General features: G+C 50.3%; 9 protein-coding genes, 1 long non-coding RNA gene and 12 other non-coding genes across 31 annotated transcripts in view; 10 read left to right on the forward strand and 12 right to left on the reverse strand.

Annotated features, from left to right (window-relative positions):
• LOC127694689 (polyunsaturated fatty acid lipoxygenase ALOX15B) overlaps window positions 1–707 on the forward strand; it is a 7639-nt gene extending 6932 nt beyond the window's left edge. For all 3 annotated transcript variants that reach the window (XM_052196281.1, XM_052196282.1, XM_052196283.1), the window contains 2 exons: window positions 1–91; window positions 528–707. The exon at window positions 1–91 is cut by the window's left edge and continues 80 nt beyond it. In XM_052196281.1, coding sequence (XP_052052241.1) covers window positions 1–91; window positions 528–707 — 271 coding nt within the window. The remainder of the gene's footprint in view (window positions 92–527) is intronic.
• Window positions 708–18221: 17514 nt separating this feature from the next.
• Window positions 18222–33779, reverse strand: Alox12b (arachidonate 12-lipoxygenase, 12R type). The gene is made up of 16 exons (XM_052197315.1): window positions 33525–33779; window positions 30377–31104; window positions 29328–29532; window positions 25567–25648; window positions 25336–25428; window positions 25070–25192; window positions 24722–24825; window positions 24246–24418; window positions 23886–24029; window positions 21903–22106; window positions 21624–21710; window positions 20983–21152; window positions 20480–20601; window positions 19084–19184; window positions 18583–18753; window positions 18222–18439 (listed from the first exon to the last, which is right to left on the reverse strand). Exons 2-16 carry the CDS (start codon window positions 30521–30523, stop codon window positions 18260–18262), a joined length of 2106 nt encoding a protein of 701 aa, XP_052053275.1. The 5' UTR covers window positions 30524–31104; window positions 33525–33779; the 3' UTR covers window positions 18222–18259.
• A 4476-nt stretch (window positions 33780–38255) lies between these two features.
• Window positions 38256–61844, reverse strand: Aloxe3 (arachidonate lipoxygenase 3). Its single transcript, XM_052197145.1, has 15 exons — window positions 61475–61844; window positions 60493–60697; window positions 59326–59407; window positions 58396–58515; window positions 57965–58090; window positions 55066–55169; window positions 54484–54656; window positions 53598–53741; window positions 53310–53513; window positions 53144–53230; window positions 52503–52672; window positions 51834–51955; window positions 45418–45518; window positions 44502–44672; window positions 38256–38809 (listed from the first exon to the last, which is right to left on the reverse strand). Exons 1-15 carry the CDS (start codon window positions 61619–61621, stop codon window positions 38630–38632), a joined length of 2136 nt encoding a protein of 711 aa, XP_052053105.1. The 5' UTR covers window positions 61622–61844; the 3' UTR covers window positions 38256–38629.
• Window positions 61845–62780: 936 nt separating this feature from the next.
• Window positions 62781–62853, forward strand: Trnak-uuu (transfer RNA lysine (anticodon UUU)). Its single transcript has one exon. It is a non-coding gene; the product is annotated as a tRNA-Lys (tRNA).
• A 1321-nt stretch (window positions 62854–64174) lies between these two features.
• Trnaq-cug (transfer RNA glutamine (anticodon CUG)) lies at window positions 64175–64246 on the forward strand. The gene has a single exon. It is a non-coding gene; the product is annotated as a tRNA-Gln (tRNA).
• A 289-nt stretch (window positions 64247–64535) lies between these two features.
• Window positions 64536–64617, reverse strand: Trnal-uag (transfer RNA leucine (anticodon UAG)). Its single transcript has one exon. It is a non-coding gene; the product is annotated as a tRNA-Leu (tRNA).
• Window positions 64618–64803: 186 nt separating this feature from the next.
• Window positions 64804–67337, reverse strand: Hes7 (hes family bHLH transcription factor 7). The gene is made up of 3 exons (XM_052195264.1): window positions 67083–67337; window positions 66457–66544; window positions 64804–66163 (listed from the first exon to the last, which is right to left on the reverse strand). The coding sequence occupies exons 1-3, from the start codon at window positions 67176–67178 to the stop codon at window positions 65715–65717; spliced, it is 633 nt and encodes a 210-aa protein (XP_052051224.1). The 5' UTR covers window positions 67179–67337; the 3' UTR covers window positions 64804–65714.
• On the forward strand, window positions 65143–65230 carry Trnar-ucu (transfer RNA arginine (anticodon UCU)). Its single transcript is given in 2 exon segments — window positions 65143–65179; window positions 65195–65230. It is a non-coding gene; the product is annotated as a tRNA-Arg (tRNA).
• A 2326-nt stretch (window positions 67338–69663) lies between the features above and the next one.
• Window positions 69664–69734, forward strand: Trnag-gcc (transfer RNA glycine (anticodon GCC)). Its single transcript has one exon. It is a non-coding gene; the product is annotated as a tRNA-Gly (tRNA).
• Window positions 69735–76643: 6909 nt separating this feature from the next.
• Trnas-cga (transfer RNA serine (anticodon CGA)) lies at window positions 76644–76725 on the reverse strand. The gene has a single exon. It is a non-coding gene; the product is annotated as a tRNA-Ser (tRNA).
• A 425-nt stretch (window positions 76726–77150) lies between these two features.
• Trnat-agu (transfer RNA threonine (anticodon AGU)) lies at window positions 77151–77224 on the reverse strand. The gene has a single exon. It is a non-coding gene; the product is annotated as a tRNA-Thr (tRNA).
• A 425-nt stretch (window positions 77225–77649) lies between these two features.
• Per1 (period circadian regulator 1) lies at window positions 77650–92387 on the reverse strand. 6 transcript variants are annotated; one of them, XM_052195009.1, is made up of 23 exons: window positions 92226–92386; window positions 86625–87032; window positions 86416–86514; window positions 86169–86323; window positions 85953–86074; window positions 85657–85858; window positions 85496–85547; window positions 85226–85368; window positions 84789–84867; window positions 84611–84717; window positions 84291–84444; window positions 84087–84195; window positions 83869–84000; window positions 83609–83714; window positions 83352–83523; window positions 83127–83257; window positions 82751–82930; window positions 81937–82170; window positions 80488–81098; window positions 79882–80068; window positions 79515–79704; window positions 79051–79201; window positions 77650–78534 (listed from the first exon to the last, which is right to left on the reverse strand). In XM_052195009.1, exons 2-23 carry the CDS (start codon window positions 86897–86899, stop codon window positions 78253–78255), a joined length of 3873 nt encoding a protein of 1290 aa, XP_052050969.1. In that variant the 5' UTR covers window positions 86900–87032; window positions 92226–92386; the 3' UTR covers window positions 77650–78252. The 6 variants fall into 6 exon arrangements, with proteins under 6 accessions (XP_052050969.1, XP_052050965.1, XP_052050967.1 ...); XM_052195005.1 differs by having other exon boundaries at window positions 81928–82170; XM_052195007.1 differs by having other exon boundaries at window positions 81928–82170; window positions 92181–92240.
• A 2617-nt stretch (window positions 92388–95004) lies between these two features.
• On the reverse strand, window positions 95005–98880 carry Vamp2 (vesicle associated membrane protein 2). Its single transcript, XM_052196284.1, has 5 exons — window positions 98761–98880; window positions 98148–98268; window positions 97502–97660; window positions 97347–97398; window positions 95005–96762 (listed from the first exon to the last, which is right to left on the reverse strand). Coding segments are annotated over exons 1-5 (351 nt in total). The 5' UTR covers window positions 98763–98880; the 3' UTR covers window positions 95005–96745.
• Window positions 98881–115609: 16729 nt separating this feature from the next.
• Window positions 115610–115745, reverse strand: LOC127695656 (U8 small nucleolar RNA). The gene has a single exon (XR_007980031.1). It is a non-coding gene; the product is annotated as a U8 small nucleolar RNA (small nucleolar RNA).
• A 404-nt stretch (window positions 115746–116149) lies between these two features.
• On the reverse strand, window positions 116150–118261 carry Tmem107 (transmembrane protein 107). 2 transcript variants are annotated; one of them, XM_052196888.1, is made up of 5 exons: window positions 118041–118261; window positions 117776–117843; window positions 117593–117735; window positions 116639–116735; window positions 116150–116431 (listed from the first exon to the last, which is right to left on the reverse strand). In XM_052196888.1, exons 1-5 carry the CDS (start codon window positions 118125–118127, stop codon window positions 116362–116364), a joined length of 465 nt encoding a protein of 154 aa, XP_052052848.1. In that variant the 5' UTR covers window positions 118128–118261; the 3' UTR covers window positions 116150–116361. The 2 variants fall into 2 exon arrangements, with proteins under 2 accessions (XP_052052848.1, XP_052052847.1); XM_052196887.1 differs by having other exon boundaries at window positions 117593–117693; window positions 118041–118257.
• An 85-nt stretch (window positions 118262–118346) lies between these two features.
• Window positions 118347–121994, forward strand: LOC127695030 (uncharacterized). Its single transcript, XR_007979891.1, has 3 exons — window positions 118347–120413; window positions 121395–121512; window positions 121616–121994. It is a non-coding gene; the product is annotated as an uncharacterized LOC127695030 (long non-coding RNA).
• A 2465-nt stretch (window positions 121995–124459) lies between these two features.
• Window positions 124460–124531, forward strand: Trnaw-cca (transfer RNA tryptophan (anticodon CCA)). Its single transcript has one exon. It is a non-coding gene; the product is annotated as a tRNA-Trp (tRNA).
• Window positions 124532–124920: 389 nt separating this feature from the next.
• Trnas-gcu (transfer RNA serine (anticodon GCU)) lies at window positions 124921–125002 on the forward strand. Its single transcript has one exon. It is a non-coding gene; the product is annotated as a tRNA-Ser (tRNA).
• Window positions 125003–125219: 217 nt separating this feature from the next.
• Window positions 125220–125293, forward strand: Trnat-agu (transfer RNA threonine (anticodon AGU)). The gene has a single exon. It is a non-coding gene; the product is annotated as a tRNA-Thr (tRNA).
• A 364-nt stretch (window positions 125294–125657) lies between these two features.
• Window positions 125658–125731, forward strand: Trnai-aau (transfer RNA isoleucine (anticodon AAU)). The gene has a single exon. It is a non-coding gene; the product is annotated as a tRNA-Ile (tRNA).
• A 661-nt stretch (window positions 125732–126392) lies between these two features.
• Borcs6 (BLOC-1 related complex subunit 6) lies at window positions 126393–128245 on the reverse strand. The gene has a single exon (XM_052194984.1). The coding sequence runs from the start codon at window positions 128162–128164 to the stop codon at window positions 127079–127081; it is 1086 nt and encodes a 361-aa protein (XP_052050944.1). The 5' UTR covers window positions 128165–128245; the 3' UTR covers window positions 126393–127078.
• A 4850-nt stretch (window positions 128246–133095) lies between these two features.
• The window catches only part of Aurkb (aurora kinase B), a 6646-nt gene continuing 3142 nt past the window's right edge, over window positions 133096–136599 (reverse strand). The window contains exons 1-5 of one of the 2 annotated variants that reach the window (XM_052194986.1): window positions 136498–136568; window positions 136316–136325; window positions 135899–136047; window positions 134458–134632; window positions 133096–133853 (exon numbers count right to left, since the gene is read on the reverse strand). In XM_052194986.1, coding sequence (XP_052050946.1) covers window positions 133692–133853; window positions 134458–134632; window positions 135899–136047; window positions 136316–136325; window positions 136498–136568 — 567 coding nt within the window. In that variant the 3' untranslated portion in view covers window positions 133096–133691. Of the gene's footprint in view, window positions 133854–134457; window positions 134633–135898; window positions 136048–136315; window positions 136326–136497 lie in introns of both variants that reach the window. The other variant, XM_052194985.1, reaches the window with a different exon arrangement.

Raw genomic sequence — 136599 nt, forward strand, 5'->3', positions numbered from 1 at the left:
TGAGAGTTTCATAGCCACACTCCCAGCAGTCAATGCCACATGTGATGTCATCATTGCCCTCTGGCTGCTAAGCAAGGAGCCTGGGGACCGTGTAAGTGTAGACCTAGGACTCAGGCCAGGCTAGGCTGGATAGGGATTTATGTGTTGTTTACATTCTGTGGCCCGAAATTCCCTGACCCTGCCCCCCACACACACACATACCTCAATTTCCCAATAACTTTAACCCTCAACTATCTCATAGTGAGAATCAAGTATTCAAAAGATAATGAAAACTCACTTTCATTAATGATGGTAACATGAGACTAAATGCTCCTTTAAATCCTCAAATTAAACAGTCTAATTGCTTACAGATCACTGTCATTTAGGAAAAGCTTAGGATAGAGACAGGGTGAGGCTCAACCAATGATTGTGTAAGATGATGGGGCCTGGGGACACACTGTGGGTGTGGCCAGCCATGGTGGGTTGCAACTGCTGCATCTTGCAGAAGGTGGAGAGCTCAGCAGCTCTACCTTGTGCTTGGTCCCCAGAGGCCGCTGGGCCACTATCCAGATGAACACTTCACAGAGGATGCCCCGCGGAGAAGCGTGGCTGCCTTCCAGAGAAAGCTGATCCAGATCTCCAATGGCATCAGGGAGAGGAACCAAAGCCTGGCACTGCCCTACACCTACCTGGATCCTCCCCTCATTGAGAACAGCGTCTCCATCTAAAGTCTTGGAGAACACAGTCCCATGTGACGTGTAGACCTCTTGACCATGCCTCTCCACACTAAGTGTCACAGAGAGAAAGTAGTCTTTCAAAGTAATACAGGTCCCCAAATGCTTCTCCTGGACAACCAAGCCCTATCTTACTCACCCCTGAAACACACACACAACACACACAGACACACAACACACACAGACACACAACATACACACAGACACACACACATAATACATACACACAACACACATACAGACACACACACACACATGTAATAAAATCAAAACAAAGCTAAATTCCCACAGAATACAGGATCTCACAGCAGAGAGCCATCAAATGTTTCGAGACCCTGAGCTGTAGCTCTGATTAAGGACTCTGCTGGTTTCCTTTGTATCCCATTAACCAAGGACTGTAACAGAAGCACAGAACCCCGGGGCCACTGCACACAGTCACAGACATCTCACAGTCACTGACATAATTCAGCTATCAGACAGTCTTCTTGGCTCCACAGGAAACCAGTCAACCCCGAGGTCCATCATGACCTACGACCTCACACTGTGATGGTTTAGCACTGAGAAGGGATTACTGGAGTCAGGCACACAGAGAAGAACAGAGCGAAGGCATGGCCCCGAGTGGAAGAACACTGCTGCTCCTCCAGAAGACCAGGGTAGCTCACAGCCGTGTGTCATTCTAATTCCAGGGCCTCTTGTGGCCAAGAGGACTCCAGGTCACAGGGGGAACACCAGTAGACATAAAAAATACGTTGTTTTTTTTTTTTTAAGAGAAAGGGACATACTACCATTTCTAGTTCACCTCTTCTCAAAGCCACCCCTAAAGTGAATTGTAAACCAGGCACCCTTTCCAGAGAATTAGAAAATATTCTCAAACCTCTAATACCTTGCCATCTAAAGTCCATCTTCATTCTAGAATTCCAATATTTTGTGCACGTTCTCCAGTTCAGTGGGAGAAGGGTTGTTTGGTTTAGAAAAGTTGGTTTGATTTTGTTGGGTTTTTGTTTTCCAGCTTAGACTCCATGGACATTCATTAATGTAAGAAATGAGTCCATTCTAAGTCACTTGGTCATTTTCATATTACTGACATCAAAGTTTTGGGTCTTCAATTCCATAAAATTTTTATGAAACAATACTCTAAATATAACATATACACTTGGGTTGGAGTGCCCCCTGGCTGAGCAGTTACAGCTCTTCCTGAAGACCCAGGTTCTATTGGTTCCCAGCACCCATGTTAGTTATAGTCAGTCTGTAAGGCCAGCTCTAAAGGACCAGAGGCCTTGACAGGCAGAGCACTCCTGTAAACACACACACACAATATGCACGTGTTAATGATGGAAATATGGATAGATAGATAGATAGATAGATAGATAGATAGATAGATAGATAGATAAATTGATTGGTTGATTGATTGAATGAATATATATTAATCCAACCATTGAATCCAATAAGCCCAAGCTTCAGAAGGACAGTGTGGCCAGGCAGTGGTGGAGTATACCTCTAATCCCAGCACTTGTTGGGGAGAGGCAGGAGAATCTCAGCGAGTTTGAGGCCAGCCCAATGTACAGAGTGAGTTCCAGGGCAGTCAGGATTACAGAAAAACAAAACAAAACCAAAAAAACAAAAACAAAAACAAACAAAAAACAGTCTTAAAAAAACAAAAGAAGCGGGGCAGTGGTGGCGCATGCCTTTAATCCCAGAACTTGGGAGGCAGAGGCAGGTGGATTTCTGAGTTCGAGACCAGCCTGGTCTACAGAATGAGTTCCAGGACAGCCAGGGCTACACAGAGAAACCCTGTCTGGGAAAAAAAAAAAGGAAGGAAGGAAGGAAGGAAGGAAGGAAGGAAGGAAGGAAGGAAGGAAGGAAGGGCACTGCAAACTACCAGACAGCCCTTGAACTCATCATTTTCCATTAATGCTCCTGTGCCAAGATATGATGGAGAGTTATGCACCTCATGTACTGATTTGGTGTCTGTCGATGAGCAAGCCCTTTGCATGGAGAGATGGCTGGTGGTCGAGAGTGTGCACTGCTCCTCCAGAGGACCTGGGTTTGGTTCCCAGCACCCACATCATGTGGCTCACCACTGCCTGCAACCCCAGCCCCAGGGGGATCGGACATCTCTGGCTTCCCCAGGCACCTGCACTCACATGCACATACCCACAAGCAGACACACACACCTGCACATCCCTTTAAAAAATAAAAATCAAACCCTAAAAAATAAACAAGTCATTCTTGATTGCTTAAGTCAAAGGAGGAGGTGGAACTATGTGGCTTTGAGTACTCTGCTGTTAAGCCCTGTGGTTTCAGGTAGGACTGGAAATCTAGCAAGCAGCTGAGACACAGGAGCTGAAGCCCACTCTCCTCGGCCTTGAGGTGGGAAGAGTGAGACTCCTGCTGACTTCTTCCCGTGACTTACTTGCCTCAGTATTTAAACTTCGTGAAGAGGGCTGTTTTCCAAACACTGAGTGCCAGGAACCCATGATGAGGTTGCACCCACTAAGAACCACGAGACCTTCCCAACATGTTCCAGATGACCTTTTGTCCCGATTGGGTTGGAGCCACATGACTGCATCTGGTCAATGGACTACGAGAAGAAGCAATGCTGGCCACGTCTGAGATAAGCAATTTGGAGCTGAGATGCCCCTTTCCACTGCAACTCTGAGGATGCCTTGCAGACATGCTGTGTAAACTCCAAGCTCACAAGCTTGGGAGAACGTAGCATCCAGCCCAGCACAAGTTCTTCGTAAGCACATGCTGAATGCAGGAATTGCTATTCAAACAATTCCCAAAGCCCTCTTAATTATCTATGTCTTCCCCTAACTAGATCATGACTTTCTTGATGGTAGAAACTAAACCTTTTCATCTTTAGATGATATATGCCCAGTCCTGTACCCAGGCACGAGAGACATCCAACCATTTTTTCTGTTTAAGAAGAAAATGCTGCTGCTGGGCAGTGGTGGCACACACCTGTAATCCCAGCACTTGGGAGGCAGAGGCAGGTGGATTTCTGAGTTCGAGGCCAGCCTGGTTTACAGAGTGAGTTCCAGGAGAACAGGGCTACACCGAGAAACCCTGTCTAGGAAAAAAACAAAAACAAAAAACAAAAAGAGAGAGAGAGGAGAAGAAGAAGAAGAAGAAGAAGAAGAAGAAGAAGAAGAAGAAGAAGAAGAAGAAGAAGAAGAAGAAGCCGGCCGGGCAGTGGTGGCGCACGCCTGTAATCCCAGCACTTGGGAGGCAGAGGCATTTCTGAGCTCGAGGCCAGCCTGGTCTACAGAGTGAGTTCTAGGACATCCAGGGCTGTACAGAGAAACCCTGTCTCGAAAAAACCAAATCCAAAAAAGAAGAAGAAGAAGAAGAAGAAGAAGAAGAAGAAGAAGAAGAAGAAGAAGAAGAAGAAGAAGAAGAAGAAGAAGAAGAAGAAGAAGAAGAAAAGAAAATGGCTGAATGGATAGGTGGTAAAAGTCTCAGGTCTGGGGCACTGGAATAGATTGTCCTTCTAGATAAGAAGTTTATTAGAATTCTTAACGGTTTGGACAGACAGAAAGACAACTACATAGTGAGGAATTATGAGGAGAGTTCAAGTCCCCATACCATAGACAGCATGGCAGAAACTTTGAAGAGAGTTCAGGCTGTGAGACAAGAGCGAGGGTCCTTTCTTACAGGTCTCAGAAGGGAGGGGCAGGTTTTACACAGTCAGCCTGGCTGTGGTTCCTGGGGGAGTGGGGTGGGAGTGGGGGGATTCCAGGCAGGAATGTATAACCCTAAGGAAGTACAGGAAGTGAGGAGGCAGGACACATCTGGTTTAGGTGTACTCATTAAAAAGTGGGGTTGCGGGTGTCTCAACAGCCCCCAGACAGCCCAGGGAGTCTGGCCGCCCGAGTTCTGCTGTGCTGAGATCTGGAGACATGAGATGGCACTTGTCATTCCCTGGAATCTGGACACCTGACACTTTACTGATTGGTGGGCAGGCTGGTGCTAGGGGACCGCCTTCCCCCCATAGCAGTTGCCAGGAAGAGGCCACAGGTGAGTACAGCCTCATCAGCCTGACCTCAAACCTGACCTGGATGAGCTTGTGAGCTAGAGCGCTATTGCTCCCTAATAATAGATTGTTTGTTTTGATGTGTGTCATATGTATGTATGTATGTATGTATGTATGTATGTATATTATTTTTTTAATTATGTATAAATAGGTATGTTGGTTTCACCTAAGTGCAGTGCCTGGAGACACCAGAAGAGGGCATCAGGTCATTAGGAGCTAGAGTTAGTGCTGGCTCAGAGCCACCTGACCTGAGTGCCTGCTGAACCCAACCCTCTGAGAGAGCAGCAAGCGCCATCTCTCCAGCCCCTCAGCATGTCGTTTTTTGAGATGACCTATCATCTTTGAGAGGAGGGGAAAATCCAGAGGTTCTTAACTGTAGACCATGCAATTGGTCTCTACCCAAGCTTAGAGAAGCCACTGCTGCCTTCAGTACAGACCCTGTAAGCCTGTCTTAGTCAGGGTTTCTTTCTTTTTCTTTTTTTTTTTTTTCTTTTTTTTTTTTTTTTTGGTTTTTGTTTTTTTCAAGACAGGGTTTCTCTATCTAGCCTGTCCTGGAACTCACTCTGTAGACCAGGCTGTCCTCAAACTCAGAAATCTGCCTGCCTCTGCCTCCCAGAGTGCTGGGATTACAGGCATGTACCACCACCGCTCCAACTCTCAGTACTTTCTTAAACATTGAGTTTTCCATGGTATGAATTTCCAGACTTGGGTTCAGTCACAGTGAGTTGCCACATGTATGTACACACATACACACACACACACACTACACAGGTAGTCCTTGGGCTTTTGGCCATGGGAAAAGATAAGGTTGTTACAGGTAACATTTGCCCCAAGAAAATACCTAGTTAACTTTTCAAATTAGTGGTCCCACAGGAATAACGATATCATAAAGAGACTTGTGCCCTCTCTTTGACTGTCAGACAATTGAAATAATGGTGTAAAAGGAATTTCCGACTCCCCAGGAAACTCATGCGTGCTGGGAGAAGGAAAGGAAAGCTGGGTGCAGCCGGAAGAGGAACTTGTCCACCAGGAAGAGATTTGCCGAAGGTCTGACAACTTGTCAGACCACCTTGCAGGAAAGACTGGAGCCAAGACAAGGAAGACTAGAAAGACCACATGTGGACCAGGCCTGCGACTCACGCGGCTCCTTGTCCTCCACTTAAACCTCAGCCTCTGCCAGGGCACCAAAGATGGACTTGGAGGGCACCTGATGCCGTTACTTGTTCTCTTCCTTACTCTTGAGACATAAATCAATATCTCTCTGTCTCTGTCTCTCGGTCTCTGTCTCTCTCCCTCCCTCTTTCCCTCCTCTCTCCCTCCCCAGTGCTTTCTATTTTATTTTTAAGACAAGTAAGATGAGGTCTCTCTATGTAGCCCTGTCTGGATCTTGCTCTGTAGACGAGCGTCTGCCCCCAAACACTGGGATTAAAGGCATGTGCCCTCATCACACCCACGTCTCTCTGGAGCTTTTACACAGGACTGGGGAACAAGCCAGGGCATGCTAAGTATAGGGAATGGGTCTGGAAGATACATACATACATACATACATACATACATACATACATACATACATGAATACATGAATAGATACATACATGCATACATGAATACATACATACATGAATATATACATACATACATGAATAGATAGGTAGACAGACAGACAGATAGAGAGAGAGAGAGAGAGAGATGGATGGATGGATGGATGGATGATACATACATACATACATACACACATACACATACATACATACATACATACATACATACATACATCGACCAACCATGCAATCCAAAGTTTTTCAGCAGTGTAAAAAGTTTTAGTGTGGGTCTCTCAGGCTCCTTATTTCTAAGCCTTGGAGATTTTGTCCCTGCTCTGCGGGGGTGAGTACAGTCTGCCTCACATTGGTACATGACTGGCAAGTTCAACACAGTGCAGATGATAAACAGAAGGCAGTTTTGGGCACACTGTGCAATCTGGAGCGTATATTTTGGATTCAGGAAAATGCTGTCTAGGGAGGATTTTTGCAAGGTGACATTTTTACTATATTCTTTAAATGTAATGAGACTCCTTTTCTTAACTATTTGTAGAAAATACAGTATGTTCCTCTCACATTTCTCACAGTGAGCAAGCAGTCTTCCAATTTAGTTCTGCCCTGGCCCAGCAGATCTTTCTCAAATTTTTTTTTATTTCTTTTCTTTCTTTCTTTCTTTCTTTCTTTCTTTCTTTCTTTCTTTCTTTCTTTCTTTCTTTCTTTCTTTCTTTTCTCTTTATTTCTTTTCTCTTTAATTGAGGACAGGAAGCCACGCCCAACTTTTGCGGACTTCTAGGACCTAAAAATCTCTAATAGTGAATAGAAAGGGAAGACTTACCCACAAGTTTCTCAGACTGGGAAGTCTAATCAGGAGTGGAGTAGTTGGAAAAATATACCAATCACACAGACTCTGTTCCTCTCCTGCCCCAGGAAGCAGCAGGTGCCAACACAAGAGGAGAGAAAGGCGGCTAGTGGGCACAAGGCAGCCCACACTTCTCTGCTGCAGGGTTCCAGAGAGAAGTAAGAAGAATGAGAGGAGAGAGGAAAGGGGCTTTCTCACAGTATAGGGAACGTCATTCCCGGGATGAGGTAGTCCCCTGACAGACTATGTACAGGAGGCTGTCTGTCTCCCCACCCGCCATTGCCTTCAGGTCCCAGCAAACAGCTGTCTTGGTCAGCGACCTTCAGCTGCGAACAGAAGGTAACACTTCCTGCATGATGTCAAAAGAAACGTCTCAGTTTACACACTGATACAAGTTAGCAAGCTAGGGTCACAGTTCAGGTCACAGTGTTGCCAGACATCAGCAGCCGTCTCTGGATCATTCAGCAGCTGCCATGAGTGTCAGAACGAGAAAGGGCCAAGAGAGGAAAAGTGGATTTTTTTCCCCTCTTACAGGGTAACAAAATGCTGTGTAAAAAAAACAGTGTGTGGAGGAAACCTGGTAGCAAGACCAGCAAAAAAAAATTTACTGACCCTTAGAGAGAGAAAGAGAATTTATTTAAATATACTGCAAGAGAAGCAGAAAAACACAGAGCCATATTCTTAATTTAAAAAAAAATAAGAAAGGAATATTAAGTCTGTGTCAGCAACCTTTGCAGCAGATGTTGGGAATCTTGTTTGTCAGACGGTGAGGGGGCTTCAGCCAGACTATGGGGAGACAGGCTCCTCTGCCTTTCATGTTCCTGTAATTCCTCCCTTTCCATCCTCTTAAACACTGATGCTGCACCACTGAGAAGCCAGCCACCCACACCCCATCAGCCTTCTGTCCCCTGTTTGTTCTAGCATCACCAAGCAGATGGGTAGGAATGATTAAAATCTCAGGTGAAAAGCTGGTGACCCTCGCCTCCCTCCTTCTGTAAAAGAATGTTAAAACCTCATTGCCAGGGCTGGGGAGATGGCTCAGCGAGCAGCTAAGACCAGTGAAGAGCAGATCAGTTTGGCTCTTCCAGAGGACCCAGGTTCAATTCCCACCATCTATATAGCAGCCCACAACAGTCTACAACTCCAGGTTCTGGGGATCCAATGCCCTCTTCTGGCCTCTGCAGGAACCAGACACACACATGGTGCACAGAGAAAACACTTGTACACATAAAATTAAAGTGATTTTATTTTTTAAAATTTAAATAATTGAATCAATTCAAATTCAAAGGGAAAAGTCTAGAAGGAAAGATGCATGCATACCAGTTGTATTAGTTTGGGTTCTCTAGAGTCACAGAATGTATGGGCAGTCTCTATATAGCTAGGGAATTTGTCGATGACTTACAGTCTATAGTCCAACTCCCCAAAAATGGGCAGCAGCAGCTGTGGATGGAAATCCAAGGATCTAGCAGTTGCTCAGTCCCATGAGGCAAGCAGGCAAGGAAGAGCAAGTCTTCCTTCTTCTAACGTCCTTAAATAGATCTCCAGCAGAGGGTGTGGCCCAGATTAAAGGTGTGTGCCTCCGTGCCTTTAATCCCAGATGATCTTGAACTCGGAGATCTCCTTGTCTTAATCTTCTGAAATTCATAGCCACTATGCTGCAAGATCTCCATGCCAAGATCCAGGTCAGAAACTTATATCTCTGAGCCTCCACATTAGGGTGGAGGCTTCCAATTCTAGATTGTAGCTCATGCCAGATATAGTCAAGTTGACAACCAGGAATAGCCACTACAATCCACCCCTTGTCAACTTGACACAAATATCTCATGTCCACATGAAACAATAACAAGGTTGTGAATAAGCCTAACATGATATAACTATTCCTCGTACAATCGCAAACACATTTGTAAATTTACAATGGGGCAATGTCCCTTGGGAACATTCTTTTAGTGTCTCAATACCAGTTGATGTTAAAGGAATTGGAAGAAAGACAAATGTATCCTTAACAAAATAAGATAGAAGCATTCATATTACTTATAATCCTCGTTTCTGCAACTGGTTACGTGATCTTAGCTGGTATTTATAACTACCTTCCTCTGCTACCCATTCTGTATTTCCTTCACCTTCAGCAAGCACCTCAGCAGGTCTTGGCTCTTTTCCTGGAGGATTGACCCATACCTTCATTCCTGATGGGTCATCCTTTGTCATCCTGCTTGGATTAGGCTGTTGTAGTTTCCCATTGACTTTAATCACAAGACATGGTAGTACTAAGAGACACCCTAGGGAATCTCCTGCACTCCAGACATAATCCTGCTTGCCTCCATTGTGGAGAGGCAATCCAATTTCCCCATGGTAATCTGGATCTATCACCCTTCCCAACACTGTTATTCCTTCCTTAGCCTGTTGGTTTAAGGACATTAGAAGCCCGAAATGGCCAGGGGGAAGTCTGAGCTTCCAGTTCAATGGAATGTTTGTTGTGGCTCCTGGTAGGAGCACTCCCCACTCTGGAACCAAAACTTCTAGGCCAGCAGAACCTAAAGTTGTGGGGACAGGAAGTAAAAATTTTCCTAGAGGGTCACTAGGAGTGATAGTGAGTGGAACTATTTCCTTTTCCACCCCTTGATTCCTGGACCCATGGATCCTGGCTATGGGAGAAACGGTACCATATATTGAATGCTGATTCAAAGCATATACTGCCTTCTGAAGAACTCTGCCCCAGCCCTCCATGCTGTTGCCACCTAATTGGCACTGTAACTGTGCCTTCAAAAGGCCATTCCATCTTTCTATCAGACCAGCTGCTTCAGGATGATGGGGAACATGGTAAGACCAGTGAATTCCATAATCGTGGGCCCACTGTCGCACTTCTCTGGCTGTGAAATGAGTTCCTTGGTCAGAAGCAATACTGTGTGGAATACCATGACGATAGATAAGGCATTCTGTGAGTCCATGGATGGTGGTTTTGGCAGAAGCATTACGTGCAGGAAAGGCAAAAATGGAAGCCTTTAGAGTTGCCTCTGCCAAAGAAAATAGTGAATCAAAAACAATATCGGATTCCTGGAGGAATTGCAGAAATTACTGCCACAATCAAGGACTTGAAAGATGCGGGGGTGGTGGTTCCCACCACATCTCCCTTTAACTCTCCCATCTGGCCAGTGCAGAAGACAGATGGATCATGGAGGATGACAGTTGACTATCGAAAATTAAATCAGGTAGTAACTCCAATTACAGCTGCTGTACCAGATGTAGTTTCGTTACTTGAGCAAATTAACACATCTCCTGAAACCTGGTATGCAGCTATTGACCTGGCAAATGCCTTCTTCTCAGTACCTGTCCATAAGGACCACCAGAAGCAATTTGCTTTCAGTTGGCAAGGCCAGCAGTATACCTTTACAGTTTTGCCTCAAGGATATATTAACTCTCCTGCCCTGTGTCATAACTTAGTTAGAAGGGACCTTGATCGTTTGTCTCTTCCACAAAATATCACATTGGTGCTCTATATTGATGATATTATGCTGATTGGACCAAGTGAGCAGGAAGTAGCAACCACTTTGGATTCATTGGTAACACATATGCATATCAGAGGATGGGAAATAAATCCAACCAAGATTCAAGATCTTCATGCCAAGTTCCAGGTCAGAAACTTATATCTCTGAGCCTCCAGATTAGGATCATAGTTGAGCCTTCCAATTCTAGATTGTAGTTCGTTCCAGATATAGTCAAGTTGACAACCAGGAATAGCCACTACACCAGTTGAGACAGTGGGCGGTACTGCAGGGCCATGGGAGGGGCCAGAGGATGATCCTAAAATGGAGTAAGGAGGAAGGGAGAAAGAGAAGGGTAGTGCTGTCTGTGTGTAATCCCAGCAGTCAGGTCAGGCTGAGCTATATAAGGAGACCCTGGCTAATTTTAAGAAGAAAGAAAAATATTACCCAAAACTGGTGTCTTTCTGTCTCTGTCTTTCTGTCTCTTGGTCTCTGACTCTGACTCTGACTCTGTGTATGTGTGTGTGTGTGTGTGTGTGTGTGTGTGTGTGTGTGTGTGTGTGTTGCCTGAATGTATATCTCCACATGCACTTGGTGCCCCTGTCTCCAAGGGGTGGGCAAAACCCCAATCTCTAAACTCCATCTCTGGTTCCAGCGGAGACTCCAGCTATCCCACCAGGCTAGTGGCTTGAGGGGAGGGTAACCTGATTAGGAGGAGAGGGACAGAAAAGGGGGCAGGGCCTAGGCTCTGGCTGCAGAAGGACAGACTGGCCAGGGTGCCTGTGGATCTATGTGACCACAGAATTGACAGGGGATGTCAGGAAGAGGGAGAGCAGAGGAGGCAGAATGGGAGATACTGGCAGGGGTGGGAAGTTATTTGGAGGTGTGAGCAAGAAGTGTTCAGTGGTTAAGAGCACTGGCTGTTCTTCCAGAGGACCATGGTTGGCTTCCCAGCACTTACATGACTACTCAAAACTGTCTATAACACCAGTCCCAGGGAATCCAACAACTTCATAAAACACCATACTCATAAATAAGAAGAGGAGGAGAAGTGGGGGAGAAGAAGGAGAGGAGGAAGGAAGAGAAGGAGAAGGAGGGGGAGGGGGAGGGAAAGGAAGAAGAGGAAGAGGAGGAGCAGGAGGAGGAGGAAGTTGAGTGGTTGGGAGGAATCTTACTTGGAGATGTGACCATAGAGGACTATTGTGGAAGAAGAGGAACTCTAACTAGAGGTCAGGTGGGTCCTGGGGAGAGGAGTGAGGTGGGGAAAGGGTGGGTGGAGAGAGGGTGGGTGGGGAGAGAGGGTGGGTGGGGAGAGAGGGTGGGTGGCTCTCTCCCACCCTCTCCTTTCTCTTCCTATCAATTTGCTCTCCCCCCCGCCCCCCCGCCGCCCAACCTCTGCTCCCAGTTGCTAATCTGGAGTCAGTGATTGACTGAAGCTGCCTGGATGGACAGGGGAGTGAGGGGAGGCTTCTCCATCCCAGGGGCAAAGAAGAAACACAGGCTGAGAAGCCAGCGGCCAGCGCAGTTTGGAGGGAAGGCTGGGACGCTAAGAAGCGGATACAGCTCCTCCTCTCTCTCCTCTCCCCAAAGTCATCTGGCAGGGCAGCGGCCCCATGTCTGTGCCTAGTGCAGCACCGGAATTAGCAGACAGCTGCAGGGATATTGGTGAGCTGTTTGGGAGGCTGCTGTTCCCTAGAGCACTCCCTCGTGGTTTGTCCAGGCATTGCACCTGTGGTATGACCCCATAGATTCATGGGGTTGAATGCTTGGCCAGGGAGAGTGGCACTATCAGGAGGTGTGGCCTTGTTGGAGTGGGTGTGGCCTTATTAGAAGAAGTGTGTCGCTATGGATGCAGTTGTCGAGGTCTCTTATGTTCTTACTATGCCAGATGAGGCCCACGGCCTCCTGCTGCCTGCGGATCAAGATGTACAACTCTCGGCTGCCTCTCCAGCACCATGTCTGCCTGGGAGCTGCCCTGCTTCCCACCATGATGATAATGGACAGACCCTTTAAACTAAGCCAGCCCAATTAAATGCTTTCCTTTATAAGAGTTGCCATGGTCACAATGTCTCTTCACAACAATAGAACCCAAACTAAGACAAACCTCACAGGGTTTCCAAAAGTATAGCCCGAAAGCAGAATCTCAGAATTCTATATCTTCCAGGTAACATGAGTCACACACACTTCCTGTGGCACAAACACTTCTCCTTCGCCTTCCTTAGGCACCTGTAACCTCTGTCCCTGGCAGCAAACCAGGCAACTAAAACTGGGGGAAACGAATCTGGGCTTTGGAGTCTGCTCATCACCACTCTGTCCTCTCTACTGGGTGAGCCACGATCATCTTCTAAGGCTGTGCCAGGGTCATTAACTGAAGGCCTAGTTGGTAGCTTCACCCCAACCCTGCTGCCCCAGCATCATCCCACCAGCAGGTTTCCCACCACTCAGCTCAGCCAATCGGGCCATAGCGGCTGGCAGGCTGTAGACGAGGACAGCGCATCCCCAGGCCAGCCACAGCCTGCTACCGAGGCTGCAATTCCTAATGCTAGGCCAGGCCTCTGTGGCCCTCCCTTGCCCCTCTCTAGTTTGGATTTTTGCTACTTGCTGTATTTTTCCTCTTTAATTTGCATCTTGATGTAAAGGTTGTGCTAGTTGGTGTCAGAGAACAAACTTGACTTTGGCATAGACGGTGCCATCCGCCCTGCTGAAACCTTTGACAGTTCTGCCATGACTCCTGAAGGGACGCTAGCTAGCTCAAGGATGGCAAACATGGCTCTGGCAGGCCTTGCCCTTTTCCCTCAATCCCTCTGACTTGCCAAAAACTGTTTGATTACATTCCTAAAGCTAGCCACCAGGACCTATTCCCTTATTTGGCCATTTCCTCCTCTAGAGGCTGACCACCAAGGTCCTGGTATCAAAATATTAAAATCCAGCAATCAAAGCCCCTTTGGCTCACCTAATTAGCATGCCCCAAATTAAACACCTCATCCTAACACGGGGTTTCCCCCTTGAACCTTTATAAACTTCCATTTGCCTAAGGGCCACCACGCCTGTGTCCTCTCTATCCAGAGACAGTCTTTTGTCCTCCTCCAAGACACAAACCCTTCCCCCTCTCCCTTGTTCCCTCCCCTTCTCCCTCATCCTCTTGTAGAAGTTAGGTCTTGTTAGTCCTCCCAGCCCCATGCTGGGAAATAAAATTCAGACTCAAAATATATTTACAAATACGTGGTCACATAGCTAGGTTCTTCTCTGACTCATGACTTAAAATAACCCATTTGTTCTAGTCTACATTTTGCCACGTGGCTGGTCACCTGTGCTCAGGTACCAGGTGTCTGTGTCATAACATCTTCCTAGGTGCATCTCCCGTGCCTGGCTTATCCCAGAATCCTTTATGCCTGCACAGTGTCCCACCTCCTATTTCTTGCCTAAGCTATAGGCCATCAAATTTATTATTGTCTGGTGCCACATCCACACAGATACAATATATTTACTTTATATCTCCTATCTCCTGGCTTTGTCTTATTCCCTGCCCTTTGGCCCTCTGAGGAGAATCAATCTCCTTTGTGTTGAGAACTTGGTCTTGGGGTGTCCTGTTTTGCTTTTGTTTATTTCAACTCCAGCAGTTGAAAAGTGACCCTTCTAGGACGTGTCCCCTGATATCTTTTGCATCTTTCTGGTCTCTGTCTCACTAGCCATCTGTGCCACATTAGGCTGGTATAGAGCAGTTGGCCTAGGTTTACATCCTGGAGAAAATGTTAGCAACTTCAGCCACAGAGGAAGCAGAATCACAGCCGGAAGGTTAGTTAACTTTCCCAAGGTTCCACGGGGCTAGTCAGTAGAACTTGTGGTTGGCTCTGTGGCTGTAGCACCGAGCTACACGTCTTCCGTTTCTGTCTGATGCCCCCTGTCCCCTCATTCCACTTTGCTCATACGCCTAAGCAAGTCACTCCCACCTTCCTGCCCAGTGGCCCAGCAGAGCCCTGGCTCCTGGCCAAGACTGGGCTTCACTCAGAGTTGCTGGTGCCTGAGACGGCCGCTGTCTCCTCTGAATGCAGCGCCTCTCTGGCATGTGCCATCCACCTTCACTATGAGGAGGGACCCTGTCCCCATGCCCGGGGCTGCAGAAGACTTGTGCTGCCTCTCCTGACTTCTGGCTCTGGCTCCTGGTGGCTGCTCCCTCCTTATTTCTACACCGTCCACATCAGCACCCAGGAAAGCTCCGAGACAAGCTGAGGGCGCCCTGGTCTTTACAGTCCAGCACTGGAATGGGAGGGCTTCCTAAAACCAGTCACCAGAAGACTGGCGGCCTCTGCCTGTCCCACCAGTTGACTGATCTAGAGGTCCAGCATTCCCACACTACTACCACCACAAGTGTTTGCTACATAACCAAGCCAGCATGGATAAGAGAGGCTCCCTGTGACCTAAGGGCCTTGAATGACTCACTCTCTGCCACATTTTTGTTGATTTATTACCAACCCACCCTACCCCTCTACCACCACCACTGCCACCACCACCACCACTGCCACCACCACCACCACTGCTACCACCACCACCACCACCACCCCATCGCTGTATAAACCCTCCTCTGAATTCTCAAGGCCTTCCTGTCTCACCTTCTTTTCCTCAGCCATGGAACCTTGGGAAAGTCTCTTAATCTCTCAAGTGACAATGTAGGACATTCAGTTACCTGTCTCATAAATTGCTGCTAAAACTAACTGCAAAGTCCTATATCAGACCCAGGAAAAGCAGACATGCTTTCTGAGAATGAATGTTAGTGTGGTTGTTGTTACGGGGTAGGGTGTGAATGTCCACCCCACATAGCCACTGCTTCATGATTGCTCCCCTTCCCTGTCTAAGGCTTTCCTAGGGTTACACTACTTAAACTAAGGGGAGTCCTTAGGTTACACATAGCTCTTGTCTTCACTTTGGATAAATGGTCCCCTTTTGGTCCCCACCTCCCTCTCCCATCAGCCTGCCTAAGGACCTCTGTACTCCCTGGCATTGTGACAGGGCTACTACTATTTAGGAGACTCACATGGCTCGTGTGTGTGTGTGTGTGTGTGTGTGTGTGTGTGTGTGTTCAGGTGCATATGACTGTGTACACACAGAGGCCAAAGGAGGCACCAGATCCCTCTGAACTGGAGTTCCAGCATTTGTGGGCTGACCAGCTTGTGACAAGAGTGCTGGCTCCAAACTGCAGTCCTCAGTTCAGCCGAACAAGCAGACATCACCCCTGAAGCAGTTCTCATTTCTCGGAACCCTCTAGATTTTGTCGGGTTTAGGTTTTTGCTCTCTCGAATGGACAAACTTACAGACTCCCCCACCCTGAATCTTCCTTCCCTTCTCATTCTTTCTCTATTTCAATACTGATAGGTCATTTGACTACAAAAAACAAAATACAATAAACCTTGCCAGCCAATAAAAACACATGTGCAGGCCCGCAGGGCTCTCAGTCTGCCCCCCAGTGGAGCACAGCCAGCACTGCACTCCGTGGAACTGGCCAGTGTCCCTCCTTGGCTTGCCTTTCGTCTTTTCCAGGGCAGCTATGTCCACCCCCTCTTCCCTAGGGAGCAGCTCTGCCTCCCAGGCTTTGTGAGAATAGTGTCAGCGCCTAGTCCCCGACAGCAGGACAGGGACTCAGAGCTCCAGGCTTTCTCACGCCCCCCACCCCCAGGACGGGGATGTTTTACTTGTTTGGTTTTCTAGACTTATTTTATATGTATGTTTTGCTCACATATACATCTGTGCACCTCATGTGTGCCTAGTGCCTGCAGAGGCCAGAAGATGGCATCCAATGCCCTGGCCTTGGAGTTCTGCACAGTTAGGAACCTCTGAGGGTGCTCAGGTGCTGAGCCATCTGTCTCTCCAACCCAGGTGTAGTTCCAGGAGGGTTTTCTGAGTCTGATCTTAAGTGAGGCGTCTGTCTCTGACCAGCCCCTTGTTGTGTGACAAATTTTCCTGGGGAGACGCAACACACACAGACACACACACACACACACACACACACACACGCCACATCACACAGAAAAAAGCCCACAACAGACAAAAGTACAACCATCAAACTCCAGCTTGGTAAACCAATGAGTTTTATTGGAGTTACTTACAGGAGCAGATATAACTCAAAACCGCTGCGTTACCAAAGCCCACCGGAACTCACCGCACAGCCCGCCGGCAGCTCAGCGGGTCAGACTGTCCTTTGCAGCCATCTCATGGTGGTCTCTGCTTTTTCCAGGTGGATGAAAAAAACTATCTCGGTTTCTCTGAGAGTGGTCAGTGGAGGTCTTTACTATTAATATACTCTTTGGGGTGGGAGGGCCTGACTGATGGATCTGGTCAGTTTCAGTGGCTTTCTGAAGTTATTCTGAGTTGTTTACTCTCTGTCCTATTGAGTTTCTCTGCTATGGGATGTTTCCATTTTGGAGGAAACTGCTACAACACCACCCACATCCACCGCTGCCGCCACCGCCACCCACCACCCACCACCCACCACCCACCACCACTCTCCCACCGGAGCAGTTTCATTTCCCATTAGGCCTCGGCTCTGTTGGCTCCTCCCTTCTGCCTCTGTGTACCCAGCTGCCCTACCTCATCTGCTCCACCGTATTCATTTGTTCAGTGGCCAGTGTGACACCTAGGGTGGAAAACAGCCTCACAGTAGGAGAGGGGACTGAGCACAGCACCAGTGCTCTCTGGACTGACTAAATTTATGGTTTCAGCTTGACTTCAGTTCCTGGATGCCCAATATTCCCACCCGCCTGGCAACTGCCCCCCACCCGACCCCCGCCAAAAGCCAACAGCCTGACTTCCTGAGGTCAGTGCCATGTACCAGGTTCTTGTGTTCCGGGCTCCCAGCTTTTGTGAGCTGTCGCGCACGCTAGAGTGGGCTCTGGTGACACAGTGGCAATGAATGGAAGCAAAGCCCAAGGCGGGCTCGGGAGGAAGTCTGGAGATGACAGGTGAGAGAAAGAAGACATCAGGGGACAGTGGTTAACTTGACAGGGTAGGCTCCTCCCAATGACTTAAGGAAGCTGGTGGTGGGTGTGGCTTAGGGTGAACCGGATTCCTAGTACATGGAGCTGAGCCCCCCCAAACCGGCCCCCCCCCCCCCCGCTCCCCAGTCTGAATTTTGATGATTGTAGCTTGGAGCAGTTCAGGTTTCTTGTAGGCTGATGGTCTCCTTGGAGTGGTGCTTGGTTTGTGTTTCTAATTGAATTCACCTTGGACCTGGCTTTCCTAGGTAGGGATTGGGCAGACTAAGTCTCCGTAGGAGGAGGGCACTTCAGAAGGACCAGAAATGTGAGTTAAAAGGCAGGGTGCAAATCCCAGTGCCTTTCCTCCCTCCTAACCTCAGCAGTGCCCGGGTACCTACCCAGACAAGCACTTCACTGGACACTCCTCAGCAGGAGGAGCCTGGCCTGAGTCTCTAGGACCGTCTGGGACTGGAACCTGGAAATGGAATCTGGTGCTGCCCTACGCCTACCCGATGGCAAAGAACAACATGGCCGTGTATGTGATCACCCCCAGACCACAACCTGCCACCCAGGAAACCCCACATGCTCTCAGACCAGGACAAGGTTTGAAGTGATTTTATTGGAAAATAAGAGGCAGTGTGTGGAAAGGGAGGGCAGAAGGGTGGACTAGATGGAAATGCTGTTCTCAATCAGCACCGGGTCCAGGTAGTAATATGGGAGGGTGAGGCACTTATTACGCTGGCGGATGTTGTGGGAGATCTGGTTGAGGTTCTGACGAAAAGCCTCCATACTCCTCCGGGGGGCCTCCTCCACAAAATGGATGTCTGGGAAGTGGCCAAGCGGCCGCTGCAGAGCAAAGAACCAGATGCTGGGACAGAGCCAATCCATCTGTCCAACCCTCTCTGCTGCCTCTCACTTCCTGTTCCCTGTCCCCGACGCCCCTCAACCATCCTTGCCACCCCCCTTCCGAGACGCAAGAGCCCCCGCACCCTGTCATCAGGCTCCCGGCAGAGAGTCCACAGCACCAAGAGCACAATGCATGTGGTCTTCACGTCTGGCAAAGTGTCCATGTATGTCTGCAGAGTAGTCAGCCCCTTGGTCTGCATCGGTGGGTTCCTCATGGATGACGGGAAGTTGGGCATCCAAGAGGTGAACTCCAACTAGAGCAGAGTAGAAGACATTTTCTGGGTTATAAAACACCCAGTTCCCACCAACCAAACCTGGGCATCCCTGGCAGTTGAGTTGGACCCCTGCCCTGGAACACCCTGTTTTGGATCGGTAGTGCTGGTATCCCTGATGGGTCTGCAGGTGGGTGGGGCAGAGAGACTGGACCAGGGTTACCATGGACACTGAGGTAGAAGAGGGACTCAGTTGAGACAAGCAGGGGAGGGGGACAAGTGGTGGGGGGAACTGGACCAGGGATAGTGGATTAGTTTGAGGTTCCAACGCTGCTTGGGAGGGCTGGGGCTGAGGCTGGCGAGCACAGGTACCTGGCCTGTGTTGACAGCTGCATGCCTGGCCGAGCAGGTGTACATGACCATTGTGACGTACTCGATCAGCTCAGGTACAGTTCGCAAGCAGGTGGGAAAGCCTGAGGGATTGTGAAACAGACCATGCAGTGTTAGTCCTGGACTAGGCCTGGTGCGCAGCAGAGGGTGCTCACCCTATCTGCTCAGTAGGCCAGGTGGCTGCTGGGGCTCCCTCATTCACAGAGCTCTGCCCTCCTGTGGCCAAAAAACCTTCCCCAAGCCAGGCCAAGACTGTCATTTCCAGTCTTGAGCTCACTCTGGAACCCCCTGCATCTCTGTGACCCTTGTCCTCCTTAAGTCCCCGTCACCCCACCCCGGATACCAAAACATCATCCCAAACGGCCCTGTCTGTCTGTGTCTGATCCTTTTGCAGAACTCCAATGCCCTCTCATTATACTCAGGTTCCAAACTCTTTAACCAGGGAGTGTGGCTCGGCGTCTGTCCTGGGAGGGTCTGCTGCCCTCCAGCCTCAGCTAGCTGCAGGAGGACAGGTTCCCACCTCCTTGGGATTTTCCACATGCATTTCACACCCAGAAGCCCCGCCTCCACCAGGAAAGGACACATGCTGACCTCTCGAACACAGCTCTTACTAAATGTCACCCAGGAAGCCCAGTTTCACCCAGGCCGTGCATCCCCACGCCTACCACACAGCCACTGCTCCAAGCAGGATGAGCCGCCTCCTCCAGATCCTCCAGATCCCTCATCCCTGCCTCAGGCTCCCCTAAACTGCTCTGGTTCTGCCATAGTGCAAGATGCCTATTAGCTCAAACCCTCAAACATCAGCCCAGTCTGAACATCCTGAGGACGGTACCAGGACCTATCTCGTTCCCGCTTGTGCCCTCAGAAGCTGGCAGCCACACATCACAGCTGCTGGCTAAACATTGTGCTATGACCACATGATGCTTCCCACCGCTCTCCTGGAGCCTGCTACTCCCAATCCCCCACCCACATCCTCACCCTACCCCTTCCCCACCCTCATCCTAACCCCACCCCTCCCCTCCCCTCACGCCCACCCTGGTTCCTTCACTACTGTATCTTATTCTTTCTCACAGAATGTCACAATCCATTAATTTCCCAAGTCCTCAAAGGCTTGTTCCTGGGAAGAAGGACTGGGACTCCTCCAGGTCTCAGCAGAGACAAGCTATAGCACCTGAGCTCAGACAAGGCACCAGTGCTCTGTCCCCCACTCCCCAGCTGCTGCTCTGTGGCCTAGGACAAGGCTCTGTGAAGATCCTAGGACGGTGTTAGGGCCTTCTTCAGCCACAGGGAGATAAGTGCAAGCTAGGAGAGTCGTGGGGACATGCCTAGAGACGTTCCTTGGGCCCCAGGCCCCTCTGAGCTCCCATACCCATCATACCTGAGCTCTCACGCCCCAGGAGACACTCCTTGAATATCTCCTGCACCCAGCACTGCAATTCGGGGTCACCCTCCACGGCTGCGTCATTTGGGTAATAATAAGTGATGATCTCTGTCACATACCTGCACAGGAGGTGGAGCCACAGTTAGAGTTTCTCCCATATCCCATCCCCCCGCCCCCAGGTCAAGCTTGCTTAGGCTGGCCTCAGAGCAGCCCCAGGCCTGTAGTAGCAAGGTCTGTGGAACATGTAGAGAGGGTTATGCACAAGGTCAGAAACTACTCAGAGCGATTCCCAGAAAGAGCCTAAAGAAGCTGAGAGCCCAGGAGGGGCTCTTAAAGGCCAAAGCAAGGATAACGGGGTCCCTCAGGCCAAGGAGGCAGATATATGGACAACCCCAAGCCCCAGGTAACACTCAAGTGCAAGTCCCCAGAAGTCCCCACACCCCTTCAACACTCCAGGTGTCTGTCCACTTGAGTAACACCTGCTGCTCACCCCGCCTCACCTCTCCATCGCATACCACACGGCCAAGCTATCGTCGCGGAAATAATACCCAGGCAGATCCTGGACCCCACGCTCCACAAAGTCATTAGGGATACAGAGGCTTTTGTAGGTGAGCTCAGACAGACCCCGGACCATCACCTGTGCGAAGCCCTCTAGGCCCAGGGACATGGCCTTAAGGGAGAAAGAACTACATGAGCATCCGTCTGAGCCTGCTCCCAGAATGCTGTTACCTCAGTTACCAGGACTTAGCCTAGACCCAGCCTGCCCGAGGTCCAGGGACCCTTACATTCCAAGCCCTGTCTCTGTACCCCAGATGGCACCAAATCAAACACTACCCCCTGCCCCACTCCTAGAATCATTTTTTTAAGATTTACTTATTATATATATTGCTCTCTTAAGACACACCAGAAGAGGGCATCGGGTCCCATTTACAGATGGTTGTGAGCCACCATGTGGTTGCTGGGAATTGAATTCAGGACCTCTAGAAGAGCAGTCAGTGCTCTTAACCACTGAGCCATCTCTCCAGACCCACCACCCAACCCCCACTCCCAGAATCTTAAACAAGTGAAAGTTCTGCTTTAAGACTAATGACAAAGACCAGAGGAAAACAAGTGTCCTGTTGGAGTCAGGGACAAGTCTTACCCTGGCAGAGAGACCTCCCTTGTTGAGAAGGAGGGCCCGCCCAATGCTATTGATCTGGACGTTGTAGCGAGTGTGAGGAATGAGGAGCTGGTGGGAGGGCAAGGAGGACAGTGAGGAGGGCTCTAATTGCTCCTAAGGACCTGTTCCTGCGCATCAGACATGCCCTCTTTGGGAAGTCTCTTGGGATCCCCAGATGCCTCCCAGGACTCACTGAACACCCCCCCCCCCCGTACCCACAGAGCAGAAGCTTTCGAGACCCTCTTCCCTGCAACCCTTTACCTTATACAGGGGGTGGCACATGGGCAGGTTCCTCAGGAGGGCCAAGCAGAAAGCTTCCCCGATGAGGTGGCTCTCCAGCAAGTGTGCCACCGCCTCGTGGCTGTAGAACTCGGCGTAGCGCACCCACGTTTTAGCCAACAGCCAGTCCCACTCAGAGTCATTAGGCAGGAAGATGGGACAATCAGGCCCAGGAGTCTGGCTGAGCTAGAGGTGGGACAAGCAGGAGAGTTGGTGAGAGAAGAAACCTGGCAGGAACCTCCACTGGAGGAGACACGGGAGCTCTGTCCTCCAGCCCTCCCGCCTTTGAGCATCTCAAGGTCCTTCTCTCCCCACATTTGCTCTTGCGCCCTGTGCCTGAAGCATATTTCTGGGCTTGTCTCTAGCTCCTGTTTCCTTCTTTCCTTAAGAAGCCAGGTGGGCCAGATGGTGGTGGCACACACCTTTAATCCCAGCGCTTGGGAGGCAGAGGCAGGTGGATTTCTGAGTTTGAAACCAGCCTGATCTACAGAGTGAGTTCCAGGACAGCCAGGGCTACACAGAGAAACCCTGTCTCGAAAAAACCAAATCCAAAAAACAAAACAAAACCAAAAAAAAAAATCCAAAAAAAGAAGGCAGGTGGATCTCTGAATTTGAGGCCAGCCTGGTCTACAGAGTGAGTTCCTGGACAGCCAGGGCTACACAGAGAAACCCTGTCTCAAAAAAATGAAAGAAGGAGGAGGAAGATGAAGAAGGAGGAGGAGGAGGAAGAGGAGGAGGAAGAGGAGGAAGAAGAAGAAGAAGAGGAAGAGGAAGAAGAGGAGGAAGAAGAAGAAGAGGAAGAAGAAGAGGAAGAGGAAGAAGAGGAGGAAGAAGAAGAAGAGGAAGCGAAAGAGGAAGAAGAAGAAGAAGAAGAAGAAGAAGAAGAAGAAGAAGAAGAAGAAGAAGAAGAAGAAGAAGAAGAAGAAGAAGAAGAAGAAGAAGAAGACAACTCTGAATTCCAGCACTCTGGAGGCAGGGGAAGCTGGATCTCTATACGGCCCAATCTCTATACGGCCCTGGTCTACACAGTGAGTTCTAGGCCAGCCAGAACAAGTTTGTAAGCTCCTGGCTGAAGGAGGAGGAAGAGGGGGAGGAAAGAAGAGCAGATGGGGGATAAGAAGGAAAAGGAAAAAAAGGAAGAGAAGGAGAAAAGGAGGGGGGAGGGAAGGCAGCAACAGCAGTGGGGGTGGGAGGAGGAGGGGCTGGCTCAGAAACTCCCTCTTCTGATAACCCTGCCAACCACACCCTCCAAAGCCACCAGGTCAGGTACTGTACAAGGTCAAGGGCGCCCAGGCCCTGGACAGGGGAGGGAGGGAAGCTATCATTGAACTCTAGCCTACATGTTCCACTTACAAGCCAGACAATCAGCGCTTGGCTGATACCTCCAGAGAAAAGCCTATTTCTAGTTTGTAAATGATCCTTGTGAGGATCCATGAGGAAGGAACTCCTCAGTTTGTCCTGTCAGATCAGACTACTAGGAAGCTACAGAGTCTGACTCCCTCAGTGCCACACAGGGGTTGTTCTGCAGGAGAATGGATGAATGACATCAACAAGACAAGCTCCAACCTCCTGGCCCTCAGACATCTGGTCACCTCTGTGCACATAGCACACCACGCACGCTGTACAGCTAGGGATCACGTGAGTGTACCACAGGGCCCCGCACTCACAATTAGCCACAAAGTATAATGGTATGCACATGTGAAAAGATGGATTCTCATCCCAGGCTCCACATGACCACACACGGATCAGGATATGCATGCACACGGCAACATTCTCAGACGCACACGCAACGTTGCCCACAGGACGTTACACATGAATACACACTGACACAGGCATGTGCTTGTCCATACATGCACAAGTACGAGGCTTACACAACTGTAAACCTACAGAGGGATATTGAGGCACGCGGGATCAGCACTGGCCACACGCTCACACAGTAGCTCCACCCACACCTTCCCTGGGTACCTGGATGGCGATGGGCATCATGTTGCCATCAGGACCAAAGTGCAGCAAGCAGATCGGGGCACAGTGATGCTGCTTCTGCCCATTGAGCTCCACAGTGGGAATGCCATCCAAGATGCGGTAGTCCGCCAGGTAAATATTCCCCTTCTGGAGGGGAATCACAGCGGGCAAGCAGGTGGTTACTAAGATACAGTACCCACACGTCAGGCCTTAGGTGCAGAGGGCGCTGAGCCCAATGCTCAGGGGTTGGAAGGGGTTAGAGAAGTGAAAGGTGTGATCTTGATTGATTCTCTGATGGAGAGGCCTAGAGATGCCTGGGAGGAAGCCAGCGAGATGCCCAGGGTGAGCCAGACAGGGCCTCACCTCCAGCTCTGCTTGCAGGCATGTTCCTTCGCCCAGGAACGGGGCCACCATTTCATCTGTAACTGGGAACTTGTCTGGGATCTGCGTACATCTTCGGATAAGGCCCGGGTTGATACCATTGAGGTACTGGTACCCAAAGAAGCTGTCCTCCGTCCAGTGCTCAGCCACATACTCTGGGAGAATAGTACAGAACGTCACAATGAAACCCAGCAGCACCCTCCCAGGGACAGAGAAACATCAGAAAGAACACCAATGGGCATCAAGATGACTCTGGAAGGAACTCGAAGCCCCCTAGCTTTGCCTTGAATGTCCAGAGAGGCATGGGATGAGGATTTTCAAGAAGCCTCAGAAGGATGTGTTCGCCATTCTAAAATGGCCCTCCAGCTGCTCCCACTGATCCCTTGAGAGGAGGCAGCCTCTTGCCCCCCAGAGAGCACCTGGCTGCTCTGTGCTTTATTGGGACGAGTCACCCATACCAGAGACAACAGTCTTGGTAGCAGGGAAGATATTCTTGATGTCTTTTAGTCTCCTCCAGGAGCGTTTGCGATCCACCAGGCCACGCAGTTTGAAGGCCAGAGCCCTAGAAGGTGTGATGCAAGGAACAACAGGTCAAAAGGAAACCAGGTACCCAGGAAAAATGACAGGGCCACCTATTAACTGGGGTCTCTGGGTGGGTCTTTCTGTCTCTAAGTCTGTGCGTGTCTAGTTTCAGGTTTTCTACTCTGTTTTCCCAGCTCCACCAGACCTTTCTGACCTGGAACTATTCTAAAAATGGGTGGGTAGGGATGGCATCTCTGCAGACACCCTCACACGTGTGCACTCACATCGGCCCTAGGCGGTAGAAGAAGGAGGCTGTCTTGACGAAGGAGAAACGAAGATTTGAGTTTAAGAACCTGGTAGCCTTAATGTTGATGAGAATTGGGAATCCTGGAATATAACCATCCCACCTGTGGGAAAAGAACAGGGATTGAACCTGGCATCCACTGACCATGGGGCAGCAAGAGACAGGTTCTGGCCTTGGGGGAGGGGGGTGCAGGGAAGTGGAGTAGGTAGGCCAGGTAGGCGGGGTGGGCCAGCTTCTAGTCCTTACTCAGGCCGGTTGGGGTTGCGGCACCGTCGGGGAGGTGGGTGGTAACTGGGGATGTCCACATAGTTGGGAAGGCCAGGAACAAAGACCCTCCAGCTGCAAAAAGAAACCATGTTCATGGCCCTGACACATAGGCACTGCTCCAGACAGAACACGGTGGTCCAGAGCCACCCACAACCTCTGGACCTCCCATGGCCCCCGCAGGACTCCAGACCCTTCCACCCTCCCGCTCACTGGTAGAAGTCCTTCTTGGCTCTGATCTCTTCTTGTCTGTGTTCCAAAAGGATGGGGAGTGTGTCATCTGCTGTTGTCTTTCCTGTCGTGAGACAAGGGAAGAGACTCAAGGACTGTCCCTCTCCCTGCCCACTCCTGCTTGCTTCATGTCCATCCCCAGCTCACAGGAGGGGAAGTTAAGGATAGGGAAGCCCCCTGCAGGAGAGGGAGGCTACATCTCCCTGATAAAATCTGCCATATACTCCAGCTATACCTTCAAGTTTTCCATGAACTCCCCCTTCGAGACCCACTAATGGTAACCAATAGTTCTGAAGAGGTCACTAGTTACAGGGCACTTTCTAACACGCTGCATTAACATTAATAATTTCAGATACACAAGAATAACCTAATGAGAGAGATGAATAACCTGTTTCCACAAATCCAAAATATAGAAGTCTTTAGAAATCAAGTTTGTTTTACGCTAAGCTCATTGTCTGGGTTCTAAATTTACCTGAAGCTACCTATAAGGTTTGCTTGTGACAGAATTTCTATATGTATTCCAGGATGACCTTGAACTCATGATCTTCTGGCCTCAGCGAGTGCTGGGATTGAAGGCATATGCCACTATGCCTAGTTACACACAATCTGGATTGAACTCACCTGCCACACTATAATTTTGATTACAAATAGTAGTGTGTGTGTGATTAGGAATACCCTGATGGTAGAAGTTTCACATTTTGTGTGTGTGTGTGTGTGTGTGTGTGTGTGACATTTCTAGTCTAAAAATCCAAAATGTTTCAAAATCTAAAACTTCTTCTTTTTTTTTTTTTTTTTTTTTTTGGTTTTTTTCAAGACAGGGTTTCTCTGTGTGTAGCCCTGGCTGTTCTGGAACTCACTTGGTAGACCAGGCTGGCCTCGAACTCAGAAATCCGCCTGCCTCTGCCTCCCAGAGTGCTGGGATTACAGGTGTGCACCACCACTGCCCGGCTCAAAATCTAAAACTTCTTGTCTGCCAATACAATGCTACAAGTGGAAAATTCTGCACCATGTCCTTGTGTCACAGTAAAAACTGCAGGCACACTAAAATGTTGTATAGGTACCTTCAGCCTAAGGGTAAAAGGTATAAATAAAACATAAAGATTATTGATGTTTAGACTTAAATCTCATCTCTGAGATTGCAAATATCTGCAAATACTTTAAAAATCCAAAACACTTTTGACCCAACCATTTCAAATAAGAAATATCCAATCTGTAGATATAAAGTTTTTTTTTTTTAATGTGTGCATCTGGAGCCAAAGAGATAGCTCACTAGTTAGACACACTTGCTGTTCTTACAGGGTTTGTTTCCCTGCACTCATCAGATACCCTCTTCTGATCTATCTGGGCATTAGGCATGCATAAATACTACTTGCAGGAAAAGCATTCATGTACATAAGACTAAAAAATAAATATTTCAAAAGAAAAACCTGTGTCTCTATTATATACATATACGTGCATACACACACATGAACATACATATGTGTGTAGCTTCTAAAGAAAGTCTGAATTTCAAAATGCCTCTGGCCCTAGCAATTTCAGCTAGAAACTGTTGTGTCTTGTCCATTTTACAGGGAGAGAATGAGTCCTGCTGAGGACCGGGCTGCGTCTGTCCCTCGTGCCCCACCCAGTCCCAGCCAGGACACGCAGCTCTTCCCCCTGCCTTTTATGTGTTACGTCACTGCATCCTCGGATCGTCGCTGTGAAGTGGGCTCTGCGGCACATTCATTTCACAGGTGAAGGCACCAAAACAGTACCGCGCCCAGATGTCCAGAAAATAAACGACTGGATGGATTGGATGAAGACGGAGCTGGAGCGCCACCATCTCTCTCCAGCCTCCTGACTGACTGCCCCAGGCTGGCATGTGCCCTCAGCACAGCCCTGCCATTTCTCTCAGGGGCCTCACTTGGCTGTCCTCGTCTTACTTCCATATGCCCCAGCTCCTCCTGGTGCACTCTGGGAATGGTGGTACCTCTGGAGTTGTGCAATCCAGATCCCCAGCTTGGCTCCATCCCCAGGGCGGGAGCCTCACTCCTTCGAGGGCCCAGAAGATGACTCAGGTCTCCCTGCCCTGGTGTTGCGTGGCAGCCGCTCCACCCAACCCCATTCTTGCCCAGCCAGCTAGTATCACCCGCCTGTCCCCTGCCCGTCCCCTTCCATGCCACACAGACCTATCACCATGGGAAGGTACTCTGCGTCCCCAGTGACTCCCATGATGGCATCCTCTCCCTCCCCAGACCGACCGCCCAGCCTCAGCCTCTCCTTTCCCTTGACTTAAGGCCCCATTCCCTCCTCTGAGGAGACTATTCTAGCACAGGCAAATGAATGGGTAGTCTCCTACAGGAAGGATGGGGCTCCAGACGCCCGCATCCACGTAGAGAGAAGCCTGCAGAAGCTCAAGGGGTAGAAGAGAAGACACGCCTCTTGTGGCCCTGCCGCAGCCACACTTAGGAAGCTCACTCAGTGGCTAGATGAAGATTTATGGCAGAGGCTGTGCTGCCAGGTCTGGCATTCGGCTGGCATTCAGGAGAAGTCTGGATGCCTGCGTGAATAGCAAGATCATCTATGGGAGCCGGGGAACCCTTGATGGGTAGAAAAGGCCATTGGGGATAGCAATGAATCCTGTTAGGAAACTAAGGTATCCCACTGAGGTAGCAGAGTCCTCTGACGCAACATAATGGCTTATTAGTGTGTATATAATATATGTATGTATATTATATATGTATATAGTATATAGTATATATGCATATATACTATATACAGCATATATACGATACTATTAGCATACTAATATATACTAACATATATACTAATATGTATGTATTCTTATGTATTCTTAGTGGTTTCCTAGCTGAACATATAACACATGCACACACACACACACACACACAAACACACGCATGTGCATGTGTGCCTGTGTGTCTGTGTGTGTGTGTGTGTGTGTAAAATGTTCAGCTAGGAAACTACTAAGACTATAGTTCAATTGTAAAGTTTTCATTTACCATGCATAAGGCCCTGAGTTCAAATCCTTACTATCACAAAAAGAAAATCAGGCCAGTGAGATTGAATGCATGGATATGGGCCCTTTCTGCCAAGCTAGATGACTGTGTTTGATCACCAAGATTCCCATGGTAGAGAGAACCAACCCCCACAAATTGTCCTTTGACCTCTGCTGCCATGTGGTAACACACATCTTTAATCCCAGCACTTGGGAGGCAGAGACAGAGGTCTCTATGAGATCCTCAGTCTACATGGTGAGCCCCAGGACAGCTGGGACCAGAGAAAGAGAGACCCTTTCTCAAGCAAACAATAAAATCATATACAAGGGCTCAGTGTCCTGGAGAGCTAAGAAACTAGGCTTCTAAGTCGACTACAGATCTGCCTGGAACAACGGAGCATCCTATGGTAGAGAGAGAATCCTGCTCCAGAGCACTACAGAGGTCCTTGTAGCACACCAGGCATCCAACAGGAGTCAAGGGAGAGGGAAGCACACAGGGGAGGACTGATCTGGGAATGCTCTCCGCATGAGCTGATAGTGGTCCCCGGCCTCGCCCACGTGCGTTCCTCCAGTGTGCAGGCTAAACCCAGAGCAGCACTGGGGACTAAGGCTGGCCGTGACAGGAGATCTCTGGACCTCCTAAGGCCTGGTTGGCTTGATAGGATCCTGAAGCAGCCAATCTGGAGTAGCTGGGCAAGAATAAGGAGACTCGGTGGTGCATGGGATAAGGTGGTTGGTGCCGGCTCACCTGTGGCCTCCCGGAGTGACAGGGTCTCATAGCCATCCATCCACTGGTAAGCTGGGAAGTGGTAGACGCGGCAGTTGGGAGCACAGATCTGCACATAGTTGCAGTACCAGGGGTCCTTGGGTAAGAAGGAATGAGGCTCCTTGTGCAGACGGATGATGATCAGCTCCCCCAGGTCCTGCTGGCACTGGACCGTGTAGTCATCCACCTGCACAAAACACGGGGACTGAGTAACTGGGGCAGCCAGTCCCTGTAGGCTTACCCTTTACCTAGCCCCTGCTCATGTTAGTGACACTTTTCTCCTGGACCTAGGACTGCCCAGAACAAAGATAATGAGAAGGCACAGATGTGAACCCTCTGACTTGGCTGCCCCCTGCCATCTACCCCAGGCTTATCCATCCAGTCACTTGAGTCTGCAGGAGTTATTTTAGAATCTTGGGAGCTGGTGTACAAGAGAGTCAACCCCCAGGACTTCCTAGCATCCCGCAGTCCTAGAGTGGAAAGCGGAGTGCTCCCATGCCCTCCTCCCACTTCTCAAGGAAGACATAGGAATTCAGTAGTGGCCCCACAGATGGAGCCTATTCGGGTCACACAGGAGCAGAAGGCTCTCAAAATCACAGAGTGGCTTCCATCAGGGCAAAGCAGGTCCCCACTGGCCAGGCTGGTTGGATGCCATTTGAAGTGACAGAGAATCCAATGCTAATAGAAGCCAGTTGTGATGCAATGTGGCTGAGGAAGCGTGAGGAAGGATGGGAGAGAGGCGATGGAAAGGGATGAGAATGGAAGAGAACCGAGGGAGATGAGTTCAGAGAGAAAGGGAGGGGGCAAGGAAAGAAGAGGGAGAAGGATGTGTTGGCTGGAAGAGACGAGAGAAGACAGAGCAGAGGCTGAATGTGGCTGGGGAGGGAGGGAGGGAGCCACTTGGGAGCCCACAGAGTCAGAGCTGTCCTTGGTTCTCCACTCCCCTGGCCCAGCTCTGAATGCCTCCGGGATCCCTCCATGCACCCCAAGCCTCCATCCATCCTGGGTGCCGCGCGTACACGCGCACTTACCGCTCCCGTGGCAAAGTCTCTCCCAAAGTGGTTCAGCCGCTGCTTAGAGCTCTCTCCTTGGGTCCCCACGATGGTCAGTGAAATTGAATCCAGCGTCCCCGAAAAGAAGTCAGTGCCCGTGGCCACCTTGACTTTGTAGGTGGCCATGGCCGCTCTTCAGGAGATAAGAGAGGGCTCAATACCGGACTCTATGGCTAGGGCCACACAGTTAGAAACGAGGTAGACTAGGGAAGCAAGACAGCGAAGAGCGACGAAGCAGTCAGTGATGGAGCAGTCAGCGGGAACCACTGGCCCGCGAATACCTCTGAAGTTGAGAGCAGCTGCTGCCCTTGGCGGGCGGGAGGTGAGCCAGGCAGTTGAGGCGGGGCCGGGCCAGTGGCCGGTGAGCAGGCGTCTGCGCTTGAGACCTATAGGAGCTGCTGGGGAGGAACCGCAGGCAGGGCGCTGGGTCTGCCTCTGAGAGGGCGGGCGGATGGAAGACGCCGCGGCTGTGGGAGCTGTCCAGGCTGAGCCAGGGCCCCAGGGAAGTTGGGGGAGGGGGCGGGGCAGGGCCCTCAGATCTTTATCAAACTAATAAGCTCCTTCATCCTCTTCGCCCCCATTGACTGCAGCGACAGGCACCCATGCTGAACCTGGCCAAAATCAGAAGTGACCTGCTTTGGAAGGCATGAAGAGTGCTACCGATGTGCTGTCCAGTGTCCTCCTGCTTTTGCGTTAGAACCCGGGGCCTGCAGTACACATCAGGAAGAATGTTGAAGCCAGGAGACTAAAGACCACAAGGGATTAGAGCTGTCCTAGAGAGTTCCAGGGTGAAACGGTTTGGAGCGGGTATCTGCTGCTTCCTTCCTAGCCAGTATTTACTTAGAAGAAACTGGTGTTGAATTCACAATCAGAGGACAGTTGAGAGAAAAGTTGAGGCAGGAGAATAAGGCTAAAGAACTGGGGAAGTGCAATTCACTGTAGAGAACTTGCAGAGAATGTGGGTGACCCTGGGCTCCATCCCCAACCCCCAAAGGAGTCAGGCTAGAGTCAGGCATGGTGGTCCACACCCCAAATTCCAGCTACTTGGGAGGCTGAGACAAGAACCACTAATGCCTGAACTACAAAGGAAGATCATTGTCTCACAGAAAAAGAAAGAAAGAAAGAAAGAAAGAAAGAAAGAAAGAAAGAAAGAAAGAAAGAAAGAAAGAAAGGAAGGAAGGAAGGAAGGAAGGAAGGAAGGGGAAAAGAGAAAGAAAAAGAAAAAGAAAAGGAAAAAGAAAAAAGAAAAAGAAAAAGAAAAAAGAAATAGTTAAGACTGGAAAAAAACTTTTTGTCTTAATGTCTGGGTATCTATAGGAGTGATTACCACTTGGGTGCCTGGTGCCTGCAGAGGCCACAAGGTAGCACTGGACTCTCTGGAACTGGAGTTATAGAAGGTTGTGGGCCACCATGTGGGTGCTGGGACTTGAACCCCAGTCCTCTGGAAGAGCAGCAGTGCTCTTAACTGCTGAGTCATACCAGTCTCCAAATTAAGATATTTTACAGATGAACGCCCTAGAGATTATAAGGCGTGAGAGATAACACAATTCAGACATGAAATGCTTTCTTATCCCATTGATCCAAAGATTCAGAACAGACAAAACTTGGCACCTCTTACACAATTCAGACCAGTGAGTACTTTTGGAATGGGGAAACCATGTAGGCAGCTAGAATGTTCTCTCTGCTGATCTGGCTCTTATCTAGGACATTTGACATATTTTACTGTATCTGTGCTGTTCTTCAGAATTGTAAAGAACATACTTTTACCAAGGAAGTCTAAACAAAACAAAACAGAAATAATATGCTAGTCATGATGGCTCATGCCTTTAATTCCACCACTCTGAAGCCACAGGTAGGTGAGTAGGTGAATCTCTGTGAGTTCAAAGCCAGCCTGATCTACATAGCAAATTCTAGGTCAGTTAGGACTAGATAGTGAAATGCTGTCAGAAAAACAAAAAACAGAAACAACAACAACAAAGCCACCAGAATGGAAGGAAGGAGAAGGGAGCCAGAGATGGTTGGGTAGATAAATGTACTTCCCTGTAAGTCTAATGACCTGATCTGAGTTTAAATGCCCGGGTGCCCATATCCCAAGGAAAAACTGACTAATGAAAGTTGACCTCTGACCCCCATAGATGGTACATACTCTTACATACATGCTCATACATACACATCAAATAAATATCTTTTTAAAAAAGGAATAAAACTAGAAAAAGCTGGAATGAGGGCTAGGATCCAGTGAGGACTGAGTTGGTCAGGAAGCCAACCTTCTGTCGTCTCCCTCTTTCTCTCAGTTCCTTCCCTCCACAGACCAGAGCACACTCTTCCAAGCATCTCAGACTCAAGGGGGCAAAATGACTTTGGAACTTACTATTGAGATGAGGACAGGCAAGCTTATTTATTCAATATGATTTTGGACATTAAATAATCTGGAAAAAATAAATCTGAGGTGGAAGGATATTGAAACCAGGGGACCAGTACTAGTCTCTGATTTAAAAAAAAAAAAAAACACACACACACACAACACGCCGGGCGGTGGTGGAGCACACCTGTGATCCCAGCACTCTGGGAGGCAGAGGCAGGTGGATTTCTGAGTTCGAGGCCAGCCTGGTCTACAGAGTGAGTTCCAGGACAGCCAGGGCTACACAGAGAAACCCTGTCTCGAAAAAAAAACCAAATCCAAAAAAAAAAAAAAATCGTAGCAGGTCGAGCTGGGGACAGATGGCACCTTGAGTTAAGGAGCAGGGGTCTGAGCTGACAGGAGGAGTGGTAATCTGACTTCTGCTCCCACCGGATAGTGTCTGAGACCCAGGGAGAGTGAGGAGAGAGTCATGTCCCATCTTCTGGAACTGCCCTCTTCCGGTCCACCTCCCAGGGCAGCGCCTGTCATCCAGGAAGCAGCAGCTCCGGTTTCCTCCCTGGTGTCACCCTCCTGTCACCATCAAGGAAAGGTTACACAGTGACCATGCCAACCTAGGGACAAAGAGTCAGACCCTGGGACAGAGAGAAGGTAACCGGTAGTTCCGGGTTGGAAGAGGGAAGGAGTTGTGACTGCCGTTCAGGTCCAGTTTAGAAACAGGAATGTGGTCGGGGCTAGGGACTGAAATGACTTTTTCGTGACTCAAACCTGCTTAGGTAACCGGGTGCTCCCCACCGTGCCTCGTCATCAAGCCTGGCTGCATCTCTGCCTTGCCTTCCGGATGATGCCACGTGCGTTTTTTTCATTCACCAGCCCCTGCTGCGTGTCCAGCTCCGTATCCGGCGTGGAGAACATGTGTAACCAAAACAAACTGTGCACCCATGGAACGAACACTCTAATGAGGGAGCTAGATAACATTACATAACAGCCAAAGGCATTAAAAAACATCGAGTGGCAGCAAGTGTTGAAGAGGGAAATATAAACCAGGGGAGGGGACGCGGTAAAGCGCGGGGGCCGGAAGGGGAGCCGGAAGCAGTTACAGTGCTTGCCTACAAGGTTCAAGCCCTGTTTTGATCACCACACTGGAAAAGAAAAAGAAAAAAGAAACTGGGGCCTTTGTAAGGAAGGCTCAATTTAACTCTAAATGGTTCTCTGCGATACAGCCAACATCTCTGTTTTGTATCCATTTCCCTACCTTCTTGATTACTTACTTGGTTTGGCTTTCTCCCGGTCTCCTGCCGTGTTACCTGACACCATCAAGGAGACTTGTGAAATATGAGTCTCTGGTTTTTGTTTTTTGTTTTTTTAAGATCTGTTTTATTCTTATCTTGAGGGGCTGCCTCTGGAGTCGAGAGGTTAGATGCACCAGGAACAGGTGGTTAGGAGATATCTGTCATGGTTGCTGGGAATCACACTCAAGTCCTTTGGAAGAACAGTGCGTGCTCTCGACCACTGAGCTATCTCTCCAGTCCGGAAACCTAATGAATGGGTGGATTAGCAATAAGATAATGGTTGCTGTGTGGTGGCGCGAGCCTTTAATTCCAGCACTGGAAGGCAGAGGCAGGCGGTTCTCTAAGTTCAGCCTGGTCTACAGAACAAGGTCCAGGACAGCCAGGGCTATACAGAGAAACCCTGTCTTGAACAACAAACAGCAAAAGAGGAGGAGGAGAAAGAGAAGGAGGAGGAAGAAGAGGAGGAGGAGGACAGAGCTGGGGGTAGGTGAAGATTCACAGAGTAAAGCTAGGTTAAACTACATTCAGGAGGAGTGATAGGGCTAGGAATGGGTTAAGGAGAAGGATGGAGAACAGCACACTGAGGGTGAAGGTCATAGCCCAACTTCTGGGTGACTGGCAGGCTGTTACGTCCCCCTAGGCACAATGCCATCTTAGGCTGAGGACAGGAGCTGTTAGGCCGGTCAGGCCCGCCCTCATGACTCTGTGGACCCTGAGAATCTGAATATGCAAATATGCATCTCAACAGCGATCCTTGCTGAAGGTCCTAGCCACTCCCCCACACTGGAGACTGTGCCTCCAGGGGGCTGCTAGTGAGGGTGCTCGAAGGGATAAATTGAGATCCCAGGTTGCTTGGGGATTCCAGATCCTAGGGCACTGAGAAGAGGCCCAAGGGTAACCTAGTACGAAGGGTTTGAGGGAATGAGGAGGTAGGGACTCAGACATCCTAGAGGACCAGATAGGAGAGACTTGGGAGAGAGACAGAATGTGACATGTGACTAAGGTATAAAAGAAGATGGGTGACCTTACACAGAAAGAATTATTTCCACTCCTGAAAAGCTATCTTCAATCATGACCCAGTAGCAACAAGTCTAAATAAATAAATAAATAAATAAATAAAGCCAGGCGATGGTGGCACACACCTTTCATCCCAGCTCTCATAAGGCAGAGGCAGGTGGATCTCTGTATCCAAGGCCAGCCTGGTCTAGCCTGGTCTATAGAGCAAGTTCCAGGACAGCCAGCACTACACAGAAACACCCCATCTTTAAAAAATAAAAATAAGAAAAAAATCCCTCTAAACCAGCTATTTACCCCCCCCACACAAAGCTGGAGTGACCCCTCTGGGTTTGAGCTTCAAGCCTCAGGTGAAACGTATGTTCCTCAGGAGAAAAAAGATAGAGACAGGTGTAGTAAAATATGTGAGCGTGACCAGGTACGCGGGGCCGGAACTGAAGCTGGGGACTTGGATGGGATTAGACATAAGGATTTGAATGGGCACTCCCCATTTGTGACCCAAACTTGGATGCATAACTCTGAGTAGGTGCTCACTGAAGAACTGGTTCTCCTGGACCAGGGGTGGGACCCACAAATGTGAGAGGCCCTGGAATAGATGCACATTTGCAGGGGAGGCTCCTGGCACCCACCTACACTACAGCAAGGTGCTCACTGTTGGGGCACCCCCCCCACATGCCTCACCTTAAGCCTGAAAGGCTGGTAACACTCCCCTGGGGCCCCACTCCTCTAGGACAAAGAGGACAATATCAGATCATGCCTGTCTCTTGCTTAAGGAGCACTGCCCTTCTAACCACAGACCGGGACCCATGTGACCCAACACCTTGTAGTATATTTTAGCTTCCTTTCTGTCTCTGGAACATGTGCCCTTGATCTGTAACACTTTTCCCCAAACTGTTTTCAGAGTGATTTGTTTATTGTTTGTCCGTTCGTTGGTTTCATTGTTTGTTTGTTTTTGTCTTGCCATCTGGGTCTGGTCTCCAGTGTGGCTTCCTCGGCAGCCCTTTGCCAGTCACCACACCTAATCTGTCCCCTCCACTCACACCAGGGCGTGCTGGCTGGTTTGTGCTTCTCACTACATTTGCCACCGTCCCCACTCCTGTCTCTCCACTAGCTGGAAGCAGGAGTCAGCCTGGGGAATTCTCGGTTGCTTCCCTGAGAGGGAGTCAGAGCCGTGAGTCAAACAGGTCCTAAAACACCAGTGCAGGGAGGGACTTTCCAGGGCTTCTCCCAACTCCCGTTTCTCTGACAGACGGGGACCTCTGGGGTTGGGAAATTTGCTCAAGGCCGGCAGAAAAGAAACTGGTGTGTGTGTTACTGTGACAATTTATCCACTGATGGGAAGTCCAGCCTGTGTGCCAGAATGACCCCATTAGACAGAGGTGCAGAGCGAGGCTGAGCCTCTCCTGCCTCTCCCCTTCAGACAAGCCGAGTCAGGGAAGGAGACCTCCAGGCCACCAGGTGTGTCTTCCCAATAAAGCTCCTCCAAAGCTGGCTTTCTGAGAAACCAGGTTCCAGTGACCCGCTCTGGTCCCTCCCTTTCCTGCTCAGGGGCATGTCTCAGGGCGAGTATGACTTCCAATGCGGTCCTGGTGCTGGGCAAGGAGTGATCATCCTTGGGGAGATAGCTGCCTGTGTGAGGAGGGGCCTGATCAAGGATGGGGTCTCTGTTTTCCTCCCGTCATAGCCCAGCTGGCCACAAGAGGGCACCCCTAGAATGTCTTCGTGCTAAAGCAAAACAAAACAGGATGCTTTTAGCAAAATCACTGTGCTCTTCAGAGAGAATATCCCCCAAACACCTCTGTGTATGCAGTAGCATGGGGATTCCGCACTGTCAGAGTCAGGAAGAGACAGTCCAGTCTGCCACAGTGTGTATGCATCAACACTCACACGCGCACACACACACACACACACACACCATACACACATACACACACATCACACACACACACAAACACATATACACACATACCACAAACATCATACACACACATACCGAAACATATATACACACTACACACACACACTGCACATACATGCTATACACACTACATACACATACAACTCAAACACATACACATACACCACATACACCCCATACATACACAGCATATACACACACACACACACACACACACACACACACACACACACACACGCTCCAATGAGACGGTTTGAATCCAGTGATTCTAGGACTAGAAGAAAACGAGGAAAGGAAGCAGGCAGCACATTTTCCCGGGTCTGGGAGATGCTCCTTATTTAAACATTTCAGTGCAGCTGAAGCATCTGTACTGCAGTTGATAACGGTCTGGGATACAGTCAAGAGACCCTGTACAGCCTACTAAAGCCCTCGGCCATAGAAGGTCTCTAATTAATCTGACTCTAAAGTCACTAGGAGCAAAGGGGACGATTTGCCAGAATTAGGAAGCAGCTGCAGGATGATTGATGGTTTAGGGCCAGCCTGGGCTACATGGCAAGACAGAAGGTGAACAGCAGCTGGGGAGAGAGCGTGGGCAGCCGCCCGAGGCCCAAACCTCCATTTTTAAAGACTGTGTGACTGAAAGGGGAAAGGGAAACTTCAGATTCACTCATCCCAAGCAGGGAGGCTAGATTACTCCACAATGACAAACAGTCCCACAGATTTCAGCAGCTTCGCCGACGTCCAGCCAGCCGCCCCTCTCTTCAAATCCCTCAGACACACGGATGGACATCATCGCCACCATCATAATGTCAGCCACCAGTATTGCAGAAGCAGAGAATTCCAGACTGTTTCTGTGAAGTCTGGAGATCATGACAACACTTCTGCTCGTAAGTCAGCCCAAAGTTCTACGTGTGACTCCACCCATGCACAAGAAGGCCAGGGCTGAGGTCTGTACGTGTCCAGGAGCACAACTGGCTTTAAGTAGCACCACTAACAATACCACACCCAGAACCTGGGTTCAGAGGCTTTGCAAAATGCCTGGTCTCTTCTGACAATCCTGTGGGTCCAGCTATTCCTTCCGATCTGGATGCCTCACTCTGACAAGTAAAGGTAGGAACAGTAGCCTGGACAGCAGAGTGAGCAGGGAAGACGCCTGTCTCCTAAAAGATGACCCACAGATTCACTCTTGCTCCTCACCCCAGCACTTCTAAACACCCCAACTTGGTCCACCCCATATCACCATCACCATCGCCACCATCATCAAAACAAAGGAAATGGGAACCAAATATGTTAGCTTTTATTGAGGTCACTGGGCTTAAAGACAAACAATCAGATGGGAGTGGGTTTAAGCAGGATGTGGAAAGAGAGCTTGGAAACTCAAGCTGGGCATCCTGATGTAGGAGAAGAGTTCCACATAAGAAGGGCAAGGGCTCTATTGTGCATTTGACTTTAGTTAGCGGCTTTCAGCCTAAACACTGCTGTACTCGTCTCTCACAGCTCAGGGCCCATTTATATAATGTCAAGGCCACCATGGTCCCACAGGCTGAGGAGAAGGTCCAAACTGAGATTAAAGAGGCCTGGGAGGCCCTAGGGAGTAAGCCTTCCCCTTAGTTGGAACTCCCTTTCCTCTGGCATGGTTCAGAGTGGGCTTAGATGGAGACACTGTTCTCAATGAGTGGGGGATCCAAGTACTCATAGGGCAGTGCCAGGCTCTGGTTGCGCTCCCTGATGTCCTTTGAGATCTGTGCCAGGCAGTTCTGGAAAGCTGCGATGCTTTGCCGTGGGGCCTCCTCTGTGAAGTGTTCATCTGGGTAGGTGCCCAGAGGCCTCTGGGAGAAAATAGGTCGAGATGTTAGAAAGCTGTTGGAGATGGGATAGAGCGTGATGAAGGTTCACACGTCAACAGACACAACCAAGGTGATATCTAAAGACATAGTCAGTCACCGCTGTGAGGGACAGGTACACTTCAGATCACACCGCCAACCCTCTTCCCTGCGGTGCGACTCTGAGTGGCGATGGCTTCCCCAGGCTCCTGGATCTGAAGGCGTGGTCTCCAGGTGATGGAACCCTTTGGGAAGGATTTGGAGATGTGCCCTTCTTGGAGAAGGTGTGTCCCTGAGGTGGGTTTTGAGGTTACAAAAGTCCATTCCACTCCAAGTTTTAAAACACCTCAAGTTGCTGGGCGTGGTGGTGCACACCTTTAATCCCAGCACTCAGGAGGCAGAGGCAGGTGGATGTCTTGTTTGTTTGAGGCCAGCCTGGCCTATAAAAAGTGTTCCAGTACAGCCACGGCTGTTACACAGAAAAACCCTGTCTTGAAAAATAAAACAACAAAACACCTTGAGCTTACGGGTCTGCTGTAAACTCTCAGGTACTGCTCCAGAGCTGTGCTCCCGGACACCAAGATCACGGACTCTAACGCTCTGGAACCATGAGCCCCCAGGTAAATGTTTTCTTTTATAAGCTAACTTGCTCAGGGTGTTTTGTCACAGCAACAGAAAAATAACCAAGAAAACCTCCAATGGCTGAACCCCAGGCAGCGTAGAGTACAGGCTGTTTGGGCCTCAGCCAATCTAGTCAGAGCGCCTCCTCTGCTGGCAACCCTTCTCATGGCATGCTGACTCTGAAAGCCAATTCCTGGATCTCAACAAGGGAGACTGAAGAAAAGCTCAAGCCCAGCCCCTCCCCACCCCTAGAGCCAAACCCACGCTTTAAACTCAGAACACAGTTGCATTCGCCATTCGGCAGAGGTTAGCAAACATAGTCCAGAAAACAGGTCCAAGAATATATATCACCACACAAAATAAACCCAACCCCTGGGGACAATCAGCAACCTGGTTCTGAGATATCTTTACAATCATCTGGTGTGATGAAACCTCTGCTATCTGTGTATAACCACCATCACGGTGACATTGTCACACTTGGCAACCTGGCTACCACAATCAGGGACTCTCACAAAGAACCTCAGCCTGTGCCATCCTGTGTTTAGGACTGCCCTTCTACAGTGACTGTCAGGGTCAAAATGCACGGGTCCAGTTCCTAACTGTCATGCAACGGAATACTACTTATGTTTTACCATTTCTTGTTAAATAGCAGCAGTCATAATGGGAATGATTTCCTTGTCCCTGACTTTAGTGTCTATTCATCATATTCATCATAAATATGGTGTTTTGTTGTTGGTGGTTTTTTTTAAGATATACTTTAAGGCCAGGCATGGTGGCACATGGCTTCAATCCCAGCATTCAGGAGGCAGAGGCAGGTTGATCTCCAAGTTTGAGGATAGTCTGGTCTACAATTCAATTTCAGGGCAGTCAGACATGTTGTACAGAAAAACTGACTCAAAAACAAACAACAAACAAACAAAAAACAACCAACCACAAAAATATAGGTTTTAGCCGGGTGGTGGTGGTGCACACCTTTAATCCCAGCACTTGGGAGGCAAAGGCAGGCAGATTTCTGAGTTCAAGGCCAGCCTGGCCTACAGAGTGAGTTCCAGGACAGCCAGGACTATACAGAGAAACCCTGAAACCCTGTCTCAAAACAAAACAAAACAAAACAAAACAAACAATATATATATATACACATATATATGTATATATACACATATATATATGTACATATACATATATGTGTATGTGTGTGTGTGTGTGTGCTTTAATTAAAATTCTATGGGGCGGTTCATTTGAAACAGATTTTATTGGTGATGGCTGTTTGCACTGATCAAGTTCATCTTCAACTGTGATGGGCTAATGATACAGTGTGCTCCAGTACTGATGGAACAAACAATATCGCTAAACTTCATAAGGTGAGCCAGCCTCTCATTCTTAGCGTAAACCAGACCTTGCCAGGCCACATTACTGTTTACTACACAGTACTTGCCTTTATTGGCTGATATATTTTTAAGATTATTGTATCTTAGCAGTTGAGTTTATAATTTCATTTTCTTAATAACAGTTGACACGTAAGTACTTTATATGAACCGTCACAACCACACAAACAACCTCTAAGACGGGCTCTTTTTATCAGACCCATTTTGTAGATAAGGAAATTGAGGCTTAGCATGGTCAAATTAGAGACGTCACGAATATTAAGTGTAAAGCCGTGACTGGGGCCCTCTAATGAGATCCACCTCCCTTAAGGTCTCTAAGGTCACAGCCTCAGCTGGTTAGAGAACCAGGCTCCTGTGATTCAGAAAGATTCCACCTTTTCCTGTGCTTTCTGGAGGTTTGAAACACAAAGGAACTGGGCATGGTGGCATTTTGCTGGCCTTGGATCCCAGGCCTGAGTGTGTGACTCCGTGGGATTGCCAACCTGTGCCAGCACACCTATGCCTTATGTGTGGTTTCCATGTCTTCTAAAGCATTCGTTGTTTCTGTGTTCTTAGCAAACCATTCACTTCATCCCAGGTTTCCATGAAACTGTAAGCAGTATAGCTTTCTCTGTAAGGATTCCCTTTCTAATTCCTCATGTGTACTTATGTTTGTGTGTGTGTGTGTGTGTGTGTGTGTGTGTGTGTGTGTGTGTTAGAATTGCTGGGATGGAGAGATGGTACAGCCATTAAAAACCAGGCTCAGAACCAAAAGGTCAAAAATTGTTTATAATTTCTTTATATTACCAGTCTTTTTTTTTCTTAACAGAGTCTCACCCTGTAGATCAGGTTAGCCTAGAAGTCACCCTATAGCCCAGGCTGGCATGCACCCACACCAATACATAATTTACTAAAATAAAATACATTTTAAAATATATATTTTAAAAAGACAGAACATGGTGGTGTGCTCATTTAATCCCAGTACTCTGGAGGCAAAAGCAGAGAGAGATCTGTGAGTTCCAGGCCAGCATGGTTTACATAGTGAGTTCTGAGATAGTCAGGGCTACGTAGAGACCTGTCTCAAAAAACAAAACAAACAAACCAAAGGATAGCTCTATGTCCATTCATCACACTGACGCCTAATTCCTGAAACTACAATATAATCACTAAAAGAGCAGAACACAGAGACATAACAGACGAAATTCAAGGCCATTACATGGTTGCTTTGTGAGCTAAGCAAACTACTTAATTTCTGATTTTTCTCCCCTGCAGATGTTCACCAGCACTGTACTAGGCATCTTAAATATAGCTACCTACCTGTTTTGTATTACTTTCTTACCTACTTACTTACTTACTTATTTATTTTGGTTTTTCCATGACAGAGTTTCTCTGTGTAGTCCTGGGCTATCCTGGAACTCAATATGTAGACCAGGCTGGCCTCAAACTCAAAGAGCTCCACCTGCCCTCTGCTTCCCGAGTGCTGGGATTAAAGGCGTGCACCACTATTGCCCAGCTGCCTGTTTTGTATTTTAAGATAACTGCACTTTCTGACTCCATGACTGAGACACAGATCCTCATAACTGACAGTTACTATTACTATTGTTGAAAGTTTCTCTGGCTTATGAAGAGGAGCCTCTGAATGATCATCCTCTTGTCCATTCATTCCTTGGGAACTGCAGAGGGTAGGGTCTAAGGACAAGCTCCTGTGGTCCCAGAGTAAAAGGTGGTAAGTTAAAACGTGCTAGGAAAGGGTCAACGAGATGGACCAGTAGATACAGGGGCTTGGTGCCAAGCAGTGTGGCCCTTGCAGTAGGAGAGCACTGACTCCTGAAAGTTGTCCTCTGACCTCCACACATGGGCCCAAGCATGTGCACCCCATTGCCCAGTAAATAAATGCAGAATTGTAATTTTTAAAAACTTGCTAGGAAGGTTGGGGATATACTTCATGTTACAGTGCTTGCTTTAAATGCTTAAGGCTCTGGATTCAACCCATTTCACACACACACACACACACACACACAGAACCAAGTACTGTGATACATGCCTATAATCTTAGTTTCTCTAAAGGCTGAAACATGCAGGAGGCTTGAACCCAGAAGTTCAAGGCCAGCCTGGGAAAGATGGAGAAACTCATCTCAAAAATAAACATTTTTAAAGATTGATTTATGTTTATTTTATATGTAAAAGCACGTTTGCCTACATGTATGAATGTATTAATGTATGTATGTATGTATGTATGTATGCATACCACAAACATGCTTGTGCCCACAAAAGCCAGAAAGGATGTTGGATTCCTCGCAACTCGAGTTACAGAGTTGTTAGCCTCTATATGGGTGTAGAAGCAAACCTGAGATCCTCTGAAGGAGCAGAAAGGGCTCTAACTACTGAGCCATCTCTCAGGTCCTCAAAAATAAATAAATAAATAAATAAATAAATAAATGACACTTGTGGCACACATCTTTAATCCCAGCACTTGGGAGGCAGAGCCAGGAGAATGTCTGTAAGTTCAAGGTCAGCCTGGCCTACTTACTGAGCCCCAGGACAGCCAGAACTACAAAACAAAAACAAAAACAAAATAACAGAGCAAACCATAAAAATTCAAAGAAATAAAAAAGTTGCTAGGGAGAATTTAAAAAGAAAAAAGAAATCTAGCACTAGAAAAAGCCTCAAAATGTGGGAACTGGGGGTGCTCCCAGATGACACGCGACCCTGGAGTGAAGCTGAGATCAAGGAAGCAGAGCGGCAGCCCGTGCTAAGGCCAGGTGTGAATGCCCGCGCTGCTAAGTGCTGATTCAGTCGCTGGTCACTTTAGCCTAAACTCCTTCTCTGTCTCATTTCCTCTCTCCTTTAGCCTGTCCCTCTCAGCCACTGACACAGCCATGGGAACACCCTTGCTGGGACAAATTAAGTCATGTCACTTCTAGTTTAAAAGCCCCGGGTGGCCTCATTGTTGTCTGAGTAACTACCATGCCGAGTCCTACCTTCTCCCTGCCCTGCATGTCTGTCACTGCCGTCACTGCCACCGTCTCAGTGACCCTATGATGCTCTCCCTTCACTCCTGCTTGTCCCTCCCTTTGCCTGGAAACCAACCTCGGCCCTCCTTTGTCTGCCAAACTCCTACTTGTCCCACGGGTTTCAGCTTGTATGTCACATCTTCCATGAGACTTCCTTAGGTTCCACCAGGCCCTACCCTTGCCTCTGTCCCAGTACAAGGCAAAGGGCATCGCTTGCCACCGATGGAGCTCAGGAAGTGATCGCACATGAAGGGTTAATATATGAGTACTTCCCACAACACTTATGTTCGCCCCTATATTGCATGAAAGTGTCATGTGGTGGTCTAGGTGATAGGGTCTCAGTCAACTTTATATACCTAATATCAATCACTATGTTATGCAGACATTGTGGGAGAAACCCCATGTTTAATGCTTGGGTGAATTAACAAGTAGTTGATGGATGAATGCATGATTGGATGGATGGATGGATGGATGGATGGATGGATGGATGGATTTGTAAATGACATAGCGTCATACCTAGCCACTAACGTGGCATTTGCTTCTTTGTAAGTGTGTCCTTGGAGATCAAGTATCATTTCCTGTTAAGACAAAAAGACTTTCAAGGCAGCTGAGCAGTGGCCATCAATCCCAGCGATTAGCATTCAGCCCTCCTTCTCCAGATCAATGCCCAGCCTGTGTCTCACGTCGCCACGCACGTACCTGGTCCTTTGGCTCTTGGCTGACCAGCCAGAAGAGGAGAAGGTTTCTACAGGTGGTGTTCACCTCTGGGAGTGTGTCTAGGTAACTCTTCATGGTCGTGTTGCCCTTGGTCTGAGGCGGAGGCTGTCTCATGGACGACGGGGCATTGGGCATCCAGGCCCCAAAGTCATGCTGTGAAGACAACCCCAACACCCCGGTTGGAGGAGTATAAGCATCCTCTCCCTCATTTCTGATTCCACCACCATCATCCCGCACCTCAAAGTTTAGAAATGAGGGACTGCCGGGCGGTGGTGGTGCACACCTGTAATCCTAGCACTCTGGGAGGCAGAGGCAGGCGGATTTCTGAGTTCGAGGCCAGCCTGGTCTACAGAGTGAGTTCCAGGACAGCCAGGGCTATACAGAGAAACCCTGTCTCGAAAAGACCAAATCCAAAAAAAGAAAAGAAACGAGGAACCATGGAAAGTCCCAGAGGTGGCACATAAGCCCCTGTCACCCATTTGTCATTCTCTACCCTCTGTTTCACGAATGGGCAGAATGAGTCACCACGGAGGGAGGAGAGCCCAGAGAAGAGGCAATCCTCAACAGAGGCCTTTGGCTGGCATACCTCACCTAAGAGCAACCTGATGCTCTGTGTCACCAGTTCTTGCCAAGTTCAAGCTCTGCTCCCAATATAAGCTCCCAGGAGTCGCCGCTGTAACTCTGGATGCAGCCCCACCCAGACATCACTCAACAATAGCCCTTCACCCCACCCAGTCACCGCTCCAACCTCAATGCCAATACTAATCCCACCCCAAGCCCGACCCACCCATTCGCTCAAGCAGAACCCCGACTTGAGTCCATTGCCAAGGCTAATACTCCTTTGGAAGCTAGCACACTGGGTGGCCCAGTGCCCCAGGCCTGCCCTTCCAAGCCTTACCTGCCCACTATTGACTGCAGCGTGCTGGGCGGAGCAGTTAAAGATGATTGCAGTGAGATACTTCACGAGCTCTCCTGGGGTGCACAGCCGGCTTGGGAAGCCTGGGCGTGGAGAGGAAAGGAAGAGGGTGTGGGTTATGGATGGGAGGTGCTGGATTCCTGGGGATTCCTCTGGGCAGGGGCTCACTGCTAGAGGAGAGGGAAGGATTGAGGGCTAGGAATGGACTGCAACCATTAAAATTAGCGCTGGGATGGCCACCACCAAGGGCTGTGGTCTTTGAAGGGGATCAGGGTCGGATTTGGTCGATAGGCTGGAAAATGATGAAAAGCGGCTCCCGACAGAGCCCGCGCCAGAGCCCGCACCACGCTGCCCATCTCTGCCCTGGAAGGCACTTCCGTTGCTAGTTCCTCTCTAGCTCGTAGTAGCATTAATTAATGACTTAGTTCTGCTCATGTTGCCAACACCCATGCAAGTCCACCTGCAAAGCATCCTCTGCTTAACTGAAGCGACAACTGACTACAGAATATGTTCCTCAAAAAACGCTCAGTGGGGAAGGCGGAAGGAACGATGAAAGGAAACATTGGAAACCTAGAGGAGCCTCTCAGGACAGAAACGGGAGCTGGGGCTTCATCGTCCTGGGAAGATCGGAGTCTCCCTGTGTTGAGGGAGAGGTGAGATTTAAATAAATATGCCAGAGGCTAGGTGCAGTCACAGCAATAGTCTCAGATCTCTGGGAGGTTGAGACAGGACCACTTGAGCTCAGGAGTTCAAGGCTGATTGGATGTGATAGTGAGATCTCATCTCAAAAACAAAACAAAACAAAACAAAACAAAAAACCCCAACAGCAAAAACAAACAAATGAAAAGGGCCCGAAAGACAGGTGAAGGCCCTTGCCACCAAACCTGACAACCTGAGTTTAAACCCCAGCTCCCCGGGGGCACGCATGTGAAAGAAGAGAAACAACTCTTGCAAGTTGTCCTCTGACCTCACATACACGCCATGGTGTGCATGATTTTGCTCACACACACACACACACACACACACACACACACAAAACAAATGTAATGAAAATCAAAAATAAATAGAACAATTAAAAAACATTTAAGAAAATGCAGAAGAGCTGATGACATACATGGCTTTGTTGGTAGTATGCTTTTTTTCTTTAGTTTTGTTTTCTCGAGACAGGGTTTCGCTGTGTAGCCCTGGCTGTCCTGGAACTTGCTCTGTAGACCAGGCTGGCCTTGAACTCAGAAAGCTGCCTGCCTCTGCTTCCCAAGTGCTGGGATTAAAGGCGTGCGCCACCATCGTCCAGCCCTTCTTTCATTTCTGACTGTCCATGAAGCCCTCCGTTTGCTCCTCAGCGCATCACAAACCCGGTGTTGGTGGTGACCTGAGGCGGTAATCCCAGCATTCCAGAGTGGAGACAGGAAGATCAGTCCAAGGTTATCCTTGGCTACTTATTGAGCTTAAGGCCAACCTGAGAGATACGAGACCCTGCCTCAAATAGATCAATAGATCAGTACATAATAAGTAGGCAGAAGAGAGCCCAGTCAAGCTTGGTCCTCCATTTTTCTACCACACTGACCTCACCCAGTTCATGGCTTCACTCTCTGGTTCTGACGAATGAAATCACAGACAAGTGTAATAAAGCAAGATAGGAGGATTGTACCAGGAGGAGCTAAACCCAAGCATGGGTCTTAGAAGTCAAACATCCTGTGGGGCTGGGGGATGGAGCGTGGCTTTTGGTACTGAGGTAGGGCTGTGTCTGGAACTGATCCCTCTCAGGTGACAAAGGACCACTGTGCTTTTTTTTTAAAGGTCTTTCTATGTAGCTCTGGCTGTTGGCTCTATGTAGGCCAGGCTGGCTCTAACTCAGAGATCTACCTTCATCTACCTCAGAAGTGCTGGGATTAAAGACTACACACCACCCTTGGTGTGACAACTGTATTCTCTTGTTTGTTTTGAGACAGGGTTTCTCTGTGTAGCCCCGGCTGTCCTGTTACTCGCTTTGCAGACCAGGCTGGCCTTGAATACATAGAGATCCTCCTGCCTCTGCCTCCAGAGTGCTGGGATTAAAGAAGTATACCACCCACCTCCCACCTGACAACTGTACCTTTTATCCAAGCACTCAGATCAAAATTGGTGTGCTCACACCTTCTCTTACCTCACATTATACACAGCAACAAACACTTCGAGATGCCATCTTTCCTGACTGCCAATTTTCCACCACTCTCCAGTCACCACCATCTGACTTGAGTGAGTCCTGTCATTTCCTCCTCTATCCTTTGTGGGGCTAAAGCAAGGGTTGGAGGTGGGTACAGCATACACACACACACACACACACACACACTCACACACACTCACAAATCAAACGATGTCACCTTTCACTAGAACCTTCTAGAGAGCTCCTCTATCACTCACTTTACCAGCTCCTGTGCCCCACCCTCCCATTTTTCTTCCGTTAACCTACTCTACTCTGCCTACACAGGAGGTCTTTGTGATATTCCTCAAACACTCTGGTATACCCAGACCCCAGGGCCTTTGCACTTACTGTACCACTGCCTGAGTATCTCATCCCAATTATCTACAAAACTGCTTCCCTCAACCCCTTCAGATCTCCACTTAAGCCCTAGCTCCTCAAAGGTCTTCCTATGGATACCTATGTGAAATATTCTCCCTAAGAAGACTGTGGTTTCCTTCCTAGCATTCACAGCCATCTGACATAGTTGCCGTGATCATTGCCATCTCCCACAAACCATCTTAAGTTCCACTAAAAGGAGGCATTCTGTCTGTGTGTTCACTGCTGAACCCTGATATGCTGAATAAATTTTAAGAGCCCTGTAGGGCCGGGCGGTGGTGGTGCACACCTGTAATCCTAGCACTCTGGGAGGCAGAGGCAGGCGGATTTCTGAGTTCGAGGCCAGCCTGGTCTACAGAGTGAGTTCCAGGACAGTCAGGGCTACACAGAGAAACCCTGTCTCGAAAAACCAAATCCAAAAAACCAAAAAAAAAAAAAAAAAAAAAAAAAAGCCCTGTAATTGTCGGTTGAATGGAGTGAGATGAGACACTAAGATGCAGGAGTGGCGGTGAGGGGCCAGGAAGGGGACTGAAGCTAAAGCTGCGGTAGGGCAGCTGAGTATGCATTTCTTCATGGTTGGTGGGGGTGTGCGTGTCAGGGGAGTGGGGAGTGATGCTGCAGGCTTCAGGAGGCTGGGGGAGGGGAAGCAGAGGGAAAACCAGGGCACCCTGCAGAGTCAGTCTGGAAGCGCGGTCCTGCTGACTGACTGAGAGAGTAGAGGTTAACCATCCACTTGGGCCCAGGAAGACAGAAGAGCACTCAGATATTTAGAGCCAGACTGAGCAGGGGGAGACTGGGACAGAGGATCAGGCATCAGCGCAGCTTGGGTAGGGAGCCTCTGAACTTCCCATCCTGGTTGATTCTCTAAATCCGGAAGTGGATAAAGAATTAATGCTGGAGTCAGGCCACCAGGACTTTTCTGTAATTTGTGGTGTTTAGTCTCCTCCCCTTCAGATAGGAAAGCCACAGTCCAATTGGTCCATGAGTGGATATGTTTTACCTTTAAATTAGAATCTAAAGTAAGTTTGTACTGGTTGGAAGAGCTGTTGTTAGTCTAAAAAATGCTGTCGTGTGCACACTCACAACAAGTTTAATAAACAGGAAACATACGCCAAGAGAAAGAAACAGCCAGCATCCTGATTAACAGTGAATTTGCAAAACACAGGAAAAGGTCACCCTTTAAAATATCGGAGAGACCTGGCTGTTGCCATCTTAACCTGGAAATCCCTCCTGGCTGTGTTAGTGTTGAGACAAGTTGACAACAGGCGCCTTTCAGTGTGATGCAAATAGAACACAGCATCACCTGAGAAATATTCTTATCAAAAAATGTGCAACCCTTATACATTCCTCCCAGTTTGCAAAAACTACAGCAGACAGGAACACGATGGGTCACATACGAGAAAACAACTAGGTAGAGTCAAAGGCAACACACTGAACAGTGTAAACCTGGGCCTTTCCATAACTACATGTTGTCTGAACATTTTAACAGGGGACCATGGGTGGTGGTGCATGCCTTTAGTCCTAACACTAGGGACGTTTGTGGCCAGCCTGGTCTACATAGAGAGTTCTAGGCCAGTAAGATATATAGTGAGACCTTGTCAAAACAAACAAACAAACAAACAAAAACAGAAGTCAAAATAAGCAACAACAAACTCCACAAAACGCTTAAGTTAAAAGAGAATTTAGAGTTTAAATAAGACGTGGTCCTTGATTGGCTCCTGTCTTGGTGGGGTCAATGGAAGAAAACAGGGCACAATGGGGAAATGTGGAGATGGACTAAATGTGTGTAATGATGGGCACTGACAATTTTGTGTCAAAGTGTGTCAAAGTTACGTGTTTATAACTCAGTGGTATAGCACCTGCTTACCCTGTGGGAAAACCTGGGTTTGATTCTCAGAACTACAAAAGGTTATCCAGAGGGAACGGTGGGCTGGGTGTGGTGGCACATTTAATTCCAGTACTCAGTAGGGCACACAGGTGCACAGGCAGGCAGAGTTCTGTAAACTGAAAGCCTGGGCTAGCCTGGTTTACATATCAAGTTCCAGGCCAGCTAGGGCTACATAGTAACATGCTGTCTCAATCAAACAAATTCCAGCAATAAAAGCAAAAGATTAATGAGAAATGGTAGGCTGGAGAGATGGCTCAGTGGTTGAGTGTGCTGGTTGTTCTTCTGGAAGTTTTGAGTTCAAACCCCAGCATCTACATGGTGGCTCCCTGCCATCTATAATGGGCTCTGATGCCCTCCCTCTTCTGGTGTGCGGGGGTGCAGGCAGAGAGAGCACTCGTACACAAGATAATCTTTTTTCTTTTTTAAAAAAGGCAAAATACTGGTCATAATAGAATCTGATGCGTAGGCTATCTATGAAGGTGTTTATTAGAGAGTACTCTAGTATTCTGTAGTTTTGAAAATTTTTGTCTAAAAGAATTTTAAAAAACATACCAAGTCCCTTCTGGCTAGGACTGTAATAGCTGTTCTCTCTATTTGGAGGTGACTTGAAACTAACCTCTTCCTTGAGTCTCCCCAGACACAACTCCCCTGTGTGGCCACCAGAAGCAATCAGTTAGCTAAAAGCCACATCTCTACTGACAAGACCATGATAAGGGAACTTGGTGGGTGGACGGACATTTGAGCCTCTTTAACACAAGAAAAGACAGAAGGCCCCGTGGGTAAAGGCACTTGATGCCCTAACCTGGTGTCCAACCCCTGGAGGCCATACACTGGAAGGAGAGAACTGATCCTGTAAAGTTTTACTCTGACTTCTACACACACAATCTCGTGATCCCATGCATGCAAGTCAAGCAAACAAATAAAATGTAATTAAACATTTAAAAAAAAAAAGCCAGTCATGGTGGCATACGCCTTTAATCCCAGCACTGGGGTGGCAGAGGTAGGCGGATCTCAGACTTGGAGGCCAGCCTGGTCTACAAAACAAGTTCCAGGAAAGCCAGGGTTGTTACACAGAGAAACTCTGTCTCAACAAAAAACAAAAACAAAACTCAAACAAACAAAAAGGTAAAATAAACAAATAAATAACAAAAACATCTGGTCATGGTGGTGCGGGCCTTTAAACAGAGACGACAGAGAGACAGACAGAGGAGACAGACAGACCGAGACCTTTAGAAAAGTCAATGTTGAATTTCTAAACCTGGAAATCTACCATAGTCCTTCCATTGGGAAGGAATGTGTATGTGTGGAGGAGTCCCAGAGCCAGGATGGCCAAGAGTTAGGACCACCAGGGGGCAAGAGCTCAGTCCCCTGGGACTGAGAGAGTACCACGGAAGGAAAGGAGGTGTGGGACTTCTGCTTGGCACTGCATTTGAGGGACAGAGCCGAAAGGAGGAGGCTTGTCGGCAGGCAGGGGAGTGCTGTGGCTTAGGTGACTGAGCCAGCCAGCAGCAAGGCCAATCACTCCGTGAAGAATCTCGTGACCATGGAAAGTGGAGAGAAGTTAGTGGTTAGCATGACCACCTAGCAAGATGACGACAAAAGCATGTAGGGAAAAGTTCTAGACTCTGCTAAGGTCAGAGGTGGCTCCCACCACATGGTGCACAGCAGATAAAAGTACCTAAAGTGGAGGAACCACAAGACCAAGGTTGAAAAGCAAGCACTCCAGACACAGTCCAAACCAGCTTAGAACTCTGCCTTCGCAGTTAAATAGAATAATGGTCTGGGCTTCAGAGACACAGCTCAGTGGTAGAGTGCTTACTCAGCATGAACAAGGCCCCGGGTTCAATCCCCAGTACCATATTAAACGCAATTTAGTACTATGGATTTCAGTAATAGGAACTGATTCATGGAGGAGAGATAGGCGGTGTCGATAAAGACAGAGAGGGATACCTGAATTCTCCCGACCGAGGAACGCCTGAGCAAAAATCTCACCCACCCAGGCCTGCAGTTCAGAGTCCTGCTGTACAGATGCATCACTGGGATAATAGTAACTCACGATCTCTGAGACAAACCTGCAAGGAAAAAAAACGCTGGTGCCCCTGGAATGGGGACAGGCCTAGGCCAGGCCAGACTTTGAGGCCCACTACACTCAGGCTGGGGGGAAGCAGATAGCCAGAGTCTACTACTGAGTCCCAAAAGACAGAAGGTGATTTCAGTAGGACCCACAGATCAGCTTGGAACCACTGCCTGCCTAGGTTTCTCCCAATCAAGGAAGTTTTGGGTCTCCTCTCTAGGAGGTAATGAAGAGGAGACTCTACATGTTCTCTTCCCTTCCTATTCAGCAGGCATGAGGAAGAAGCCCTGCCTAACTCCGCAAGCCGGGATCCTCTGACACCTCAGGACAAGATGTCCCTTCCTTTCTTTATTGCAACTCACAACCCCCTGCTATCTCCCAGAGAACCTGTCTGACAGTTCCTATTCTTGGGAGTTTCACTGGATGGAGTCAGGACACCTAGAGACTCTGGCCTCAAATGCTCCAACTGACAGAAAAACAGGAGCCCACGATGCACCCTGGGCCTGGAGACCTTGGTGGCTGGAAGGACCTTAGGGTCCCCACACCTCTCAATAGCCGCCCAGATCTTCAAGCCATCGTCTCGGTAGTGGTAGTTGGGAATGGTCAGGACGCCACGAGCCCGCAGGCTATCCGGAAGACAGAAATCCGTGTAGGTGAAGTGGGCCAGCCCTGTGCTCATGAGGTAGATGAGGCCGCGCCTACCGATGGACGTGACCTGGAGACACAGGACACAGCTGGGCTTCTCAAACTGGCTCACACCCCTCTCATAAAGCCTGAAGACCAACGGACACTAATGGTCCAGCTCGGGGAGGAGCGTATGCGGTTTATCAAGCAGTCAAAGATCACACGGACCAGCCTAATGCTGGCTGCACAGATTGAGGACCTACAGAGTGCAGGGGTGGGACCTTAAATGACAATGTAGGGGGAGACAAGATCTCAGGATCAGCTGGGAGCAGTGCTGGACTAAGGCTGCCTTGCCCATAAAACCTACTTTTGAGGGGGTGGGATTAACCAAAACTGGGTCAAGGCTTAGGGGAGGGGCACACCGAAGACTGGCCAAGAGGCGTAGTTTATGGGAAGAGGCAGAGGAGGATTACACAAGGGTCTGGGGAGCAAGAACATACTTTGTGGGCGGGGCAAGCATACTTGGGGGCGGGGCCTTATGGACGTGGCAGGGAGGCTGCACCTTGTCCACGAGGCCTTCTGGGTTGAGCAGCGTGGCCCTTGCGATGGTGTTCACTTGCAGCGTGTAGCGAGTATGAGGAAGCAGGAGCTGCGAGAGGAACGTGGACACGTGAGCCGAAAGTCAGGGAAGGCTTGCGGGCCCCGCTCCCTTTAGTTTCAACCCGGACCTTGTAGACTGGATGACAGAGCGGCAGCTGACGCAGTGTAGCCATGGAGAAGGCCTCGCATAGCAAATGCGTGCACAGAAAATGCGTGTTGTTCTCATGCACCAAAAACTCAGAGTTGCGCACCCACGTCTTGGCCAGCAGCCAGTCCAACTCGCAGTCAGTGGGCAGAAAGATGGGGCTCTCAGGCCCTGGTGTCTGGCTGAGCTGCGTGCGGGAGTAGTAAGAGGTGTGGCTCAAGCCTGTTAGCCCGAGGCTCCACCCCCTTAAAAATCTCCTCCGGAGGCTCACCTGGATTGCCAACGGCAGCAGCACCCCCTGCGGGTTAAGCCACAAGAGGCAGAGAGGAGCTGTTACGTACTGTTGGCGACCGTTTAGGCAATGGACAGGAGCCTCCGCCAGGATCCAGTAGTCCGCTAGGAAGATGTGGCCCCTCTGAAGAAGGCACAAAGAGACTGAACAAGCCCTCTCCTCCCTGGGTCCCTCTTTTCTCTCTGCTCTCTACAACAAGAGGGGGAGCTGAGGTTCCCCATTTCGAGATTCAGCAGATCTTGTTACCTGCCACTAATGGCCAACGCTAGGTACCACACCCTTCCCAGAATGTCCGGAATGAGGTCTAGTTAAGTCTGTCATTGTGTAATCCCTCACCTGGCCTCTGGGACTGGACAAGGCGACTCCCTGTGCTCCTCCTCCCCATGCCTTGTCAGCCCTACTGGCTCAGCTCAGAGGGACCCCCCTCCTAAGATATGAGCACCACAGTGTATCCAACGACAGCAAAATCAATACATAATGAATTTACCAACCACAGCCTCAGTTTTGGAGAATGGCTGAGGACTTGGCTGTCACCGAGGAGACTAGGTTGTCATCTACTCCACATCCTGGGAGCGCCTAGTCCTTTGTTATCGTTCCTGCTACACCTGCCAGTCTTGGGTTGGCCTGTCCTAATGCAGCCCTCTTTAGATTTAACACAGGGAATCTCTGAGACCCTAAAACAGGCCTCAAACCACCCTGAGTCCTACCTGGCCCTCCTCCATATCTGTTCTTCTTGAAAGATAAGCAGGCCTGCCCTGTGGATGGGACCCACAGACCTGGACCCTTCCACCATCACATACAGCCCTAGTCCGCAGGGGTAGTCCCCCTCCCTCCTATTACGTCCACCGCCGAGGTCCTCACGTACCTCTAGCTCTGTTTGTAGGCAGGTGTTTGGTCCCAGCAAAGGTGCCACCATGTCACTGGTGACAGGCAGTTTGCTGGGTAAGCTGGAGAGGCAGTGGAGCATGACGGGGTTGACACCATTCAGGTACTGGTACCCAAAGAAACTGTCCTCACACCAGTGCTCGGTGACATACTCTGGGGGGTGGGGGTGGCAAGAGAGGGGATCAGTAGCTCTGAAAAGTACTTTCCAAACTCTGGTCCTGCCCAGCCCTTCACTCCCCTTCATGGCACTGATTGGCGGTGCTGGGATCAGAACCAAATTCTTTCTGATCCCAAATCCCAGAACATCTGGTATAGGGGTAAGAAAGAAGTCAAGTGGCCCTGACCAAAAATCAGGACTTCCTAAATGACCACGAGTCTCCCCTGGGTAAACAGAGTTTCTCTCTATTCTCTTTCATTCCTGCCTGAGGAGGTTCCTGGACTCCTGAAGGCAATCTGAAAGATACTCCTGGTGACATCAGGAGCCCATCCCATTGGAATCCAGCAGTTGGCATAAGCGTGAGATACAGTAAAAGACAGGCACCCCCTGGCTGGCTTTGCACACCTGAAGTGAAGGTCTTATGGCACCAGAAGATGTTCCGCATGTCATCCAGCCTCTTCCAGGAGCCCTGGCGGTCTAGCAGACCTCGAATCTTCATGCCCAAGGATCTGAGGGACAGAAAAAGGTGAGCGTCACTGGTGGGGGCCATTAGGAGTCATTGTGCTCTATGCTGGAGAGAATCAACAGGTTCATTTCCCAAGTAAAAGTACCTAACAATGTCCATGGGAGCAAAGCCTGGCACTAGGGTGAAGCCCTGCGGAGTTCAGGGTCCTGCTTCAAACACAGATGTCCTGGGTTTCGTGTGAGCAAAAGCAATGCTGCCCTCACTAGAGTTTTAACCTGCTGTCTTCCAGCTTCTAAGAATCTCTTAGACCTCCCAGGGCTCCTTTCTGCCTGTAAGACGAAGCCCAGGTGCCAAGCCTGCCCCTGTCCCCGTGCTCCCTTCCTGTCACTCTCTGTAACCTTTGCAGTGTTTTCTTCCACCCCTGTGCACCAACCAAGGCCTGGTTTCCAAACATAATCAATAACGTGCTGTGTTCACCCCTGGATTGGAGAAAGTGGGGTTCACAAGCTGGGACTGTGCTTCTTCATCTTGTAGATGCCTATACTGTCTGGTTTTTATTTTTCACCCGTGAGCATCAGAGATTTAAAAAAAAAATCTTGAAATAAGTTAGCTTTCCCCTACTTCCAGAGAGGGCTTCATTCAGGCTGAGGCATTCTCTGCTGGAAAGCCCTTCACCACCACAGTCCGTCTGGTCCTCTAGGTGCAATTCAGGCGCCAGTTCCTTGCCGGACTCCCCTAAGGCCCATGCCTCGGAGCATTCGCCATCCCGTGTCTCATTCTAACACTGTCCAGCTATGGCTTCCTATTCTACTCTGAGCTCCTTAGGGAAAGGACTCTGGCTTTCTGTATGCAGACCTGCCCAGTCTCCTCGCAAGCACTCGCCAAATGGGCTTTACTAAAGGAAGGGGAAGGGAGTTCCGAACAGGTAGGTTTGTAGTGAGGGGTCACTACGGCGCCTAGCTATGTGATGACCCTCATGTGCTCTGAAGAGTGTGGGCAGCTGAGGAAGGCAGACGGTGGGGGTGGACTCGTGACCTTACAGACCAAAGGTCAAGGTCATCCATGCTCACAAAGTGCTTGCTCACCTACTGCTGCACAAGCATCTGTTGAGTATTTTCCAGGCACAACCCAGGAGATAGAAAAACTAAACAAAACAAACAACTGGGCAGAGCTGAGCCTAGTGACACAAACCTATGCAGCCCCAGTGACCTCAGCCGGTTAAGGAAGATCACATGGCCAGCCCTGCCCGCCTGAGTTACAGAGGAAAACTGGAAGGGCTCGGCCAGGAAGGCAGGCTGAGGCGGTGAGCAAGCAGAAACTCTTTCCCTTTCCCAGGGTCTGCCACAAATGTCCTTCACCACACACCCCGGTCACCAGGACCAGGCCTGCTTCCCTCTGACCTTCCTCAGAACCCCCTGCTGGGGACCCCATTCTTGCTGATACCCTCACATCCTTCTTGGTCTCACTTCTGGCCTTCTCTACTTTTCCAGATGCCCACCACGGTCCTGCCCAAATTTGATAACACATCCTTGACCTGAGGCCTGAGCCACCTGTGACTGCTTCACACTCCGTCCATCCTAGACCAACCTTCACGCCCACCCGCCCACATCCACACACCCTCATCCACTTGTCATTTTCTGAAAGAGTTATTCTAGACCTTTGTGTGCAGGAAATGAAGACTCGGGGCTTCACCTCCCCTCCTTTGGACCTCCACGTATGACGCTGGAGGAATCTTCTCATAGACCCTTGGCTCCCTGGGCCTACCCTGGACTCAGAAAGCATTTGCTGCTCTCTCCTCTTCCCTCCCAGGCTTGCCTCAGCCCTGCCCTTCTACCTAAGAGACACATCCCAGGCACAGCTGGCCTCTGGCCTCTTTGTGTATCCAGGGGCAACCGGACTCCTCCCTCTAGTGATATCACGCTTAAAATCCTAGTTGTCGACCTAAGCTGATAATGCCTGTCCTGACAGTTCTTAACTACACACAGGCATCCTTAGTGATCCCGGGGATCCTTTGCACCAAAAGGCATCTCCTCGAGGGGACTATCTAGAGATTTAGTGCTTACATTATCTTGCTGGCTTTTCCTTAAAATCTATGGTGGGGATTGGAGGGATGGCTCAATGATTAAGAGAGCACTAGCTTCTCTCAAGGAATGTGGACTCAATACCATTGTCCACAAAGGGCCGCTCACAACCTCCTATAATCAATCTGATGCCATCTTCTGGCCTCCGTAAGCACCTGCATGCTCATGGCCTGCACTCACATAGACACACACACAAACATTTTTAAAATAATAGTAATAAGAAAAGTAAAACTTATGATGTCTGGGTGAGTGGGTCATTTTACCCTCTAGGCAGTTGTCCAGAGACTATGAAAGAATTAAGGTTATGCTAGGCAGGATAGGTCACTCAGGCCTTTAATCTCAGGCAGAAGCAACTAGATCTCTGTGAGTTTGAGGCCAGCCTGATCTACATAGTGAATTCCAGGGCAGCCAGGACTATGGAGAGAGACCCTATCTCTCAAAAAAGGGAACAACAACAAAAAAATTAAGGTTACACATACAGAAAGTATGGGCTTTGGAGTTGAACCTGAGATGGCCCAGCCTCACCTTCTCAAAGCTTAAGGAAAAAGGCTGTCCCTGGGACCACGCCTTGAAGAATAGGGAGGAGATGGAGGGCAAAGCCAAGGGAGGCTGGGAGGAAGGAGGGGAGGCATGTGGAGATATGTAGGGAAATGAGGGCAGAGAGAAGGGCTGGGACTGTCCCGTAAGGAGCCCCTGGTATGGAGGAGAAGAGGAGGCCAAGAGCAGAGGCGTGGGGGGTGGGGGACGACAGGCTCACGCGGGGATGGCGTTGAAGATCAGTGAGGCCGTCTTGGTGGCCGAGTAGCGGATATTAGGCTCCATGTGCAGCAGGGACGGGATGTCAATCTTCATAGGAAAGCCAGGCAGGTACCGGTTCCCAGAGCTGAGGCGGGGCAGGTAGAGAGGATGCAATCAGTCAATGGCCCTATAGTCTGCCCCCCTTAATTCCCTTTCTCAGCTTGTCCCCAGATCTTCTGGTCCCTCTCTTACTCTTATCTCCACCCTGCCCTTTCTGCCCAAATCAGAAAGAACTCCTCTTTCTCTCCCTGCTCACCCGGTCAGGATCATCACTGGTCCCTCTCCCGAGAGGTGACTAGAACTTGATGTGGACTCTGATACATCCCTCCATGATGCCAGCTACGTTCCTCCCCTCTCCCTCCCCCTCTTTCCAGAGCTGTTGGTTCTCACTTATCATCCTGATCTGCACAAGGTACTGTCTTGGTCAAGGCAAATTTCTCATCTGACTCCATCTCCTCAAAGCTGCTGACATCCACCATTCGAGGGAAGCCAGGGGCATAGATCTTCCAGCTGCCCAGGGGAGGAGGCAGAAGCAGTAGGTTAATCCTGGGACATACAGAATCCTTTACTTCTAAAAATATGACTTCGGGTGACCACTGCTGCTGTCTGCTTCCTGTGTTTGTGACGAAGAATTGGATTTCCTCTGTGAAGGCTCTGGGCTTCAGATATGGAGTGTGACGTGGGATCTTGTGTGTGCTAAGCACACACTGCACTGCTGAACCACAGGTCCCTAAGTCTCAGAGCAGTGCTTGGGGAATGATATAGATTCTGGCATTGATTCAGAGATGGGCTTATACTATGATTAAGGTAAACTCACACACCTGAAATCCCAACAAATTGAAGGCTAACATAGGCCAACCTGGGCTACATAGTAAGTGTTCCCAACCCCAACCTCAAAAAACAAACAAACAAACAACAACAACAAAAACTCTGATGCATTTCAGGGCTCACCAAGACAGGTAAATATTAGTACTGTTTCCAATATGGAGATCTGGTTTCTGTCAGGGGCAGTCAGAGGCTAGGAATAGTTACTTGATGATCTTGAGTAAGTGTTGGTTTTGGGGTTTATGAGAGTGTTCGAGTGATCTATCTTGGGGCCTAGAGAATGCTAAGCAAACTCTTTACCCCTGAGCCACAGCTCTATTCCCCGCTGAAGAAACTGGTGATGTTCTGGGTCCAGACTCAAGCTCTCTGTTAGAGTGGAGTTACGTCTAAATGATGGTCCTGGTCTGGATTGGGTTCCCAAGGTTTTAACTGATGAGTGAGAAGGCTGACGTCAGAATAAGGGTGGGGCAAAGAGTCTAAGGAGGCTGCCCTCACCGATAGCATTCTTGGCGGGCTCGGAGTTCCCGTTTCCTGTGATCCAGAAGGAGGGGAAGAGAATCCTGACAGATGGTTCTTGCTGTAGGGAAGGAAAACCACTCTTTATATAAATCTCTTTTCAAACAGTACTTCCTACTGCTGAGCTCCCTAACTCTTGGGCACAATCTCTGCTATCTCTACCTGCATCACGTTGGGGAATGTCTATATACTCTTGTTCATCCATCATGGATTGGAAGCTATAGGAGTGTGCCAAGTCATAGCTGAGTTCCTAACCATTCACGTTTGTCTCCTTTCTAGATGACATACTCCTTGAGGAGACCAGTCATGTCATGCTCATTGTCTGTCCTTCCAGAATCTAGCGTGGTGCCTGGCTATGCTATGACACTCATAGCATACACTTGATAACTACTGGATCAATACATTTTAATAAAGCCATCATGTGCTCTGATGATGAGTAGACTTTGATAGTAAAGTCTATGAAAAGTTCATTGTAGACTGTAGAATGATATTCACTTGCCTCACTATAGTACAGACACCCACCTCTTATCTCAAAGACTTATCCTAACACACACACACACACACACAGAGGCGCACGCACACACACACACACACACACACAAACTCCAGTGTTACATCCATGGACAAAACAGTTCTGGAGGCACGAAAGGGCTCACCCCAATATCCTTGAAACCCAAAATTCAACAGGAGAGCCTAACTCTCTTCCCAGACACTTTGTCCCCACCAGAAAAGCTAGAAAAAGGTAAGGCACAGGGTCTCTGCAGATAAATTCTCTAAATATTTGTGGCATTTCTGCCTGTTGAAATCTAGCTTGTAAATTCCTTTCTGAGTTCCAGAAGTTCATATTCTGGAGAAATGCAGAGAGATACCATAGCTGCCTGCTATGTAAGTGTGAGTCCGTCTGCGTGTGTGTCTGTCTGTGCAAGCCTGTGTGTCTGTCTGTGTGAGCCTATCTGTGAGAACCTCCAAAGCAATGAACACTATGCAGGAAGCTCTTGCATGTCAGGGCTTTAGCTGTGCTCTTTATCAGACACTATCTCTTTGGGATCCCAGCATTCCTAATCCCAATCACATTCCCTACACACCCAGTTCTGTGAGACTCCTCACCCCATACGAAGCCTCTGCAGTACTGTGCCCCTTGCCCACCTGTTCCTGGCCGCAGCTCCACAGTACAGTAACCATCAATCCATTGATAGCAGGGAAAGTGAACCACAGAGCCATCTGGGGCAGTGACACAGATGCGACTGCAGTACCAAGGGTCCTTGCAGAAGAAAGCAAAGCGCTCCTTGTGTAAGCGCAACAGCAAGATCTCACCCAGCTCTGCTGCACAGCGCACCTTGTACTTCTGAACCTGGAGTGAGGGAGGCAGCAAGCCAGTCAGTGAGTGGCCAGGATCCACAGAGGCCGGCTCTGCACTTTGAAATGTGCACCTATTCTGGTGTATAAGCCTGAGCAGTCGTCGATCCATGTGGTTCCTTTGTGTGAATGAGGGAAAGAGCCTGTCTTCATTCAGATAGAAGAAGCAGGCCCGATGCTCAGTGCCTGAGTGAATTTTTGCAGGGGTTCCTACCTTCACTGGCCAGTAGTTCACTTGTATGTAGGGTCATTAGCAAACCAAACTAGGGGCTGGCAAAGCAGACCCCTTCCAAAGAACAAGAAACCTATGATCTGAGCAGAGGAATCAGTTTGGTCAAAGCCTAGTGTTAATTAGGGGAGGAGCCAGGCCAGGCAGCGGTTGCTTTTAATCCCAGCACTCGGGAGGCAAAGGCAGTCAGATCACTGAGTTCGAGGCCAGCCTGGTCTAAAGAGAGAGTTCCAGGACAGCCAGGACTACTCTGTCTGGAAAAACCACAGAAAATATTAATAACAATAACAACAATGATGGGAGACTGACGTCAGGAGGTCAGGGAAAGTCCCCAGAGCCCATTCCAAAAGCTCTTTCTTCTCCACAGCCCTGTCTCAGAACAATCAGTATGGTTTATCACCTCCCAAAGGGCAGGGATGATGAAGAAAATGGTCACAGGGTATAGTAGGCATCCCGAGTTCAGCAGGACTTGATGAGTCCAAAGAATAATCCTCACTTCCTTTGGGTTCCCCGTGAGGTCCCCCATCTCTCCTCTGTACTCACCGATCCAGAGGCGAAGTCCCTGCCTATACGATCCAACTTCTGTTTAGGGCTCTCACCACAGGTGCCTACCAGTGTAGCATAGATGTTATCCAATGTGCCAGCCTTCAGGTAGGAACCAGTGGTCACACACAGGCGATAGACTGCCATGATTGGACCCAATGACCCAAAAACAGTAGCTGGTGAGCTACAGGTAGGAGAGCGTCAGCTCCTGGGCAGGAGGCTGGGGGCTGGGAAGGGTGAGCCTGAGGAAGGATCCAGTTCTAGGACGTTCCTGGGTTCCTGGGCGCGCGCTCCGCCCGCTCGCCCGCTCGCTCGCTCGCCCTCTTCCTTGCGCTCTCTCGGCAGCTCCGCGGGTAGCTCGGGAGTACTATCCCCGCCTACAGACTTGCACCCTAATACTTGTTTGCTTGCCTCTGACACAGCCTGTCCCTCTGGCTGGCTCACCCAGATGGATATCAGAAGCCTGGATCCATTGGTGAGGGAGGGAATAAGGAAGGAGGGACCAAATGCCAAGAGGAAGACAGGGAGGAGTCGACGCGTGTGTGGTCAGAGGCTTGACTAATGTCCTGAAACCCGTGTTCACCCACTCCCCAGTTTCCACCCAGACCCTTTCCCTTCTATTTCCAAACCTGAAATGGGCACCTGAACGCCAGAATTCCTACACGTGAATCATCCACGTGAATCACACCGTACATCGGAAAGCTGCATCAATTCATAAATCACAGGTGACCTCATCAGCAACTCAGGGAATAATACACTTCTTAGCACGGGACAAGGCCATCGTGTTCTCCGTCCTGCCGCCGACACACCCGGCTCCTCCTAAAGTCGAGGCCTCTCTCTATCTCCACTTTTTGGTATTCCCGACCTCAATCACTCCTTTGGGATAGGGCCGGCCTGCTAAGTGAATGCAAGCCTGCCCGACAGCATCTGGAGGCCCTCATGTGACATTCTTTACGCTCCAGGTCCTCCCTCATCCAGCCTGCCGAACCGTGGGAGGACACAAGTATGCCCTAGGTGTCCAAGATCTAGGTCACAAGGGCCAGGGAAGAAAAAAATAGACTCTACCGGGGAAAGCTGTGGCTCGCAGCGGCCCCGCGTGGCTGGTCTAGGCACCTCTAGATGCCAGCTTGAGTGGCGCTCCTGCCCTGCAATCTCCTTAACTTGTACTGAAGACATGGGCGTCAGCAGCTGGCTTTCAGTAAGTCCGAGTCCGAGACCAGAACGGACATCATCCTTTCAATTCGCACTGGACTGCGTAGGTATCGTAACATATTCTTTTAGGTAAAAGAGGAAGCATTCTCTAAGAGCCCGGATAGCTCAGTCGGTAGAGCATCAGACTTTTAATCTGAGGGTCCAGGGTTCAAGTCCCTGTTCGGGCGCTAAGTTTTTGTGGGAATCTGCATTTACAAACAATCATTGTTAGGCTGTATTGTTTGATAAGAGCATTATAATAACAAAATAATCACTTTCTTTTGGAAGGAAATGTAAATTGGACCAAAGTTTCGAACTAAAATAAGAGAGAACAGCATTGTGTTAAAGGACTAGCTATATAAACGAGGGGCACGGGTCCCCAAAGGAGGAGTTAAGAGAAAGGACCGAATGAACTGTCATCCCCAAAGGAGGAACAACAACACGAACCACCCAGGACCCCCAGTGCTCCCAGGGGCTAAACGACCAGCCAAAGAGCACACATGGAGGGACCCCTGGCTCCAGCTGCATAGACAGCAGAGGATGTCGGACCCTGCTCAAAGGGAGGAGAAGGCCCTGGTCCTGAGAAGGCTCGATGCCCCAGTGTAGGGGAACGCCAAGGACAGGGGAGCCGGAGTGGGTGGGTTGGTGAGCAGGGGGAGAGGGGATGGCATGGGGGGTTGAAATGTAAATAAAGAAAATATCTAATATAAATAAATAAATAAATAAATAAATAAATAAATAAATAAATAAATAAACGAGGAATACGTCAAGGAGAGTCAAAAGATGGAGAAGTTAATGTTAATAATATACTTCATTTACTAGACTATTTGAAAATCTTATTTTAACCCTAAGTTGGTGTTTTAAAATCAGCATCTCAACCAATTTTTAAATTATCTTCCGTAATCTTCAGGTTTAGAAGAAAGTATTTTTATTTCAGGTACTTAATAATCACTTTTAGTAGTCGGCTTCATGTGTTTGTTTTGGTTTGTTTCTTTTTTTTGTTTTTTTTGGGGGGGAGGGTTGTTTGTTTGTTTGTTTTTGTTTTGTTTTGTTTTTTTGGATTTGGTTTTTTCGAGACAGGGTTTCTCTGTGTAGCCCTGGCTGTCCTGGAACTCACTCTGTAGACCAGGCTGGCCTTGAACTCAGAAATCCACCTGCCTCTGCCTCCCAGAGTGCTGGGATTACAGGCGTGCGCCACCACTGCCGGCCGTTTCTTTTTTTTATTCGATATATTTTTTATTTACATTTCAAATGCTTTCCCCTTTTCTGCCCCCCCTCCCTGAAAGTCCCATAAGCCCCCTTCCCTCCCCCTGTTTCCCCATCCACCCCTTCCCACTTCCCTGTTGGGTACTGCCCTATACTGCTACACTGAGTCTTTCCAGAACCAGGGGTCACTCCTCCGTTCTTCTTGGACATCATGGTTTGTTTCGATATTGATAAAATTGGAGTGATATGCAAAATGGGATATAGAATAATGTATATAATTTCCGAAAGGTCCTTGGGAGAGGGGGTTCCATGGTGTAATGGTTAGCACTCTGGACTCTGAATCCAGCGATCCGAGTTCAAATCTCGGTGGAACCTTAACATTTTGCTACTTAGTACAGCAGCATTATAATAAACATATTTGTTTGCAATTTTTCATGCTTAGTATGTCTGATACAGATCTTTAGTAGAACTTAGCAAAAAACCTTCAATACACCAAGATCTGAGGTGAATTAGAGTATAAGAATACTTATTTCGACGACGTTTGTCATGTCTTGTCTGTAAATATGGAAGCAATCTTTCGTTTTGTTGGCAAGAGAAAGTTGATAGCCAAGCCCTGGCTCGTTATCATAAAACTAAAGAGGCCTTCAGGAGAAAAACTCTGGCGTGGCAGCGGTGGGATTCGAACCCACGCCTCCGAAGAGACTGGAGCCTAAATCCAGCGCCTTAGACCGCTCGGCCACGCTACCCGCATGGAGACAGCCATTTCCCGTTGTCTTCCTAAGAGAGTAGAAGGAAGTCTGTTCCCAGATCACAACCACGAACGCACCCAATTTTCTTTTGTTGCTGTATGTGTCAAACCCGGAATGAGGCCTCACCGGGACCCTGGACGACATAGTAAAGAGGCGAAACAAATGGACCAAAAGACACAGAGATTCACAACAGAACAAGTTTATTTAGTGGGATCAAATCTGGGAACCGAGCGAGTCTGAGCCTGGTAGCTGCGCAAGGAGCAGCCCGAGCTGTGCACTGCTGGGAGCTCAGATTTCGTTAGTCTCCCTCTCTGTTTTCTCACCTGCGTCCACCCTTACTGCCACCTCGCTCACGCGCCTTCCACGCTCTACATTTCCTTCTGCTGACCGCTGAGGTCTCCACCCTAGCTCCTCGGCCGCTCCGCCCGGTTTCCATGCGCGCGCTCCCACGCCACCCTTTTTTTTTTTTTTTTTTTCCTATGCTGGTGTCCGTAAGCCGAAAGGAGGCGCCGCCCGCCAGGTGGCTCTGTGGCGCAATGGATAGCGCATTGGACTTCTAGTGATGAAATAAGCGATTCAAAGGTTGTGGGTTCGAATCCCACCAGAGTCGATTTTATTCCTGTTTTTAAAACCTCTTCTTGGCTTTGATTTAAAGACCCGCAAATAAAGCTCAGTTCCAACCTCAGTCTGTCGCTCCGCTCTTTACTTACCTGTCTGCCCCAGGACTTGGGCCGTGGAGAGCAGGCCTAAAGGTGGGAGAAGGGTATGGGCAAGTAGGCGTGGCGCCAACATAAAGGCAGGCCCCTGGCTAGGGGACACACCGGGATTTAATAACGATTTTATTCCATGCACTAGGGACTCGGGAAGGGACTGGGACTGGACTAGGGTAGAGCGGGTACAATGCTACACACAGGGTAGTGGGACAGGGGAAAGGGATGGGGAAATATATATTTATATAGATACTCTAATATAGACCACATCTCACCCGCGCGCTCAGCCCGCGCGCCCCGCTGCCCTCCTCGCCCGGATCCCTCTCCCGCCCTCTGGCTGGAGTCTCTACACCACCCCCAATCCCCGCCCCAGCCCCCCAAAGCTCAGGGCCAAGGTCTCCAAAACGCGGGCGGCGGGAGTGGCGGGGCCTTGGGCGCCCCGTCTTGTCTGTAAGGCGGCGGCGGCGGCAGCAGTCCGGTGAGAGGCGCCGGTGCGCCCGAATCCCCGGCGCGAGGGGAGCAGCGGGATGGGGACCAGGCGAGGCGGGGACTGGGGGGGCCCTGGTGCACTGGGGGGCGCTGGTGCAGCGCGGGGCCAAGGATCGGTGAGGCGGGGTCCAGCGGTGGGCGCGGCGCTGGGAGCCCGGGGTCGACGGCCTCCGGCCGGGGCGGCTTGGGGCGCCGGTAGCCGTGCAGCGCGGAGGAAAGCTGGGAGCGTGCGGCCGGGCTGGCGTCGTGCGCGAAGGCCGCCAAGCGAAGCAGGCACTCGCGGAAGCCGGACAGGTAGCAGCTGGCGAGCGCCTCGGCGTCCTGGCCCGGGGACCGGGGGACCCCTGGTGCGGCCGGCGGGAGGACAGGCGGGCAGGGCGGGGGCCCGACGGGGCGGGGCGCAGAGAGACCGCGGTCGGACGGGCGCACAGACAGGGGCGGGAGGCCGGACGGACGTGCGGAGGAGGGCAGTGGGGGAGACACAGAGACAGACACGCGCGGGTGTTATTAAGGTCGCCTGGGGGCGCAGCCGGCCGCTCCCCCACGCCCCAGCCACCTCGGAGCCCGCCCCTTCCCCAGCCCGAGCCTTCCGGGCCCCGCCCGCCCTCCCGCCGCTGCCCCACCCCCCGCGCTGTACCCGGGGGCTCCACCCGGCTTCGCTCCCTCAAGTAGCCCACGGCGAACTCCAGTATCTCCGCTTTCTCCAGCTTCGGGTTCCGGAGGTTCTACAGACGGGGGCAGGGGCGCAGAGACAGAAAGGGGTGGGGAGAGAGGGGGAAAGTGGCTAGGGGAAGAAGGGAGGGGCGGATGCGGGAGCTGCGGGTGCCCCCAGGACTCGCGACCGACCGAACGTGGAGAGGACCGAGAAAGGTCCCTGTCCCACCCTGAGACGAGACCGTGCAACCTGAGGGACTGGAACCAGTTCCCAACATGCGCGGTGTAGGAAACAGCGACCCGGATGGTGAAAACCACCGCAGAACTGCAGCTCATTGGTCAGGGGTGGGGGCAGATGAGGACATTTAGCAGCCCCGAGCGGGGCAGTGGCGCACGCTGGAAGCTCGGTTTACAGAGCCGGACAGGACACTTACAGGCCAGCAAGGCGGAGAAGATCGAATTCTGAGAGCGAGAGGGGGGTCTGGGATGGATGGGTCAGGATGCCTTGGGACCAGAGTCGCCGCTCCCGCTTATGTCCCCACCCCAGTGGGAAGCTCTGGGACACAGGCACAGGGTGCTTAAGGGCCTGGGGCCAGCGGTGGGACTGACCTGGTCCCGGGTCCTCTCCAGCAGCAGCAGCCTCAGCTCTTCTAGGCTGCGGTTGATGCGGTCCCGGCGCCGCTTCTCCACCAACGGCTTCAGCATCTGTGACCAGCGGGAAAGGAAGAGCGGGCCGACCGGACCGAGACTCAGCGCCGCCACGCGAGCGTCCGGTCCTGCCGCTGGGGAAGCCCCCACGCGCCCCTTTCCCCAAACCCCGGGTTGCTTGGGACTGCTGCACTGGCGATAATCCACCTGCCTCGCTGGCTTCACTCTCACTCCCTGCTACCTCCCAGTTCCCTCGGCTCGGTTTCAGTGGCTCGCCCACTTCTCCTCCCCTTTTCTCTACATCTCTCTATCTTGTGTGGTCTCCCTGTCCGTGTATCACTGAAGAACTTTAGGGACACTCTTTGCCCCCGAGCTACTGAGCCACGCGATACAGACCTAAGGTGAAAGGTAGACACATTGTGCGACCACACCTCCTCTTCTCGCCTAGAAGTCGCCAGTCGTTCTCCTAAGACCTCTCCCCGGCCTCGCACCTCCGGAACCAATGACTCAAAGGTCTTCTCTTTGAGTCAGATGTGGGTTCCCAGGCACATGGACACAACAGTGTCCATAGTGTAGCTTCGTGGGGTTTTTGTTTTGTTTTTTGGTAGGGGCGCCTCGAACTTGTGATAATCCACCTGCCTCAGCTTCCCGAGCCCTAGAATAGGCCATGATGCCCAAATTCTGGCACTTTCCAGGCCACAAGCCGCAGCCCACAACAGTGCAAACCCCTAGACCTCGGCTTCCCCAGCCCGCGCAGGTTGGGCTCTGAGCCTGTCCTCTTTATACTTTACAGGTTTTGCATCGCACGAGCACCTCGGTCTTTTCACTCCTGCGTCTCCATCCTCACCCCTAACCCACAGAGTTTTAACCATTTAAGTCCTCTGGCCGGAACAGAGACCCTATCTCCCTCCCTTCCCACCTCTCACCTTGGGGCCGTCCCTATTCTCAGCTCGCTCCCGGGTGACCATTGCTCCTCCGGACCCTTCGGTGGACCCCGCGCGTGCTGCCTAGATCCTTATATCCCGCCGCGGCAGGGTAGGAGGGCTAGGGCCCGGCCCCGCCCCGTCCAGCCCCTGGATGCCCAGGGCAAGGACCCCCGGCACGAGGCTCCCGGAAAGGCAGGGAGTGAAGGGGGAGGGGAAGGGGAGGAACTATCCCCAAGAGTGGGAAGTGAGGGGAGGAACGGGCCACAGGCCGGGTTAGGACCATAAAGCTATATAATAAGGCGGGACCCAACAGGAGGGAGAAGGATATGGGGGGGGGGGGAGTCTAAGTGAACTGGGCAGAACTCACTTAGGCATGAAATTTGGGGATCTCCTAGACTAGTAGATTTCTTAGAGGTTTACTTAATCCCACCAACACTGAAGTAAGTATTAGCACGCTTCCGCCTCCAGGCTGAATATTAGAATCTTCCTAAAGACGCAGAGAAGATCTTCCGGATTCTACTGGTTGGCTGTGGGAAAAGACACCGTAGTGCCTGTCCCTTCTACTCAGTCCCCACAATAACTCCGGTACTTATCCCTGCAGACGTAGTAATAAGAAGAATCTGCTGCCAACCTGATTCTATAGATATTGTAGAAGAGAAATGGCTTGAGTCCCCGGGAACAGATTTTTCTTAAGGATGGCTGGACTAAGGGAGCTCAAAGGAAACTTCTAGGCTATAAAAAAAAATTCCTTAAAGTACACTTGATCTTTTCCATAAAGGTCGAGAAGCGATATCTTTCCATTTATATGAATTTGGTCTAAAACTAAATCCAGGAGTACAGCTAGCAGAAAAACCTCACAGAGCGCACCAGTTGGTGGGATCTCTGGAGGCCTCTAGTGACTGTAGCGGAGCAGGAAAACATGAGATTTGCTAAAGGGACAAGAAAGGGTTGGTTGCAAAACGGGATCCGCACCCACCTCAAACCAAGAGCGTGACCTCTGCGGAAGGAAGGCTATGTCAACACGTGGAGCTTCAGGACGAAGTGCCTGAGAAGGTAAAATCGAAATTTAACACGACAAGAAGACTTGAGGAAAGAACATAATAAAGACGGGGCTACAGACCGAGCCAGACTGTGATGCCCGAGCCGTGGAGTCAGAGACACAGTGGAGCCTCCTCCCAGAGGCCCTCCACATGCTGAGAGGTTTTGCTGGCAGAGGCTGCCAGAGCAGGAGGGGCCCGGTACTTGAGAAAGGGGCTCCCATTTGGGATTAGGGGCCTCAGTACGACCCACCTTCCCCTATTCCAGCCAAATGGGAGCACAGATGTGTGGCCCCAGCAGGCCCCACCGCCCCCCTCCTTGGGAACCAGGATTGGGGTTGAGTTTTTCTCACCTGCACGTGAGGCTCGGGGCCTGAGGCAGTTTGCACCCGGGTGTGGGGCCGCCCCTGGCCATATGGAAAGACTTTATGGCCCGGTGGCCGGATCTAAGGGAGAGAAAGAATGGCCTGTCGCTCCACCCACCTCAATCCTTCTGTACAACCTTTTCCCACACCTAGAAGGATGAGGCTCTGCCTCTGAGACATTCATATAGCCTCATTATGAGCTTTCACTCTATCTGCATTGGTGGTTCAGTGGTAGAATTCTCGCCTGCCACGCGGGAGGCCCGGGTTCGATTCCCGGCCAATGCACATTAGTAATTCTCTTGTTTCCGAAACTTCCCACTCCAATTAGGAGAAAATACAATTGACATCAAGCAACTATTCTTTTTGCACTTTAACATCTCAACCGAAACTGAAATGTAGTGTTTTGATTCTGTGGCCGGCTAGAACATTCCAGAATTAGTCTCTGACTCTGTAGGTCCTCACAACCTAACCCTAACCCTGGGGAGTTCTGGCTGCCTCGACGCACATCCGTGTCCACACCTCCAAAGGCGCGACCCAGAGAAAGGACACGGAGCTGGGATCCCTGCCCAGAGATCCTCTCCTTCCTCAGTGGGGCACAGCCAGGTCTTCCCGGTCTTTCCTTCTTCCTCTCTCTCCCTCTCTTTTTCTGTTCTCTGAAGCACCTTTTCCCCAGGTCCAATCCTGGGCATTTCAGTTTTCCGTTTTTGCTGGTCCCTGAGCACTTTTCAGCGACTCCATCTCTGATAGTTTTTTCCGGTCTTTCGGCGACTTCTGCTGGGGTCTCTCCGGGTCTAAGGTGTTCTTTCCGGCTTCTGAGTCTCACGACCCTCCCTGCTCCCTCTCTGGGCCTCTCCCAGCTCTCTCAACGCCTTTCCTGGTCCCTGTCGCCTCCGGCGACCCTGCGCTCCCACGCTCGCACCCCCAGTTCCCTGCAGCTCCCTGGCCCGCCCCTTGCCGGCAGCTTTGATCCCGCACGCGCCGCGCCCGGGAAGGGCGGGACCCGGCACGGCCACCTGCCGGGGCCACTTGTGAGCGACCCGGGGGCCCTGACGCCCCGCGCGGGCTTTCCGCTCCCCTCGGAGCGCTCCGCCACCCTCCGTGCCCCTCCTCCCGGCCTTCTCAGGCTCGCACCGTCTCAATTCCTGTTGAAGCCTTCCTCTCCTCTCTGGGCTGTTTCCTATGTTGCAGCAGGGTCTCGGAAAGTATCAGTGACAACCTTGCCTTCTCGGTTCCAAGCAGGGGCTGTAGCCCTAGGAGAAAAGTAAACAGTCTTGGCATCTCTGTGAGCCCAACTGGTACCTTTGCCCACTCAGCCTAAATCTGTGTGTGCCTGCTATGTGTCCACTCTTGTTAGACTTTCGCGGTACACTGGCTCAGAGCTCTCCTGAAATGTACATTTATTGGCAGGGATGGTGGTGTAGGACCGGAAACATCCAAGAAGGCAGAATAGGATAATTTCACATGGTTGTAAGGATAATTGCAAAGATGTGACAGTGAGGTACTAGTTCGATCGAAGCAGTCAGAGGCAACTTCACGGGGGTGAGAATATCTCAGCATGGTCAACCATGAGTCCAAGCAAGACGAGCAAGTCCTGTAGAAAAGAGATTTGCTGGTGGCAGCTAGAGAAAGTGAATCTGGAACAGAGAATTTGGGGATGGCAGATGTAAGATGGAATATAAGGTGAAAAAATAAAAGGTAAGTCAGGCACAGTCCATTTCACAGGGTTTTGGACGCTTGGGGATTAGTCTACATGGAGAATTCAAGGCCAGCCTTGGCGACAAAGACTACTTCCGAATTGGCATCCTAGTTTGAGCCATTGTTCTGTAAGAAAGAGTAGCAGTTAGAGAGTGCCGCTTTCCCAACATCGTGCCCTCCATCTCCCCGACCCCGATGGGAAAGGGGTCTTCCCTGCTGCCGAAGCTGATTCCCCACCCCCACCTGACATCAACTCACCCATCTCCAGCCCCACCCCAGATCCTGGTTTTTCCCACGGGCCCCAGAAGTGCTATAGGCCATTTGATGAGAAACGTGCAAAGGACTCATTTTGAAAAGTAGGAAAACAAACCTACTGATTTAAGAAAATAGGTTTTCCCGATAGGCTAAAAGTCCGGGGAGGGGGCACAAGAACTTCAAGTGCAAGGCTGATTCACCATGATGCTCATGCGAACGAGGAATCCTGAAAACAGTCTGGGGAAAGTTCCGACAAGGTATTCATAGGGGCCATAAAATTCTGTAAATTGCACATACACACCAAGAAAAAGAAATATACAAAGTAGGTAGGCAGTCTGCCGAGAATATCGTCGAGGTCCACCAGGAGTTAGGTTGCTTTTCTGGCATTTCTCAATGTTAGCCTTACTGGCTATCAATTGTCATCACAATCGGCATTGTACGAATTGCTGAGACAAAGCCTTGCTTGTCTTACTGTTTTACCTCAGTGACAGTTTCTCAGAATTTTTTCCCATTAGTACTGAGGCTTGAACCCAGAGTTTCCCCCTCCATTTGTCAGCTTTTATTTGTTTGTTTGTTTGTTTGTTTGTTTGTTTGTTTTTTGAGGCAGGGTTTCTCTGTGTAGCCCTGGCTGTCCTGGAACTTGCTCTATAGACCAGGCTGGCCTCAAAGTCAGAGATCTGCCTGACTCTGCATTCCGGAGTGCTGGGACTAAAAGTGTGTGGCACCACTGCCCAGTGCCAGTTTTTTAAAGATGTAAATCATTACATTCTTTGCTTTGTTCTAAATATTACTTACTATGCCTAGTTTTATATTTTTCCTTTTAAAATTTATGTATACCGGACAGTAGCAGCACACACTTTTAAACCCAGGACCTGGGAGGCAGAGGCAGGAGCATCTCTATGAGTTCCCGGACAGCCAGGGCTACAAAGAGAAACCCCGTCTTGAAAAACCAAAAATAAAAATAAAAAAAGCATGTACTTTTCCGGCCCTCCGAGTCTAAGATCACACTCCAGTGAGACTAGTTGAATGAACTGAGTAATTTGACTCCAGTTCCTTGCTCTAAAGCAGATGTGGTCTGTGAAGAGGTTGCTGTGATGGCTGTGTCCTGGTAGTGCATGTACAGGCATCTGTCTCTCCACACTCTCTCTATGGTGGCCACACTGAAGTTCAGGGGAGGGCGGCACATGGCCACATGAAGGCCTCTAGGGATGCAGTCGGTGAAGAACTAGGAGCAGCTGGTGGTCCTCTTAATGTCCCCTCTCCTGCTGGGACAGCTCCCAGGCCTGGCTTTCAAACTTCTAGTTCTTTCCTTTTAGTTCTTCAAAAGGAAAGTGGTCTCCTTAGAACGCCCTCGGTCCTGAATTGGGGATGTTCCTAGAAGGCTCTTTCCAAAGCCTTGGAAAGTAGAAAATCTCACTCTCTCAGCCAAAGCAGCAAAATAGGGGAGACTTCTAGGCTCCTAAAGCAACTGTGGCCTGGCTTCCTAGTCTTTTGTTCTATGATTCAAAACTAAACTGGGGCATCTCAGACTCTGATAAAATAGAAAAGAGTACTTTTTTCTTTTCTTTTTATTCCTTCCTTTTCCTCCCTTTCTTTTTTTTTCTTGTTTGTTTGTTTGTTTGTTTGTTTTGAGGAAGGGTCTCAACAGGAAAGCACTTACAAACTTTAAAGACCTTAGCTTCAAAAGTTGAACCCTGCCTGCCATTTCTTCAATCCTCAGAACATACTCATCCTACCTGCTCTGTTCTAGGCCCCACAGAGACAACTCTGAACAAAGCAGATGGTGAGCTCCGCCCTTACTGGGTTCTGCGCTTGTAGGAACACAGTCCATGTGCGTTACATAAACTATTTGGCAGTCAGTAAATATGATGGAGCGAAAGCAGAGAAAGGGAGTAGAGGGTAAAAACTATAACCCTGCAAAGCCTCGTCCTGGGAGAATGGAATGCCAGGGTGTGGTGGTATCTGAAGTCCTAGCACTTTTTTTTTTCTTGTTTGTTGTTTTGGTTTTTGGTTTTTTTGAGACACGGTTTCTCTGTGTAGCCCTGGCTGTCCTGGAACTCACTCTGTAGACCAGACTGGCCTCAAACACAGAAATCCACCTGCCTCTGCCTCTGCCTCCCAAGTGCTGGGATCAAAGGCGTGGGCCATCACCGCCCAGCTAGTTCTAGCACTTGAGAGGCAGAAGCTGGAAGATTAGGAATTCAAGATCTTCCCCAACTACATAAGGAGTCTGAGGCCTGAACTACATGAGACCATGCGTACAGAGAGGGGGGAGGAAGTGAATGGTGTTTGCTGTGTACTTCAGCAATTTATGTTAGCTAGGAACGTTCAACTTCTATTTTATCCAATGAACTATTGAACTATACACTCTGTTACACAATCACTTATTTAGAGTTGGTCATGATGGCACGCACCTTAATCCCAGCACTCAGGAGGAAGAGGCAGGCAGAGGGCTATGATTTGAGGCCCAGCCTAGTTTACAAAGGGAGTTTCCATGATAGCCAGAGGTACAGAAGAAACACTAAGTCAGCCCAATGTGGTGGCACACATCTTTAATCCCAGAACTCAGGAAGCAGAGGCAAGTGGATTTCTGTAAATTCCAGGCCAGCCTGGTCTACACAGTAAGTTTCCAGGACAGCAAAACCCTGCCTCAAAAAGGACAAACAAAAACCGGTAATAAAATTAACTATAATTTTATTCATTTATTTGAGTCAAGGTCTCCTGCAGCCTCTAAATAACTTTGAACTTCTGACCTTCTTGCCTCCACCTCCCAAGTAACTGATTTAAAAACATGCACCTTCACCCAGTTTCATGAGTCGAGGGGGCTCGAAGGCCTTTGCACATGTTAGGCTAGCACTCAACCAAATTAACCACACCCCAGCCCTGAAGTCATGTTAACCTTAGTTATCCTAGAGAATCAGCAGTGGGTGGCTCCGTTGGGTGTGCTCACGCTCACGATGTCTGTTTGTTACCTGTCGGCTGGCTATCCCTTGAGTACTTTCTTCCTTTCAGACACAACAAAGCAATCCAAAATTATCTGATAACTTCAACCCCAGCTCCGAATCATCCTTTTACCCAAAGAGCTTTGGTTCACATTGGCAAAGAATGGCATTTCTTGGCTGATGGATAGAGGATTTTTTGTGTGTTTTATGTGTTTTGATTTGTTTTATGTGCTGGGGCGCCTACCAGCGTGTCTTTTGCTTCTGGGTTCACTCAAGGGAGAGGGTGTTTGGTAGGTAAGAAGCTGGCCAGGAAGGAACTGAGGGACTGCATTGTCAGAGGCGCCTTTGTGGACGGACACCCCTGAAGCGGAAGTTATGTCGCTCCTCCTACATCAGGAACTGAGGCATTGGAGCCTTCTGCCACACGGATGCTTTGGTGAAGGATCTGCATCCTCAAAAGCTTGATGTCATTAGACTATCGAGTGCCTAGTGGTTTTGACACACACACCTTTTTGTGAGGCTCATGGAAGAATTGGGTCATTATTATTTGAGATGTGAGTTCCTCTATGAATACGACACTTGACACTTGTATCATGAATATTTATATAATATGCTACCCTTATGAATATTCGTACATTTTCTTTAAAATCTGCTACACAGAACCCATGGGACCTCTGCTCCATGCCACCTCCCCCCTCTAGTATTACTTTGCTTTGCTAAATAAACTTTGCTCAGGTTGTCTATATCTGTTGACCATTTCTTCCATCCAAGGAGAACAGAGCTGAGAGTCCCCATAACAGGAAGCTGTGCATGTGAGGATTTCTACACACACTACAAATAGTACAGTTCCAAAAAATGAGTTTCTGTTGACACTGCCCATGGACTCTGAAGGGATGGAATCAGATTCCTGCTTCCACAAGGGAAGAGTCTGTTTCTAAGGGCGAGCATCTGACTACTGTTCATTGAGTAGTGTGATGGTTAACCTTGACAAAGGAAGTGAGGCCAGAGGGGGTTCAAAGGGGTAGAGGAAGGCAGGGAGGCAATGTGCTCTTGCTCTACAGAAGAACAAGAAACGGGATGTTGACTGAAGGGGAGCACAGGGTTTAGGCAACATCTCCCTCTGTTTGCTGGCCTTGTCTCCAGTTGGCTTGCATCAACGGTATATTCTGAGTAATTGGGAAAGAATAGAGGCCCATGTAGCTCATCACTCTGGAAGCTGGGAAGCCTGAGATCATGGTGCCAGCATATCTGGTGAGAGCTTTCTTGTTGCATCAGAATTTGGTCAAGGGAATCGCGGGGCGGCAGAGTAAGTAAGCTTATTGGAGTTGCTTCTTCTTGAGATATCATCGTCATGAGGGACCCACTCATGTGACATCCTGTAGTTCAAATAATGTCCCAAAGGCCCTGCCTGCCATCAGATCACACACCTGGGGCTTAAGTGTCTTTTCACACGAGAGTTCCAAGGACACACAGCAGATAGTTTTGTTGTTCTGAATGAAATCACCGTTTCTGGAAGCCAGTAGGAGCAATACAGTAGAGAAGAAAACTTGGATGATATGGAAACCAGAGCAACGTGTGCCACAGAGGTGGAAAGTGTAGCTATGGGGGGCATGGTTGCAGTGATCAGAGAGAGGAAGAGCAGTGGTGGTGAGCTACTTGAGTTGTGGAGTCGGGGGAACCATTTTCCCAGTGAAGCAGAAAGCAGAGCCTCAGCCCCACACAAATAGCAGTAGGCAACTGAAGAAAGCTGGAAGGGAGAGAGGCGTCCCGCCCGCACCAGAAAAGACTTTTTTCCCGGTGCCAAACACTCAGCCCTGAAAATACATATATGGCAGCATTATACAGATTCAACAGGTTATATTTGGATATGTGTGTGTGTGTGTGTGTGTGTGTGTATACATATACTTAAATGCATGCAATAACAATTAGAAAAATAAGGCCGTGCATTTGAAGGAGAGCTGGGAGGAGTGTATGGGAAGTTTGAAGGGAGTCTGTGGAAATGAGATATGTAATCAAATCACAAATCTCAAAAGTAAAAATTAGTAGAGGGCAAGGAGAAAGGGTGATTCGTGGGTTTTGGCGAGAGTCGTAAAGTAGTGAAAAAAGATGAGCGAGTCCGATTGGAGCCGGGAAATTTCGAGAGCCGACAGAGTTAGGAGTCTTTTAATTCACAGTAGTCATACCGAGGCGCTACCGAGCCGGTCCTAGGTGACTGAATCCCAGCGGGAGCTTCTCCAAGGAAAGAACCGGAAAACGAAATGAACTACTTCGGGACAGCAAGGTTTAATACCAAAACTACTAGCGCTGTGAGCAGGATTCGAACCTGCGCGGGGAGACCCCATTGGATTTCGAGTCCAACGCCTTAACCACTCGGCCATCACAGCCGCGTGCGGCCCTTTGCCTGTAGAGCTATAGCTGGCTATCAAGGCCCTCGACCCCTGCTGATTTCGCCGGAGGGGGGAGGGGGGTTTCCTTTTTTTTAAAAGCAGCTATGCGCATGCGCTACGACTAGAACGCCAGGTCCAGGCCTTGTCTTGAGCAGTAACATCTTCCCAAGGCTCTCTTCTCAAAGAGCCACCGTGAAACCCCAATAAAACTAGCACCCTTCGTATAACAGACTTTCTCAGGGTTGAGCAGCGGGGTCTCAAGAATCAGAGGCCTGCAACTGAATACTCTTAAAAGTGCACAGGGACGCTGGCATTAAGAGTATATTTAGGCAAGAGAATATTAGGCTAGGAAGGTCTGACGGAGGCAGCATAGATGTCAACAATCCCAATCCGGCAATAATATACCACTTCACACATAAATCAGGCACCGCTGGGATTCGAACCCAGGATCTCCTGTTTACTAGACAGGCGCTTTAACCAGCTAAGCCACGGCGCCAACGAGGTTACTCTATAACCTCAAAGCAGATCAGCTTTTAGAGGCAGGTAGCAAGTGGTGAGAGGGAGAGCCGTATATTTTGACCAAGTCTGACCTGGATTTCCTATTACTCACCCCACCCAAGCTCCCCTCTTCTAAATTGTAAGTTCAAGGACTGGTGTCCCAACTAAACTGGTGTGTTAACATGAAGCTTTAGAAGTCAGTCCACGGAGTCCCCGGCCCACTTGTTTCTGCCACCGTACCTAGAACCGTGGTTTGCCAAGACCTCAGCCACGTTGCCCCTTTGCTTGTCAAGATAAGGTAATGGTAGAGACCATAGTTGTGAAGGAAAGAGTTCATTTACCCACTTACACTGAAGCCCTCGTGGGGACAGGGCTACCCCTCCTCTCCCCTCCCCCAAACTCCCAACTTCATGTCACAAAGTCTTGGGTTTTTGGTTTTTCATTTTGTATTATATATAAAAAAAATAACAGACACAATATCAAAAACACAAATGTCATTGGTAGAGGGTAGAGCTGAGAACACCTGGGTCCCACCTGAGGGGCAGCACCAGGGACTCCATGGTCCACCAACCTCCCCCACCCTGGAGCAGCTAGGGGTTCACGGACCTGGATCCCACACAGATCTCAGGCTCCCCTCCTCCCATCTTGGGGTGAGGTGGGAGAGTGAGCTGTCTCCCCAATAAATAAGTGCAGCCCCAAGCCTGCGACTGGGACTCAGGCTCAGCTGGGATTTGGAGAGACCACTTCAGCAGCCTGTCAGCAACCTTAACCAGACAAAGACCCAGCTGTCTCCTCAGCAGGATGGGGGCAGACAATCCTCCAAATCCGGCTGAAAACTTCCTCTGTGCTAAGAGGCTAGAGACAGCTCCTGAGTCTTGAGCTGGCAATGGGGGTCCTGCCCCGTGTTGGGACAAGCCGGGGCAGTTTCCTATTGGCTGGTCCAGCTGTATCTTGAACTCTAAGAACTCCAACATGGTAGAAAAGAAGCCTCTCATTAGGCTGCTGTAAGTGGTCCCAAAATGGAGTCTAGCTGGTGCCGTTTTCTTCTGTAGGTAAAGCTGGACTGGATGAGCTCCCACCTTGTTCTTCTTCCTCCATGGCAGAGTCCTGAGAGCTTGAACCCTTAGCCCCAATTTGGGTCTGGGCCTCCTTGCCACCATCACCCCCACCACCCCCACCAACGCCATCCCCATCCCCCTCACCCCCACCCTCTTCCATGGGCTCCAGCTCCAATCCATGCAGTTCTGAGAAGAGTGGGTCGTCGGAGTGGCCGGGATCTTGACCGCTGCTACCACAGTCCACACAGGCCTTGGAGGGAAAGGGGAAGCTGAGTTACACAGCATCCTCACAGGGAATCTGCTAGCCCAGCGTCCCAACCTTAACCTACTACTAACAAGATAGGAGAAGAAATCCTCTACTGAGGGGACTGGAGAGCCTAGCTCCAGATACCAATACCCACCATCCACATGGTGGCTCAACTGTCCTTGACTCCAGTTCCAGATGGCCTTCTTCAGACCTCAATAGACACCAGGCACACATGTGGTGCATATACATATATGCAGACTAAACATTCATACACATAAATATTTTTTTGTTTAAAGTGCTCTGCTGAGATCCTACTATGGGGTGGTATGAAGGTTCTGTAAAAACTCGTGAGGTGATGTGGTTTAGTATTATATAACCCAGCAGCAGGCTTATAGAATTAGCTTTCTTCAGAATTAATGATCCAAAGACACTGGTGTCAGACGTTAGTCCTCTATCCCTTGACCTTGAGCTCAGTGTCTTCCAGCCATGCCACTTCCGGGCTTCCCAGACTTCTCTCACCGTCACATCAAGGGCCCGAGGCAGCTGGCCCTTCCGGACCCAGGAGTGCACAGCACCCAGTTCCCGCCGCTGGTCCTCCGAGAACCGCGGCTGCTGCTTCTGCATGGCCCGGAGCCTCTCCCGGTCTTGCTTCAACACAGCAGCTGCATCCCTGTAGACGGAAGGAAGAGGCTAGGATCCGGAGCCGAGAGCCGTGGGCTGGCACTCAGCTCCATCCACACACAGTTCCGAGCCTGCTGTCTTCTGTGCCTTCTTTAAATACACTTTCCATACCAGGAAACCTACCCTCAACTTGTGGAGGACTGACAGGGACAAGGAATGAGGCCTTACGCCACTTCGGGATGAGATAACCTCCAGATAGGATTCAGCCCCAGAGGGCGGAACTTCAAGTTATCTGGGCAGGGCAGGTACGCTAGTCTCTACTCCTCTGTGAGGAAGAAGATGAAGAGGCCTCTACAACTCACCTGGACGGCACCTGGTATGTCATCATGACATGCTGGTCAGCATTGGCCATGAGCAGCCAGATGGGATCCTGGAGCACATACTTAATGACCTGGTCCCCAGGTTCCGTCCTGGCCTGAGCGGCCCCAGCCTCCGCCTCCGAAGAGTCGATGCTGCCGAAGTACTTGCTTGTATGGCTGCTCTGACTGCTGCCTGTGGACGGGTGCAGAAGGCCGATGGAGTCAGGCTGGCTAACACATTCACCCCGAGAGGCTTCACCAGGCCACCCTCTCAGACCATGTGCCAACCCATGGGCCTTAACAAGGTGGGCCAAACTGGGATGCGGATTCCCACCTCCCATGTCCGGGAAATACCAGACAGATCACTCACGAGCAATACTGGCTGAGGTGCTTCCCCCTTCATTGGATCCTGACCCAGAGCCAGAGCCCATGCCAGAGCCCAGGGAGCCTGAGGCCGCGGAGCCTGTGCCGGAGCGAGAGTCTTCTTGTAGCAGCAGCTCCAACAGGTCGCTGGAGCCTGAGAGTGCATCCTGATTGGACGACTCTGTGGCCTCCACCTAGAGGAGGGGGCATGGGAGGCGGACAGGAAGGCAGTAAGGATCCCCGCCATGGCTGACTTCCAACTGTTGAGAACCAAAGCCACCCAGCCCAACAGATCCTTGCTCCGTGACACAGGGCCAAGCTGAGAGGGGAGAGGTGACAGAAGTCAGGAACATAATGCTGGACCCTTCCCAAGTGGCAGATACACTCTGAATGTACACAGATGTAGAGTGTGATGTCCTCACCACCCCTCAGTCAGACAGAACTGTCCCTCCACAGAGGAGGCAGCTGATTTCTGCTTCATGCTGAAAGTACACTTGGATCTCCCACCCGGTCCAACTCCAGGAAACGGAGAACCAGCCCAGGCATAAGCAACCAGGCAAGAGAGGCAAAGGCTGGGGGCACCCAAAGCGGGGTGGAGAGGGGCGTTGCTCACCAGCCTGGCCTCTGGCTCAGCAGGCTCCTCATTGGGAGGCAGGGGCCCAGCACTGCTTCCGGGGCCTCCTGCAGCGGTGCCCCCCTCAGTGCGGGGGGACTCCTCAAGCTGCAGTAGATTGAGCTGGAGTGGGGAGCTGCATCTTGAGTTGAACAGTGGGGAGTCTGCCCGGTGTGGGGGGCTGGGAGGTGGTGGGGGCAGGGACGGAGACTGTGAGGGGGAAGCAGGGGTAGGTAGACCCTCAATGGGGGCCTGGGACACCCCGTACGGGTAACTAGGTGCGGTAGGGAATAAATAGTTAGGGAGCACCAAGGCCACCATAGGGGTCACTAAGGGAGAAGGAAAGGTAGCAGGGGACACAGATGTGGGGGCAGGGGGAAGCGGCTGGGGTCCCCCTCGAGGGGAGAACACTGGGAGTGGGTAGGGCTGGACCACTGCTGGGAATGGGGTAGTGGCTGGTGGGGGTGGCCAGGGTCCAGAAGAGGGCACGGGTGAAGGATGGGAGACAAAGCAGGGAGTTTCGGGCCGGGGGTTCTGGTGGTGGCGAGAACGCTTTGCTTTAGATCGGCAGTGGTGTCGGCGACCAGGGGGAATGGGGCCATGGTGGCAGCCTGTGGGGAAAGACCAGGGTTAACAAGGAGCCTGCCACCTCTACTGCCCTGAGAAGATAGGTAAAGGAAAGGGCAGGCCGAGAAAGCCGCTCAACCCGCATGTGACAGACAGAGGCGGGAGTGGGGAAAGGTTGGGGGAAGAATCACGGGAGCCAGGGGACAAGGGGGTTTATTGTGAAAGGAGCCAGAGGCGGGCAAGGTTACACAAGATGGTCACGGTGGGGGTGCCAACAGAGGCACACGGGCAGAGGAGCGGAGGCAGAGGGGTCCACGGGTCCACAGGCAGGTGACTTCGGGCCATCTGCATCTGCCAAAACCCCTCAGGCCATGGCGGCCTGGATACTTGTCCTGCCAGTTCAAACTGTGCTCTGTCTAACTCACAACGGACCGATGCAGTGGGCAGCACAGCCCGGGCCTCATTCCCATAGCTATCTGCAAAGGTCTCCTGCAGGTACCTAGAGGGACTGTTTTCCATCTGCCCTTGAAGTCCAGCCCCAGCAGAGATTGGCCCAGAGTCGGTGATGCTAAGTCCTATATGGGCACAATTTTTCCTTGCTCCCAGGCTAGGACTGGATAGCTTACCTGGAACCAGGCACTTCTGCTTGCTTCTCAGTGCCAGCCCCCACCCCCACCCCCAGGCTTCCCTCAGCCTGCAGCCTGGAGCCCGGGCCTAATAGAGAGATGCTATGTAGAAATCTAACTAAATGTGTTCCTGATGGTGAAGGCACCATCACCTGGGTCCCAGAGTGGCGACATCTTCCCTCATCACTTTACCACCCCCAGCAGCTGGATGCACAGAAGGCAGCTCAAGGAAGCCCCAGGTGGCTACCTCGCTCACCAGGGGCGGAGGGGGCCACAGAAGAGGAGTCCAGTCCACGAAGCCTGCCAAGATCTCTGAAGCGGCTGAGGAAGGCTTGCTCTTCCTTCTGTGTGTGCAGGGACAGCACGGCCTTGGTCAGACCCACCGGGCGATAAGCATCTGGGGCTGGGTCGGGGGCTACTGTGGGGCTGGGGGCCGGACTGGGGGCTGGGCCAGGGGCCAGGCCAGGCACGTCTTCCATCATGATGATGTCTGAGAAGGGGTGAGATGAAGGAAAGGTCACCATAGCTACGCACAGCCTCCCTTTCCTACAGCCCAACCACCAAGGCCCTGGGACCCCAGGTACTCAAGGCCGCTTCCTTGCCAAGAGGAAATCATGGACTCTTCTTTCCATGCAAAATTATCCCAGGAGGAAAGAGGATACTCAGTCTCCTCCCATGGCCAAGACCCTGCCCAAAATCCCTGGGGTAAAACCTCTTGTTTACAGGGAAGCCTTCCTACATCTTGCTTTTCACATATTTTTAAGATCTACCCAAAGACCCTGAAGAGTCTTTAGTCTTCCCTGCTTCAGACCATCTGTGGTCAGCATCTTAGGGCTGGGCCTCCTCCCCTTAACCCAACTCTTAGGTTTCAACAGTAAGAATACAGGAAGGAGAGTGGGGGAGGGGAAGCAGCAGAGGTTAGTGGGGTGGACAGGAGCAGCAGATACCCCAAGCTAGGAGGTAGCCTCCTTCTCTCCATTGGGGGAAGGGGAGAAAGGTAGGCAGGAAAGAGCTCTGGCTGAGGGATGAAGCGGGGCCCAGTCCCTGCCCCCCTCACTCCACGCCCATACCCGACTCCGGGGGCTTCTTGTCTCCCACATGGACGATGGTGGAGCTGAAGCTACACTGACTGGTGACGGACACCACGCTCTCTGCCTTATTGGCCAGGGCGAGCGGGCTCAGGGTGCCTCCCACCACTGGCTCCTTCCGAGGAGTTGCCCCCTCCCCAGACAGCACTGTAGACGATGGATCTGTGCGGAGAGATGGCGCTGGTTACCACCCCTATCCCTTGGAAGGCCAGGAGAGGGAATCCCAGGGAGGAGTGGGGAAGGGTTGGCTAGAGGGAGGAGGCTGGAGATCAGGAGGCAGGACAGGAGGGCAGGGCAGAGCAGGCGGAGCCCTAAGGCAGAGTGTAAAGGCTGGGACCAGGCATGCACTGGGCTTTACCTTTCTTAGCCCCCACAGGAACTGGACCCGCCCTCTGCTTGTCATCATCAGAAGCTGAGGAGGCGGTGCAGGAGGAAGAGGAGGCGCACTTGCGCTTGGTTGTACTGGGAATGGTGCAGCTCTCTAAATACCTGGGGATGGAGGGAGCCAGGGTTTAAGGGCAGGGCCTGGGGCAGACAGAGAAGGGCCTGGGGAGAAGGTGCCTGACCGGCCGGCAGGCCTTACCTGAGGATGCTGTCCAGGCAGTTGATCTGCTGGTAGGAACAGCCAGAGGCATCTTTCCTCTCTGGCTCCTCAGGGGCCAATGCTAATGAGGCTTGGTCAGGAGCAGGGGCCACCTCCAGTTCAGGGTTTGGGGACTGGCAGGGAAGGACTTTGGCTTTGAATGTACCTGTAGCTGGGGAAAAAGAAAAGAGTAAATGGGTTGGGGATGGAGGCCAGGGGAGCCTCCTCACCCCTGGCCTATGGAAGTACCCACTCACCAAGGAGGCGGGGCCGGGGCGGAGGCTTGGCCCTGGACTCGATGAAGAGCTGTTGTCCCTGGTGCTTTACCAGATGCACGTCCTTACAAATCTGCTGGAACGTCACCTGTGGGACAGCAGAGCACTGGGCAGCATTGGCGTGGCCAGAGCCCGGAGCCCAAGTATCAGTTAAGGAGACCAGGGAGCCTGGGTAGGGTAGCCAGTGATAACTGGCAACAGGATGGACAACAGGAAAGGTGCTGTGGAAGACGGTTACTCACTGGAGCAGGAGGCCCAGGCCCCTCAGCATCACCCCCACTGCTATCACTGGAGGAGCCAGGGCTGTGTAGAGGACCTGGGGACATCAGAGGGCCAACTCCACAGAGCCCCGTGGGGCTGGAGCTATGCACGGGCTACAGCAAGGAGAAGGGTGGGTGGGTTAGTTCCCATCTCCTCTTCCTGACGGGCCACTGCGTCCTACAGCCCTCCTCAGCCTCACCTGCAGCAGCAGTCGGTGGATCTGCTCTGAGAGCTCCTGGATATCAGAGTCCAGGGCAGGAGCTGGGCTTGGGGCCGGGGGAGTGAAGACGTCCTCATTCAAGGGTGCCCTGTGGGGTTGTAAAGGCCAACTCAGTCCTTTCCCTAAGCCTGTCCCGTTCGCACTGTCCCGTCCCCGACGCCAGCTGGAGGCCCGCTTCCTTACGTGCGCACTTTATGGCGGCCCAGCACGAAAGCCACCTTGCGGCTCCAGGGATGCACAAAGCCGGCCCAGCTGGTGTCCATGGTGACATACTCCCCATTCCGAGCACAAAAGCGAATAGGGGAGTGGTCAAAGGGCTGGCCTGCCAGCTGCAGAACTGTGGGCGCAGGAAAGAAAGTGGGTGTCAGTGGATGGGAGAGCTGAGTAAAGCAAAGAAACAGATATCTAAGAGACCAAGGCGTCCAGAGACAGCGTCACAACAACAGTTAAGAAGGAAGCCCTGGGCCCAGGCAGGGAGGGAGAGCGGGACAAGGAGAACTCACCCTTCTTATGAATGGCCAGCATGAGGGGTCGGTCCTCAGGATGTAGAAAGAGGAGTACCGGAGCCCCCAGAAGATCCTGGGGAAGGTAACCCAGCAGTGGGGCAGCCCTGCAATGGGGGAAGTGTCAGACCTGGGCCTTGGCCCTGGCTACCTACCCTCAGCCAAGTCGTTATCTCACCTTTCATCTACATCCTGGAAGAGGCAGCTTGGTGTGTGTCGTGTGGTGAATATCCTCTTGTCAGGAGGGATCCGGGGAGCTGCAGCCGAGAACATGCAGGTTTCATCCATGAGGCCCAGCTCCCCGGCCCTCCTCTCTGCCTAGAGTCTGGCTGCCAGGCCTTCTTCCTCCCAGCTCAGACCTGGCTCTGTGGCCCACGGGTCTGAGTCACCTGGTGACTCACACCAGAGCTGACACTGGCAATCGCTTTCTCACTCGCCCCGGCTCAGGGACCTCATCCAGCCCGACCTCCAAGCAGGCTCTGACCCCACTGCCTTGTAATTTTCTAGCCCTAAGGACTCAGCTAGTGCCTCCCAAACTCTCACCTTGACCTTCGCCCCATCCTAGAGGAAACCCTTCCTCCCGTCATCCCCCAGACCCGGCCCTAGCCTATCCACCTTCATAACCAGAGTGGATGCGCTCTGCAATGAGTAGGCAGCACGGCTGTGCAGGGGCCCCATCTGAGACCCGAATCTTGGTCACGTATGGGGTTAGGCGGAATGGCTGGTACCGAGGCCCCGGATCCCGGTCGGGACCTCCTCTGGCAAGGGAGAGATGAATATTAGAGGTTTCCAGGGGAAAGCTGCCCCACCCCCGTCGCAGACCATATTACAGAGATAACAGGGACCAGTAGGAGAGAGTGGCCTGCTCCTACTCCCGCTCCTTACCTGATCCGGCAGAAGACGGACTTTTCCTGGGTGAAGTCCTTGAGGCCTGAACCTAGAATCGAAGGGAATGGAAGTGAACAGAGCACCACCTCTGTCCTGGGCCGAGGAGAGCCCACCACACGAAAGCTTTCAGTCCTCTCCACAGAATACGGGTACCATACCTGCAGAGGTGCCAGCGCCCCAGGTGGGCAGTCGAGATGGTGCAGTAGAGCCATAGAAGACACCCACATCCTGGGGAGCTAGGAGCTCTGAGAAGCGGGCACCCCGAAACACATCCCGTTTGCAACGCAGCAGGACACCTGCCTGCTCCGAAATATAGACAATCCGGCCTGTCAGGAAGGACACAGCCACAGAGAAAGTATCCTAGAATGAGACCAAGATGGAGAGAAGAAAGACTTAGGAGTGATAGGCATGGGAATGAGGGGTGTCAGAACCGAAGCCCCGCGCTGTGGCTGACCTGGTTCCGAAGCGTGTACTCGGATGTGATGTGCTCCAGCTCCTCCAGGGTGTAAGTAGACATATCCATGGCACACGGCTCGCCCTCCTCCAGGCTCCACTGCTGGTAATAATCCTGGTTGGCTGCAGGGGAAGGGAAACCAAGCCACATCAGTAAAGAGAAAGGCTCCATAGTAGTCCACGCCCTGGCCAGACCCTGCCAGGACGCGCCACTTACCCTGCACCTGCTTGACACAGGCCAGAGCATACTGGAGTGTGGCCAGGGTCCCAGAGCGGCCTTTGCCCCGACGCTCTGGCGGCAGTCTGAGTTTGAGCTCCCGAAGTGCGGTCATGAGTTCTTTCTGGGTCCTGGCTCGTGCTGACTGTTCACTGCTGCAAGACCCACAGGAGCGGAGGGGAAAGGCATCAGCTCCAAAGTCCGGCCCCAAGCCCCAGGCATCTCCCTCAGCCCTCACCCCACGCACCTGCAGCCACTGGTAGATGGGTTGTCCTGCTCTGAGCTCGCACTCAGGAGGCTATAGGCAACAGAGCTGCTGGGTGGGGATGGGCTCTGTGAATTTGTACTAGAAAAGAAGTAACAGGCTAAGGTGAGGGCCACGTGGACATCACATCGTGCCATTATTATACACATGCACGTGCACACACACACTCACACCCCCACACCCCCACACACCTCTTGCTGCTCTCGGTGGTCTCCAGCAGAGCTGAGTCCTTGCCATTGCCAGAAGAGGAGCTGTGAGAGCTCCGCTGAGACGCACCCCTGGACTCGTGTCCATTGGACTCATTGCCACTTGAGCCATTGCTGTTTGCGTCAGTGTCGTCAGCCAGGCTGGGGCCTGGACAAGGCCGGTGCTGCGGGGCCCCAGGGGATGGGACTCCTCCAGCACAAAAAGGTTCTCCGGGCCTGGGGTCTCCTCCCCCATCAGCCCCTTCTAGGGGACCACTCATATCTGGGCCATGCAGTGGAGGACAACACAGGGACGGTGAAGAGGCCACTATAGGTGCACAACAGGCCTTCTGAGGCCTGGATAAGGGAGGTGGGACGCCTGTTTCTGAGGGCTGACTAATTTAATCACGGCACCTAGAAAAAGAAATCAAGAAGGAATGTTTAGCAAAAGCTGAGCTATGAACCCCACAGCATCTGCCAGCTACACCCAGTCCATCCTCTGCCTGCCCCTCACTGTTGTGACTCAAGCCTGGGGCTTGCAATAGAAATACGTTCTGTTTCCTATTCCCCCTAAGGATACCACAGGTAGGAAGGCAGCTCTCTTAGGCCAGCTCTTACACCCTTGCCAGTGTGGAGTGGGTAAGCCTAACAATCGACTAGAACAGTAGCTGTGGGTCAACGCCTGCAGGTTTCCTACGACCAAATCTCATCAGGTCCCCACTTGGTCTGGGACTCTGAGGCCTCTGAGCAGGGGGTGAGCTGATCGCCTCCTATATTTAGGCTTCCGGGCTAATTTTATCCGGGGGCGGTGCCACCCCCACTGCACATGCGCGCCGATGTGCGCGGCCCCACCACGCGCTTCCGCCACAGCCGCGGTCGCCAGGGAAACCGACGTCAGCCGCTGAGCTCAGCGGTTGCTGGAGGGACCACAGGAGGGCAGGAGCGACCCCTCCCCCCAACCCCTATCGTCGTGGAAGTGGGAAACCGACCCAGTCCCATACTGGCCAACACACCCCCATACTGGCTAACAAGGTTCGGGGCAGCGCAGGGGAGAACCGTAACAAATTCACAGGGCCCAGACAGCCTAGGAGCCATGTGAAAAATGACAAACTAGAGGGACACCAGGAGCAAGTCCAAGCTTCCCGCAGAGAAATACCCCGCCTCTGTTCTTCGTGGAAACGCCCCCATCCTCGCTCTTGCCTAGAACACTATTCTGACCTAGACACTGCTCTCCTTTCTCAGGCCCCTGCCCACTCCCAAACACCAGGACTGGGGTTACCACTTGCCACAGGCAAGAACCCAGGCATCTTCCTTCGTCCCTTCCTCTTCTAGTTAACCCTACCACACCAATGTCTTGGATCGGGGACACACACAACCAGCATATAGTCTTTCCTCTACTCCCTAACCACACCCCCATCCCCAAGTATTTTCTGAGCGCCAGGAGAAAAGGGAAGGCAGACTGTGGCCAACAGCAAGAACTAGCTCTGGGAACAGGATGTCCCAGCCTGAAGCGGCTGACATCACGACCGGCAGGAGGCCAGGAATTGGAGGGAGGAAAACAGGGAGCGCAAAAGCCTCAAGAGGGGGTCTTTGGGCCAGAGCAAACCCATGGACTCCCGAGTAATGGATAAAGGGGGTCGTGTTGCTAAAGGTCTCTTAGGTTCAGGATGGCTGCCCTGGAAGAGCAGAGCAGGTTAGGTGAACGAATAACAAACGCAGACAACCCGTGAAGGGTTGAGGTTGATCGCCTAGGGCCCCTGGGGCGGGGAACTGGTGGACAGGGGCAGGAAAGGCGGATTGCTGTTTTGCTCTGAGAGCCATCATTACGTTGGAAGTAGTGGCGGCCAAGCTCCGGGACAAAGCCTAGCCCTAGGATTGCAGCAGGGTTCCCTACCTGGCCGTTCGAGCGCCCTCCAGCCGCCTGCCGTTTCGCCCGCGACCGAGAAGCTCCGCGAGGCTGGGAGGCGGGTTGCATAATGCCAGGCCCTGCCCCTCATTGGCCTTCTGCCCGAAGACGCAGGCCCCGCCCCCGGCTGGCTAAGGATCCCTCCCTGGCATCTGATTGGCTAGTGGCCCCCGCTGAGGTCAGGGCTGTGTCACACACATCCTTGCACGTGGACTTGGGTGCTGATGCTGGGCTGAAGGGCCTCAGACACCGCTCAGTCAGCCAATGCGCTCAGGATGTCTCACACAGTCAATGAAAGGGAAGGGAGGGAGGGAAGCTCCCCCCTTTTCAGGGAGCATGCCTGGGCCTCAGCGGGTGCTCAAGAGAAACCTACTTCCTAAACCGACCAGCTTTGCAGAACAAGACACCTGTCCTGCTGCCAGTTGAATGGAATGTCTGCTACCCAAGGGAAGTGGGAGAGAGAAAAACGGAGACTGACATTCCCTGGCCCGACCCCAGCCTTGTCATAAGAATCCGCCCCTTTCCTCTGACCCTTCAGATCCTGAGAGAAGGGCAACTGAGGGTCCACGTGTCGTTAGGGGGTGAGTGGGTGATGGAAGGATACGGACAACGGAAAGGGCAGCGAGAGCCAATGGCTACAGTGGAAGGAAACAAAAGCAGGTGCCTCGACAGCCAATCAGAGAAAAGGTCTCCAGGCAGCCTACTTGGTGACTAGTGCTACCTCTGCAGAGGATGCAGCCGCCCACGTTTAGGGCTGCCCCAAAAGTGGGGGCCAGGAAGCCAGGACTACAAAGGGGGCAGCAGAGAGGGCAGTCACGGCCCTCGGCAGAAAAAGGAGGGGTAGCGAGGGCTTGTCATCCCTGCCACTTAGAAAAGAAAGCCAAGGTTCCCGGTCCCCGCAGCAAGCTCGCTCGCCTGTCTCATTTACCGTCCTTAGCGTATATAAGGTGAGTATATAAATGTCAGCGTCAGGACTTGCCACACAGACGATCCTCGGTAAACAGGATGGCTTTGTTTCTATTAAGGATAGGTAGGGGAAAGGGAGCCTCAGGAGGAGAGGAGGCAACAAATTACATTTAAAAAAAGAAAGAAAGAAAGAAAAGTAGAGCACTGATTAATAAAAGGATAGGGCCTTGATTTGGGGGGCGGGGACAACACGCCAGTCGGGTCCTGGAGAGCTGCAGTGACACAGCCCCCTTCTCTAGCCCTGTGCCGAGTAGTTCTCAGGCTTCCCTGGAAACGTAGGCAAGTGAAGAGGCCACCACGCAGCTGCTGACATAATCAGCTCCAAGTGCACGCCCCTTACTGTCACGTGGCTAAAGCTTTCCTTAACAATGGTGTTTCCCTAGGAGGAGGCGGGAGAGGCAGGGTTCTACAGAAAAGCTGGGACACAGAAGTGTTATAAAATAACCCAGAAAAACAGACGCCGGAAAACACAGAAAACAAAAGACCCAGGAGTCTGAATTCTCAGCTTCCTCTTCCTGAAAATGCAGCTGCTCTCCTGCCCCTCTACTGTGTTGTGACCCTCTGCTCTCTTTTTATTTTTTTCAGACCCCTTGCTCTTTCCACAGCTCTCAAGGATTTAGGTGTGATTCCTCTGACCCAAACAGCCATTGCTCGCCCACTGCTGTATCTGTCATTTACACAGAGAAAAGGTTTCAGCACTCCAGACAGCCCCCACCTGATCCCAAGGCCCGGGTTGTCGGGCCTCACAGTCCCCCACAGTAACCAGGCTCTGCTGCCGTCAATGGAGAAGAGGGGGCGGGAAAGAGAGGTGACGTCAAAGCGGAGGCAGGAGGCGGGGCGAGGCAGCCGGGGAATGTGGGACAGGGAGGCTGGAGAGGCAGCGGTTTGGGAGGCGGCCAGCCCCAGAGGGCGGCGGCCAGCGCACTAGGGAACATCGTGTTCTCTTGGCCGAAGGCCCAGGACATGCACTCAGCCTTGGCGCCTCCCCCAACCCAACGACAGCGGTCCTGTACAAAAGCCAAGGATTCCTGGAGAGACGGTTAGGAGGAAGGGGTCCCCCTCCCCCGCCCCCATGCCCGATTCTGCTTTTGCCCTCCCCTCGGCTGGTTCTTAAAGCTCCTGGCATTGGCTTGTCCCCTTCACCAAACTGTACACAATCGCTGGCCAGGTACCAAAGAGCTAGGGCGGGTAAATTGGAGGCCCAGGTTCTGAGAGAGAGCGTACCTTTGCTCCTTCCCAGGGCCCCCTTCTTCAGAGGCAGAATTTCTAGTTATTATTACAGCACAGAATAGGTGGGAGGGGGCAGGGAGAATGGATTTAAGATGAGGCAGTCAAACTGGGACACAGCAAGTAGCCTCTGCCTGGGGCACAGATCTTGGGAGAGGAATACTGGGAAGGAATGATGGAATTTGGGCTGGTGCCCGAAGACAAAAAAAAAATCAGGAAGAGGGAAAAGAGGAGTCATCAAAACTTGCAGAAAAACAGAAGATGAGGATTGCTCGTAGCCACAGCATGCACATAAATCCCTAACTCTATCGCTATTGTTTTGTTACCTTATAGTTTGTGGTTGTAAATGACCCAAGCACTGTGCTAAAAACTTTACACACATTGTTCTTATGTAAGCCCCCAAACAACTGAAGGTAAGTATCACCCTGATTTCATGAGGAAAATCATGAGGAAAAACTAAGACTTAGTAGGTAGTTACTAAACTTGTCTTAAATGTCTGCTTCATAAACATGTTCTCAGCTTCCTAATAATGGAGCCCAAGGTTCAGGCCCTAATGATGGCTTGTCCCACAGGCTTGGTACCCTTAGGCTTGTTACCAGTCCTCCACACTACATGCCAGCACCGTCAAACCAGCTCTGCGGGGGAAGTATTCCTGTTTCGAAGCTTGGTGCTTAGAACACAGGCTGTATCCGATTCCTTCTCCTCCCCTCTTAGCCTGATCTCAAGCCGCTGTTTGTGCTCTATGCACACCATCAGGGTTCCTTTCTATGCTCAAAACTCCTGAGATCATCTGAGAAGCCTCCAGGCTCGGTGCTTTCCTAGGAATCTCACTTCCTTCCTCTCCTCCCTCACCCCATACCCGATGGTCGAAACACCAGAGCAGTCTTTTGATAACTCCTTGCCTCTAGCAGCTTAAGAGTGGACAAAACGGTGTACAGAAACCCTCTACCCTATCTTCCCTTTCAAAATCCAAAAAATTATTAGCCCATTCCGATTTCCAAGCATGTCCCTGGGGCCACGATATTAACCCTTTTCTCTTGAAAAAGAAACCTGTAGTTGTGTGAGACTGCCTTTCGGTCAAATCCACACACCAGCCTTTCTCAGATCACCATGCTACGTTCCCGCCCGCCCTACCAGGGCCTTTTCCCAGCCTCGAGATCTCTAGCTCTTCCAAGTGTTTAGGGAGCCTACCCAAACCATAACCAGCTTTCAGGGGTCGACTCGCAGGCCCTTCGGCTCCCTCGGATGGCTAAGGGCTTCTGAGCACCCTGCGTTCGGCATTAGTGTCCGGGGACCCTAGAGTGGTGAGAGAGCTGGTGCTGGTAATTTATTCATGTCCCCTAGAGCTGAGTTTGCGGTCCCTTTCTCTACAACCATTAGGCATTTGTTCTGCAGCTAACACGCCTTTGCATGGTCCCACACACACACACCACGCCACCGACACCCCTTTTGGCCGAGCGCACCTCCCAGAAAAAAGTTCGACAGCCCCGGAGTGAGGGGCTACTCACAGTTTCGAGAGCACGTAGAATCCAAATTTCTTCTCTACTGGGGCTCCTCCGCAGGCTCCTCCAGGCCCGCCCACCGCCCGGTCTGTCACGCCTCCCTAGCTTATTGGCTCAGAGGCGCCAACCCATGCCCCGCTCCGCGTGCGGCCGGCAAGCCCTTGCAAAGCAACCATTGGCATTTCAGACCGCAGTCATTGCCCCATTGGACAGTATGACAACCGGTAGTGATAGAGCCACGTGAGGGAGGGGGCGCCCAAGCGCGTTGATTGGACATCTGACCGGAAGCCACACCCCCTCCCACTCACAGCGTTTTTATTGGCTGTAGAGACAGCCCCCGCCCTGCCTAAATCGGTGACGCAAATGCCAGCCCTGCCCTAAAAACTTTCTTATAGGCTGAGAGGTCCCAGAGCTGTAGGGAACACGTGCAGGCCGGCTCACGCGGCCACTTGTTTACCCAGAAGCTGGGGATTTTCCTTGACGACACCTACCCAAGACTGCGGAGTCTGCGCAGGCGTGCTGAGCGACTTGTACGCAGGCGTAGATTTGACAGGCTATGGCGTAGTGGGCATACTTTGTAAAGACTCTGGCATTACAAGAGGCTGCTGGTGCCCGAGCTTTGTGTCTCTAGTGATCCCCAAAGCTTACAAATCTGAACACTAGACTGAAGATATCATTAGAGTGCATGACAATGACGTGAAATTACAGTCACCTATTTATTTTCAATGGGCCTGGCCGGCCAGCTGCTTCTTGCAGACTCCCAAGAAGGCCAGCTCACTACCCATAACCTCACAAAGAGACTAAGATCCAGAGGTTACATAATCTGTCGGAATTAAATTATGTATATTGATAAAAGAGCTAAAATCTGAACCCAGGTCTCTGATACCATAAAGGTAGCTTGGTATCATAGGGCCTATGGAAACATTAAACCTAGAAGATATTCCAAGAATTAAGTGCAAAAAGCCTTATTTAAACTCTCCATAAAAGTAGAAGTTAGGATAGACTATAAGACACCTCAGCACTTTAGAAACTCTTAAATAATCTCCAATGGAAAGGCATAAAAATAGCACACATGCCGGGCAATGGTGGTGCACACCTGTAATCCCAGCACTCTGGGAGGCAGAGGCAGGCAGATTTCTGAGTTCGAGGCCAGCCTGGTCTACAGAGTGAGTTCCAGGACAGCCAGAGCTATACAGAGAAACCCTGTCTTAAAAAACCAAATCCAAAAAAAACCAACCAAAAAATAGCACACACACTTTTTGGGAGGGCGGGGTGGGGTGTTCAGACAGGTTTCTGTGTTGCTTTGGCTGTCCTGGAACTCACTCTGTAGACCTAGCTGCCCTTAAACCGGGAGATTGCCAATCCACCTGCCTCTGCCTCCCTAGTGCCTGACACTGAAAACCTATTTTTAAAAGTACTTTACTGGTTTTTTGTTTTGTTTTGTTTTTAAAGACAGGATTCCTTTGTGTAATATAGCCCTGGCTGTCCTGGACTTTTTGTAGACCAGGCTAGCCTTGAACTCACAGAGATCCATATGCCACTACCTCCCAAGTACTGGGCTTGAAAGTGTACATGTCGCCCCCCACCCCCACCCTCTAATAGTCCTTATTTCTTGGCTAGATATGATGATACACACCTTTAATCCCAGCACTTGACAGGCAGTCAAGTGTGTATCGAGGCCTGATCTACACCATGAGTTCCAGGACAGCCAGTGCTACATAATGAGATTCTGTCTCAAAAAAGCAAAAACACTTTTTCTTTAATTCATTTGTTTAAGACAGGGTCTCATTATGTAGACCAGGCTAGCCTCACAGTCAAGAGATCAGCCTGCCTCTGTCTCCTTTATGCTTGGATTAAAGGCCTGCACCACACCTGGTCCTCTAGTGGTTCTCAGCCGGTCCTCCCACCCCGATCTCTCTATTCAACCGCCCTGGAGAGGCAAGGACCACCATGACCCAGCAAGCACACTCACTGTCTGTGTCTTGTCGTCCCTATGCTCTGAACACAGAGGGCAACCAGAAAGGCGCCCGTTTCCTGTACAGCTACATCTCAGTAATGTTGCTGAAGTACATGGGGGTAGTGGTGCTTACAGTTCAAAAGAGTTCGGGAGTAAAGTCACACAACACAGTGCAAAAGTAGTGTGCCATCTGTAGCTGGCTTTATGTCACAGCCGACTTTGCCTCCCTCACCAAGCTGATCCGTGCTTTTTTTCTTCTTTCAAGACAGGGTTTCTCTGTGTAGCCCTGGCTGTCCTGGAACTCATTCTGTATACCAGGCTGGCCTCGAACTCAGAAATCCACCTGCCTCTGCCTCCCAAGTGCTGGGATTCAAGGCGTGCACCACCACTGCCTGGCCATCAGATCCTTTCAAGTATTCATTAGCCCAACTGGATGTCTGGCAATGAGATGGACAGGGGAAGAAACGCCCCACAGAAGTGGTCCAGTTCGGGGCTATGAGAGCCTAAGGAATAGCTAGAAGTGAAATTTAAGAGATAGAGGAATTTTGTGGGAGCAGCACACTCTAGGCCAGGAGTGGGAAGCTGGTGATCCCAGGCTGCAGAGGTCACCTGGCTTACACATCAGGTACTTTGTTTAGTGATACTTCCGATTCTCATCTGCTGATGCACCGTGTGGCTACTTCGGGTATTACACTTTGCCAGGGCCCAAGGTCAAGGCCTCCTGCAACAGGCCGGTCAGCTCTTCCCAAAGAATCTTTCAACCACCCCATTCCTGAAAATCCAATACTTTTATTACTGATTAAAAAAAAGATATTGGACACCACCTGGTTACTCATTACACGTTTATTGTACATTTTCACAATCTGGATGCGCCACAGAATTGGGGGCATAGGGCGGGGGAAGAAGGAAGGCAGGGGACACTGGGATAATATTGGGGGTCTAAAACACAAGCACCCCAACCCCCAGCATCTCTCCTACCCTTTCACACCACAGTTTAGATCTCCTTGGTTCCCCTCCACACAGAAAACCTGGTGTGTGTGTGGGAAGAGTTTGGGGAACACCGGAACACCCCCCCAGAGGCAGGTCAAGGGGCTGTACCCTCAGACCCCTAAAACTGTGCCATTTTTAAAGATTAGATCCTTCCTCTATCGTTGTACCCAACAAGGAAATAGCTTGCTCTCTCTCTCTCTCTCTTTCTCTCTCTCTCTCTCTCTCTCTGGGCTCAACAGCCCTGGAGAGGATGAGGAACCCCATCCTCCAGCAAGTCCCATATACATATTGGCAGTGACTAGTACCCCCACCCTGAATACAGGGGGGCAGTCAGAGGAGCTGGGCAGTGATGGGGGGGTAATACCACCCCCAGATTGGGGAGGAAAGTTTTCAGTCCAACCTCTAGCAAGGATGAGGCCAGAGACTTCAGGCAGGAATTAGGGGGATTCTGTTTTGTCCCACTCCTCCCCAAGGCAGTGATGACCCCCGCACACTGGAGCCACCCCTCCTCAAAGAACCAGATTGTGATCAGCCCCCAGTTCTCCTGGTGGGAGGAGGCAGCCGATCAGGCAGATGGGAGTGAGGGAGACCCCCTGGGAATGTCAGTTGAGTGCTCCACATGAAAACTGGGGAGCAGGAATGTAGGGGGAGACCCCGAGTGGCAGAATTATTGGTCCATCATAACACACTGAACTCCACGACACTTACACACCAGCTGGGGGAGGGAGAGGAGGGTACAAGAGGTGTGGAAAATGGGGTAAGGGAGGCAAACTAGACTAGAGGGGCTGGGAAGAGGCAACCTTGGGGTCCAGAGCAACCTGGTTCCCCAAAAGCCCAGACTCCCCACCACTTGCAGATAATGTCGTGCAAATAAAAGTGTGATAAGAGGACCAATGGAAAGTGACTCTTCCGAAAAGAAAGAAAGAAAAAACACAGAAGAGTGAAGAGTGATGGAACAGGAAGGAAACAGAAATACAAAACAAAACAGACGGTGTATGCAAATGATATGCTAATCAACATGTTGGAAGCTCCCAGAAAACCTTGGGATTCTTAGGACCAAGTAGAACCAGTCTCAGAGCCTCCCAAGGGATACAAAGATACAACCTAGGGAAGCCTGGACAGGTAGGGTGCTTTGTTTGTCTCTGTGGGGTTTGCTTTTTGTTTTGGGAGGGTCTGGAATTGTACAGGAAAGATAAGGAAAGGATCAGTTAAATCCAAGGGAGGGAGGAGAGGGGCTATTGCATAGCAGATGCAGGTGGAGGGGCTTGGGGCTGATGAGGAAAGAGGAAAGGGGACAGGGAGAGAGAGAGAGGTGATGGGAACCTCAGGAAGGGGTGTTAAGGACAACCGGAAAAAATCTTCTAGTAATAAAACTACAAACAGACCAAATATATATAATATTATATATGTATAAATAACAGCTGGCTATTTACAGGGGGCACACACACGGACACACACACACATACACACACACATACGGATCCAAGGGAGGGGGGGCTGAAAGATATGGCTGAGAGGTGGAGGAACGGCTGGGGATGGGGGAGAGGCCCTTCTTAGGCAGGGCAGACTCCTCAGGGATTTAAGTGCTGAAGTAAACTGTGGAGAGAGGGCAGGAGGAGGACGAGGGAGAGGGAGAAAGAGAAAGAAAGCAGCGTGTCAGGCCTGCCCTGTCCCAAGCCTCCCACTCTCCCACTGGCTGACATCCCTTCCCTCTCAGCCTCAGTTTCTTCAAAGGGACTTGACAAGTGGGTGTTGAGATCCCTTAAACTCTACGATTGGACAAAGCGGCATAAAACCGTTAATGCACTGGGCATGTGACGATAGCTTTCAAATATATGAACTAAGTGGTATCCTGGTGGTTGGTGTTGAAGACTCTCAACCGTTCCTGTTCCTACTCCAGTTTTAGGGTCCCCAGACTGAGCTTTGAGGCTCAAATGGTTCCTAGAAGAGCACCAGGGACCCACCCAGTATTCCTACTCCCCAAATCTTAACCCAAATCACCCATAACCAGGGAAGGGAAGGCAATTCAACACTCGAGTTTTGGGGCTCTAAATGAGTCAGAACTGCCAATAGCAGTAAACGCAGAGTAAAAACTAGGTTAATGACCTTCAAAGCCCAGGCTCCACAGAGAAACCCTCTACCTCTCCAGGGAAAGGGCCCCGGCCTCCAGCCCCACTCACCGATGATGATGATGAGGATGATGGCGCAGATCACTCCCAAGATGATCATCATCTAGGAGTGAGAGGGAAGCGACTGAGCCGGTGACACCCCACTCGCCCACTGGCTCCCCCTTCCCCCCCCACTGGCCCCCACCTATCCGTCCCCTCCCCTTTACCTTGAGGTTTTTCCACCAGTATTTGCGCTTGAGCTTGGCTGCACTTGTTTCAAACTGGGAGGCCCCCGCCTGGAGGGCATCTGCACGGTCATCCAGTTCTGATAGCTTCTGGTCCCGCTCCAGGACCTTGTCCACATTCACCCTCATGATGTCCACCACCTGGGGGAGGGGTCCACGAGGCAGGGGGTGTGCCGAGGCATGCCTCAAAGGGGGCGCTTCTTGAACATTTGCCCATTGTGGTACACATGGAACATGCAACCCCGATGTTTCCAGGCTAACATGCCAAGGACATACACAGAACATGCCTAGCACACCTGGGGACATGCAAGGAGCACATATCAGGGGCATGCTGCTGCTGTAGGGCTCAGATGTCTCAGCAACACCCTCTATCTATAGGGCCTGGCTCAGCCTATCACCACAGCACACCTGCCTCAGCTGGCACACCCCAGGCTAGCACAACTGATTCATCCTGCAGCCCTTCCAAGTGCATGCCGACAGGGAGACAGAGAGGGGATAAGGCAGGTCTCTGACCCAAACCTACAAGCATAAACTGTCATTACCTTCAACCCATGATGGGCTCTCACACCTTTTTACCAGCCCCATCATCTTGAATCTTACACACACACACACACACACACACACTCACCTCATCCACCTGGGCCTGGGTCTGCTGCAGTCTCCTGTTACTAGTAAGATTTGGAGGAGGTGCAGGGGGGCCACCCTCACCAGCCGGGGCGGCAGGCGGGACGGTGGCAGCGGTAGCCGACCTAAGGAAGAGAAACGGATTAAGACTGAGGCCCTACGGCCGGGGCTCCACCCATCCACCTGTCCATCCACAGCCCCTCCAGTCTCCTCTTGCGCGAGAAGGCCCCCCGATGGGAGATGGTCACTCTAAGGTCCCAAAGCGGTTGAGCTGCGTGACCTTGAGAGACCCTTCTCATGCCTCAATTTCCCCTCCTGTTAAATGAGGGCGACCTCGTAGAGGCTGCCCGGGGTCGACCCGAAATGACTGACGGCCATGGTGACAGGGGCGGGGCGGAGGGTGGACGCTGGGTCCGCTCCCTCCGGCGGGCGGCCATCGCCCGTGCCAGACCGCATGGGACCCGGTTCCGGGCATCCGCCCGCAGTCACGGGCACCAGCCTGGCCCGCGGCACGAGACACACGGGCGGGACCCCCGTGTTTGCCGGCCCACTCCTTGGGGTGGCGGCCCGCAAGGTGCAGACCATCGCGGGTGGCGAGCGGCAGGCGGCTGACTTACATGGCGGGGGTAGCGGGCAGAGGACTTGGCAGAGGCAGTGACGGCGGCGGCGGCAGCTCGCGCTGGCTCCGACTGGCGCTGGCTACCCGGGACTGGAAGATGGCGGCTGCACGTCACCCGCATCCGGGCACTGCGGCGTGGGCGGGGCGCGGCAGGCGACACGTCGGTAGCGGACCGCGGGGGCGGGGCGCTGCGGGGCCGGGGGTCGTCTAGTTGGGTCTGTCGGCCTTAGGCTGTGGGCCCGGCTCGCCAGCCCACCGCCGCCCGCAAGTCACCTGCCTCTTTTGGCACCCACAACTGAGATCCATACATCATCTCCCCCCAGATTACATCCTCCCTCATCTTTGAAGAGGATACACCGATCCTTGTGCCATAGCCCAATGTCTCATCCCACAACCTGGTCCCAACACCTGGCGTATAGGTTGAGGGTGGAAAATGAGAAGCGACCAAGGCAGGTGTGTCAGAGCAATACTGCTAACTGGAATCCTGACGCTGGAGTGGAGGGGAATTGTGAGGACTAATCTCACCATCACCCTGCAAGTGAATGTCTCAAGGGATGTCTGAGGCTTCTGATTTTTCTAGCTGTGTATGGGCAAAGGAATAACACACACACACACACACACACACACAGAGTGCTGTGAAAACTGCCCCTCCTTACAGATGAAGTTCTGACCAGGTGTACTTGGCAGTTAAAGCTCGACCAAGCCCCACAAAGATCAGACAAGCTAAAGACTCCAGGAAGGGTCAAAGGGGAAGTGGGAGCAGCGGAGCCCCGTCGGGATCCAGCCTGCCCCCACCTCCCCTTTGACTCCTGCTTGTGGAACCTGAAGTGCTTAGGCTATAGGTGCAACTTTACACGTGGATTAGTTCCACACTCATGACCTTGACAAAACCAACTGCCTCTCCCCGGACCCTAAATACTAATATTTGTCAAATGGCTTGATCTAGATAACACAATAGGATGTTATCTTAGGCCTGGTCTGTTCCTGACTGCTCCATTTTAAGTACACTAAGCAGCCACAGCAGCCACAAACTCCCATCCTGCATCTAGGGAGAGAAAGGACCAGGGAGCGGCTGTCTCTTTAGCAAGCCTCCAGGGTGAAGGAGGCATTTTAGGGGAGGACTCGTAGCTCTGAGGTGGGAGTACTCATTACATCCCCGAGAGAGCCTTCTTCTCAGAGACAGGCAGGGTCTGTCTTTCCTCCTCCCACTCCGGGCTTCCCAGGGCCTCCTGTGCTGCAGTGCCCAACCCCCTCCCAGCAGAAGCCCCAGGACAAGTTCTGTCATCTGAGGTGTTAGTTCCCAGCTGTCTGGGGGAGGTGAAAGAGCAGGGGAGGACGTGCCGAGTGCAGAATCGCTCTGGGCTGCCTCCAGCTACCAGGAGCAGCCATTAGCCTGGTCTTTGTGAGAATGGGGCTCCTGAAAAAGAACAGCTTTGGTGGTGGTGGACGGGGCTGTCCAGATCAGGGGGAGGCTCTTGTTTTCTGTCCCTGAGCCTACTTCTAGTCAGAGAACAAAGATGCCAAATTCCATTGTTTCATGTTCAAATGCTTTAGTGTCTGGATAGGAAACATTATTGGGTGTGTGTGTGGAGGGAGAAACAGTAAGCAGACACCACACACACACACACACACAGCCCAACACCCTACCCACCCCTGCAGGTAAGATCGCAGACCCTGGTTTAGGGATAATACCTATGTTGTCTTGCCAAATGCAGAGGATATGGGAGAGACAGAGTCCCAGACAAATTTGGAGAGGCTAGGCCTTGGCACATTGCTGGGAAAGTTGTTCTTCCCAGTGGATTCTGGGAACAGCAACGGCAGAGTGAAAATGAAGGCACGTGTGAAGGGTGGGAAGGACCCAGCAGGATTCATCTTAGAGAGAGGACTGTCACTGCACAGTGCAGCACAGCACAGCACAGCCTACCCCGGCAGGCAGCGGCGGTGTTAAGAAATTCTAAGTTTAGATTAGTGCTGGAGGAGGGACGAGGCTGCAGTGGGATGACCGAGTTCACCTGGAAGTGTGTAAGAGAATGTTTTATGCAAACAGGAAGAACAGAGACTCAGAACAGACTTGTGCCGAAGCAAACACAGTATTCCCACACTGCGATGCTTTCCACGGTTGCAGGGAATTGGTGACTGGCTCTCTGGGCCCAGTTCCTGAAGCTCTTTTTAGGCTTAGTGATGCCTGTTCCTAATCCCTGCGCTAGGAAGATGGAGGCAGGAGAATCTACAGTTTAAGACCAGTCTGCTAAAGGAGACACTGTCTCAAAACAAGCCAGAGACTGGAGCATGGACACTAATGGGTCAGCATTAAGAACATCACTGCTCTTTCAGAAATCCCTGGTCCATTTGCAGCACCCACATGGCAGCTTGAAGCCACCTGTAGCTCCAATCCTGGGGGATCTCACCCACTCAGGGCCCTCGGGACTCCAAGGGTACTGGATTCTCCTGTGCACGGGCACATATGTACACAAAAGTCATATATACATAAGAACAGATAATTAACAAGACAGAGTTAATAACCAAAACCCCCGCAAAGAACGCAAAAATACGCAGGAGGGTGGGCCGGGGGAGGCTGCTTCCAAGACGCTCCTTCAGGGTTCTGACGTCGGCATACAGGGGTCACACTTGGGGGAAAGCTTACTTACTCTGCTTTTCTCTGTACAGGACTCCTGCTTTAGAAGTTGGGGTGGGGTGGGGGGCTGGCTCATTCCCACGCTGACTCATGAGCTCATTCTATCCTCGTGAGTCAAACCCCACAAGAGCAGTCATTAACTTCCGGGGCCTTAGTTGCCCTCAACACAGTTCTCATCAACTTTCAGCTTGTTTCCAGTGTCCGGCTGTGGCGTGCTGTGCCCTTGTGTTGGTAGCATGGGACATACTGATGTATTTGGGCTAAGCTTAAAGCGGGGCTTTGATGGGTCTGTTTTGATTTTCGTTTGTTTTGCCTGTTAACTTTTTTTATTTTTGTTCTTTTGATTGTTTTTGTTTTTTCACATTTAGGAAGGTTTGCTTTTTGTGCTTATGTTTGCAATGTTGAGGATAGAAATCAGGACCTTGTGTGTGTGTTTTAAGCAAAGCTCTACTGTAGCCTGCAATTCCCCAGACTTAATAGCATTTCTTTGCTGATTCCTTTTGTAGTGAAGGATAACACACGCACAGAAAAGTCACATCTTGGGGCCGGAGTGGTGGTGCCTGCTACCCTTTCAGAGGTGTTCCATTTCGTTCTGTTCCCAGCCACCACATCAGTTCCACCACAGCCGCCTAGAACTCCAGCTCCAGGAGATCTGAAGCCCTCTCCTTGCACATGCATATGCAGATAAATAAATAATAAAAATCATGTCTTGTTTGTTTAAAATTTTTCATTTATTATTAGGCAGTGGTGGTACCTACCCTTAATCCCAGTCTCAAGAGGCAGAGGCAGGTAGATCTCTTGTTTGAGGCCAGCCTAGTCTATAAAGCAAGTTCTGGGACAGCCAGGGCTACACAGAGAAACCCTATCTTGAAAAACCGAGGGGAAATTGCATTTATTTATTGGGAGATCACACATGGCCCTCATGGATAACTGATAGGAGGCTTTTTCCCCTTCCACTGTGTCTGGAGACCAAAGAAGACCAAACTTGGGTTGTCAATCTTGGCAGCAGGTACCAAGAAGTCATTGCGATGGACCATTTTTTTTTGTTGAGACAGAATCTCATTGTATAGTTCAGATATCACAAGCCTATGCTATGGCATCTGGCTGTTTTAAGTGGTACCTGCTTTGTCTGTGTAGTTTCCCCAAAATACAAAGCACAATGTCAGGAAGAAGGCAGACAAAGGCATAACGAATGATCAGAACAGTGGTCCTCACGGTTTCCCTTGGATGGCAGCATTGAGTGGCTTTGCCAGAGCAGAACTAGAGAGGTGCCCTGTCCTCGGGCTGACGGGCTCAGCTACCACCCAGGCCCAGATGCAGGACTCTGAACTGGCCCACCCCAAATCTATATCATCTGTGAATGATTGGGATGTATGAAAGGGCAGGTCCTGCTGATACAAAGCTGTTTCCATGACACAAGGCAGCAACAGGAAAACTGGGAGACGTCCCAATGAGGATCCAATATTGACAGTGTCACAGAAGTCAGACCAAGGACCGTTTCCAAGTGGAGCTGTGTGAACGGAGTGGTATACTGTGGGACACACTGTGACATGATATACCTTCCATGATGAGATGTTTTCTGTGCTTTATTTTGTTGTTGTTATTGTTGGTTTGTGTGTGTGTTTTATTTGGGGGGGGTGCAGAGGCAAAGGGTGGCCATGAGGGGATGGGGAGGTGAGTGGGACTGCGTGCATGGTGTGAGACAAAGAAAATCAATAAAAGGGTTTTTTTTTAAGTTTTTTTTCAGTGATAAAAATAGAGTTTATTAAGAAAAAAGGCACATCTGAGAGTGAGTGGACATGAGCTAGTGACCTGGGAAGACAGACACTTAAATGTCACTCATTTTACTTTTTGTTACAATTTATTTAATGTATTTGTGGTGGAGACAGTCGAGACAGCACGCTGGAGAATAGTTTCCCATTCCGCCATGTTGGGGGCAGGGACTGAACCCAGGCTGTCTGGTTGACAGCATGCAGCTTCCAAGCAGAGTCAGCTCACCAGTCCTCTGCTCTCATTTTTTAAAAGTTACTCAGGCCCCGGGGTGGTGGCGCAAACCTTGTCTCCCAGTGCCGGGAGGCAGAAAGAGTCAAGCCTCTGTGAGAGCCAGGACTACAAAGTGAGAGCCTGTCTCAGAATAGAATCAAGAGTTACTTAGGCTGGACTGCAGCTCAGCGGTAGAGTGCCCACCCAAGCGGTATGTTGGAGCGTTTGAGCCCCCACCATTTTTTACTGGGCACAGTGGCACACACCTGTCATCCTAACACTGGAGTCTGAGAAAGATCTCCGTGAGCTTGACACCAGCCAGACTACCCAGGCAGACCTTATCCCCGAGACAAATTAATTAACACATACATTTGTGCATAGAGTGTCAGCACTTCGAAAAAGCATATAGTTCCAAAGACAGCTTCTCTTCTCCCATCCGGGTGCTCCGTCTCCCAGCAGTTGACCTGCCAGGCCCCACTCCTTCCAGACACGCCCTTCCCGTGTTCATCCTATTGAGCAATCTATACCTGCTGCTCTGTACTTTGCTTTCCCATTTAGCATAACTTGGAGACTGCTCCATTATATGTAGGGTACATAACTCACATCTTTATGATTGTGAAGTATCCTATATGTGTGGATATGAAGCAATTTAATCAATACACTGTAGGTAGTCATTTTAGGTTGTTGGTGACCTTTTGCCAACCTAAGCAAAGATATAAAGAATATTCCACACATTCTGATTTTAACCTTTATGCAAATGTGTGAATGAATTCCTGAATATGATGCCTGTAATCCCAGCACTCTGGAGGCAGAGGCAGGCAGATCTCTGTGAGTTCGAGGCCAACCTGGTCTACAGAGTGAGTTCCAGGACAGCCAGGGCTACACAGTGAGAATCCCTGTCTCAAAAACACCAAAAAGAAAGAAAATAAAAGTATATGAGAATCTGGGCTAAATGGGAAACCTATAATTCCAGGAACTCAGGAAGCTGAGGCCAGAGAATTACACATTTATGCCCTTTCTAGACTACAGAGTAAATTAAAGGTCAGCCTGCGAAACCCAGTGAGACCCAATGTATCAAGCTGAAAAAGTAAAATACATTGAAAAGAAGGTACTATAACTCATTAGTAAAGAGCCTGCCTAGCTCTGATGGACCCCAGAGTCAGCCCTAGTTTTGAGCTAAGGATTTAACAAATCTGGAAAAAAACAATCCTACACCAAAGAGTGATTGTGATTCTGATGGGTACTCCCAAATTGCTATCTATGGGTGTGCTATCAAGTTTTCTTCCCACCCAGTAAACAGGTAAGACAGGTTTCCCCACATCTCCAATATGCTATGAAACTCTTCTGCCATTGTTAGTATGTTGGGGCTACAGAGATGGCTCAGTGGTTGAGTGTCTGCTGTTCTAGAGGACCCAGGCTGGGCCTCTAGTTCCTACCACCCGAGGTTCACAACTTCTATCACCAACTCCGGAGGATCCAGCGCCCCCTCTGGCCTCCTCAGGTATCTGCACGCATGTCATGCTTGGATACACAGTCATAAATAAAAACAAATCTCAAAAATAAATGTTAAGTTAACTATATACAATTTTCATTCCTTTTATGGTGGATAACATGACGCCTCTTCATATGTGTAATAGTTCTTTTAACTCCTAACCTATGAAAAGTCATAAAATTATTGTATGATTTTAAATTGCTTGTACTTTTCTTACAGACTTACAGATTTTTATGTCAACATTAGCGTTTTCTCTACAAAATGATTTACAAATACTTTCTCAAGATATCATATTTTGAGTCCTACTTTTGTCTATTTTTTTACTTTGCACACGTTTGTTATTTGTTTGCTTATTTCTATTGACAAGTGTCACCTAGTCACTGGTTTCAAACTTGAAATCTTCCTGCTTCACTCTCCTGAGTTACCAGCATGAACCATCATCCCTAACCACTGATATCTTGAGCTAAAGATTAAATTCAGAATCTAGTGTGTCCTAGGCAAGCCCTCTACCATGGTAGCCCCATCCCAACATTCGTCACAAATTGTTAAATTTGCCACTATTCTTTTATGGCTTCTATGTTTCTTATCATAAATATAAGTTATACATATATGTAAATATATAATCTACTCAAAATTTGTGTTAAAAACTACCCAGACTTGAATATGCCAGCACATACCTGTAAACTCAGATATTCGGGAGGCAGGGGGATTGCTCTAGTTTGCTGTCTGTTGCTGTGATAAAACACTGGCTAAAACCAGGCTGTGAAGTAAGAGTGTTCTGCAGCTTACAGGCTGCAGTTCATTACTGAAGAAAACCAAGGTGAAGAATTCAAGGTAAGAACTGAAGCGGAGACCATGAGGAGCAAAGGGCACTGCCTATTGGCTGGATTCCTTATGTCACACTCAGCCAGTGTTCTTTTTCAGAGACAGGGTTTCTCTGTGTAGCCCTGGCTGTCCTGGAACTCGCTCTGTAGACCAGGCTGGCCTCAAACTCAGAAATCCACCTGCCTCTGCCTCCCAAGTGCTGGGATTAAAGGCATGTGCCACCACTGCCCGGCTGAATATTTGTTTTTGAGGTGTGGTTTCCCTGTGAAGCTCAGGCTAGTCTTGAATCTGGCATCGCCTTACCTCAGCTTCCCGAGTTCTACAGAGAAGAAAAGCTTGTTCTCAGTAGCAGTGAGAAGGGCCCGCTGTGAAAGCTACCAAGTTGTTCTGATGTGTAACATGACAACAGAAGCCGGAGTTAAGATGGAGGCTAAGGCTTTACATAGCAGTGTCAGGAGCACTGAGAAAGATGGACGAAAGGATTGGCAGCTGGCTGTTCGAAAACCACGGTATTCAGGTAGAAGGCGAGGATCCAGACAGCAGGGCAGCTGTCCCTCCCTGCCACAGAGCATGGAGGAAATTATGTAAGACACCATCGACCTTCCCTTTACCCTTACATCTAACGCAGCTGTTTGGTTTGGTTTTGACAGGGGTTCACTGTGTAGCCCCAGGCTGTCATGGAACTCGTTCTGTACACAAGGCTGGCCCCCAACTCTGAGATCTGCTTCTTCTGCCTCCTAGGTGCTGGAATCAAAGGTATGTGCCTCCTCTACCAAGTTTAATACAGCTAATTGTAGCAGGTTAAAACCTAAAGACGACTTCTGAGAAGCTTCCACCGAGGAGACCACCTCAGACTGCCTTACAAACAAGGAGCTAAGTATGAGGTAACTGAAAAAGACTGCAGCCACACCCTGGTGACCCGGATAGTGCTCTCTGCTGCTGCAGTAAAGCTACAAGCTGATTGTGTGGATGCAAAACAAAGGCAGCATAGTCTAATTAACTGTGCTTGCAACACCTGAAAGATCAGAGGGTAGGGACCTGGCCAAGGGACTGGCGCCAGCAGAGCCCAGGTCAAAGTTGGAGTGAGCGATGGTTTGCTCCTTTCACAATGTGGGTCCCAGGTGGTCAGGAAAGCACTTCTCTACACTAAAGCATATCACCAGCCCTGAGGCAAGAGGCCTGAAAGTTCTAAGCTAAGCTGGCTATATAGCTGGGCTGTCTTGAAAGAACAACAAAGGTCAATTCTTCGTGAATGGGGAAATAAAAAAGGAATTGTCTAAAATTTAGGATCAGGACAAAGAAAGGGCGATGCGAGGTAAGAAGGAAGGATGGAGAGCAGACAGAAGGACCCACGAGTCTGAGAGAAGATAGAAGCTCATTGTTTCTCTCACTTCAAATTGTCATAGGCTTCAGTTTTTGTTGGTTTGATTTTGTTCTCACGGTGGATGTGTGAGCTCAGCTCTGGGTGCTGAAGTAACAAGAACCCGTTTCTCATTCCCAGAGAACTCAGCGTGTGCTCTTCCTTTCTTCAGCAGTGACCATGAACCCCGCTTTCTTAGTCCTTGTGACCATGATGTGCTAGGATTAGACGTGACTGGATACTGGGTACATTGGTCACACTGACACACTTAGAAAAAGGGATCATCTTAAGAATTTGTTTGGCGGGAGGAAGGGTTCTTGTAACCCAAAGTCTCCCTTCTTCTTCTTCTTCTTTTTTTTTTTTTTTTTTTTTTTTTAAATTTTCAAGACAGGATTTCTCTGTGTAGCCCTGGCTAGCCTGGAACTCACTCTGTAGACCAGGCTGTCCTCGAACTCAGAAATCCGCCTGCCTCTGCCTCCCAAGTGCTGGGATTACAGGCATGCACCACCACTGCCGGCTTCTCCCCTCTTTTTTATTCTGTTTAAAACTATATCAAAGCATTCTATTACAGGTTATTTAATATGAAAATTAGTGCTATTCATAAAACAAGAGCATTCTTACTTAAAAATAAAAAGCTTTTTTTTTTTTTAGTTGAGGAAATGGGTTTTATTGTAGTTACACGTGAGTACAGCTAGAGGCATCTGGAAGAGTCCAGACTAAACATGGCCGGCAGAATAGAATGAGCCATGAGAGAAGGAGACTCCAAGGAGAAGAGAAGGAGACTCCAAGGAGAAGAAAAGAGAGAGGAGAAAAGAAAAGGGACCAGGAGAGGGAGAAGAACCAAGAGCTGCTTTTTACAACTCGATTCATTGTTTTCAACCAGGCTTAGTCAGCATTCTGTCAATTTCTTTGTTTGTTTTTTTGTTTCTTCCTGTTTTTTTGAGACAGGGTTTCTCTGTGTACCCTGGCTGGTCTGACACTAGCTCTGTAGACCAGAGCTGACCTCGAACTCTCAGAGATCTGCCTGCCTCTGCCTTCCATCTGCTGGGATAACAATATGCACCACCATGCCCTGACAAGATGTCTGAGGTGTAGAGAAGAAAGAGTTCTTTTCACTTAAGAGGCTTGAATTCATGCTCACTTGGCCTGGCTGCCCTCGGCCTGTGACTTCAAGTACATCATGCTTGCTGCGTGCAGAGAAGTGGAGGCCTGGTGTGTGAATATCCCCTCAAAGATGTGTCCCCCTGTGACATCATTTCCAGCTTACTTCCACCAGGGTCCACCTCCTGAAGGCTCCCAGTGGCACCACAGGCTCATGACCACGGCTGTAGTGCCCATCTTTACTGTGTTGCTGCTGGTGGTGGTGATGTCTCTGTGTGGTCCTGGCTGTCTTGGAACTCACTCTGTAGACCAGGTTGACCTCAAGCTCAGATATCTGCCTGCCTCTGCTTCCCCAGTGCTGGGATTAAAGGTGGGGCCACCACCACCTGGCCTCTGCTTTGTTTGTTTGTTTTTGAGACAGGATCTCCTATAACTCAGGCTGGCCTCAAACTCCCTGTGTAGTAGAAGATCACTCTGATGCTCCAGTTTCCATCTCTCGTGTTCTGGGATTATAGACAGTTAGGACCACCACACCTATTTTAACTAAAAAAAAAAAACAAAAAAAGACTATTATTGGGGGATGGACAAATGACTTAGTGGTTAAGAGCACTTACTGTTCTTTCAGACCCAAACTGGATTCCTAGCATCCATGCTGGGTGGCACATAACTGCTTACAACTCTTTCTAAGTGGGTTTAATGCCTCTGACCTACGAAGGCACCTCCACTCAAGTATACACGTGCAGACACATACAAATAATTAAAATTAATAAAAAATAAACATTTAAAGTTATTATTTTCTTGTATGTAGGCATATATGTGTGTGTTTGAGGTTTGAGACAGGGTTTCACTCTGTACTCTAGGCTGGTCTTGAACTCAAGTAATCCTCCTGCCTCAATCTCCTGAGCACAGGGATTAGAGGTCTGAGGCAGCAGGGCGGCCTCATAGGTAGATATATTTCAGATGTCCCAGAGGCTATATATTAAAGCAGGGCCTCCTAAACTGTCTCCAGAAAAGTTTAAAAAGATGCTACCCTAGTATATAGGTTTATAAAATAGGTACACTAGTCAAATATTTCCAGATAATCAAAAATGAATGATCAGAGCCACATATGATCATGTATCAAAACAACACACTTTTTCTTTTTCTCTGTTTTTTCAAGACAAGGTTTCTTTGTGTAGCCCTGGTTGTTCTAGATCTTCCTCTGTAGACCAGATTGGCCTCAAACTCACAGAGATCCAGCTGCCTCTGTGTCCTGAGTGCTGGGATTAAAGATTTATGCCATCACACCTGGCTCCAACTTGTTTTTTTTTTTTTTAATAACATCCTTGGTATCCGTTAAATTCTAATTATTTGGTTCTCTTTCTAGATTTTGATGTGTACGCCATCTAATTATGAAATTGTACTTCACTGTGTGTATTTTGGTTTTGTTTTTCTTTTACACTTTTATTGCATTTATTACATTTTATTCATGTATTTGTGTGTGGATGTACCATTGCACACATCCAACAACATATGTGGAGGTCAGAGGTCAGACCTGGTTCACTCCTTCCTGTGGGGTTTCAGCTGAGGTGCATATTGTATATATCAAAGCAGACCTGGCCCCAGGTTCTCTCTCAGTCTCTCCCTGTTACAGCGCATGGCCGACATACCCTGACCTCCTCCCTGAACTTTTCAGCCCAGGGGTTCCCCAGAGTCTCTTCCTATGTAATCCAGACATTTTGTGCTCTCCCCCCCACCCCCGTGCCCCCGCATTTCTCTCTCCCTACATGCACTCTCTCCCCCACCCCCTACTTCTGTCTGCATGGGACTTCCTGAGAAACCTGCCTTTATACTTTAGTTTGGCTTGAATTGGCTCATTTTTTTTTTCTGAGACAGGGTTTCTCTGTGTAGCCCTGGCTGTCCTGGAACTCACTCTGTAGACCAGGCTGGCTCCCAAGTGCTGGGATTACAAGCGTGCACCACCACGCCTGGCTGAATTGGCTCATTTTGTGGAAGGAAACATCCTCCCACTTCCTTTATGTGTCCTAGCAATCAAACTCAGGTCTTCAGGCTTGACTGAGGTGCTTTACCAGCGAGCCATCTTACCAGCCCCTACCTGTCTTTGTGTTTTATGTGTTTTGTTTTGTTTTTAGTCTCCCTCCCTCCCTCCCTATCTATCTATTTTTGAGCGGGTTTTCTCTATGTAATCCAGCTGTCCTGGAGCTTGTTATGTAGATCAGAATGGCTTCCAACTCACAAAGATCCTCCTGCCTCCTGAGTACTGAGACTAAAAACATGTGCTGCCATTCTTGGTCATATTTTTAAAAATTTGTGTGTGTGTGTGTGTGTGTGTGTGTATGTGTGTGTGTGCACATGCGTGCGCGCGTGCATGCCCACAATGCTGGTGCCCATGGAGGCCAGAGCTATCATGTTCCCCTGTAGCTAGAGTTATAAGTTGCTTTGAGCGGCATAATGTCGGTGGTAGAATCCAGCCTCTGGGTCCTCTGCAAGGGCTGCACCGGCCTTTGCCCTCTGAGCCATTTTCTAGTGCACTTCTTTCCCACTGTTTGAATCAGTTTATTTTATAGCTTTTTTTTTTTTAATCAGAGCCTGAGGTGGTTTGAATCAGAATGGCCGCTATAGACTCAAGTATGTGAATGTTTGGTCCTTAGGGAGTGATACTAGAGGAGGTGTGGCCTTGTTGGAGGAAGTGTGTCATGATGGGGGCGGGCTCTGAAGTCTTAGGTCAAGCCTGGCCAGTGAGTTTCAGTCTCCTTCTGCTGTCCGAGGATCCAAATGTAGAACTCTCAGCTCCTTCTCCAGCGTCATGTCTGCCCGCATGCACTGGGCATCTCCCCTTGACAGTAACGGACTAAACCTCTAAAGCTGTAACCCAGCCCCAGTGAAATGTTTTCCTTTTTAAGAGTTGCCATGGTCATGGTGTCTCTTCACAACAATAAAACCCTAAGACGGGGCCTAAGCTTCTCTTTCCGAAGTATGCAGCACAAGTCCTGGCTTGCTCAGGTTTATGGCGGAATTAATCACTACAGCAGGGAAGCAGGGTGGCTGTTACTGGCCAGGTTTAGGCTGCCTGATTACCCCCGGGGCAAAAAGAAAATAAGGAGGGCGTTAGTGCCAGCCTCTTACTGAGCATAAAGTCTAAGAACGGGCAAATGGAGTGCGGTTACCAGGACAAGGATGCATGGGAACAGGCGAAAGCACACACGCCCCCAGGATCCAGCAACTCACGGACTAGGCCCTGAGATGTCAGAGGTCTGAGACTGTTCCCCGATACCCCGTCCCCATGTGGACCATCTCAAGCTCCCTTAAAATCCCACCGGAGTGTACGGTGACCGACATTAACCAATTTGGTCTTTTCACAGGTGGCTGGTACACACTCTCCTACACCACATAAAAGTGTTTATTACTGAGAAGTAGCAATTCACCAAAAGCCAGACAGCTGTGCCTCAAGCTGCCCTAGTCCATCCCCCAGCGTTGCAGGAAACACACCCACCACAGACTTAACACCCTCACCGAAGGTGCCAGACAGCTACAGATCTAGAATAAAATGGCAGGAGAGAGGACCCTCAGGACTCCAGCCTCAGAGCCACTTTTGAGTGTTCAGGCTGCAAGCTTTGGTCCTCCAAGTATGAAGAGGGTTTTTAAAACAGCCCTGAGATCCGTAGCTGGGCATGTTGGCACACAGCCTTAATCCCAACAAGCAAGAGGCAGAGGCAGGCAGATCTGTGAGCTCAAGGCCAGCCCAATCTATACAGCAAGTCCCAGGACAGCCAGGGATACTTAACAGAGACATCCTGTTTGAAAAGAATCAAACATAAACAAGTAGTCCTCAGAGCTAGAAAGCTACTGACATCACAGCAAATGAAAATCTGTTTCAGATGCTAACTGCTAAGTCCCCTGGTGTTGCCTTATAGATAGCTTGTGTTTGCAAGTATAGACCGCGGGACTGAGGCAGAGGGAGGGTGAGTGATTTTAGGTGGCAGGGAAACGTCTGGGTTCAGAATTGCTGCTCCACAGGCATAGAAAACCAAAAGCATCTAGTTGGGGGTGGGAGACTAAGACTATACTTCAGTGGAGAGAGTGTTTGCCTAATACGAACAGAACATGACCTTAAGTTTCATCCCCAACACCACAAAAACGGAGTGTGGTTAAACAATCCTTCATGTGACCCCAACACTTGGGAGACAGAGATAGGGGGGTCAGATGTTCAAGGTCATCCTCAGCTCCGTAGCAAGGCCCAGGCAGTGCGGGATGCATGAGACCTTGTATGAAAGAAAAAAGAAAGGGGAAGGCTGGAGCTATGACTCAGAGGATAAAGACGCCTGCTGCTCCCAAGGCCGGGGGATGGAGAGCACCGACTCTGGTAAGTTGTCTTCTAAACTCCACACATGTGACCGCACGTACATAATACAAGCATATAAAATAAAATATTAATAAAATGTAATTAAGAAGTAGTGGGGGGGGCGGGTCTGGAAATGCTATGAAATCTTGAGTTTAATCCTCAGCCTGGCAAAACCCCAGCCATTGCCACGCGCACACTTTATTAATTATTTTAAATATAGCGCCCGGCAGTGGTGGCACACACCTTTAATCCCAGCACTTGGGGGGCAAAGGCAGGCAGATTTCTGAGTTCGAGGCCTGCCTGGTCTGTGGTCTACAGAGTGAGTTCCACACAGAGAAACCCTATCTTTAAAAACCTATATATGTGTATATATGTATGTGTGTGTGACAGTGAAGCAATATCTCAGCTCAGTATTTGTCTTATATACAAAGACCTGAATTTGACCTCTAGTGCCTAAAAACCCAGGTATGGGCATGGAGCAAATACTTGTGATCCCAGCCCAGGGCAAGTACCAATTAGAGACCCTGTCTCAAAATACAAACAGAATAGCCAAGATGGACGTCTCCTGAGGAATGACATCTGTGACTGACACACATGTCCACGCAGCCGCATACTCACGTGTCCCTCCACAGACAAACATGCACACAATATTTACTGAATGAACTTGAAAGGCAGCCAGTGGAGTGGAGGATGAACCAGGGAAACGGTTTTCCTCAGCCAACTGAGAGACAGATTTTAAAAGAGGGGAGTGCTCAGCACAACACACAGAAGACAGCCAAGCCACACAGGTGACTCTGGGTTTGGGTACAAGAAGTGATGGGTAATGGGGACTTTCTTGGAATGGTTGGACAAGTGCGTCTCTGGGAAAGTCTGCGCTTCTGTATCTAAGTTTACTATATATTTTATTGCACAATACAAATATGGCACAATACAAATATTCTTCCTGTGGGGGCTGTAGCTATGGTCATGCTAGTTAAACCACTCTAGTTGAGCTTTAACTCCAACCCTACAATATTCTCATTTTATTTTTATAATTTTATGCATCTGAATTTTTATTTTTTTGGTTTTTTTCAAGACAGGGTTTCTCTGTGTAGCCCTGGCTGTCCTGGAACTCTGTAGACCAGGCTGGCCTCAAACTCAGAAATCCGCCTGCCTCTGTCTCCCAAGTGCTGGGATTAAAGGTGTGCGCCACCACGCCCGGCGCATCTGAATATTTATCTGCATGCATGTCCGTGCTCCGAGGACATGCCGGTGCCATGGTGAGGCAAACCGGGCACAGGATACCCTGGAACAGGAGGGAGCTGCCACGTGGCTGCTGGACTGAACTCATTTATGACCTCTGGAAGAGCAGCCAGTGCTCTTAGCCGCTGAGCCACCTCACCGGCCCTAATTGGGATATTTTTAATCACCCAAGTTTTTGACCTCTACCTTCCTATCCCATGTGTATGGAGAGCCTTAAAATTACAGAAAAGAATGTCACGGAAAGGTATGGGATGCTTCAGGAATGTGTCACCCTTGCACAGAGGCCACGGTAATCCTGTGTCCTTGCAGTTTTAGTATATGTGCTACTGGAGGGAGCATGGACGTGTACATAAAACCCTACAGCCAGCGTGTATATAAACGTGTGAAGCAGAAACCCCAGACATGCCGGGTGGTGGTGGTGCACGCCTTTAATCCCAGCACTTGGGAAGCAGAGGCAAGTGGATTTCTGAGTTCGAGGCCAGCCTGGTCTACAGAGTGAGTTCCAGGACAACCAGGGCTACACAGAGAAACCCTGTCTTAAAAAAAAAAAAAGAAAGAGAAAGAAAGAAAGAAAGAAAGGAAGGAAGAAAGAAATCCCTGTGGTGTGCTGGACTGACAGGAGACTGTTATAGGAAGCTTCACACCGGCTTTCACTTGCCACTGCTTCAAGTGTTTTGAGAAACCTTTGAGAGGTTTGCCTACAAGAAGGAGCAGACTTTCGGGGTCAGAGGGATCTATACTTGACAGTCCAGTTACCAGAGGATAATGCTAAGCATTTGGCACACAAAACCGTTTCGAGCCTGCGGCTGCTTGGACAACTGCTCAGCCTCCATCCTGAGCTGCTCAGCTGCCTCCCTCTTCACAATGCTGCAGCTGCTGCTGCTGCTGCTGCTGCTGCAGGAACACAGCAGAGCACCTCCAGAACTGCGCCAACTTGCCCATCCCTGCAGGGGGCAGCAAGTCCCTATCGGTTTTTTTTTTTTTGTTGGGGGAAAGGGTCTTACTATGCAGCCCTGGCTGCACTGTGTAGACCAGGCTGGCCTGGAACTTGTGGAGTTCCTGCTTCTGCCTCCTGAGTGCTGGGGTTGTGGACGTGATCTCCATTCCTGGCTGCTTTAAGTTTTTGATGCTGAGGATTTCACCCAGGGCCCCAAGGCACAGCAAGTGTGCACTTGAGCTAGCTGTATCTCCAGTGTAAATATAACCTACTTAATTGCAAGTTCACACTGTTTAATTTAAATAAGAGTTATGTTTGGCAACCTGTCAGTAAAGCTCCCGGAAAAAAAGAATTTTTTTCCAAGTTCGGTAAAACACATGCAAGGGTGTGGGTGTGGGCTTCTCACAGCAATAGCTTCTCAGCAATAACTGAGACATAAGTAACATTTTTGTGGCTCTGAAACTCCTAAATATTTTTTGTGGTAGTATGTATCACAATTTACAGGATTAAATAAGTCTAGGAGCATTGGGAAACTTTCGTGCCTGTGTGTGCCCAAAACTGAGTGTAGATCACATGACATCTATTTCTCAGCACCGTCTATGTAAGGAGGGCTTTGTCTATGGTAAGGTGGTCACTGAACTGAATGTGGGGATGAAGACAAGATGCTTTAGGCCACGGGGTTAAGGAGTCACCTGAAAGCATCTCCTTGGTAAGCAGGAGGAGGGGCCATGGATGCTTTACAGGAGCTCCATAACCAACTGCAAGGGTACCATCTTGATGGCATTTCTAGAAAAGAGGTTTGAGCAACCACATACACAATAAATAAAAATACATAAAACTCTCGCTCAGACCAGTGTTAATGGAAAGCACACAAGCAGAGTGTAATAGTCTACCAATCAGCACAACGAAAATAAGAGTGATCGTCAGGGAATCAGATAGGAGCAATCAGGATGTTGTCAGGTCCTGATTACACGGAAGTGCTAATCAGCAGATCATGCAAGCTCCAATCATCATTTTCTAACTGCCCTCCGAGAGGAGGAACAGGTAAGGATTAACCTCCTGACGATAAAGGACAAAGAGAGCACATTCGTAATTATATAAAGACATTTCCTATTTAGGGAAGGGTGAGAATATGACACTTCAGCACCAACCCAGTGACTTACAGTTCTTGCAACCCAAGAGTAGTATCTATTGCAAGTCTCTTGAAATATTTTATTTTTCCATTCGGCGCAAAAACGGGAGAAACAATATCATCCCAGAATGCTCCGCTCACATGCGGCAAATTAGAAGCTATGCGTGAGATGCTTATTTACATATCCCCGCCCACTCACTTCCGCCTATCTTGTACCGTAAAAACCCAAATAGAAGCATCACTTTTAGCTGACGTACATACGGCTAGAAAAAAAGTCTTTATTTACACCAGACTCTTGGCCCATCCGACGGCCCTCTGAAAAATACTATAAGCCTTGCTCTTATTATAAAATGAATTTTATTACAAAACTCTAATAAAATAATCCAATATTTGAGAGCTCTTATGCCAACACTGCCATCCTCTGCTTAGATGCAGTAGGGGGGAGCAAAGGACTAGGGCGAGAGAAATCCGAAGCCTCCGCCTTTCTTCTTCCAGCAATGGGAGGAAGCTCATCACTTTTCCAGCTTTGGTCCCTACATCCGGGTTGTGATCAGAAGGGTTTCTTTTTCAGCCCAAAGACAGCAATGAATAATGCAGTTTCAGTGACAGCGGGGCAGGCGCTGTGAAAAGAAGGGGCGGGTTTAGAGCCCCTCCAACCCAAACACGAGCCTCCACACCTTATATGCGAGTGGGTTTGGGGATGGGTATGATTCTTCGAGACTCTACCGGTTTCACAGGTGCAGGAAAGGTCTAGGTGGAGGAAACTTCAGATTTGGGATAGACTTTCCACCACCCCTATCCCAAAACATTGGAGGTTACGTAGGCACCTGCAGAAGGCAAAAATGTACCAGTACGTGGTACATTCCCATTGCTCGAATATGAAGAAAGATAGGGCCACGGCCGCGCTACAGTGGGCTGCAATGGCTTAGAAAAATCAGTCAAGGAAAGTACTAGGTAAGTGATGGGCCCCTTTGGTACCTGGACTTGGGTTTAGCTTTTCCCGTCCCTTCAGACAAGCTCCAGAGCTGACAGCCATGCTTCTGAATTTGTGGACAGGTATGTGAAAGAAGCCAGAGCTATTTTTGCTTTGATAGGACCTCTCCCTGTACACTTCTAGGAAAGTTAATATCATGTATGCTTTAGGCCACACAAGAATACCTCCAGATATGCCGGGCAGTGGTGGTGCACGCCTGTAATCCCAGCACTCTGGGAGGCAGAGGCAGGCAGATTTCTGAGTTCGAGGCCAGCCTGGTCTACAGAGTGAGTTCCAGGACAGCCAGGGCTACACAGAGAAACCCTGTCTCGAAAATACCAAATCCAAACAAAAACAACAACAAACAAACAAAAAACTGAAACTCACCTGCTCCTGCCTCCCTAGTGCTAAGATTAAAGGCGTGCAGCACCACACCTGGGCATCAAGAATCTTCCTATGTGCTTCATTTTCTCGGTCCCTTCTGAGCTCCCACCGTGCCTTGTATTTTACACACTCCTACAAGGATATTGTTTATCACACTGATTCACATATACAGGTGTTTATCTGCCTCCTTCTCAAACAGGATAAAATGGTTTTACCCATGCAGGGATCACCAGAACCTGGCTCACATCAGGATTTAACGAATGTTTGAAGTCTATTAATTCCCGGACACTGTCTGAAACCTCTCACCAAGAGAGATTCGGTTTGCCACGTGGGGCAGGGACTAGTGCCCCGAAGGCCTCAGAGGTAGAAGGAGTGGGTGACGGAGATGAGTGACACGGGAACGCTGGCCAGGCAGAAAGGATACAGAGGAGGCTCTGGGTGCTATTGAACATGGAGACTCCTGAGAGGAAGCCAGCCAGCTCCACTGCAAAGAGGCCCAGGGTGAGACAGAGCGCCGCTAGCAGCCTGCGGGGAGAAAGCGGGTCGGAGCAGGGTTTCCGGACTGCGCTGCAGACCCGTGCGCTCTCACCCCGCCCCGAGAGCTCACTGGTTGTCCTGCTTCTCGTACTCCTCGGGGGTGAACTTGAGAGGCAGGCAAGCCTGGATGTTGCTTTCCTGGTGTGCCCGGCAGAAAGAAAGAACAAGAGATGTCAAAGGAGGGGTGGGGTTGCGGGGACTGGGTGGGGAGGGGCCGCGGAACGGGAGCAACGGACCCTGCGTGGGTCTGTGGGAGTGGACCGGGCTGAGCTGCGTCCCCTCCACGCTGAGAATGGGAGGGACCGGAGGGCGCGCGCGCCCTGCCCGCGGCTTACCCGGGACCAGAACAAAGTGATGACCACCACCAGGTGAGCCAAGAGCGTCAGGAACCGAGAGGGCACGAGCCCGGAGATCCGACCCATGGCGCCGGGGGCCCAGAGCGGACGCCGTGGTTTCTGAGGTTGGAAGTCTGAGGTGGGTCACTCATCAAGTCTCCCAGAGCAAGCAGGCCAGACCTCTCTACCCAAGCCTCCTTCCCGCGCGCTCCGGCGCCCGGTTGCCAAGGTAACTGCGTCCGCAGACGCCTCGCTGCTGCTTCCGGAAGTCTCGCGATAGTGCTGCTCCCTCTGCAGACGTCCACAGGCCCGGGACGTACGTCGATGCTCTCCTCCTGGTGCCCGTGGGATGCACCCAAGAAGATCCAAGAGGGTGCACCCGGAACCACCAAATCCTCCCTTCTCCCCTGCTTCCCACTCACTGTCGTGGCGCTAGGAGATGAGGGAACGAAAGAGGAGAGGCTGATGTGCCGAGCTTGTCCCACAGTTCCTGGTGGTCAGAGGACTCGCCCTCCTGCCCTAGACCAAAACTTTGCCGAAGATTGACTCTGATTTCTCCCTAAATAACTTGTCTCGGTTTCATGAGAGATTTGCCGAGTGCAGAAACGAGCAGCCTTGGGATGCTTAGACTAGGATGTGGGTGAGATGATTGCCTCGGGAATCGAGGGGATCTGAAAGGGTGAAGAGTGGAGCGGGGCACTGGAACAGCTTGTGCGCCCCTGGGAGGCTCAACCCAGGCTGGGACGCTGACCCACCACCGATTTCACGCTTGCTCTGAGTGGTCAGGGCCCCGGCATTGCTCAGTCCAAGAACCTCTTCTTAGGGTGATGGCAATGATTTGGGGCTTCAGATGAAATCCCTGCAGATAGGAAAGTTCTCACCCAGCATTTGGGAGGTGGGGGAAAGAGGGTCAGAAATTCAAGGTCGTGCTAGGTTATATAGTCAGTTGTAGGCCAAGCTACATACAGTTAGTTTACAAGAAACTAAAATGTCTCTAAAAAAAAAAGAAAAAAAAAGAAAAAAAAAAAGTAGAGATGGCCCAATGGTTAATCTCAGCACCAGGTGTTAATCCTAGCACTCAGGAGGCAGAGGCAGTCAGATCTCTGTGAGTTCAAGGCCAGCCTGGTCTACAAAGTAGGACAGCCAAGGCTACACAGAGAAACCTTCTGTTGAAACAAAGAACACAGAATACGCTTGCTAAGTTCAGTTCCTGCCAGGCGATGGTGGCGCACGCCTGTAATCCCACCACTTGGGAGGCAGAGGCAGGTGGATTTCTGAGTTCGAGGCCAGCCTGGTCTACAGAGTGAGTTCCAGGACAGCCAGGGCTATACAGAGAAACCTTGTCTCAAACAAACAAACAAACAAACAAACAAAAAAGTTTAGTTCTCAGCACCCATATTGTACTGCTTACAACCTCTTGTAACTCCAGATCCAGTTTCCCTTCTGGAAGCACTCACACTGCACACACTCACACAATATTTAAAATAAACTGCCAGGCATGGGAGCAGCTTTAGTCTCAGCACTCAGGAGGCAGAGGCCAGCGGGTGTTCAAGGCCAGCGGAAGGCACATAGTGAGATTTGTCTCAAAAAAAAAAAAAAAGTCTTTAAAAACAAGTCAGCTTAGCTTCACGTTGTGGCACACTCAAGATAGTCAGGGCTAACAAACATTTTTGTTTTGTTTTTGTTTTGAGACAGGGTCTCACTATGTTCCTCCAACATTCGTAGAATTCACATATGTAGGTCAGGCTAGCCCTGGAACTCACAGAGACCCTCCTGCCTCTGTTTTCAGAGTTCTGGGTTCAAAAGTGCTCAATACCATTCCTAGCTACATTTATTTTTTTCTTGTTGTTGTTCTCCTCCTCCTCTTCTTCCTCCTCCTCCTCTTCCTTTTCTTCTTCTGTTTCTTTAATGAGAGGTGAGTTTTTGTATTCTCCACCACATCCGTTAGGGTGCTGTAAAACATGCCAGTGTGTGTAGGGCACAGACAAAATGAAAGAACGGAACAGTCCGTGCCTCTTCCCTGCCTGTGACTTGTGAGGCTGCGCTCAGCGATGGTGTAGCTGGTGACTATCTCCAGGCGGAAGAAGCTGTATCATAGAACTAAGGGTGAGAAAAGGCGTGCGTTACAGGATTTCCAAAAATCCTAGGGCAGGAGTCAGCCCAGCGAGCATCTGGATCTGCGGACCGCATTCCTGACCAGGGAGGAGCCAGGCCTGGATAAGCCTGCCTGTTTGCCAGACAGAAAGGAAGCAGAAGAGAGGAGACTGATGTTGGAGAAGCAGACGAGAGCTAAGATTTCTCAGCTCCTACAGCTATGGAGAGAGACGTAATCAGATTTGTGTTCTAGACTCTGGTTGCAGCATGGAAAACATTGTAAGTAGAAGATGAATGAGAAATGTGAAAGAAACACGTAGAAACATCGGGGCTTGAACCAGGATGGAATGGGGCAGGTAGATTGGAGTAAGGGAATCAAGAGAGCAAGAAATACTGATTGCTTTTTTAAGACAGGGTCTCACTCTGTAGTTCTGACCGGCCTGAAGTTCACTGTGTACTGTAGGATGGCGGTTTTCCTGTCCCAGCCTCCCAAGTTCTGGGATCTCTGAAATGTGCTGTGATGCCTGTCTATGAGAGACATTTTAGAGGAAAAAGGTCTGGGTCTGGCGGTGGGACGGGGGTTTTAGAGTCTGCAAGTTTGAGGTTTTCTGCTTATAGTAGGCTTCCAGCCCAAGGGGCCTACTAGACGGTACAAACTAGGTAGTCACACCAGGTTATACGGTAATGAAACGAAGTGAGCTTTGTTTGTCCTGACTTTTTCCACGACCTTGGTTCACAGAAGCTTGCCCTAGAAAAGCTGTTTCTGAGTTTCAGTGCCACCCTGTGGCCATAGGTGGTACCACAGGTGACCGTGTTCTTCAACCGGCTTCTCCCTTCAGGATTGGCTCTCCTAGAAAGATGGGGGTGGGGAGGATGAGTATCTAGGATTATGAAGACAGAAATCAAGAAAATGACGCCAAATATTATCTGATAGTTCAAACTGCCCATGTTTGGAGCGAACAAAGGAGGATGTATCACTGAACTTGGGGCACTGCCATGGCCTGGGGAACTATGTGGAGTTGGTTACAGGCATTCTATTCAACACACGCTCGCTGGCAGTGTGTTGGCGAGACAGGACAGGCACCAGCTAAACCCTGGGTTTCGTGAGTTGGTCCCCGGATCGGTTGCTAGGAATGGATTCACTTTGGCAGCCCGACAGGAATGGATTCACTTTGGCAGCCCGACATCATAGTTGAGGCCTCTGCAAGTAACAACTTCAGAGACTGCTGCACCACTGCTAACGACCTGCCCTTCCCGCAGATCACCGGACAACTATGCTTTCCCCTGTGTGTAGGAGTCGGCCTGCCGGGAACATGCAGATCTCCCGGACCCGAAGGCTGGAATCTACTCGGTCAGAACCTTTCTGTGCCATGCTTGGGTATGTTTTGACCTAGGTCATCTTCGTGCTGTGGCCTGTGTGTCCTCCACTGCTCCAGTAGCAGTGACCCTCAGTGCTGTGGTGACTCCTCTGCTCCCCCCAGGCTCCGTGGTGCCGAGGACCCACATGGTGGACTAGAGCCTGTGGTTCGAGAAGATGCCCTCAGCGCCCAGGCACGAGCTGCCAACACACCGGGGAACTTCCTGCAAACTGGCGCGTGGTCTGAGTCAAGTACGTGCTTCCGGGCTGCCATCTTAACTTTCCGATTTCATTTTCTAACTATATTAAACATGTACATGATCCCAAAAGCAAAGTTTACAAAATAGCATCACCTAGAGATCTCTGCACTCCTACTTTACTGCATTTGCCTTACCTTTGACCTACTCCATCAAAAACAAGCAACCTGGCCTCAAGGATAGCCAAGGCTAGCCCTGAAGTGATCTTGACCATAGTACCACCTCCACCACCACCTCTACCACCACCACCACCACCACCTCCACCACCACCTCCACCTGAAACTCACTCTATAGACCAGGCTGGCTCCACCCGGCAGGTTTTTTGTTTTTGTTTTTGTTTTTTTCCAGACAGTGTCTCACTAAGTAACCCAGGCTGTCCTTGAATTTGAGATAATTCTGCCTCACCTTCCCCTAGTGCTGGCATTACAAATCTTGCCACCACATCCAGGACTTTAGTCTTCATTCACTATTATTGTAATAGAAAATAAAAGGTTGTTTTTTGTGTTGTTTAAGATGGGGTCTTGGCAGGCCTGGAACACTATATATACCATACACATACACATATATACCAGGCTGGCCTCCAGCTCACAGAAATCCCTGCAATGCCTCCTGAATTCTGGAGTTAAAAGCATAAACCAAGGGTTGTTTCTTTCAAAACAAAAACAATTTATCAATAAAATCTAAATGATTGTATTTTGTGAAACAAAAAATGTTAGTAGTGATATGGTTTCCATTATAGAGAAAAGATCTGTGCTGCCCTCTAAGAGAAGATTGGGTTATCTTCTTTGTTTGTGAGACAAATCCTTACTCTGCGAGCTCCCCATTCTGCCTCCACTTCCCAAGTACTGTGGTGCAGGTGTGAGGTGCTACACTCAGTGCATGTGCTCCCTCCCTCCTCTTCCTCCCTCCCTCCCTCCCTTCCTTCCTTCCGTGTCCCCTGCCCCCTTTGACAGAGGATCTCATATGGTCCAGGCTGGTCTCAGACAACTAAAATGTAGCATTTCTAGCAGGGGCTGATGGCCCAGGCCTATAATCCCAGCTCCAGGGGTATAACTGCAAATTCAAGGCCTGCCTGGACTACAGAACAAATTCAAAGCTGGCCAGGGTAACTTAGCAAGAAACAATCTCAGCACCTGGGAGCATGAGACAGGGGGATTGTCAAGAGTCCTACAGCAGTGGGCCACAGGGGAGACCCTCCTCAAAACAACACAAGTACTTTGAGTGTCGTTGTGGGCTACATGGGAGAAAGGCACTGCATGTGGGGAGGACGGATGTGGGGTTTTAGTCCTGAGTGATATGTGAGGGTCAAACAGGCAAAAAAAAAAAGGATTTTGAAAGACCTTCAAGAGATACCATAGTCCATGGCACACACACATTTGGGATTTAGGCGAGTTTAGGCATTTGAAGAATGATTCAGCAGGTGCTGTGGGTGTAGATCAATGGCCTTGAGTGGAAGAGGCCCCTAGTTTCCTCCTAGATCAGAAGAAGGGAAGGAAGGGGGTGGGGGAGGAGAAGGAGGATGGGGCACAGGAGGGAGGGAGAAATAAAAGAGAAAGAGATAAGCTGGTGGCACACGCTTGTATTCCCAGCCATTGGAGGCTGAGGCAGGGGGATTGCTGAGAATGAAGCCCATCCCTACATAGGGAGTGCATGCCAGCCAGAGCTATAGAGTAATACATAGTATGTGGTATTCTGTCTCAAAAAACAGAAAGCAACCAGAACTTTAAAGTTAGTTTTAGCTCCTGTAATTCTGGCGCTGGGAAGGCCAAGGGAATCCAAGTCCAATGCCAGCAGCTTGAGTATTGTGGGACACTGTGAAAGTCACAGTGGGGAAAGTCACAGAACAGAAAGTCAGTAGGGGCTGGAGAGGCGGCCCGGTGGTTCAGTGGTTACGGCAGAGCACGTGCTGCTCTTCCTGAGGACATGAGTCTGGTTCCCAACACCCACATCAGAGTGTTTACAGCTGCCTGTAGCCCAGGGAGTGTGCTGCCTCGGTAGGCACTCACATTCCTGTGCCCCCCCCCCCCATTAAAATAATAAAAACAAATGTTTATTAAACGTGAAGATTACATAAATGTAAGTAGCCTATATGAATCTTACACGAGGTGCCCACCTGCGTTAACAACTTAACTTCTCGGCTCTGGGGACCCTTTCGGGAAGGTACAGGCGCGATCGGGGCGTTCAAGAGCCTTTGATCTGAAACCAGTGAGCGCTGGAGGAGGGGATGGAGCGGACGGACTGGGGGGCTGGGAAAGAGTCGTGAAGGAGAAGAGCCGAGAATGAGTTCCCTTCTCAGTTTGGCCCGACGTGGCACACGCAGAAGACCTGGGACGAGGAAACGTCCAGCCGAAGGGACAGGAGGAGCCTCTGGGTCCGAGACTGTGAGCGAGGTTCAGGGGCGCTGAGCCGCGGTGGAGAGCGGGAGCGAGAACACTGAGCCCTGGTGAAACACTGTTGAGACAGACTGATGGGGGGGCGGCCGACGGGCTGGCGTTCTTCCGGGTCCAGTTAAGACCAGACTTGACCTTCAGGACAAGTGGACTCCAGGGACGGGGCGCGGAGGCCACGGGGCGAGCGGGCGAAACCGCTCGCCGTAAGGAGTTCAGTCTGAGGCTCTCCCTTCCTTGGGCTTCCGGAGGCTTTAAATCATCGGGGACCGGGTGGCGCTCTGTAGTAGTCATGAGGTGCCCTGTCTACAGCCGTGGCCGGCCGGCCTCGTGGCGCAACGGTAGCGCGTCTGACTCCAGATCAGAAGGTTGCGTGTTCAAATCACGTCGGGGTCAGCTGCTTTCTTTTTTTGTTGTTGTTGTTGTTGTTGTTGTTGCTTTTGTTTAGCTTCCCTTATTTTCGCCCCAATGATCAAAGAAGAAACAGCTCTTAGGAGACGGAGAACGGGAAAGCTCGAGCCAGATCTTGATGCCTCCCGGTCAGTATATCTCGAGAGTATTTTCTTGGGATAATCAAGGTAATTCTGGGCAAAGAGCAGGACTCTCAAGGCCAGCCAACCGCAGCTAGAGCATTCTTTGTTCCTAGCCGACAAGAGACATATCCATTATTTGTCTGCCAGTTCGCTCGGCAGCTATGATAGATTGTTTCACAAATGCAGAGAGGCTTAGCCGGCAGGAGTAGGATTGGAGGTCTCAGAGAAGCCAACCTAGCAGCAGGCTGCGTGGACGAGGTGGCCGAGTGGTTAAGGCGATGGACTGCTAATCCATTGTGCTCTGCACGCGTGGGTTCGAATCCCATCCTCGTCGTGTGTAGCTTCTGAGGTCTACATTCAGTTTTGTACCCTAGAAACAAGGGTCATGATACAATTCCATGGTTCAGGTCAGACACGCCTATGGCTTCTCCCGCCCCGTCCTTCACTCCTTTCTTAATCCTTTTTCAGCACTGTCGTGAGTCACCCCCGTTGTTCTCCGCGTGCCCTGGAATTGACCTGGCCAAGTAGTGAAGGCGTCACAATGTCACGTAGGCGCCGTGGCTTAGTTGGTTAAAGCGCCTGTCTAGTAAACAGGAGATCCTGGGTTCGAATCCCAGCGGTGCCTTGATTGCTTTTCTTTTACGGAAAAATAGTAGTTTCTCGGATCCTGTACGTCAGTCCCGTCCCGTCCATCCAGTCTCGCGGTAAAAGAAAAGCAATCAGTCTCTGCCGTCTTGTTACTTAGCATTTGGGAGTGGCTACTACAGCATGTTGTGCAGCCTTGAGTATCATATTTACGCTCCGACCAGCAATCAAATACCAAAATCTCATCTCTTGGGCTTTGTCAGTTTCTGCCTGATTGCTCACTTGAGTACTTCCTTTGACTAATTTGGATATTCTATTTTCCCATTTTACAAAATGCATTTTCTGGGCAGAGTGGGTACACTTCTCTCTTTACAGGACGTTAGAAACCATATTTTCTCACCTCTGGCCGGTTAGCTCAGTTGGTTAGAGCGTGGTGCTAATAACGCCAAGGTCGCGGGTTCGATCCCCGTACGGGCCAGTGAGTCTGCTTTTGTTCAGTGTGATTACTTTCTCCTTAGGTATTTTGAGATAAAAGTATGGAATTCTGTTTGGTTTTATTCCTATTATTCATCTCTTAACAAGGTGACTCTGCCAGCTGTAATAATTTTCTAAAAAGGCACACTTAAAACTTCTTGCAGCAGTCTTTCTAATACTGAAACAGTTCGAATTAAACAAATGTACTGAAATTCTGTAAAAATGTGGGAATGTCTTGGAGTGTGGAAATTGTTACTTTTGTGATCTTGGATATTTTATGATCATAACGTATAGTTTCTGAATGTAAATGTAAGAAGACAGCCTTCGCAATTGGGACACAATTGTCTTAAATCATTATATATAACTGATCAGCACAGAGGTCAGGGATAGAGCTATCGCGAGTTTTTATTTCCTCTATAAGCAAGATAACCAATCTGCCCTCTCCTCTCAAGACCCTTACTTGTGTTTCTGCTTTACTGGCTCTTTGGAACCTTTATGAAATTATCTCCCTCAGCTCTGACGCATACCCTTCTCCATCTAGCCTGAGACTTCCTCCCACACACTCCCCGCCCTCTCTCCCGGGAGCTCTGGGAGCCACAGGGGCCTTCATGCCCGTCCCCTTGGCTTCTCAACCCATTGGATCCCACACAAAAACAGGCTCGGCCTCAGCAGCAGCAGCAGCAGCAGCAGCGGCAGCACTTTAATTCCACAAAATCTCGGAAAGCCAAAATTGATTAGAATACTCCACAACAGGTGGGCTTCAAAACCAGTAACAACTGTACGGAACCTGAGAGCAGTGAGACACTCCCCACCACCTCGCTCCCTCCCGGTAGCTCTACCCCGCGGCAGTTTAGAGGAACAGAGAGGGATGAAGCAGGAGGTTATGCAGATGTGCGCCCTGGCCCTCTCGCGGTGTGTGGTCAAGGACCGCTCCAGTTCCCAAAGCCCTGGCACTTGCGGTGTGGCCACTGGAACCGGACAGCCTCAGCGGAGCTGAGGCCTGCTCTGTCCTCCTCTGACCACACAGTCGGGTCTGCCCCACCCTCCAGCGGAGACCGACGGGCCTGTCTTCCCATGGACGGCGTCCTAGCTTAGGGAGAAGAGTCAGGAAGAACAAGGTAGCTACAGATGGCCAACTGAATCAAAGCAGAGCCACATCCCTTCCCACCAGGACAATCCTCGCACCTTCCCCATTCACACTCCTTAGGCTTAGATGGGCACGGGCCTCCTAAATGCTTGGGGAAGACCCTCCCAGGCGCAGGCTCCCCTCAGCAGGCAGTTTCCACCAGGGACCCTCCTGGACCCTGGTGTGGCCAGGTTAGGCACGGCCTCTCCTCTCTGCATACACAGGTCACTTGCACAGGGCCTCCAACACCTCCAGCGTGCGTCGGATGTCTCGGACTTGGCGTGCCAGCCCCTGGACCGGCTGCAAAGCCCGTTCCAGCTCCTCGCAGCGCGCAAGCAAGGTGTACATGCCCTTGATGCTCATGTCCACGGCTTCACCCAAGGAGTCCACCGCGTCGCGGTAGGTCTGGATACAGCCCACGCTCAACGCCGTCAGCTCCTGCACCGCACCACCCAGCCCGCGGAGCAGACGGTCCACCCTGCCGCCCAGCTCGCGACTCAGCCGCTCCAGATCCCGCAGCACGTCCGGGTCGATGGGAGGGATGGTGGGGGTGGCTGCGGGCGTCAGGCAGGGCCGCACAGAGGCAGGGGGCGCGGGTGGCGGGGCGCCACTCAGGCGGATCTTGAGTTGTAGGTTATTGGCCACGAAGTGAGTAAGGTCGCCGTGGCGGCTCACCGTGCCCTCGAGCTCTAGGGGGCTGGAGATGGTGGCGCGCCGTCCTCCGCCCGCGCCGGCCTCGCCACTGGATGAAGACGCCCCTCCGCCGCACGCCCCGCTCAGCCCGTCCAGGCTGCGGCTGTCCTGAAGGCGGCTGGGGAACGAGCGGCCAGCCCTACCCGCCGCCGCCTCGTCGTCGTCATCGTCGTCGTCGTCTTCACCCTCTTGCCGAGGCAGCGCCACACTCATCTCGACGCCTCCGGGGCTCCCTCGACGGCAGACACTCGGAGCGGAGGGCTGATCCTCGCTGGGCTCGGGATCCCGGTCCCGGGAGGACGGGGGCGGGGCGTGCTCGGAACCTGGCGCCCCCCGGCGCCCCCCGGCCCCTGACGGCGTCGCCCGGGAGCTCGGCTTGTCCTCCCAAGAGTCCAGCTCCTGCCCATGGGCGATGCTGCCGCTCGAAGTCTTTGGGGACGCTCGGGGATGACGGCTCGCGACCCCAACGCTCTCAGCCTCCTCCTCCCCGGACAGCGTCCGGACCGAGGGCGGCTTCGAGGGCGTTCGGGACGGCCTGCCGCTGAAAGTCGCGGCCTGGTGGCCAGCTCCGACCGAAAGGTCCGGCTCCGGCCCGAGCCGCCCCTGGGCGGCCTCCATACTGCGGGTGGGGGCCGGAACCGCGAGTCGGCCGCCGGGCTCCCCGGCTGCGGCGGCGCCTTTAAGGGGCGTTGGCGGAGGCGCGCCGATTGGCAGCGGATGATAATGGTCCGGACAGGAAGGACTCTGTGATTGGTCGCCACCCCAGGAAGTTCCGGAAGGAGGGCTGTTATTGTGCTGCGGAACACACGTGAAAGCCAGTCGGGTTGCGGCTCCGGGGTGACAGCCGCGCGCGTGGCCCCGCCCCTTTGGAAAGGTGAGGGGGCAGATCTTAAAGGCCCGAGCCCTGAACCGTCCGAGTCCCACAGGGGCGGAGCCTGGGCTCTCCGTCCACAGCGGCGGCGTCCGGAATTACCGCCTAGCAATCACACACAACCGGGGATCATCGTTCTTGGGATCTCTAGAGGTTCTTGGATGCTCAGGGTTGGACCGAACCTAGCTAGACAACCGAGAAAGGAAAACAGCAGCAAGAGGGATAAAGCCATAATTGTCAGCGGAACAGGGCTGATTGGTTCCATCCTTGGATCATTGACAGACTGGTCGTGGAAGCGCCCAGAGCGATTCACTGCAGCTCGTGGACTTCCCTGTGCTTTTCCCACTCTTCGGCTTCCTGTTCCCTCTGCGTAGAATCATTGGAGGATAGTATTGAGATTTTTGTCACAAGATAAATATTCCATAGATGATCAGAGATGTTGACAAGCACTCTCGGGAAAATAAAGGGCTGTGACTGAGAGTAAGTAGGACTAGTTAGATGAGGCCTCGGTCGGGAAAGGTCTCTGATGGGAGCTATCAGGAGCATCGCCTCATCTTGCTGACAGAGGGAAGAGCGGCTTACCCAAACCTCAGAGGCAAAGAGGTTTGATATAAACAAGAAACGCTGGGGCACGGAGTGTGGGGGAGAGACAGAAGACACCAGGGCTAAAATAAACGAGAAGGGAGAGGATTAATAACATCCAGACCGAAGATTCAGGACCCCAGGGGCCACATTTCCCAGGGCATTGTAGTTTCTGTAGCAGATGGAGATTCTTCCCAAGCGTGGTCCAGGAATCAGATGTTAGAAAAGGCATCAACTGCGAAATACAACCAAAATTCTGGGACCCTTCTAGTTAACAAAACAATTTATTAATATTCTTCTTTGGTTTATCATCTTTGTATCGCCCCGGCTGTCCTAGAACTAGCTTTGTAGACCAGGCTGGCCTCAAACTCACAGAGATCCTTCTGCCTCTGCCTCTGCCTCCTAAGTGCTGGGGTTAAAGGAAGAACGACCCCATGCCTACTTGGTCCTGATTTTAAAACTGAATCCTGATTGGAAAGTGTACAATTGCTGTGAATAGTGATTGCAGAGTCTTCCGGTTTGCGCCAGCACCAGCACTGACTGCCCCCTCCACCCTGTCTGTATTCTCGTGTTCCTTGCTCATTTCTTGAGGTCTTTTTCCTTTGAGAGAAGCCATCGCTTGCAAGTCTTTTGTCTTCTACTACGATTACAATGCTACTCCTATTACTCTCTCCTCCTCCTCTTCATGCCAAAGGTGTGTCTTGCCACCACCAAAATGGATTTTAGATTTTAAAAAATGAGATGACATTTGGTGTGACAGTGGAGGTTTTACTTGGTGGCATAGGTTTAGTTGGGACATTGTCTTCCCCTTTAGATTCCTTTCCTATATGTACATATATGAAAAGTGGGTTTCCATAGGGTTTTAAAATAGCATTTAGTGTTAGCTGTCCCTCCCCATATTTTCTCCTTTACCTTCCTTCCTTGACCTATTTAATCCTCCTAGTTTCCTCTTTGGCTCGCCATAACAATAGATTCTATTTCCTGTCTAAGTACCCGTTTTAGTTTAGGTTTCAATTGCTATAAGGAGACACCGTGATCACAGCAACAAAGTCAAGGCCAAAAGTGAGAAACTTGTCATCAACAGGAGTCAGTCATCGTCTCCATCTTCAGGGAGCTAGCGCCTGCCGACATCCAATGGTGCCGAGTCTGGAGTCTGTTGCTTTGTCTGCTTCTGTCTCCACCACCACGGAGAAGGCTGGGGCCCATTGCAGGGGTGCAGCCCAAAGGGTAATATCTGTACGTCATCTGCTCATGCCATCACGGCTGTGATGGTCGAGAACCATGAGAAGTACAATAACTCACAATTGTCCGCAGTGCCTCCTCCAGCACCCTTCCTCACACAGACATACGTGCAGTCAAAACATCAATGTCCATAAAATAAAACAAAAGAGTGTCTGGGCTCGGGAAAGATTCTCTTTCCACCATCTTGTGAGGGTCTAAGAGTTTTCACACTTGGAAGTTAGATTCTACAACACAGATTGTTTTGTTTTTTGTTTTGTTTTTTTTCAAGACAGGGTTTCTCTGTGTAGCCCTGGCTGTCCTGGAACTCCCTCTGTAGACCAGGTTGGCCTTAAATTCAGACTCACCTGCCTGTGCCTCCCAAGTGCTGGAACTAAAGGTGTGCACCTCCGCTGCCTAGCTATGCAGCTTTTTATAATTCTGATCTCACTCTGTGCCTGAGGCTGGCTTTGAACCTGTGACAATCCTGTTGCTTTTATTTCTCAAAGGCTGAGATTAAAGGCATGGACCCCTGCCCTGGGCTTGACATGACCAGACCTTTTTAATTTTTACATGTGTATGAGTGGTTTGCCTGTATGTAATGTCTGCGCCTGGTGCCCTCTGAGAACAGGATACCATGGAGCTAGACTTAGAGATAGTCGTGCTCTGCCAGAGAGTCTTTGGAGAACAGCCATGACTCTTGCCCCTTAACATTTTATTTCCGTTTTTTGGGACAGAATCTTACTATGCAGTTAGTCTTGGCTGCTCAGGAACTCAGTATATAGACCAGGCTAGTCTCCAACTGAGATCTGCCTGCTTCTGCATCCTAAGCACTAGAATTAAAGGTCTGTTTCACACTGACTGGCCATATTTGAGGGTTTTGTTTGTTTGTTTGTTTTGCTTGTTTTTTTGTTTGTTTTTTTAATAAAAACCTTTTCTTGCCAGGCAGTGGTGGTGGCACACGCCTTTAATCCCAGCATGTGGGAGGCAAATTGCATACTTCCAACATCAGAGGGTACACACTGCCATTTCAAAATGTTATGGTGAGGAAATACTGGATGAAAGCGAGACAGAAAGCCAGCTGGGCAAACTCCAAACTCCAGGTCTCCGTGTCCCATGTCAAAGCGCTCTTCAGGTCTCCGACTCCTTTCACCCTGTTGACGCCTGTTGCAACAGACCTCATTCTCTTGGGCTGGTTCCACTGCTGTTAGCAGCTCTTCTCGGCAGGTACCACAGCTCCGACATCTCTAACATCTTGGCATATCCAAGGCAGCTTCGACTTCACAGCTGCTGCTTCCACACATGATCTGGGCTCCTCCGAAGGGCATAGGTCACGGTCTCCCGCTCTGCCCTCTGTAGCACTCTGGTTGACTCCACTCCGCCGCCGCCGCTGCTGCTGCTGCTGCTGCTCTTGGTGGTTATCCCATGGTACTGGCATCTCCAATATGCTGGGGTCTTCCACTGCAACAAGGCTTTACCAATAGCCTCTCATAGGCTCTCTTCATGGTGCCAAGCCTCTTTGCATGATCCCTTCAGTCCTGGGCTGTCAACTGCAACTGAGGCTGCACCTTCACCAATGGCCTTCCATGGCCTCTCACAGTGCCAAGCCCCAGCTGCTCTCCATGACCCTTTCATACCTTCAAACCAGTACCACGGGTGATTCTTACACATTACCAAGTCCAGCTGCAGTGCAAGGCACAACCTTGGCTATTTCTGGAACACAGCTTCTTTGTGCTCTCAGAAAACACTTCCCAGATTTCACCTCAAGTGATGACAATGTCTTAGCTCCAGCTGATCATCAATTGTCCCAGAAGTCCTTTCTATTCTTGACTCTAAAGCCAGAGCCACGTAGCTAAAATTGCTGAGTTCTGCTGCTTGCTGGAGCTGGAACACAGCCCCCCTTTTCTATTACATTATCACCATCTGTTTTCCAATTCCTTCACTGCCTAAGCTTGGCTGCCCTGGAACTTGTCCTGTAGATTGACCTTGAACTCAGAGAACTGCATGGCTCTGTCACCGGAATGCTGTGATCAATTTGTGTACCACTGCACCTGGATTTGAGATTGAGTTCACCTAGAACTTGCCTGTCTCCTGGGATTACAGGTGTGCGCCCCCATTTCTGGGTGTACCCTTCTCACCACCACTATTCCTCAAGATCCGGATCAAAAGCCTGTATCCTCCATTTCTGGATTGTTTGTTCCAGATTACAAGCCCAGCAATAACCAGGTAAGAATAACAACACAGCGTAACTATCCCTTGCTCAACTGTGAAGCTTTACTGTCTATCTGGTGGGAGCTGACCCCAAGGTCACCACTCCCATAAATCAAGCGTTTTGTTTCCTTTCTAAGCTTGCTCTGCTTCCTCAAATGCTCTTCTCAAGAGTAAAGCAGAGGGCAGAGTTTCTGCCGGGCGTGTCTGAGACTTCTTTTGTCAATGCAATAATTCTGAATCTTTTCACCTTATACTCTTCATGCTCTTCAGACAAGGGCACAAAAGCAGCCACATTCTTCTTCAAAACATCACAAGAAGAGACTCTAGGCCAAATTCTAAAATTCTTCTCTGAAACCTTGAGGCAACAGGCCTCCACAGTTCAAATGACCCTTGGCTCCACCATCTTCCGGATTCTTATAGAATGGCCTATTAAGCTTCACTTAGAACGTGCCATGGCTTTCCAAAGTCCTAAGATACAAATTCCTCCAAACAAAAGCATGCTCAGGCCTATCACAGCAATACCCTAGTCCCTGGTACCAACCAACATGCTTAGTCTTAGGGTCTCAAAGCCCACCCCACAGTGACGCACTGCCCCCAGCAAGACCACACCTCCTAATAGTGCCACCCCCTGGACCAACCATACTGAAACCACCACAGTATTCAAAAATATGAAACATTTAAGACTTTATTATAAAATATGCTTTGTTCTTCATAATTTTTCTGAATTTATGACAGACTAGGCTACACCATATTTCAAAGAAAAAATCTATTAATTGCCATTTTTGGCTTATAATATTTTTAAAATAACATTCAATATTTGACAAGTTGAAAGGAATCAGACTAGAGGGTTTCTTGAAATTCTGTGCATGGGTGTTTTGCCTGCAAACATGTTTACCACATCCATACCTAATGCCTGCAGAGGCCCAAGGGCCCCAGATGCCCCAGAACTGAGTGTTACAGACATGGGTGTGAGCACCATATAGTGCTTTAGAATTGAGTTCCTGGTTCCTAGGAAGAGTAGCCAGTACTTTTAATTGCTGAGGCATCTCTCCAGCACCATTTGTTTGTTTGTTTGTTTTTTTAACTTTATATGTTTGGCTTGCATGTGTGTGTACCACATGTATGCCTAATTTTGCCTGTAGAGGTGAGAAGAGGGATCAGATCCCCAGACTGGAGTTAGGGATAGCTTCCAATCGCCATCGCCTTCTCACGACACATACAAAGAAAACCAAGAAATAACAGGGACAAAAATCAAGACGCAGACTAAAGGGCAGAGGGCGGCAGAACTCTCCGTGAATTGGCCTTGACCCAAGGGTGAGCGGCGACCTCTGCCAGGGGCAGTCGTTTCAAGGGGTCATGCTTGAGCAGCTTGGAGATGAGGTCCTGGGCCCCCGAAGGCACAGAAGAGGGGAACTTCAGGTCCACCTGCAGGTGGAGAAAGGAAAGGTATCACCCGTTACCCTGACCACATTCTCCTGACGACTCATTCCATCAGGGTTAGGTTACTGGCAGTGGGTGGCAGCTGGGGCACAGGAGTCATCTTTTTTTGAGAGTGTGGATACAGGTAGGTTGCTGGTGATTATGGAAGCTGTTCTCAGTGGGCTATAAAAAAGAAGATGCCAGGCAGTGGTGGTGCACGCCTTTAATCCCAGCACTTGGGAGGCAGAGGCAATCGGATTTCTGAGTTTGAGGCCAGCCTGGTCTACAGAGTGAGTTCCAGGACAGCCAGGGCTATACAGGGAAACCCTGCCGTGAAAAACCACCACTACCACAACAAAGATGTGAAAGTAGGCGGGGCATGATGTGAAAGTAGGCGGGGCATGATGTGAAAGTAGGCGGGGCATTTTGGGGGAGGAGTCCAGGGGAATGGGAAGTGTTGTGGATGTACAAAGTTGTCAGAGAAAGTTGTCAGAGAATAAATAAAAAGTATTCACAAAGCAGGAACATTTTTGCAGAGCCATGTGCACCCACTCCGAGCGTCCCCAGACCCTGGCTCCTACAGTACACAAAGCCCAAGTGGCTATCCCACCTTGACAATCCGACGATACGTCTCACTGTGACTAGGGCTCTCGAAGGGTGGGTTCCCCACCATCAGTTCATAGCAGAGCACCCCGATGCACCACAGATCTACCATTTCATTATGCATGCGCCCCTCAATCATCTCTGGGGGCAGGTAGTCCAGCGTGCCGCACATGGTCTTCCTCCTGGCAGGATGTGGGAAGAGGGCAGAGAATCTCACAGTTAGACAGCTTCTCTTCTCTCTTTACTCGACAGCAGGCAGCCCAGAGACCCCACGCTGCACTCTAGAGCAGGAGATAGTAATGATGTAAGCCAAATGCCAGAGGTGGGCATGCATGGTGCCAGCATGGTCATGCTAATGAATTATCTTAATCTTAATAAAAAAAAAAACACTCAGAGAAAAGGGCAATGCTTATGTCAAAGAAAAAAGAATCACCAGCACCCACTAAACATATGCTACTTAAATAAATGAGATTATAATTTTTACTGTGCTATACTCTGAAGAATCAAACAACGACGAAGGGGTCACCAGATACTCGCAGAGATATGCACATCTAATCCCAACACCCGGTGTTTGGCTTTGTTTCTTTGAGACAGGCTCACTCTGACTGAGCTGGCCTGGAACTCACTGGCCTCAATTTCATCCATGTCACCCTGACTACCACTGCTTGCCGCTGCCTCCCTCAGCCACAGCACCTGGCCTTATCCCAACACTCGGGCAGCTGAGGTAAGATTGTCAGTTTGAGGCCATCTTGGGCTGCAGGGTACTCTTGTTTATAAACTGGAAAGAGGTTTGGAGGGCTGTAGATAAGTCAGAGAGCTAGCACAGAGCTTAGCCGAGGCTAGATCCTCGATTCCACCTCAATACTATAAAACCAAAGCAAACAAAATGTGACGTAGGTAGCAGGTAAGCCGGCCGGGTAGGGTGTGCCGGAACACCAGCCATTCACATGAGCATGGGCCTTCAAGGCAACAGAGTGAGAGCATATCTCCTTATAAAGAGCAGGGCTTTGCGAGGGTAAACTCGGCATGGTGATACACGCCTGTAATCCTAGTATGTTCAGAGGTAGAGGCAAGGAGAATCAGAAGTTAAAGCTATCATTGGCTAGATGGTGAGTTTGAAGTTATCCTGTACTACATGAGACCAGACCCTGGCTCACCCAACCAATCAGCTCTCAATCAGTCTGTAGTGTGGGAGTTTTCTCAACAGTGTGGTGAGAGAGGGTCCACTATATTTAATAGTAAAAAAAAAAAAAAAAAAAAAAAAAGAAAATTTAGGGCATGAATTCTTAGGTAACCTATTTCTGTAAAGATATTACTATGCCTATACTGCAAGGAGAAAAACCCCAAATGTTCCTGAGGAACAAGATACTGAAGATTTTTATAAAAACTGTCACAGCCTCATGTCGCGATCACCCCCCTCCCAACCCCACCATCCCCTTCCCCCCTACCTCAGGGATGGCGCATGCACAGACCAGCCAAAATCTGCAATCTTCAGCTCCCCCTGCAGACCTAGCAGCAGATTCTCAGGCTTTATGTCTCTGTGAATCACCTTCTTCTTGTGGCAGTATATCAGGGCGTCTGACAGTTCCTCCATGATCTGTGAAGGAGTCAGGCCTCCAGTTTCCAGCGGCAGCCCCAGCTGGCCAGCCTCACACCCCGCACCAGGCCCTGACTTGTTGCAATATTTTTCCAACCCAATTACCCAATAAAAGAAATCTCAACTCAATATCAATACAAACTATACACCTAGATTGGGCGGATCTCCCATTACACTACTCTATTCCCATCTCTTGCCGTTTCTCCAGGCCACCAGCTTCTCTCCATCCTCTTCCTGTTGATCCTCCATTGATCCTTCCCCATAAAACCTTTCCACTCCTCCTGCTTCCTCCTGCCCAATCATTGGCTCTAGCCTTTATTTGAAAAGTTAAGGTGGGGAGAAGGTTCACAAGGCACCTGTATAAGTGATTCACTCCAGGTCTGCAGCCCCTCCCAGGAGTGGAATTAGCATCAAAATACAAGCCCAGGGCTCTTGACCAACAACACTGACCGTGGCTGTCCGCTGCTCATCGAAGACCCGGCTCTTCTGCAGTTCCTTGTAGAGCTCCCCCCGGGGGGCATACTCCAGTATCAGGTAGATCCTCTGTTGGTC

This window comes from Apodemus sylvaticus, chromosome 10 (assembly GCF_947179515.1).
Source record: "Apodemus sylvaticus chromosome 10, mApoSyl1.1, whole genome shotgun sequence".
Lineage (NCBI taxonomy): Eukaryota > Metazoa > Chordata > Mammalia > Rodentia > Muridae > Apodemus > Apodemus sylvaticus.

Coding starts and splice junctions, on each gene's coding strand:
- Aloxe3 (XM_052197145.1), bottom strand. CDS start 61,621: ATGGCAGTCTATCGCCTGTGTGTGACCACTGGTTCCTACCTGAAGGCT. Junction 55,170..57,964: donor ATCTTCAACGCCATCCCCGC/GTGAGCCTGTCG, acceptor TCTGTCCCTCAG/ATCCTTGGGCATGAAGATTC. Junction 45,519..51,833: donor CCTCGGTCGGGAGAATTCAG/GTATCCCTCTCT, acceptor CTCCACGCCCAG/GCTTCCCAAGCCGGCTGTGC.
- Hes7 (XM_052195264.1), bottom strand. CDS start 67,178: ATGCTGAAGCCGTTGGTGGAGAAGCGGCGCCGGGACCGCATCAACCGC. Junction 66,545..67,082: donor TGGAGAGGACCCGGGACCAG/GTCAGTCCCACC, acceptor CCCCGTCTGTAG/AACCTCCGGAACCCGAAGCT. Junction 66,164..66,456: donor AAGCCGGGTGGAGCCCCCGG/GTACAGCGCGGG, acceptor CGGCCGCACCAG/GGGTCCCCCGGTCCCCGGGC.
- Alox12b (XM_052197315.1), bottom strand. CDS start 30,523: ATGGCCACCTACAAAGTCAAGGTGGCCACGGGCACTGACTTCTTTTCG. Junction 24,030..24,245: donor GCCTGCAAGCAGAGCTGGAG/GTGAGGCCCTGT, acceptor ATTCCCCTCCAG/AAGGGGAATATTTACCTGGC. Junction 18,440..18,582: donor GCCGGGAGCCTGATGACAGG/GTGCGGGGGCTC, acceptor TTTGCTCTGCAG/CGGCCGCTTGGCCACTTCCC.
- Borcs6 (XM_052194984.1), bottom strand. CDS start 128,164: ATGGAGGCCGCCCAGGGGCGGCTCGGGCCGGAGCCGGACCTTTCGGTC.
- Vamp2 (XM_052196284.1), bottom strand. Junction 97,661..98,147: donor CCCAGGCCCAGGTGGATGAG/GTGAGTGTGTGT, acceptor CCCCTCCCCCAG/GTGGTGGACATCATGAGGGT. Junction 97,399..97,501: donor ACTGGTGGAAAAACCTCAAG/GTAAAGGGGAGG, acceptor TCTCACTCCTAG/ATGATGATCATCTTGGGAGT.
- Per1 (XM_052195005.1), bottom strand. CDS start 86,899: ATGAGTGGTCCCCTAGAAGGGGCTGATGGGGGAGGAGACCCCAGGCCC. Junction 85,859..85,952: donor AGTACACGCTTCGGAACCAG/GTCAGCCACAGC, acceptor GTCTCATTCTAG/GATACTTTCTCTGTGGCTGT. Junction 78,535..79,050: donor CTCGGGCCCTTGATGTGACG/GTGAGAGAAGTC, acceptor TTTCCCTCCAAG/GCCTGTGTGGACTGTGGTAG.
- Tmem107 (XM_052196888.1), bottom strand. CDS start 118,127: ATGGGTCGGATCTCCGGGCTCGTGCCCTCTCGGTTCCTGACGCTCTTG. Junction 116,736..117,592: donor TAGCACCCAGAGCCTCCTCT/GTATCCTTTCTG, acceptor GATTTTTCTAAG/CCATTGCAGCCCACTGTAGC. Junction 116,432..116,638: donor TACATTTTTGCCTTCTGCAG/GTGCCTACGTAA, acceptor TTCTTTTCACAG/CGCCTGCCCCGCTGTCACTG.